Source organism: Lotus japonicus, chromosome 3 (assembly GCF_012489685.1).
Source record: "Lotus japonicus ecotype B-129 chromosome 3, LjGifu_v1.2".
NCBI lineage: Eukaryota > Viridiplantae > Streptophyta > Magnoliopsida > Fabales > Fabaceae > Lotus > Lotus japonicus.
In genome coordinates, this window is record NC_080043.1 from 24,858,417 (window position 1) to 25,000,533 (window position 142,117).

General features: G+C 37.0%; 14 protein-coding genes and 1 long non-coding RNA gene across 21 annotated transcripts; 8 read left to right on the forward strand and 7 right to left on the reverse strand.

Annotated features, from left to right (window-relative positions):
- Positions 1 to 4,199: 4,199 nt before the first annotated feature.
- On the reverse strand, positions 4,200 to 5,602 carry LOC130749613 (uncharacterized). The gene is made up of 2 exons (XR_009023002.1): positions 4,701 to 5,602; positions 4,200 to 4,505 (listed from the first exon to the last, which is right to left on the reverse strand). It is a non-coding gene; the product is annotated as an uncharacterized LOC130749613 (long non-coding RNA).
- A 17,759-nt stretch (positions 5,603 to 23,361) lies between these two features.
- LOC130743814 (uncharacterized) lies at positions 23,362 to 26,418 on the forward strand. Its single transcript, XM_057596040.1, has 4 exons — positions 23,362 to 24,166; positions 24,252 to 25,079; positions 25,680 to 25,830; positions 25,913 to 26,418. Exons 1-4 carry the CDS (start codon positions 24,026 to 24,028, stop codon positions 26,191 to 26,193), a joined length of 1,401 nt encoding a protein of 466 aa, XP_057452023.1. The 5' UTR covers positions 23,362 to 24,025; the 3' UTR covers positions 26,194 to 26,418.
- Positions 26,419 to 26,487: 69 nt separating this feature from the next.
- On the forward strand, positions 26,488 to 27,205 carry LOC130749328 (uncharacterized). The gene is made up of 2 exons (XM_057602666.1): positions 26,488 to 26,775; positions 26,881 to 27,205. Exons 1-2 carry the CDS (start codon positions 26,518 to 26,520, stop codon positions 27,064 to 27,066), a joined length of 444 nt encoding a protein of 147 aa, XP_057458649.1. The 5' UTR covers positions 26,488 to 26,517; the 3' UTR covers positions 27,067 to 27,205.
- Positions 27,206 to 27,385: 180 nt separating this feature from the next.
- LOC130748453 (uncharacterized) lies at positions 27,386 to 28,271 on the forward strand. The gene is made up of 3 exons (XM_057601671.1): positions 27,386 to 27,831; positions 27,924 to 28,025; positions 28,107 to 28,271. The coding sequence occupies exons 1-3, from the start codon at positions 27,469 to 27,471 to the stop codon at positions 28,224 to 28,226; spliced, it is 585 nt and encodes a 194-aa protein (XP_057457654.1). The 5' UTR covers positions 27,386 to 27,468; the 3' UTR covers positions 28,227 to 28,271.
- An 87-nt stretch (positions 28,272 to 28,358) lies between these two features.
- LOC130743815 (protein MAINTENANCE OF MERISTEMS-like) lies at positions 28,359 to 29,945 on the reverse strand. Its single transcript, XM_057596041.1, has 3 exons — positions 29,729 to 29,945; positions 28,899 to 29,659; positions 28,359 to 28,806 (listed from the first exon to the last, which is right to left on the reverse strand). The coding sequence occupies exons 1-3, from the start codon at positions 29,943 to 29,945 to the stop codon at positions 28,471 to 28,473; spliced, it is 1,314 nt and encodes a 437-aa protein (XP_057452024.1). The 3' UTR covers positions 28,359 to 28,470.
- Positions 29,946 to 36,461: 6,516 nt separating this feature from the next.
- Positions 36,462 to 37,181, forward strand: LOC130743817 (agamous-like MADS-box protein AGL62). Its single transcript, XM_057596042.1, has one exon. The coding sequence runs from the start codon at positions 36,462 to 36,464 to the stop codon at positions 37,179 to 37,181; it is 720 nt and encodes a 239-aa protein (XP_057452025.1).
- A 9,014-nt stretch (positions 37,182 to 46,195) lies between these two features.
- LOC130743818 (protein HAIKU1-like) lies at positions 46,196 to 49,122 on the forward strand. The gene is made up of 2 exons (XM_057596043.1): positions 46,196 to 46,910; positions 48,797 to 49,122. Exons 1-2 carry the CDS (start codon positions 46,196 to 46,198, stop codon positions 49,120 to 49,122), a joined length of 1,041 nt encoding a protein of 346 aa, XP_057452026.1.
- A 2,561-nt stretch (positions 49,123 to 51,683) lies between these two features.
- On the reverse strand, positions 51,684 to 58,309 carry LOC130749051 (uncharacterized). 2 transcript variants are annotated; one of them, XM_057602329.1, is made up of 10 exons: positions 58,146 to 58,309; positions 56,603 to 56,743; positions 56,356 to 56,421; positions 56,137 to 56,242; positions 55,747 to 55,789; positions 54,038 to 54,110; positions 53,587 to 53,674; positions 52,879 to 52,935; positions 52,713 to 52,791; positions 51,684 to 52,076 (listed from the first exon to the last, which is right to left on the reverse strand). In XM_057602329.1, the coding sequence occupies exons 2-10, from the start codon at positions 56,671 to 56,673 to the stop codon at positions 52,063 to 52,065; spliced, it is 597 nt and encodes a 198-aa protein (XP_057458312.1). In that variant the 5' UTR covers positions 56,674 to 56,743; positions 58,146 to 58,309; the 3' UTR covers positions 51,684 to 52,062. The 2 variants fall into 2 exon arrangements, with proteins under 2 accessions (XP_057458312.1, XP_057458311.1); XM_057602328.1 differs by having other exon boundaries at positions 56,603 to 56,730; positions 58,146 to 58,308.
- Positions 58,310 to 61,328: 3,019 nt separating this feature from the next.
- On the reverse strand, positions 61,329 to 62,849 carry LOC130748167 (mitochondrial carnitine/acylcarnitine carrier-like protein). The gene is made up of 2 exons (XM_057601330.1): positions 62,455 to 62,849; positions 61,329 to 61,845 (listed from the first exon to the last, which is right to left on the reverse strand). The coding sequence occupies exons 1-2, from the start codon at positions 62,844 to 62,846 to the stop codon at positions 61,344 to 61,346; spliced, it is 894 nt and encodes a 297-aa protein (XP_057457313.1). The 5' UTR covers positions 62,847 to 62,849; the 3' UTR covers positions 61,329 to 61,343.
- A 2,283-nt stretch (positions 62,850 to 65,132) lies between these two features.
- On the reverse strand, positions 65,133 to 73,761 carry LOC130709468 (uncharacterized). 5 transcript variants are annotated; one of them, XR_009010006.1, is made up of 5 exons: positions 67,650 to 68,662; positions 67,508 to 67,551; positions 67,253 to 67,384; positions 65,694 to 65,888; positions 65,133 to 65,598 (listed from the first exon to the last, which is right to left on the reverse strand). XR_009010006.1 is itself a non-coding variant. In XM_057558837.1 (4 exons), the coding sequence occupies exons 1-4, from the start codon at positions 73,696 to 73,698 to the stop codon at positions 65,431 to 65,433; spliced, it is 519 nt and encodes a 172-aa protein (XP_057414820.1). In that variant the 5' UTR covers positions 73,699 to 73,761; the 3' UTR covers positions 65,133 to 65,430. The 5 variants fall into 5 exon arrangements, 1 of the variants encoding a protein (XP_057414820.1); XR_009010003.1 differs by adding an exon at positions 73,675 to 73,760 and having other exon boundaries at positions 67,253 to 67,957; XR_009010005.1 differs by having other exon boundaries at positions 67,508 to 68,662.
- A 4,789-nt stretch (positions 73,762 to 78,550) lies between these two features.
- LOC130748847 (mitochondrial carnitine/acylcarnitine carrier-like protein) lies at positions 78,551 to 80,684 on the forward strand. The gene is made up of 2 exons (XM_057602091.1): positions 78,551 to 78,942; positions 80,183 to 80,684. Exons 1-2 carry the CDS (start codon positions 78,551 to 78,553, stop codon positions 80,682 to 80,684), a joined length of 894 nt encoding a protein of 297 aa, XP_057458074.1.
- Positions 80,685 to 98,062: 17,378 nt separating this feature from the next.
- LOC130748227 (uncharacterized) lies at positions 98,063 to 106,637 on the reverse strand. Of its 2 annotated transcripts, none has more exons than XM_057601405.1 (11): positions 106,498 to 106,637; positions 106,274 to 106,388; positions 106,022 to 106,100; positions 105,732 to 105,943; positions 103,652 to 103,769; positions 101,073 to 101,147; positions 100,865 to 100,988; positions 100,272 to 100,762; positions 100,055 to 100,185; positions 99,396 to 99,482; positions 98,063 to 98,568 (listed from the first exon to the last, which is right to left on the reverse strand). In XM_057601405.1, the coding sequence occupies exons 3-11, from the start codon at positions 106,052 to 106,054 to the stop codon at positions 98,472 to 98,474; spliced, it is 1,368 nt and encodes a 455-aa protein (XP_057457388.1). In that variant the 5' UTR covers positions 106,055 to 106,100; positions 106,274 to 106,388; positions 106,498 to 106,637; the 3' UTR covers positions 98,063 to 98,471. The 2 variants fall into 2 exon arrangements, with proteins under 2 accessions (XP_057457388.1, XP_057457387.1); XM_057601404.1 differs by having other exon boundaries at positions 100,049 to 100,185.
- On the forward strand, positions 106,520 to 111,250 carry LOC130748228 (uncharacterized). The gene is made up of 8 exons (XM_057601406.1): positions 106,520 to 106,660; positions 107,095 to 107,172; positions 108,208 to 108,275; positions 108,375 to 108,515; positions 109,377 to 109,418; positions 110,084 to 110,220; positions 110,415 to 110,549; positions 110,620 to 111,250. The coding sequence occupies exons 2-8, from the start codon at positions 107,096 to 107,098 to the stop codon at positions 110,746 to 110,748; spliced, it is 729 nt and encodes a 242-aa protein (XP_057457389.1). The 5' UTR covers positions 106,520 to 106,660; position 107,095; the 3' UTR covers positions 110,749 to 111,250.
- Positions 111,251 to 112,097: 847 nt separating this feature from the next.
- On the reverse strand, positions 112,098 to 119,988 carry LOC130748729 (uncharacterized). The gene is made up of 9 exons (XM_057601974.1): positions 119,831 to 119,988; positions 119,621 to 119,726; positions 118,341 to 118,479; positions 117,209 to 117,317; positions 117,000 to 117,136; positions 115,350 to 115,486; positions 114,239 to 114,345; positions 113,855 to 113,982; positions 112,098 to 112,519 (listed from the first exon to the last, which is right to left on the reverse strand). The coding sequence occupies exons 1-9, from the start codon at positions 119,873 to 119,875 to the stop codon at positions 112,453 to 112,455; spliced, it is 975 nt and encodes a 324-aa protein (XP_057457957.1). The 5' UTR covers positions 119,876 to 119,988; the 3' UTR covers positions 112,098 to 112,452.
- Positions 119,989 to 127,662: 7,674 nt separating this feature from the next.
- Positions 127,663 to 128,832, forward strand: LOC130743819 (protein HAIKU1-like). Its single transcript, XM_057596045.1, has one exon. The coding sequence runs from the start codon at positions 127,663 to 127,665 to the stop codon at positions 128,830 to 128,832; it is 1,170 nt and encodes a 389-aa protein (XP_057452028.1).
- The last annotated feature ends 13,285 nt before the right edge of the window (positions 128,833 to 142,117 follow it).

Below are 142,117 nucleotides of genomic sequence, written 5' to 3' on the forward strand. Positions count from 1 at the left end.
TTTAGCGTTGATTAGTTTCTTATGGCCTTCGCCTAGTTTTCCTGCTTAAAGACACACTTAGCTCTCATGCTTCGAGCTCGGTGTCTTGTGGACTTGTGGACTGGGCGAGACCCCAAGGTTTCTCGCCTAGGAGCGCTGGCCTCAAGCGAGGGGCGCACCTGAGACTTGGGCCTCCCTCCCCGAGGCCCAACTGGCCCATTAAGGTACATTAGAGGTGTCAAGCCCAACTCCACACCTATAAATAGGGGACGGTTACCAATTGTAAGGGACTCTTAGCTCATTTATGAAATAACAAGATTGAAATTCAGTTATTCTTTCTCTCTCTAGCGGTTAGAATCTCTCTCTCTCTAAGCATTCACATCACTTTCCTCACACTTTGGGTACTATACCCCTATTCTATGTTCTTGGATTGAACAATATTTATCAGTTTTACCTAAAATAATCAAAAAGTATCATTCATTAATATTTTATCATGGAAAGGAGTTTCAATGTTTATTACAATTTTAAAAAACTGATATTTCATATTATAATTATTTTTAGCTTTTCTGTTTTATACTCGTATAATATTACACACTTTTAACTGAAATAGTCAACAGTAAGACTAATTAATAGTTAATAGTAGTATTCATTTAAACTTTGAGACGGAAACTAGTTTCGATGCTACATATGTGATTTATTTTTATTTTTATATTTAACACTTAAATAATATTTGTCATTGTCAACAGTTTCATCCGTGGAGGGATGGGTAGCTCACTTGGTGAGCCAAGGGGAATGAAGGTTATTGAAGAGTGAAAGGTCAGATTTCAAATCCTCGTGAGGGAACTTATTTACTAGCAATTAACAACTAATATTTTTCTATAAAAAAAATCAACAGTTTCATCGGCGTGTTTATGACACTTTAGTATAGATGGATAAACATAAAAAAAAAATAGTTTAATGTAATATATTGGAACTATTTTTATGGGAAAATATTAATGAATATATTGAATATTTTTATTTTAGTTAAGGCTTATTAATACATTATTACTATTTATATTATATAGTATACTTATTATTAACTAAAAAGCTAACATTTTATAATATTAATTATAATATTAGTTGTTAATTATTATTTCAAAAGAAAATAAAGTAATTTATTTACATTACATACTATTAAATTTAAAAAATTAATTAACATACTATAACTTTAACATTTAATATAATAGTAACTAAAAAATTAATGTATTAATAACTTATTTTTAAATATATTAATAAATATAATTTTAAAACACCTTAAACCATATTAATGAATAACAAATGATGGTTTATAATATATTACAATTATTAATTATGATATTAAATATTATCATATTAAATTAAATAAACTTATTACTAGTTTAACTAATAAATAATTAATATATATTTTAATAAAATATTAAATAAATTAATATTTAATAATTTAATTTTTATTTATTAATACAAAAGTGCGTACAACTATCTCCTAAATTTTATCTCTGCATTGCTGAGTAAGGATAAACACACTATGAACAACTGTCCCTAGAGCATCACTCATTCACAATTAATTTTCTACCATATAAGTCTTTCAAAGGTGGATACCTCTCAATTTGGAAATATTTTAATGCAACAAAAATTTGTGCATAAGAAAGGCCTATAAAACACCTCTTCACACCTCATTCCAAAATGTGTCTGCAACACATCCTCTTAACTTTAATTTCATCGTTTCTCTTCATTTCATTCATCCTGCAAACATGTCAACTGCAGAAACCTCTGGAAAAAAAAGCCAGGGAAGAAGAAAGATCGAGATGAAAAAAATTACCAACCTGAATAGTCTGCAAGTCGCTTTCTCAAAGCGTCGTGGTGGGCTCTTCAAGAAAGTCAATGAGCTTGGCATCCTCTGTGGTGGAGAGTTTGTTCTCATTATCTTCTCACCCAGTGGGAAGGTATTCTCCTTTGGCAACCCATGCGTAGATGATGTCATCCAACACTACCTCTTTGAGGCCCCCCAACCAACTTCCAATGTCATGCGACACATTGAGGCTCAGAGGAGTGTCAATGTGCATGCTCGCAGTGAACAACTCACAGAAATCAACAATCGTCTGGAAGATGGAAAGAAGCAAGATGAACAGCTGAGTTGCCTACTCAAGGCAGCCTTTGGCCAGTTTGGGTGGGCTTGTCAGGTTGAGGAGATGGGCATATCTCCGCTTATGAAATTCAAGGAGGCGCTGCATAAGCTCAAGAATAATGTCACCAGCCATGGTTCCGTTGTTGCTGCTACTAACCAACCAACACATCAATTTTTTGATGTTTCTGGTGGTCTTGCCAACGCCATTATCCCTTTCAATCACCCACCTCCACCGCCTCCTCGAATGTTTCAAGAAATATTTTTTCAAGGGCCCATAATGCAAGCTCATATATTGTTTGGTTCGAATAGCATGGGAGGGTATGGAGGACCCTCTGGATCCTTCTAAGACAATCTTCTGATGCCCTTAGGTTGTTGGTTTGTCTTGTACAACATACCTAGTTTCTTATGCTTCAACTCTCTTTCTAGGTGCTATAGTTTGGCTAGTTACTCTTGTCATATATATGCTTACTTTACCTGAGACGGTTGTTAACAATATCCTTCTTTCATGATATTAATAATATTGTTTCTTTTACTTAAAAATATTATTTAGATTAATTGTGGAATTTTTTTCGTAGATTAGCCAAAATAACGAAATAAACAATACTAAAGAATAATTAGCGATCATATCATTTACCATCTAACATACTATCCTGGAGTATTGCATTAAGTTTTCAGATGACTGTGTTTTAAATTATCTCTCCATTGTTCGTCCTCCACTGTTTCTTCTATTTTATTTTCTTTTTCAAGCCCACTATTGATCTTATATTTCATTTATGTCTCTTCTATACATATATTCCACTGAATATGAGTGTATTAGCGTATCACCAAAATCTTTTTTTAAGTACAACTTTATTAAAATAAAAAGAAATCATAATAGCAACATTCTCATATAAGTACATATTACATTGGATCAGAAATCACCAAAAGTTGTCGTCAATATTATAACCATGTTTTTCAAATCTTCTGCAATCATATTACCCAAACTTTTTTCCTTAACTTGTTATCAATTGATGACAAAAAAATTATTATCTAATAACATTTGTATGATTTAAAGCTAATCAATCCAGTAAAAATAAGATAATGATGAATAATATATATATATATATATTACTTCATTAATAATTTAAATTTATTAAAATGCTTTTTTTCATCTATTAAGCAATTGTATAATAAATGTCCATTATTATTATTATTTTTATATATATTTATTTTTTACGTCACTAATAATTTAAATTCAACAAAAAATTATTCCAATCAATCAAACAACTTGTAAGGGTAATGTCACAAGATCAAACTCTGAGAAAGTCATTTGCCAATTAGAGCAAATTGGTGAAGAGGAAGGTAATTTATTTAGGTAATGGTGCTTGTTGTACTTTTTGTTTATAGGTGGAAGAGAAGATTGATCACCTTCTGGTGTTGTGTCCAGTTGCTGCAAAAGTGTGGGCAAGATGCCATTGGGGGTTTGGTTTGAGTACAACGCTTCCGAGGGTTATAGAAGTCATCTGTTGTAGCACGTCCACTTCACTCTAAACTCTAAACAGAATGTAGTGTTTCATGTTATTTGGTTCACAGTGGCTTGGTCTCTTTGGTTACGTCGAATTTTGGTTATTTTTATAGATGACACTATGCATGAGGAGACAGTGTTTGATGCTCAGCTAATAGCCTGGTTGTGGCTGTCTGGTAGGGTGAGGGTGACAGCTCAATCCAACAATGTGTCTTCGAGCGATGTGTTAGTTTGGTTAGGATGGCATCGTGGGAGGTTGGGTGGTGTGTCTGGTTGTTGTTTGTACGGTTGTTGTTGGCGGGGGGCTCGGTTGGTTGTTTGCGTAGCTGGTGTGGCGTTGTGCGACGGTGGTTTTTTCTTGGTTCATACTTTCATGTGGTGCTCCCTGGTGGTGGCCTCACAGGTATGTTTTCTCCTCTCTAGTTGTAGTATCGTCTTCATTTTTTAGGGTATGTTAGGTATCATGTTTCTTCTGTTTTCTTTGTTTGCTTATATTTATAGTTGCAGTCTTTTTTTGTTTTTTGGGTGCGCACCCCTCGTGCCTTTTTTAATTAATAATTTTTTTTTAGCAAGGAAAAAGAGAACCACTTCTTTAAAATTGCCAATTCTGTTACCCTTATACAAAAAGACAAACTTAGGCCCTTTTACATCTAAACATGAGCTCTCCAAAATTTTCTAGTCCAAAACAACACCTCCAGCATCAGAAACAACAACAATTTCCGTAACAATAGCAGCCCTTGTAGTAAACAGCAACAACAGCAACTGCACCCTTCAATTTTCGCAGCCAACAGCACACAGCAACAGCACAGCACAGGCAGCAAACGACCGCATCAGCAACAACACTTAAAATCAACCAGCAACAGCAGCAGTGAATAACAGCTAGCCAGCAGCAATCAGCACCAAGAACAACAAATATCATTAGCAACCCACACATGCAATTAATAGCAGCAGCTCCTGCAGCAGTAACTAATAGCAGGCAAAAACACAGCAACAACAACCAGCAAAGAAGCATCAACAAAAAGGCTCCCTAAATTCAACAATAGACCTGCAGCCATGTATTCATAAGAGACCTACCACCCAAAAAAATCATGAAATCAGCCATCCTTGATGCGCACAAAATCAATTTCAGAGGATCACCTAAATTGAGATATCCCACACAGTAACACCAGATATAATTATGCAACCTTCAGACTAAAATCACCAATTAGCAACACAAAACAGTATGCACTCAATCAGCAAAAAAAAAACATGACCCCCAAAAACATAACAGCGAACTCCTGCATGAATTAGAAACACCTCAACATAACTCAGCTGCAAATCTTGATTCCATGACTCTTCAAAACGTCGTTGCTGCTCATTTAAGCTTGCCTCACATAACAACAAAAAATCTAGTTTCCACTTCAACTTAGCCTTCATCACTGCCTTTTAGTTAAACCTCCCAACCCACGAAGATTCCAAATGACCCAAGGACCAAGCATGTCAATTGAGATGCGGATGATTTTCCCGAATTTGTGCCTCTAATCCTCTAAGCATCAACGCTTCAGACCCTCTTGGTTTCAAACCCAATTGTTTCCCTAACAACCACACTCTTTGTGCAAGAGTCGTTACTCCATATTCTCCCGGAACTGGTTCCAAGAAATCAACAGGCAAGGGTGTTGGTTTGTTCTTACTACCCTTCGGACGTCCCCGTTGAGAGCTTTTCGTGGAAGAATTTGTTTGTGGAGTAGACAACGCAACTGGCGATGTCAGAACATCGGCTTTGTCGTTCGTTGGAGGCAAAGATTGTTGCTGACGCACCACCTCGGGGATTTTTGGATCACGTGCGGGAGGGGAGGAAATTGTGTCTATAAGTAACGCTTGGTCACACAAACGTGAACCTGTTGCATACTCAGAAATTGCAAATAAAGGTTGAGCCAAACAAGCCATTCCCAGGTTGGATGTAAACGCATTTTGATGTGTTGGAGGAGGCAAACATATCCCTTTTCCTTGAAGCTGATTGAGATAACGTGGGTCCCAATATAATGAATATGGTTGCCAACAATAATTTGTTTTCAGAAACAAATCTTTGGAATTAAAAGAATATCCAGAAACAGAATATCTTGGAGCAAAATCATGGGAATAATTTAAGTTTAATAAAATGTTATTTTTATCTATCAAACAATTGAATAATAAATTTATTTATAATTATTATTTGTTGTATATATATTTATTCATCACATCTTTAATAAGTGTGAAGTGTCCTATGTGATAATTAAAACTTGAGAAAGAGATCGTTGGAAATCCAAGTGTAAATTATATCTTTCAGTAAAACAATAAATTACGGGTTAAACTCAAGTCACTCTTATAAATTAAGAATATACATAACAAAAGAATGCCACAAATGTGAAATACATTACAAACTTGCTTCATCCCTAAAACACTTAAAACATTTTAAAAAATTAAAAATGAAAAAGAAAATATTACCGATTGAGAGCTCCAAACCTCCAGAATATTCTAACTGCAACTCTCTTTTTTTACCTTGGTAGAGATGCTTAAGGGCGTGTTTGGTAGAGAAGAGAGAGAGAGTAGATAAGAGAAAATTGAGTCGAGAGAAATAGGTGAAAAATAGAGTATATTTAGAGTTTGTTTGGTATGATAAAAAGAGAAGAGAGATGAAGGTGATAGAGTTTTACTTTTTGTATTTAAAAATGAATATTTCTAATATAAAACAATTTCTGATGGTCAGAAGGCAATTACTGGAGTGCATTTGTGAAAACAAAAATTAATATGTAATATTAAACACTTTTCTAGCAGTCTGATGTGATAGCGGGGGTCCTAGGTGATAGCAATTCCGCAATTGTACGGATTGATCGAAGTAATACAAAAGATTGGAACCACAAATATAGTTGTTTGTTGATTTGATCTTGGAGATTAATGTTTGGGATGGAAAAGAAAAAGAAATATAGTTTAAAGTTTGTTGTGATGAAAGCAATTGTAACAAAAGCATAAACACGAATCTTGTAAAACTTATGAGAAAACAGCACACTGGGTCAAGTTTCACCCAATTCAGTTATGTTACTCACAATCTAATTCATATATGAACTCTTAGAAACATTTCTATTGTGATGTAGCATTTACCTTCACTTGTTAATACCTTAATCAAGTAAATCATTCAATTTCAGTTGCTAAGCCTAATGCCTTAGTACCTAGTCAATTCAATTCAAGAATGAAACTTGTATGCTCAGGCCAACATAATAAGTTCCCACCCTTATAACTAAGTGATAGCAAACAAATCAATCTAATCCCAAGTCCCTTAATCCTTACCAACTACCGTTGTGCAAGAAGAAAACCAAACACTTGCATGCATTCAAGAGAGTATTGAAATAGAGAAAAGATACATAGAAAGGAAACTTTATTCATATAAGAAACTCAGAAGTTCATAACATAACTTAAACTAGGATCCACAATCCCCAAGGTACAAAGGTAAACTAGCCAAGCATGGCTAGGGAATTCATAATTCAAATTAAAATAACAAAATCCTGAAATAAGAGTGTCAAGAAGCCTCCCACAAGCTCCAAGAACTAAAACTCTAAGTTTTGTTCCCAAAATTACAAGATATCTAAAAGAAATAACAAAATCACTATTTATAGAGTTTCCAGCGGTAATCCACACATGTGTGTGGCCTCCTCCACACACATGCGTGGGCAAAACGCTCAAAATCCTCAATTCGCAGCATCAGGTCAGTCTGCGGCGCATGTGCGTGGATCAGGCGGTGCACATGCGTCGCCATCAGGTTTTCCCAACAGTACCTCCACGCATGTGCGTTGGATACATGGCGCACATGCGAAGCTCATCTGGGTTTTCTTCAATTTTGTAACTCTTACTTCTCCTATCATCATGGCTCTTAACTTAGCTTTCAACCATCATCATTAGCCATAAAAAAACCTATCAAATCTGAAAAGAATCTCAAGAAACTATCAAAACAACAATGTAACTCATGGGAACATGTCATTTATGATGACAATTCACCATCCCTTCGTTCAATTCAGCAAATAAAACCCCGAATGTGCAATCAACACTCATGAATTCAAAAGACTTCATCTCAAAACTAACCACATGAATTACTCTCTAACTAAACTAATAAAAAGACCAAATAAATTGATTAAAAACACCTAAACTAATGCATATGCAATTACGAATTCAAAAGGGACTCAACTACACTTAAAACTCAATAAAGGACTCAAAAAGGAAAAGAAAGAAACAAGAAAGACTCGACAAAGATAGAATAAACTTCGGGTCGTCACCAGGCCACCATTAAAGTGCGTAACATCATGAAAAAAATCATGAACTAGCCCATCTTTCTCCAATTTGGAGAGACCAAAAAAAGTGGTGGGTCCCACCATTTTTTCTCTCCTCTAACTCTCTCTTCCCACTTACCAAACACACATACTTCCTCCTTCTATAAAAAAAAAACATACTTCATCATTCCTCCCCCTAACTGTCTCTTCTCCATCTCTCTCTACCCAAACCTCCATCAACCAAACAAAGCATAAGTATGCTCTGGTATGTCGTTAATATTTTATTAAATTCACCCAAACATAAAACCTTTAGAAGTACCATTGGTCTTTAAGCTCCAAAAGGGGCTACCTGTAAAAATTTTGCCGGAAAATAGGACAAGAAAATGAGGTAGTCAACTCTAGTGGGGGAGAAAAGAAGAAGAGGAAAAGGGGAGATATTAAAAGATAGGGTTAATCATCAAATTTGTCCATGTCTTTTTAGCATCGTTTGCGTTTGGTCCCTCGTGTAACATCCCACCAACCAGGTAACGACCTCATAGGAGATACGACGCACTAACAATCTAACTATACTATATAATATATATATATATATAATATATATATATAATATGTGTGTATGCATGCATGTATGTGTGAATATTTTACTATATTGCTTGTTTGCACGTAAACCGAGACGTCGGTCAATCGACTTTAAATCGACCCGGCAATAAAAGTACCAAAGACATGGTCACAATAACCCCAAAAAGAGGATGAACTTGAGATAGAGGTAGGATAGGCTAAATAGATGATCTGATCACATCTCTTGACAATGATAAATGCATTGTCTCAGAGTGATTGAAACCTGAACCAAGCTAAAAGAGTGATACTTTGACCACTCTAAGGAGATGATATTGAACCTTGAGAGGGGAAATACACTCTAATTTAGCACTAACAAACTTGAACCAGTATAATATTGCATCAGTTTTGTCCCGACATGGAAAATAATAAAGAAATCGACCAGCCGGAACCCTAGGATTTGTGTGCCGCTGACTCAAGCATGCAATCAGCCTGACACCCTTCCTTCATCACCTCTGATGGCTTCTGAAGCTTTCCAAACTCCTCCCACGCAACGAGAAGCCCTAGGTTAATGACCATGCATGAAAACCTATTGGTGGTGCAACCTTGAAAAGGCTAAAGCTTGGATTAAATATTTAATCACTTTTCAGCCTATATAAGGAGTACCATTCGACTCCACGCAACCACAGCATCACACTAATCCCCTTGAAACCCTTAGAGAGTGCCCAGAGAGCTTGAGAGAAGAGAAAAACCGAGAGGAGCAGAAACTTCTTCTCTTCGAATCTCTCAAACCAGAGAGAGTTAGACCCTGATTCTTGTCCCATTGTGTTCCTGGAGAGGAGAGGAAGAGGATTGACTATTCGTGGTCAAGTTTTGGTCGAGAAACGAAGCTTTCACCATCTCCGGCGAAGCTCCGGCGACCCCTCAACCTGTAACGCGCCTTTTCTCTCATCACCGAGCACTTCAGCCACACCCACGAGTACCATTCAACTCCCCACAACCTGTAGATCAAGCCCCAATACTCGGAGTAGCACGGCGATCACGTTTTTCAACCCTCCGATCGTCTTCTCCGGCGAGTTCTGCAACTTCCGGCGAGGTAGCTTCTGAACCTCGCCAATTTTAGCTTGTTTTCGATCCAAATTGATCCCCTGAGCATGTTAAGACATAGATAGGAAGCTTTAGACTAGTTTAGAGCCATGAATCGTTAGGAATCAATGAGAACCGATCCAAGGTCTTTGGAGCTCGAAGAAGCTATCGGGTTGAGCTTCTGAGAGTGAATTGGCCTGCAAACTGGATTAGTTTATGCTTCTGGAACGTCATAGGAGCTTTTAGGATAGTTAATTGTAGTGTTAGAGCCCTGAAGAGGAAAGCCCCAATTTCACCTTGTAGGCAGCCCCTGAAATCGTGAATTGGCACTGTTAGAGTGTCCAGAAGTTGAAATTGATGATTCCATTGAACTCAGAAGGTAGAAAACTATAGGAATAGACTATTAGATGTTAACATTAGGCTCAGTTTATAGATTTCTTAGTTTGCAAGTAGACTTTGAATTAAGTGCTTAAAATAAGTGATTCTGAACCTGAGTTTAAGCTGAGAACAGTAAAATGAGCTTAATAGAACCTGAAACCAGTAGGATAATAACCAGGTAAAGACTTAAGAATTGTAACTTAGTCATAGAATTAATTTACATAATATGGCTTAAGTAATTAGAAATAATTAAGTAGAAATATTTTAGCTTAAGTTAGATTATTAGATTAATGACTTAGAAATAATGAAATCAGATTATGAGGATGTATAGGACATGAGGACAGAAATGGTAACATGGAAAGAATTATAGGAATTAGCTATTAGAAAATGAAATTAGTTTGCATAATATAACTAGATGATTAAGTTGTTGTTAAATTAGTAATTAACCTAAGTGGATGATTTAGTGACTTAAAACTAATTAGGTCAGATTAATGGACATGCAAAATATAGGTTACACCCTAGTTAGTTGAGATCACTAAGTTAGAATGACGCTAGTTTGATAGCAAAAAGGAATAATAATAATAATAATAATAATAATAATAATAATAATAATAATAATAATAATAATAATAATAATAATAACGAACGATTTAATGCCTCGATTAGCTTATCTTGACCCAAGCATAATCAATGATGCAGAGGGAGCTATCTCAGACACACACGATCCTCTATTGGTAAAGGTTAAAGGTAAGGGGGGTTATACAAGACCTTGTCTTGGTACACAACTCATAAGTTGAACATTATTACGGTAGAAAGCATATTATTACTTGCTTATATGTTATTGGATGCATGATTGGATGTTGTGCTTGAAGAGTGAATGTTGGATGAATTATTGTGCTGAATTGCTGTGACTGTGATCCATGATTGAAGTGATGCACAGTAGAAAGGGATGATAGTACACTATGGGATATAGTGGTACTTAGGATTATAAGTGACATGGTATTAGGATTGTTCCTGATACGCTAAGCATCTGAGGTAGTCGGAAGAGGGAAAAGATAATCCCCGATTTAATTGTTATTGATACTTGCTTTTGAAAATTAAACCACCTATAACACCTTAGGATTAACCGTAGGATAGGTAGAATAATAAAATGAATAATGATAGTAATATAGGCAAGTGAGCCCTTTTCTCTAAGCAATTAAAAGTACATAACCATTAACGGCGGATTAGAACTCCCGCTTGTATTCCTAGAACTACTTGATCTTATCAAAGATCCCACCTCTATAATTATTATGGTGTACTTACTTTAAGTAAGGCAGCAGATGCTTGTTTCTAATTTATTAGAAACTTAATGGAAGTATAAGGGGGAGATGATTGATATTTGAAAATACACTTAAGGAGCAATAAGGAGTAGGAAAGTACTATCACTACCACTAAGAGAGTGGGAATACAGAGATGCCAAAGGTGGTAATGTTCAGAGATGAATTGACCCGGGATTTACACGGCAGTATGTAACATCCCGATCTGACGACTGGCCTCACGGTAACAACACAAGTCTTTTCAGTGCGCTTTGTCCTCACTCGCGCACTTCCCGGGAAAACTTCCCAGGAGGTCACCCATCATAATATTGCTCCAAGGCAAGCACACTTAACCATGGAGTTCTTATCAGTTGGGCTCCCGAAAAGAAGTTGCAACTTGTTGTTATGAGTAGTACCAATCAAATCTTTTATGCCCTCCTCAACTGTATAGTCCATCCCTATATAGTCTCGGAATACCTCTTGTTCGGGTGTGAGATCGGTTCATTCATGTGCCCCTCCGCCTAGAAGCCTGCCAGGAGCCGCTCCTTGTCCGTGCCTCACTGCACCGGCGATCACTCCCCGCCCTCGTCGGCCCCGGGCGTCACACAGTACATCTCTCATGTCTGTCTCGGCAGGACCCCTGAGGTCGGGATTGGCATGATGTTTAAGGCAAAGAGTTGCGTTGTGTACTTCTGTCTGTGAGCTACTGAGCGATCAATGTCCGGTAAAGAGTGGACTGTAAGGAGTGTCCATGTTCCCGAGACGACTTTCCGAAGATAACGAAGCAATAGCTTCGGGCCCTTAAATTATACTCATCACATGATAAATAAAATAATAAAAAGGTTGGCAATGAACTCACCATTTCCTACGAAGTAGTGAGAGAAGTCAATTTGAAGGACGGAGGAATAAGGTTGATTTAGCCATATTGCATTATTACTTATGTTTGTTAACATGTGTGTGACTAATGATATGTTGGCTTATGTTTTAACGCTTATCTTATCTGATTTGTATTATTGTTCAAGTCGCGTATGACTCACCCTTGCACTTATTTTTATAAAAGCAGATAACAGGTGTGACAATGAGCTTCCCTCCAGTCCTCGCGATCCACGCTGATTTCCCGTCCCGTGCTGGCTGGCATGTTGACCCAGTTACCGGATACTGCTTTTATCAGGGACTCACAATTTTGTGGTGCAGGGATCCAGGAGCAAGACACATCGGTTTCCCAGTGACACTCCCGATGGTGTTCTCATTCTTCCTGCCGACCCACGCTGAGCACGTAGGTCCGCGGAGTCCAGGCAGTCCACAGATGCCATATCCACATGCAGGCGAGCCTATGGAGACCGGAGAGCCTATCCTAGCAGTACCAGTCACCGTGGTGAGCCCACCGGGATCCCCAGATCAGAGAGTTCTGCAGACCCAGGAGTCTATGGGATCTCCTCCACCCCGGAGGAACTTGTCTTGCTTTCGGGTCACAGCCCGCAAGCGAGTGAGATCCCCTAGATTCTCCCGAGATGCCAGGATTTACCGTCGCAGATTTCGGAGAGGCGAGGCGTCCGAAGTCAGGGAGTCAGAGCAGGGTCCGACAGCAGAGCCAGGGTCAGTGCCAGCAGCCAGCGGGGGAGTCAGTGAGGAGGATCCGGAGGAGGAAGATCCGAGGGGATGAAGCCATATGGTCCGAGTTTCTGATGATGATGATGATGATGATTTATGTTTCTGTTTCTGTATTTTGATTACCTGTACCAGACTATGTGTTTGAGGGCACTGTGTCCTCTTTATGTGTTGTCTTCTTATCTGTAGACTCATGCGGTGGATCCGTCCACCAACTATGCATGCTATGTATGATTTGTGTGGTTTATATCGTTATTCTCCGTAGTCTTAAGTTAGGAGGTCGAAATGCCTGGGGATGTTAAGGGAGACGCTCGAGTACTCTTTACTCTTGCGATCCCGAACTAATGAGGAAACCCTAAGTAGAAAAGAGAAGAACGAAAAAAAAAAGTTCACTATTTCACGTAGCGTGCTCACTCCTAAGTGATGGAGTTAGGGAGAACTCGTCACTTAAGGAAGGAGACGCCACACCTCGCCGGAAAATATTATGATTATCGTCCCCATGATTGCACCATGATTGCAGCATGTTTGCATTTAGTCCTCACCGGAGGGCAGAGCTCCGACGAGCTTGATGAGTGAAACGCTGGAGCTGACTTGGCTTTTTCCACATCATTTTGAATTAAATTTAATTTCCAAATATATAATTAAAAATAAAAATTATTAATAAGAAAATGACAAAAACAATTAAACTCAGCAAAAAAATGCACTCTCTACTTTCAAGAGAAACTTAAATTACGTAGACTCATCTCCCCCACTTTTTCAAAACTTACACTTCACTCCCTTTAAGTGATACTACATATTAAACTTGCATTACAAATTGTCTTTTCATGTGAATTTTTTTCTCTATTTATGGAGTAAAACTCAATCATCATTATTAGGTTTATTAGGGGTAGTCGTGGCTCCTTTATGTCTACTCAAAGGTCTGCCACTGAATGTTATACGCCACAATAAATATATACCACAACTTTATAAGTTATAATATATATAGTTTGAAGCTGACCTTCATCAAATGAAATATGTTCTTCGAAGATGGTGGTGAAGCGCCGATGGGCTTCGATAGAGATGAAGAACAGTAAGGAAGATGATCAAAATTAACGAGGAAGAGATGAAGAAGGGATGGCGAAAGAATTGTTTTCATGGTGGTGTTGTGAGGAGTATTTTTAGAAAAAATGAAAGAGATGAGTAGTGAGCATAGATGTGTGGATGATATTTTTAGTTCCCCCCTAAATCTTATAGACTACACTTTCTACCCAAAAAAAAAAAAAGAAATAGACTTTATTAGTATGAATCGAGAAAGTGAGTGTGAAGATATTATATATGTGTAAAGAGAAACATATATGTATAATTTTCTTGCTTGTAGATCCTCTTTCTCATTGTATATTGTATGCGATTGAAGCTAGGTTAAAACAAACAGCATCGAAGAGAAGACACAGACACAGGTTGAAGCGAGCGAGCGAGCAAAGGAAACCATGATGAAGAGGAGGCAGAGGCAACCATCTTCACGACGTCGTTTGCTGGTTTTACCGGAGGAGATGATTTCCGAGGTTCTTTCTAGGGTTCCGGTGAGGCCCCTTCTGCGATTCAGGTGCGTCTGCAAATCATGGAAAACCCTAATTTCCAGTCCCCAATTCGTGAAGAACTACTCTCGCATCTCAACCGACCAACGATTGGCCTGTATGACTCACACTGATTGGAGAAAAATAACAACATGTTCTTTGCAGTCATTGTGCGAAAGTTCTTTGCAGTCATTGTGCGAAATCCAAAACAACAAACTAATAGCCCCTTCGGAAATCTCTAGCTTCAGGGTGGAACGCAGGTATGGTCTTATTTTAGGGTCATGCAATGGGTTGCTGTGTTTGCTTGATGGTACAGGTTTTTTCAAAATGTGGAACCCGTTTACCAGATTGACATCCAAGAGATCGCCACCGCTTAGTGTCATGAGTCTGCAAATCACAATGTCAATGACAATGTATGGTTTCGGTTATGATCAGCTTCACAACAAGTACAAAGTGCTAATTATTTTAGAAGATGGCATCACCAAACTTCATACATTTGGTACTAAAACTAAATCTTGGACAATAATTCAGTTCTTACCGCCGTGTGAGCCGCCGGTGCATTTGGGGGATAGAATGGGTAAATTTGTGACTAGTACTGGTACGCTTAATTGGTTGGTTCGAGAAAGAGATTGAATTATTTCCTTTAATCTGGAGACGGAGACTTATGGTCAAGTATTGCTCCCTCTTGCTCACCATGTGGATGGTGACCTCCCCAACAATATTGAAGTCTTGAACAATTGTCTTTGTTTGTGTTACTTAAATGATATGCATTGTGTTCTGTGGTCCATGAATATGTATGGCATTCAAGAGTCTTGGTCTAAATTGATTTCGATCCCTCGTTGCAAGATTCCAGGGCCCATTGGTGCTTTTCTTCACATTCGCCCCTTGTGCATTTCAGAAAATGGCCTAGTTTTGATGGAGGTGGATTCTGATCATTTCAAATTACAATTAGTCATGTATAACGCAGTGAATGGCAAGTTGGATTATCCTGAGATCATGAGCCCGGGTAATAGGCATTATAGGCATTATATGTATATTTACCATGAGAGTTCAGTTTCACCATTGTAGAGCCTTTCTATTTTATTTTATCTTATTGTAAGAGTCTTTGTATTTTTACTTTTACTATTTATTATGGTTTTTTAACGACTTTTGATCTCATTTCTCAAATATCATAAAATGAGGCTTGATTTATTTGGGAAACCTCACTCTTCCTCTCTTAGTTATATGTATTACTGGTTGTTGGTTCTATTCACCTTATGTAGTTCTCTTCTTTCTATCATATTTAGATTTCATATTTATGTGATGTCTGAGTACACATGATTAATTTGGTTGGCTAGAAGAAGAGACTGATGCATCTCTGGTGGAGTGATTAACGATTGTGTGTCTATCTGCATTTAACAGTTTTTAGGATTTTCGGTTTCTTCTCTTTGAATATGTTAAATCCTGACTTTGGAGATTGTTGTTTTATGCCACTCTTTAATTGACTTTGTTGTGCCCTTTGTTCCTCATTATCTGTAACTGTATTCTGGTGTTGTTTATAGAAGATGTTTTTACCATTCAGTTGAATTGACTTCTTTCATGGTTAGAGTTCGGAATCTTCAAAAAGATAGAATTTTGAAGTGATTGCAATTATGAAGAAAATCTAAAGAAGATGAAATTCCCATATTGTTCGGCGGAAACTATGTCGATCAATTTCTTATATCTTGTGGGCTTAAATCTTTTTTACAGTATGTATTATGCAATGCACTATATGGTTGTGAGGAACATAAATGCATAAGTCATTGTGTTCTTCCTTCGGCTCTTAATACCATTCCCATGTTTTATGCTTCACGAAGAGAGAAACAGAACCCTATAACTTTATCCTTTCTTGGTCTGAGCTGTCACAACGCTAACCCTTGCCTCACCCTTGTTCGGGTTCTTTCTAACACATCTCTCTGTATCAAGGTTTTTCTTTTTCTTAGATTTTGAATCTCTAATTCCAATGTGTATGGCGGAGCTATGGATTAGTCTTTCCCCACTCCTTGGGACTTTGATTTTGTTCCCTGCACTTTTTAGTTTTTGCAGTTGATGGTGCATGCCTTTAAACGCTGTGTGTCTTCAGTTTGTTTACCAATTTTAGCTCTACTTGCATATTTTATGTTGGAGTGATTATTTCTTTTCTATCACAATCATATCTCCCATTTATCCATTCTGAGCTGTTGGATGAAATCATGTTTTGAATTTCGATTCAGAGAATTAATTTGACACTTCTTATCTTTAGCCAACAACTTGAAGTGACTAATTGCAGTGCCCAACTGTTAAAAGTCCAGATCGGTATTTTATCTCTATTTAAGTATTATTCTGATTGCTATAATTATTCTAACCTCAGTCATAGAGGTTTATTTAGCCTTATCCAGCCATATTCTTGATCTAAATTTGAGAACTCTTTTGGTAAGTTGAAAGACTTCATTGTCTAATTGTATAAATTGTGTAGACTTAGTTCGGCCAGCATCCCAGATATTATTAATGCAGACAATGATTTCAAAGCTTTCTATGAGATGATAGATTTGGATTAGATGTTGAATTTGTGCACGAAGCATCTGTACTGCTTCTGGGTGTCTATGATTGTTTGCAGTATGAACTTCTGCAGAGTAAAAGTAATAGGTCTTCATTGCCAACAGTACAGAATGTTTCCTTGTTGTGGAATTAAGAGGTGAATCAAAATATCAGGAAAAAGCAGTTCAAGGATCTATCTATCTATTTATAATAGGCTTAATTACAACTTTGGTCCCCGACGTTTACCAAAGCCACGATTTTGGTCCCCCACCTAATTTAATTACATGGATGGTCCCCGACGTTGTAGGCCGTGTGCAACGTTAGTCCTACCATTTATTTCTTAATGGAGGAGGCTTACGTGGACGTCTAGTTTGAGAGAAAAATGAGATCTGAGGAGAGAGGGAAGCACATGAGTATCACATGAACCTTATATGAACCCATTATACCCAAATCTGAAACCCTAGGATCTAAATCGCGTTACCTTCTTCGTTCCAGGGAGGTCAGAGGTTTGGGTATAATGGGTTCAGATAAGGGTCACGTGATACTCACGTGCTTCCCTCTCTCCTCATACCTCCTTTCTCTCTCCAACTGGACGTCCACGTAAGCCTCCTCCATTAAGAAATAAACGGTAGGACTAACGTTACACACGACCTACAACGTCAGGGACCATTCACGTAATTAAATTAGGTAGGGGACCAAAATCGTGGCATTGGTAAACGTCGAGGACCAAAGTTGCAATTAAGCCTTTATAATATAGTAATTCTCAAGCGCGCAATTAGGCGCTGACAAGTCATCTTTTTTTACTCACCTATACTTGCCACATGTGATAATTAGCTTACGTGTCATCAATTTCCTTCTTTCTTTCCCACACTCTTATTTCCAACCCTTTGAACCCATCTATCACAGTTACTAGATCCTGACCCCAGCCTCACATCTCATTCGATCTTTCCGTTTCTCATTCTTTGAACCCATTTATTCTCTAACGCTCCCCCGTTCATAATTGTATTCTACGGTTTTGGCTTCCTTCGCCAACTATGTTGTTGCTGTTCCGTCGGTTCCACTCTATCGCCATGGGCGAATCTAGCGCCCGGCCACCCTGGGCACATGCCCAGGCTTTGTGGCCAAAAATAATTTTTTACTTTGGGATGCAAGACCTCTTTTGGAGAAAAAAAAGGGGGTAACCTGGGCAACCATTGCTGTCATTCTCGAAGCTTAGACAATAAATTTGGGGTTTTCTCAAATCTAAGATGAGATTCGAGGGTGGGGGGAAATAATTGAAAGGAGTGGTGAAGGGAAAAAGATTTGTGAATGGTGATTTGCTTGTAATGAAGGTTTGGTTGATGATGAAATTTGAGAGAAGGGCATGGTTCTGGAAGTGGGTGTTGTTGTGGGTGGGAGAAAGTGAAAAGTAAATGAGGAAGAAGACTATGTGGTCCCGTGGGTTTTACTTTCTGTCTTTCTTTCTCTCTCTGTCTAGTTCTAGGGTGTGGGTGCAGTAGAAAGTTTTAAGAGAGGGGAAGGTTAAAGAGTTGGATTTAGAGGATTGTAGGCCTTCCTAGAATGAGTTGAGTTTGAGTCAATCAATTTTTTTAACTTCTGTGATTAAATAAAATCATAAACTTCAAGATCTTATTTATAATTATATCAAATTGCTATATTATTATAAATCAATTTTAAAATTATTTATTGACATGATTACAATTTTAAAAACTATATACTATTGTGAAATTGATAAATTTATTAATGAGAATATTGTGGATTATGCAAGTCCATTAAAGTGGTTGTTAGTATTTATGTTATGGTATTTTATAATGTATATATGAATTTGTATGCATATAATATATTTATATATATATATATTTATATATATATATTCATAGAATCGTAACGTCCATGTTACGTTTATACGATTCTGCACCTCCACTCCGCTTTTATGTAGAATCGCGATTCTATCAACCTTACTTCTTAGAATCATGTCGTTGCTTTCAGTCACATGTATCTACTATCGCCAGTGGCGGATCCAGGACCCCGAGGTTAGGGGGTTCATCATAATTTATCATGATAAATTATACAAGTCATAGTTGTGCAAATAGGTGGGTCTTTGGTGCAAATAGGTGCAAAACTTAATCTACTAGTATAATTTAAAATTTGCAGGGGTTCAAAAAAAATTTATAAAGGAAATTAAGTGCAATTTTTTTGGTTCAGGGGGTTCAGATGAACCCCCTCACCACAACATAGGTCCGCCCCTGACTATCGCAACTGTCCAGTTAGACTTAGGCTTGACTTTGCCCAGGCTCGACAAAAATCCTGGCTCCGCCACTGTCTATCGCTCTGCTCCTCGACTCGCAGGCTAAAGGATTTCAAGTCCTCTGCCATCAATCGCCATTTGAGGTCAGTTTCCACCATCCTCCTTTCAACCATTATGTTCTACTTCTTCCAATTACAGATATTTGCTCATTGCACATCTCAACCGCATGTTTCCAATGCTCGCTCATGCCTAGGTAATCACACCATTTGTTTGATTAGTTTACTCACTCCTTCATGTTTATGTTTCTTTTAAGTGGATTTATGTAAAATTTAACAAACACCTTTCACATTGATTAATAAAGTGAAGCTTTTACTCTTTAGAGTACAAAAGAGAAATTGGGACAAGGTGCACAGTGCATGTTCCATGGGTCAGCTTAAACCCACTGGTACGGTAGGAACACACTACTTTATTTTTCAATGACCATTTGTTATATTTTCATGTATTTCATTCTTATTTTCTAAACGATTTCCAAGAGTGCTGGAGGTTCAATAAATATTCTGCATGTATAACGAAAATCTATGATTCTCAAAAGTCATGGGTCATTTTTCTTTTTGAAGTATGAGTTATTTCCTGTTTCTTAATACTTACTCTAACCTAATGTATCTTTTGCATTTGCTTTTCTTTGCAGCTGATGCTATCTTCTACAAGGTATGAGTGTGTTTTTTCATTTTCTTTTCATGCTAATGAATACATCCATCCATTTGGTTAAGAATAAAACTACCTTCGTCCTATCCAAAATATTAAGTGAAGGTTTGACATGTTTCTTATATTTACCTGTAAATAATGTGTTCTATTCTTCTTTTTATAATATCAATTTAACCTGATGCTTCACAGGGATTTGCGAAATTGGTCGTGCAGAATTCTATTATCAGGATTTCCTTTCATGTATTTCTTCCTGCAATATTTAGGAATGATTATCTCCTCAAATTACAATAATTTGAACTGCTGTAGAAAAATGTTCACTGCAAAACTAACAATAAATGGGATGGGATGCATTATATTTTGGTAACGAGTTTGATGGGATGGGATGCATTATACCAATTACTAAACCAAGGAAAAGGCTAACGAGTCTGATGAATCAAAAGCTGGGAACAAGTTTTGTGGTGAATGGGATGCATTATATTTTTTTCATTCCTATATTATCCTTAATTTAAAACTCTTAATTTTTAATTTATCATTGCCTTTGAGAAGCTTAGGAATGATGTTGGAAAAAATGCACAGCTACACCATTTTTCTTGCTGCAACATGAGATTGAGAAACTTAGCAATGATATTGAGAAGATATATATTCAATCTCATGGCTTATGCCTTATGATGCAGATATTAAGGTGAGATAGATAAAGTCACGGCTGGTCAGCAATGAGATATGAACCTTGAAAGGGGTGAGGATTATGAATGAAAATGCTGATTTTTAAGCATTATAGAACTTGCGTTACATTGCAGATCACATCTTTCACTATTATTACTGTTATTCGACTCTGTAAGTGCAGTAAGAGAAGGGAAGAATTGGCCAATCAAAATTCTGAAACTTACAGTTTAGCGCTGTCTCCCTTTGTCCTAATGAAGATATACCATTGCAAGCCAGTCTTCTCTTCTAGGTCCCTAATTTTTACCTGGAACTCAGGGAGCGTGTATGATTCTATTGATTTCTGAGTTCAAACCATTCATATACCCTGTTATGTCAAATGTCAATTACAAGATTGATTTTAGCCTTGGTTATCCGATGTAGAGTAGCATGCCATTTCCTTCTTTGTTATGTCATATGCCAATCTTACATGCAATAGGTAGTCTTAATGGTTGTAGAGTGACTGATTAAATCTTTTGTTTGGTCCTAAATATTCCAGTAATTGATGTAAATTTTATAACAAGACAGATTATCTCCAGCTTTTCTCTGACTTTCCTACATGGATTGTATTTCTATTTCTATTTCTATTTCTGAAATGCAGAATTTTCGAATGACATTGAAATGCATTAGGATATGTGGGCAAAGTGTCGTGACGTTTATTCTAATGTATGGAAAAGCACCTACCGGTATAAACTGGTCATTGCTTGTAGTTCGAATATGTCAGATATTTCCCAGTGCACTGCCTAATTTGGTAGTTTCTCGGTTCTTTAGGGTATATGCTCAGTGTCGTTGCCAAATCCAGTATTGCTTTGACCTATTGAAGAAGTATCTCTTGGACTTCAAGTTTGGAATCCTATAAAATATCCCAAGGATAGATTCCACTTGATGCCAATAATTACTCCTGCTTATCCTTGCTTGAAATCTAGCTATAGTGTGTCTTCAAGTACATTGCATATCCTTGCTTGAACTCTAGCTACAATGTGTCTTTAAGTACATTGCGTATTATGATGGAGATGTTTCAGACGGGGAGTGAAATAAGAGAGCTATGATTTTTTATTTTGTGAAAAAAAGTTATGTGTGATCTGTGATCTATTATTTCAGAAATATTTGTTTTTGGAAAATTTGAGGAGTCTCTCTCTCTCTCTTCCTTTTGTTTTCCGGTTTACAATGGAAGGCCAAGGCCTGAAAAGAGAGAAAACTCAACACATATAAAAGCAAGATGGGGCAGAGTAACCCTCACAACAATAGTAAGCAGTAATATAATTATTAGAGATGAACCTCTTACAGGAGAGTCCCGATTTCCAGTCCATGGTTGAAGCTCCATTTAGCAAATCAATCTATATAGTAGTTACCTACTTACCTTCAGCATAGTGTGTTTCCAGGCCAACTTCCAGTCATTATTGCACGTGTTTTGTATCTGTGTGATAAGTATGCTAGCGTGTTTGTTGTATTTTTTGTAAAGGTTAGCCAATACTTTGTTAATAATGATACAATTTGTAAGTATACTTCTTATTGTGATGTTTCATATTTGCGTAGCTTAATGTGATGTTTATGATATTTGTAGGCTATAGAGGCTAGCAAGCCTGATTGGGATACTTGGGATACTATTTTTGAGTCTTATCCGTTTTTTGAAGCTTAATTATAAGAATTATTTGCAGATAGATATTCTGCAGAAAATGTGGATAATCTTAGAAAATGGAAAGGATGGGTAAAGTCATGGAGGATGTGGATGCATCACTGGTGGAGAAATCATTAGACGTTGCGGATAATACACAAACAAACATGACAATTCACATTCCTCCCATCTAAGAGCAATAGTTTCAGAAAAACAAAATTTATACTCTGAATTTAATATTTTAGAAATATAAATTAGATAATTAAGGCCTGATCTATTCAAGTGTTGATACTTGATTGACATGTGTTGATATATTTTTGCAAATGTAAAGGATTCAAGAGTAGAAGCTGATAGTGATTGAGCAAATGGACTTGGCAAAAAATGGGGAATGAGGATGTGATCTCAGTTGGACCTGCCATGACAAAGAGTAAAGAAGAAAAACAAGAAGATATCTAAGGAGAGTAAACAGCCATTTTGGTCCTTGATTGTGTTCACTTATGATGGACTAGTCCTCATACTTTGAAAATGGTCTTTTTTCGTCCCTGAATTTGTTGTCGTCGGTCAAGTTAGTCCTTGATTGAGTTTTCCGTTGGTCCCTTAAACGGAAAAGTCCAAATGTCACCATTTTTGCCACATGGCTTGACACGTGGTCAATGACTCAGATTGTAACCTTAGTCAATTTAGTCCCCTTAGAAAATAAAAATAAAAACTCTGAAATTTGAATTAATAAATTCACAACATCTTCATCACCTTCATTCACAACATCTTCATCATAACCATTCAGTAAAGAAATTCTAAAAAAATCAATAACAAACCAAGAACGCATGACCAAGAACGGTACAACAATATGAAAACCAATAAAAATGGGAAAAATCAAGCAAAGGCTAGTGTGCATAACAATCAGATTATTGATAGAAATTAATGAAATTAGAAGCTAACAATCACAGTGGAAGAAGAACAGTGTGCCAACGTAAAATTTGATGAAAATTAAAAGCTAAGAATGTGAATCTATGAGGAATGAAACACATACAACAGATGATAGAAGATTAATTTTTCCAAAAACAAATCATTTTTAACAAATTCAAACCCAGCCCCATTCAGATCGAAGCACCCAGATCCAGCCACCCCCAACCCTATCAAACCCAACAACCGGGATTTGGGTTTGGCACCCCACCCTTTAGGCTACGCGCCCCAGCATTTTTTTTTATTCCAAAACTACCCATCGGTAAATGATTTGCCGATGTCAAAATAACAATCGGTAAATGATTTACCGTTATTGTTCCTCAGTATGAACACCTTTATCCCATTACCCAGAACACGAAGAACAATATCGGTTAATCATTAACCGATTCTTATATTGATATCGGTATATCATTTACCGATTGGTAATCTGGCAGTTTGATCACCTTTTCACCATTACTCCTCCCTCCACCAACCCCTCCACCATTACTCCTCCCTCCAACAACCCCCCACCAGCCCCCCATAACTCGCCCAAACTACCTTATTCTACCATTACTCCACTCCTCCCTCACATTTCACCTTCCCACCACCACCACCATCTCCACATTTCCACCACCACCACCACCACCACCAAGGGAAAGCTTTTAACTTCTGGTAAGTGGTGTTAGCTTTGGTACTTTATTTATAGTTAGTTTAAGTAGTTAGTTGTTAGTTTAAGTAGTTAGTTTAGTTAGTTAAGTTGGTAATTTAGGCTGCTGAATCGTGAATCGAATCGGTAAATGAATTGCCGTTAATGTATCGGATTATGATTTACCGTTATTATACCGGAATTTGATTTACCGTTATAGGGTCGGTTATTGATTTACCGTTTTTGTTCCAGGGATGACAGAGTCCTTTTTCTTTGGTGAATCACAATTGATACATGCTGCTGGATTGGAAAATGATAATCCAGAGGAGCAACCATCACTAGCTGAACCTCCGATTATATCTATAGATGTCTCTCATTTGTATCATACTGATCAGGTACTCATTGCACAAATTTTTGCATGCTTTGTTTGCTTTGTTTATGCCTTGTTTTATGCCTTATGCCTTGTTTATCCTGAAACAGCGTTTCCCTTTGAAAGATGATCTTATGAAATGGGTTCGCGACATTTCTATGGCAAATAATTTTGTTTTGGTGACAACAAAGTCTGATAGTGGTGCGAAGGGAAGAAAAGAATATGTCATTCTGGGGTGTGAGAAGCATGGTGCGTATATTCCCTACAGAGAACCGGATCTTGTTGAAGGAACGTCAACACAAAAGACAGGTTGTCCTTTTAGGCTAAAAGGACGACGTACGAAAGATGATAAAGGTTGGTGGTTGAAGGTGATGGACGGTAGACACATCCATCTCGCAGCTGAGTCACTAGTTGGCCACAATTACGCTGGTAGACTGAATAGTGAGGCGAAGGAGGACGTGATAAATCAGGCTAAGACTTGGGTTCCACCTAGAAAGATGTTGGCGTCCTTGAAGGAAAAAGATCCTTCAAACTTGACTACCATCCAACAAATTTATGGTGTTTGCAAGCGGTTCAGACAATCCGTTCGTGGGTCACTGACAGAGATACAATACTTGCTGAAGAAGTTGGACGGTGAGAAGTATGTTCACTTCGAACGAAATGAACCCGGATCGGAAGTGATTAGAGATATATTTTGGGCTCATCCGAATGCCGTCAAACTTTTCAACACATTCCCATATGTAGTGATCATGGATTGCACATACAAGACCAGCAAATACAAACTACCCTTGCTCGAGATTGTTGGCCTGACCTCCACGGATAAAACATACTCAATAGCATTCTGTTACATTGGCAGTGAGACCACAGAGGACTACATTTGGGCATTGGAGTGTATGAAGTCTCTGATTTCCGACCAATCCAGGTTGCCTAGAGTGATTGTGACGGATAGAGATCTTGCTTTATTGAGTGCTGCTTCACAAAGTCTTCCCACCACCACCCATTTACTATGCTTGTGGCACATCAACAAGTGTGTTTTGGCAAAGTGCAAAGAGTATGTTGGCACGGATGATTTTTCTCAAGAGGTTATGGACAAGTGGGCCGAATTGGTAGATGCTCCAACAGTTCCAGAATTTGAAGCTCATTGGATTGAATTGTTTAACATGTGCAAGCATAAACACAAGTTGAAATTTGCCACTTATTGTTCTACTACATGGTTGGTCCACAAGCAGAAATTTGCCAAGGCATGGACAAATCATGTGATGCATTTTGGAACAACAACAAGTAACAGGTACAAAAATTATGTTATGACTTGTTATATGTATTTCATTTCATAGATTATTACAATATTAATTCTTACATGTGCGTTGTTGGTTTGCAGGGCTGAAGGTGCACATGCCAGCTTGAAGTTGATGTTGCGGAACAGTAAGGGTGACCTGGCCACATCATGGAATGCGTCGCATAGTTTGACCACCAATCGCCACACTGAGATAGTAGCATCGTTTGAGCGCAGTATGAATAAAATTGATCACCTTTTCAAGACCCCTTTCTACACAAATATTAGGGGATTTGTGTCAATCAAATGCCTGAAACTCATTGATGCTGAACTGACAAGAATGCGAGCCTGCGGCGGCAGATGCGATTGCTTATTGAGAAAGACTCATGGACTACCTTGCGGTTGTCAACTTGCAGGTTACCGGTCAACCACTCTCCTCTCAACTACTTCCAATTATTTATATTTGTGATTCAATGTAACATGTCTGTGAACTTGCAGATTATGAGAGGATTCCGTACGAGGCCATTCATCCATTCTGGAAGAGCCTAAGTTGGGAGCATGTACCTGTTGCAGATACTGGCAGCTCAGATATTTGCGGACTAAACCATGGAGAGATGCACCCAGAAGTTGAGGCACTGACACGTTATTTCCATTCTTTGGATACTGGAGGGCAGAGTATGGTAAGGAGGAAGCTTCAAGCGATATATTGTCCTGAAAGGAGTACACTATGTACTCCTGAGCTTCGGATAAAGTCCAACCGCACTCCTAAGTTGAAATAGAGCAAACAACCCAAGGGTCGAGCAATAGGATCCTTGACTCGTGATCCTTCAGCGTTTGAACTTACAGACAAGAAGATTAAAGAGGAAAAGAAGTCTTCACAACCAGCAAAGAGGAAGAAGCGTGTGAAGAAGTCTGATACAAGCCATTTCATGTGTAACTTTCCAGCCTTTCTCCATCCATATATTGGCACAATTACAGATGTTGAGGATGATGGTAACTGTGGCTATAGATCCATTGTTGCATTAATGGGGCATTCCGCCGGTCAGGACGGTTGGCCTTAGGTTAGGGCTACATTGATACAAGAACTTGAGACCAATGTGGTAATGTATAATAGGATGTGGGGCACAGATGTTGTTTATGGCTTACATAATCGTCTCACTCTTCCTATTGGTGACCCGGCCACCCCTGACAAATGGTTTCAACTGCCAGAGATGGGATACCTTGTTGCCACAAAGTACCAATTGGTTCTCGTATCCTTATCCTCTATGGGTTGTAACACATACTTTCCACTGATAGGAGCCGGCCCACGAGATGAGCATTCTGTTATAGCTATTGGACATGTGATAAATCACTGGGTACAGGTATATTTTGACCAAATACACTAATATTTTAGTTGCCTACTAGCTTGTCGATTAATTTTTGTATGTGGAAGTTATCTAATTTTATGGTTATTCTCTAAAATGCAGCTCCAATTAACTCCTGGACATCCTATGCCGACTATTGCTCCCCAGTGGGAATGGCACAGTGATCTTGCCTCCAAATACTGGCGCAACCTATATGGTCCACGTTTAGGCATGTATGATGCACAATTCCAAGCTTGGCTTGGTGCTTTTAGTGGTCATGCGGACTTTGTGGACATCACCACAGATTGAATGTTCTTGTATTGTGTAATATTAATTTGTAAACTCTCTGTAATTTGGTAGAATGTGGCCCTTATCACAGGTTGTTGTTAATGATGAAAATCTAGACATCATCGTAGATTGGCAGGTTCATGCGTGTACTTTTGGTAATGTTAATTTGATGCACTTTTGGTAATGTTAATTTGATGTACTCTTGTCATTTTCATTTTCATTACCCTCCACCACCAACCCTGACATTACTCTCAACCACCAGCCCCAACCACTCTTCTACCATCCACCAGTACACCTTAAATGTTTTGACCGCACGCCGGAGCTATAAATATATGTTGTGTCTTGCCTCTTCTTCTTACTCTTCATTCCTCATCTTCCTGTCTATTGTGTCTTGCCTCTTCTTATTACTCCTCTTTCTACACGATGGAACAAGACCCAAATCCATTCCTCCGCCATTGCAAAGGTCAAAGCAACAACTCTGGCAGCTCTCGTCCTCTCATTCCTGGCCCGGCTGGCGCCATCCAGGCTGCCATGTATGCCCGTAGATCCACCCCTAACACACCACTCATTCCGACCCAGGAAATCGTGAGGCGTGTGCTAGATCATGGATCAACCGAAACCGATCCTGATTTCAACTCACATGCTTGGCTATCAGCCCTGCAAGAGTGGGGAATAGCCACTCCGCTGGGCTCTCTGACAGCGAACGTTGAGAGGGTGGAGAATGTTGTTGCTGTTATCAAATCTTGCACTCCCAATGGGTTTGGAGATGCGAAAGTTACCCTCAAGGTATGTCTTGTCCTTGCTTTTGTAAGGTCTTGCTTTTGGTCCCCCTTGACTAACCGTTCTAATTTACTTCTCAAACGATTTCAAAAATTTAGGACCCCACGGGTGCTGTTGATGCTAGCATCCACCGCAAGGCATTTACTCACAGTGAATTTGCGAATGACATAACTGTTGGATCTGTTCTCGTTCTCCAAAAGGTCTGAAACCTAAACATGAAACTTGCTTCATTTTTTGGACAGTTAAGCATGGTTTAATTAAAGTATACATTTCACATGCAGGTTGCTGTGTTTGCACCTAGAGGAACTGTTTGTTATCTTAATATAACATTGCCCAACCTAGTGAAGGTATTCCCAAAAGATTGCGGACCCCATGACTTCATCGATATCACAGAGGAATAATTTTGTTTTCGGTGTTGCTTATGTTTAATTTGGTTGTGTAACCGTTTAACTTATTGTCATGGATTACTACATGCTTTGAATTATTTATATGTTGTCGTTGTTTCTGTTTTTTTCATTATAAGAGTCATAATATTAAGACTAAAAATATAACACATGTAAATAAAACGAGGCAAGAGTCATAACATAACATAAAAAGTCCTAACATATACATAATAATGGATCCCACATAACAAGTGTAATAAAATCACTCTCCCCGACCCCGCCCCCTGCGACCTCTGGGTCCACGAGCTCGACCTCCACGAACACCCTCTCCAGGATCACCCTCTCCACGAGCTCTGCCTCCACGAGCTCCGCCTCCACGGGGTCTGCCTCCACGAGCTCTGCCTCCACGAGCTCTGCCTCCCGCAGCTGCGGCTCCTCGAATAGCAGAAAAGGCAACTCCCTGGGTACCAACGAAGGAACTCCGTCGAAAGAGATCGAGCGCCCTCTCCGTGAGGATCCGGGGCTGTGTCCCTGGAGCAAGAGCACCTGGCACCTCCAGGGACTGCTCCAACAACTCCACACCCCTACGTATGGCAGACTGCATAAAAATAATATACAAAAATAATTTCATTAACAAAAATCACAATTGAATGAATAAAAATAATATACAAGTTTAGAATCCAAACTTACCACGGCACTAAGCTCCTCCCTCCTATCCTCAGGGATGATGAACACATGTGACACTCTGCTATACCACCTCATGTAACCCTCCACCGCCTCTCCCGGATATGTAGCAGGTATCCCCTGAGGGCGGAGGTGCGGCTCAAACTCAGCATAGGCAGCATCTGTGGTCTCAGCAAGGGACCCCGTCGTCTGGATCTCAGAGGGGTGTCGAGGGATGTCCTGTATGAAGCCAAACTGGCGCATAACCCGCTCTGGTAGATGTCGGCTCACAGACCGGCCGTAAGGTGTCCGGATGTAGCCGGAATAGAGGGCCCTGGGATCCCGCGGTCGAACATCTCGATGGTCCTCAAAAGGGGTCCATGTGATATCATCCACTGTAAGCTCATCGAGCATGACTCGTCTCTCATCGAGTCCGGAATGCGCGATCCGAGACGTGGACCACCGCTGCGCCCTAGGCTGGTCCTGTGTGTAGCCGGGGACCTCCGTCCTGATAATGACGCTGGTGGATATGTACTCATACGCCCATGACAGCACGAGGGAGGTGAACCCACCGATCTGCGCTGTCTTCCTGCGGGATGCACGACTCAGCTGTTCGTACAACGAAGCCAGCGCAATCGCACCCCACGCGTACTCCGACACGCGACCGAGGTCCTCAAGCATCCCGATCCAGTAGACAGTAGTGTGGTAACCACCACTCTTGCTGGCAAAGAGGGTGGCACCAAGCTGGTTCACCAGCCAGATCCTAGCAGCATCCTCATAGCGTCCCCCTACAATGAAATGAATTAAGTTAACAGTTATTAATAATACTCTAAAAATAAAGTAATATTAAGACATACCATCCATAGCAGACGTGTACATGGTCTTCAGAGTAATGAACCGAATGTTCTGGCCACCCGCCGCCTCAAACTCAGCCAGATAAGCAGCAACAGATCCTCCCAGGAGCTGGGCGCAAAGCGCTGCAACCTCGTCTCGCTCCCCTCTGCCCGGAGTGTAGAACCTCGACCCTGTGGGAAGATGGAGAAGAGCAGACACATCGTACAGGGTGATAGTCATCTCCCCGAACGGCATGTGGAAGCTACTCGTCTCCTCATGCCATCTCTCAACAAGGGCCAGTACGACAGCTGGGTCTGTCTCCGGTAACCCGCACCAAGGCAGGTGATACAAACCCGTCTGCTGCAGCAGCTGTCGCACATGTGTGTGGGCCTCTGAATCGCCATCACAGGGGAGGTTCCATACCTTCCCCCCAACAATGGCCACCCTCAATGTCCGACGGTCCACGTACCGCGGGTCTGTGCGAAGAAGTGCCTGCCACGTCCAAGGAGCCTTGTGGTCAGGATAATGCGCAAGAAGCGACAGATCCTCAGGCCCCCCGGGAAACGGTGCCACCCTCTGGATGAGGTCGTCATCCGCACCGCCCTCTGCACCGCCCTCTGGCACCACATCTGGCATAACATCAGCAACATCAATCTCCTCCTGCAGAATAAGAGGCTTCTCCTCCTCACCACTAAGCTCAGAAGAAGAAGAAGACTCCTCCCACTAGGCTCAGAAGAAGATGTCTCCTGACAAGGTAACTCAGCCATCGGAGACAACGGAGCAGGGTCCAGCTCAGCCGGAGCCCTAGTAGCAGACGGAGCGGGGGTAGCTGACGGAGCCCCGACCGGAGTAGCAGATGGAGCCGGGGTAGCTAACGGAGCCTCGACCGGAGTAGCAGATGGGGATGGAGACGGAGCTGAAGCCTCTACCGCCTGAGTGGCTGCAATATGGTCGTCGCGCCTGGTAGAAGCATGCAAGCGCTCGTGTCGATCCGCTGGATCCTCACTAGTAGAAGCATGTCGTGACCTCTTCCTCCCGCCCTTCATTCTCGCTATCTGTGCAAAACAAACAAATTTAACAATACTTGTCATAATAAGTAAAGCATTTTCACATATGAGCATATCATTTGAGTCATTTTTTAACTTAATCAGGAAATTTCCAATCAATCGTTTAGCAACTAACCATAGGAAAAGGAAAATATAGAGAATTAGTTGTTAGTTTGCATGTGAATGTGATTAAATTAAATTTCTAGTTGTGTTAAGGTCCGCAACCATCATCACAAGCAAACAAAAACAATAAACAACTTTCCTAATTACAACACATGAAGCATATGATTTGAGCGCTTAATCTTTTCCAATAAACAATAAACAATAAACAACTTTCCTAATCACAACACATCAAATCTATCTTGATCTTTTCCAATTCTCAACAAATCAGCAAAGTAATCCTGGAAGCTAAATACATGCCATGGTTAAATATTGGAAATAAATTTTGGAAGTCTGCACTGTCATACTGTCATATCGGAAAATCATTTTCCATTACCATATCGGAAAATCATTTTCCATTATCATATCGGAAATTGATTTTCCGATATTACAGTAAACCCAGAAACAGACCCAAATGCACCCCACTCGTGCCCGTACTCGTTTCATGGAATTTCAGGCAACAAAACACAACAAAACCTACCTCTAATCATCAATCAACTACCCTAGTGTTCAACCATTGACCTAATTCAAACTTCAAATGTGAAAATCATTGAAATCAAAACTTACCTTTTGAATGTAATGGAATGGGTCTTTGTGGGAGCTTTGATGATGATTAGAACCGACCTTGAGATGATTGAAGTGGTGGAACCGAGCTTTGAGAGAGGATGCGATTGAGGGAGGGAAATTTGGGTTTTGAAATAATGGGTTTCAAAACCCAAACTGTCGTGTTTATATGTTTTAAACACGATCGGTAAATGATTACCCGTTATAGAGTCGGGTAATCATTTACCGTTTTTAATCAACTGGTTTTCTGGTAATTTCGCCCCCCAAGGTGGGGCGGGGGGCCTAATGGGTGGGGTGTTAAACCCAAATCCCCCAACAACCCAGTGATAGAAGAACAGAAAAAGGTGGAAAAGTAGAAGGGGAAAGAGACCAGTGTGGTGGGCGTGTATGAGAACTGTGGTGGTGAAAGGTAGTGAGAGGAATCACCGTTGTCGCCGAGGGGAGAAAAGGGCTAACTTGGTGCCGTTTTTGTCGATGACGTCCAAGGAGGAGTACATCGCCGCCGTCGCTGGAAGAGTACAACGACGTCATTGCTGAAAGGAGTAAACCCGTTTGGAACTGTGGCCATCGCTGAGAATAGAGCGACCTTGGCTCCGTTTGGAACCGCAGAGGAGAGGACACTGCTGGTGCCGTCATCGACATCAAAGGGAAGAAGAATCACGCGTGGGCAGAACGCGCCGCCGGATGCTCAACCTCTTCAATGAACCCACCGTCGCAATCGGGGCAAGCCACCGTGTCCTGTCTCCACACCCTCATAAACTGACTGTACCTGTAGCACCAATACGAAGATGTCCCAGAAGACATCATCTAGATCACAAAAGATCGAAACTTTACCCAGACCCAGAATTCAAATTATCCAAAATTTACACCCAGATTCTCTTACAATGACTACATGTATGCACAATTGCAGACTTTTTATTTTGTGAAGAAAATTATAATGTAAAGAAATAAGGTGGCTATGCGTCTCCTCAATTTCAATCTCAAACTCTCGTCACTGGATCCATGGATGGGGGTGGCCATGTATTATGGAGTTGGGATTTAGGTTAGGGGTGGGTTTTTTATTTCTGGGTTAGGTTGGGTTTGGCTTTTTAAATTTCCGGGTTTGGGTTTTTTAAGATTTAGAATTATAGAAGATGAAGAATAAGAAGATGGAGGATGAACATTTGGGGATTTTGTGTTTGTTTTTTGGAAATGATGAAAAAAAGGTGAGATTGAGGATGAAGATGAAGATGAGGTTGAAGATGATGAATTGATGATTAAGTGACTTTCTGTAATTTGAATTAATAAATTCAATTTTTTTATTTTTATTTTCTGGGGGACTAAATTGACATAATAAGATGTGAGTCATTGATGATGTGTCAAGCCAATGTGGCAAAAATGGTGATATTTGGACTTTTCCGTCTGAGGGACCAACGGAAAACTTAATCAAGGACTAATTTGACCGACGACGACAAATTCAGGGATGAAAAAAGACCATTTCCAAAATATGAGGACTGGTTCATCATAAGTGAACACAATCAAGGATCAAAATGGTCGTTTACTCTATCTAAGGAAGAGAAGAAGGAACATAAGAAAGGAGTAGAAGGAGGGCAAGAAGTGAATTTCATAATAACTTAATAAGTATCATATTATACAAAATTCATCCCTTTCTTTTTTCTTAGGTTTATATATTTTGCTATATTAAGAAGCCATTGTGAACTATATAAGTTGTCCATAAATAAAACGCAGGAAAATATACTCATTTTAGTTTTAATTGATCTCTTTTAAAAAGCTTCGAAGAGACACATATTGTCTGATTTAAGATAACTTTTTTTACAATACCTCAAGTATATGCCCCCCGCGCAACGCGCGGGTCTTAGTCTAGTTATATAGGAAGTTCAAGAAGCTTGTCAGTGACTGAAAAATGTGTTAAGGAAAATCGATGTCCACCTGCTGGGAAGCCACTATGATCTAGTGCTCCTAGTGAGCTCATAAGTGACATTTTCAGGTATACATGTTACCTGCCTATAGAGCAATTGAAATATCAGCATTTTACCCTTGTGCATTCTTTAGCTTTATTGTTAATTATCTGTGAAATATAATATTTTTTTGTGTGTTTTTATCTTCCAAGTTTGGGAGCTTTTAGAGGGTGATTTCAAGAAATTCTGGACTTGAAAGAACCATCATCATTGGTGTAGCTTGAGCAGGAACTTATTGGATCGAATTTTCTTGAGAAATATGAGAAGGAAATGCATGGCATTCAAGTATTAATTTCACAAGGAGCTAATGGTAGTTGCATACCATCATCCACGGGATGTGAAGCTAGTCCATCGGAATCCACAGAAAGTTCCCATGCTTTTATTCAAGTGGAAACATAAGCAATGAAAGATGAGCTCAAGTAAAGCTCGTATTTTTCACTTATGTCCCGAGGGTTATCTCAGGTGGTATGAGTTATGGGACATAAGTGTTAGAGAGAGAGAGACAGAGAGAGAGAGAGAGAGATGTTGAAGTACCCCTTGTACTTATTCTTTGGCTTATAAAAAAGAATATGGCTATGTTTGGCATGTCATTTCAGCTAGCTTATAGCTTATTTGACTAGCTTAAAGCTTATTTGACTAGCTTAAAAGCTCTTCAAAAGTGTTTGGTGAAGGAGCTTATTTTAGTAGCTTAAAGCTTTAAGCTATAAGCTATCTCAGGTAGCTTATAGCTTAAAGCTTATAGCTTATTAAATTTATTCTCATTTTTATCCTTATTATTTTATTAAAATTCTACCCTTACCCTTATATATTTATAAAAACACTAAACTTATTTTCCCCTCACACTTACGTATGCAGTTTCCGCCACCATTCCCGCCACACCGCTGCGCACCACAAGTATTATAAATATTATATTAATAAAAATAAATAAAAATAAATATTATATTTTTAAGATGATATATAACTGTAGCTAATAAAAATATTTAAAGTGATAATAATTTTAATACTAATATCATATTGGTATTAATGTGAAAATAAAGTAATGTAATATAAAAATAATTATACAAGTATGTCCTTTTATGTCATTTTACAATTTCAGCTTGTTTAACAGCTAGTTCTACCAAACACTTTTGTTTCAATCACGTAGCTTTTCAGCTTTCAGCTAGCTTATCAGCTTTCAGCTATCAGCTAGCTTATAAGCTTTCAGCTAGCTTTTCAGCTTTCAGCTAGCTTATCAGCTAAACATGCCAAACATAGCCTATGTAAAGATAAGTCCAGCAACGCAAGTGTGTGAGAAAATCTAAGTAAACTTCAATAGTTGAGATGTTAAAAAAATTATCTTATATCTTTTGCCTTTATTTGTGCATCTTTTATCGTTATATATAGTCATAGTTTTCAGAGTGGTGTATATATTAAAAGGGTTAATATCTTTGTATATTATCTAGAAAATCTAGATTGTGGTAGGAAAGACCTTATTCGGGTCCTTTGTGATCCTATATAAATATCTTTATGAGAAGTTCTTCTCATATTTTATTTTTGCAGTTGACTTCTATTTTAGAAATAAAAATTAACATATTTATAACTTGAAGAAATTAATAATATCATTATTTAATATTTTGGCATGGAAAACTGATTCAATATTTAATATTTCAATTTTTTCTTTGAGACTAATATAATATTCATCACTTTCAAGTAAAATAAACAATAGTACTATTCATTAATATTTGATCATGCAAACTAGTTTCAGTGTTTTATATTTCACTTATTTTTTAATATTGCTTAAGACAAATATAATATTTATCAGTTTTACCTAAAATAATCAAAAAGTATCATTCATTAATATTATTTTATCATGGAAAGGAGTTTCAATGTTTATTACAATTTTTAAAAACTGATATTTCATATTATAATTATTTTTAGCTTTTCTGTTTTATACTCGTATAATATTACACACTTTTAACTTAAATAGTCAACAGTAAGACTAATTAATAGTTAATAGTAGTATTCATTTAAATTTTGAGACGAAAACTAGTTTTGATGCTACATATGGTGATTTATTTTTATTTTTGTATTTAACACTTAAATAATATTTGTCATTGTCAACAGTTTCATCCGTGGAGGGATGGGTAGCTCACTTGGTCAGCCAAGGGAAATGAAGGTTATTGAAGAGTGAAAGGTCAGAGTTCAAACCCTCGTGAGGGAATTTATTTACTAACAATTAATAACTAATATTTTTCTATAAAAAAAAAATCAACAGTTTAATCCGCGTGTTTATGACACTTTATTGTATACGGAACATAAACATAAAAAAAAAATTAGTTTAATGTAATATATTGGAATTATTTTTATGGGAAAATATTAATGAATATATTGAATATTTTTATTTTAGTTAAGGCTTATTAATACATTATTACTATTTATATTATATAGTATACTTATTATTAACTAAAAAGCTAACATTGTATAATATTAATTATAATATTAGTTGTTAATTATTATTTCAAAAGAAAATAAAGTAATTTATTTACATTAAATATTATTAAATTTAAAAAATTAATTGACATACTATAACTTCAACATTTAATTCAATAGTAACTAAAAAAATTAACGTATTAATAAATTTTTGTTAAATATATTAATAAATATAATTTTAAAACACCTTAAACCATATTAATGAATAACAAATGATGGTTTATAATATATTACAATTATTAATTATGATATTAAATATTATCATATTAAATTAAGTAAACTTATTACTAATTTAACTAATAAATAATTAATATATATTTAATAAAATAGTAAATAAATTAATATTTAATAATTTAATTTTTATTTATTACTAATTTTCTACCATGTAAGTCTTTCAAAGGTGGATACCTCTCAATCTGGAAATATTTTAATGCAATAAAAATTTGTGCATAAGAAACGCCTATAAAACACATCTTCACACCTCATTCCAAAATGTGTCTGCAACTCATCCTCTTAACTTTAATTTCATCGTTTCTCTTCATTTCATTCATCCTGCAAACATGTCAACTGCAGAAACCTCTGGAAAAAAAAGCCAGGGAAGAAGAAAAATAGAGATGAAAAAAATTACCAACCCGAATAGTCTGCAAGTCGCTTTCTCAAAGCGTCGTGGTGGGCTCTACAAGAAAGTCAATGAGCTTGGCATCCTCTGTGGTGGAGACTTTGTTCTCATCATCTTCTCACCCAGTGGGAAGGTATTCTCCTTTGGCAACCCCTGCGTAGATGATGTCATCCAACGCTACCTCTCCGAGGCCCCCCAACCAACTTCCAATGTCATGCGACACATTGAGGCTCAGAGGAGTGTCAATGTGCATGCTCGCAGTGAACAACTCACAGAAATCAACAATCGTCTGGAAGATGGCAAGAAGAAAGATGAACAGCTGAATTGCCTACTCAAGGCAGCCTTTGGCCAGTTTGGGTGGGCTTGTCAGGTTGAGGAGATGGGCATATCTCCGCTTATGAAATTCAAGGAGGCGCTGCATAATCTCAAGAATGATGTCACCCGCCATGGTTCCGTTGTTGCGGCTACCAACCCACCAACACATCAATTTTTTGATGTTTCTGGTGGTCTTGCCAATGCCATTATCCCTTTCAATCACCCACCTCCACCGCCTCCTCGAATGTTTCAAGAACAATTTTTTCAAGGGCCCATGATGCAAGCTCATATATTGTTTGGTTCGAATAACATGGGAGGGTATGGAGGACCCTCTGGATCCTTCTAAGACAATCTTCTGATGACCTTAACAAGCTATTTGATTTAGTTCTATTCTTCTTAGTTATTATATCCTTAGGTTGTTGGTTTGTCTTGTACAACATACCTAGTTTCTTATGCTTCAACTCTCTTTCTAGGCGCTATAGTTTGGCTAGTTGCTCTTATCATATATATGCTTACTTTACCTGAGACGGTTGTTAACAATATCCTTCTTTCATGATATTAATAATATTGTTTCTTTTACTTAAAAATATTATTTAGATTAACTGTGGAATTTTTTTCGTAGATTAGCCAAAATAATAAAAAAAAAATACTAAAGAATAATTAGCGATCATATCATTTTTCATCTAACATTACTAACCGGGAGTACTGCATTAGGTTTTCAGATGACTGCGTTTTAAATTATCTCTCCATTGTTCATACTCCACTGTTTCTTCTATTTTATTTTCTTTTTCAAGCTCACTATTGATCTTATATTTCATTTATGTTTCTTCTATTCCTATATTTCACTGAATATGAGTGTATTAGCGTATCACCAAAAAAAAATTTAAGTACAACTTTATTAAAATAAAAAGAAATCATAATAGCAACATTTTCATATAAGTACATATTACATTGGATCATAAAAACACCAAAAGTTGTGGTCAATATTATAACCATGTTTTCCAAATCTTCTGCGATCATATTACCTAAACTTTTTCCCTTAACTTGTTATTAATTGGTGACAAAAAATTTATTATCTAATAACATTTGTATGATTTAAAGCTATTCAATCCAGTAAAAATAAGATAATGATGAATAATATATATATATATATATATATATATATATATATATATATTACTTCATTAATAATTTAAATTTATTAAAAAAAAATTCATCTATTAAGCAATTGTATAATAAATGTCCATTATGATTATTATTATTTTTATGTATATTTATTTTTTACGTCACTAATAATTTAAATTTAACGATTATTATTCCAATCAATCAAACAACTTGTAAGGGTAATGTCACAAGATCAAACTCTGAGAAAGTCATTTGCCAATTAGAGCAAATTGGTGAAGAGGAAGGTAATTTATTTAGGTAATGGTGCTTGTTGTACTTTTTGTTTATAGGTGGAAGAGAAGATTGATCACCTTCTGGTGTTGCGTCCAGTTGCTGCAAAAGTGTGGGCAAGATGCCATTGGGGGTTTGGCTTGAGTACAACGCTTCCGAGGGTTATTGAAGTCATCTGTTGTAGCACGTCCACTTCATTCTAAACTCTAAACAGAATGTAGTTGTAAGATCAAGTTTTGATCAAGTAGTACAACTCTATGTTTCGATGATTACATGTTAACTATTATGTATGAACAATTATGGTACTCTAACGTTGTTTTCTAAGTGTTTTAATGACAGGCTCTGACTCTGGTCTAATTACACATAAATCAGAAGCACTATGCTCAAAGAGTAACCTACGCAACGCTTTCGCACTCACTATGTTCAATCTGAACAGTAGAATAAGCTTCAGAAGATCTGGAGATAGTTAAGCTCTGATATGGATTCAGATCACTTGAAGTTCTGAAGACCAGAAGCTCTGAAGGTCCAGAAGCTCTGAAGGTTCAAAAGCTCTGAAGGTCCAGAGGCTCTGAAGGCCCAGAAGCTCTGAAGGTCCAGAAGCTGAGAAGTGAAGACTCTGAAGTCCAAGAGTAAGCTGGCTCTGAAGACCAAGTACTTCTCCTCTGAGTCCAGAAGCAGAAGTTACAAAGGTCAGAGGATCCAAGCTTCCCTCTGACTCTGATCACCAAGCTTCACAAGTTCCAACATGAAGCGTCGCTCTGATCAGAAGTCATCTAGGTTAAAGGTCAAGTCGCTATCCAAGTACAAAAGCAACTGTACTATTCCTGACGACCTTACCTAACTTATTCAGCCACAGCAGAACCTGGAAATCTCAGATCTGCCCTCCAACGGTAGCATTCCATGCAAACGTCTAAACCCTAATCCTTGGAGTATATAAAGAGGCTGAAGATGAAAGATGCCGCCTAAGAAAGCTCACGCAATATTCAAATATTCTCTTAGCAATCTTTCTTCAAACTGTTCTTAGTGTGTTTACTTTAGCTTTCTAAGAAGCAATTCTTTGTAAACCAAAACTCTCAAACAGTTGTTTGTTTTTCCTTAAGGAGCCAAGGTTGGTCAAATCCTTGAGAAGACTAAGAGAGTGAATCTTAGTGATAGCTAAGTCATTGTATTGTTAGTCACTTTGCAGGTTGCAAGTGCAGTTGTAACAAACTCTGATTAGTGAATTGCCTTCATTCTAAGAAGGAAGAAATCACCTTAACGGGTGGACTGGATTAGCTTGAGAGATTTATCAAGTGAACCAGGATAAAATCATTGTGTGCTTTCCTCAACTCTTATCTTAGCACCTTTATCCTCTGTGTTTGAAGAGATTTGTTAAAATCTCAAGTGAGAAAAGTTTTAGATTGAAAACGCTATTCAAACCCCCCTTTCTATCGTTTTTCATACCTTCAGTAGTGTTTCATGTTATTTGGTTCACAGTGGCTTGGTCTCTTTGGTTACGTCGAATTTTGATTATTTTTTAAGATGACGCTATGCATGAGGAGACAGTGTTTGATGCTCAGCTCATAGCCTGGTTGTGGCTGTTTGGTAGGGTGAGGGGTTTTCACTTTTATGTGTATGAGTGACAGTTCAATCCAACAATGTGTCTTCAAGCGATGTGTTAGTTTGGTTAGGCTGGCATCGTGGGAGGTTGGGTGGTGTGTTTGGTTGTTGTTTGTGCGGTTGTTGTTGGCGGGGGGCTCGGTTGGTTGTTTGCGTAGCTGGTGTGGCGTTGTGCGACGGTGGTTTTTTCTTGGTTCATACTTTCATGTGGTGCTCCCTGGTGGTGGCCTCTGTAAGATCAAGTTTTGATCTAGTAGTACAACTCTATGTTTTGATGATTACAAGTTAACCTTTTGATATGAACAATTGTGGTACTCTAACGTGTTTTTCTGAGTGTGCTATTTACAGGCTCTGACCTCAACTCAATCTCACACAAATCAGAAGCACTGTGTATAAAGAGCAACCCAAGCAACGCTTTCGCATTCACCATGTTCAGTATGAACAGTGGAAAAGCTTCAGAAGTTCTGAAGTTATACAAACTCTGATGTGGACTCAGTCACTAGAAGCTCTGAAGATCCAGAAAGTCTGATAACCAAGAAACACTGAAGGCTCAGATATTCTGATGGTGTAGAAGACTCTGAAGATCCAGAAGCTGATTAGTGAAATTCTGTTGTCCAGAAGCAAGATACTCTGAAGACCATGTTCTTCCCTCTGAGTTCAGAATCAGAAGAAACAAAGGTCAGAGGATTTGGGCTTTCCCTCTGACTCTGATCAACCGGCTTCACAAGTTCCAATATGAAGCATTCCCCTGATCAGAAGTCTCCTAGGTTTAAAGGTCAAGTCGCTATCCAAGTACAAAAGCAACTGTACCTTCCTGACGACCTACCTAACAGTCTCAGACACAGCAGAAGCTGGATTTTCCAGAACTGCCCTCCAACGGTAGCATTTCCCATGCAACGCTCAACCCTAATCCTTGGAGTATATAAAGAGGCTGAAGACTGAAAGAAACGGCTAGAAGCATTCACATACGCGCAAGACAAACTTAAATTCTTCTAAGCTTTCTTTCATCTGAAATTCATTGAGTTTACTATTAGCTTTTTAGAAGCAAATCTCTTGTAAACAATTCTTTGATAAACAGTTTGTTTAGTTCCTTTAGGAGATCAAGGTTGATCGGATCCTAGAGAAGACTAAGAGAGTGAATCTTAGTGTGAGCTAAGTCAGTGTAATTGTTAGTCACTTGTAGGTTTCAAGTGCAGTTGTAACTCTTACCTGATTAGTGGATTGCCTTCATTCTAAGAAGGAAGAAATCACCTTAACGGGTGGACTGGAGTAGCTTGAGTGATTTATCAAGTGAACCAGGATAAAATCCTTGTGTGCTTTTCTATCTCTTATCTTTAGCACTTAAGTTCTCGAAAGATTTGTCAAAATCTTTAAGGTGGAAGTTTTATACTGAAAACGTTATTCAAACCCCCCTTTCTACCGTTTTTCATACCTTCAGCCTCGCGGGTCTTTTTCTCCTCTCTAGTTGTAGTATCGTCTTCATTTTTTAGGGTATGTTAGGTATCATGTTTCTTTTGTTTTCTCTGTCTGCCTTTTTTAATTAATAATTTAAGTTTAATAAAATTTTATTTTTATCTATCAAACAATTGAATAATAAATTTATTTATGATTATTATTTATTGTATATATATTTATTCATCACATCTTTAATAAGTGTGAATGACTATGTGATAATTGAAACTTGAGAAAAAGATCGTTGGAAATCCAAGCGTAAATTATGTCTTTTAGTGAAACAATAAATTACGGGTTAAACTCAAGTCACTCTTATAAATTAAGGATATACATAACAAAAAAAAAGCCACAAATGTGAAATACATTACAAACTTGCTTCCTCCCCAAAACACTTAAAACATTTTAAAAAATTAAAAATGAAAAAGAAAATATTACCAATTGAGAGCTCCAAACCTCCAGAATATTCTCGCTGCAACTCTTTTTTTTTTTACCTTGGTAGAGATGCTTAAGGGCGTGTTTGGTAGAGAAGAGAGAGAGTAGAGAAAAGAAAATTGAGTCTAGAGAAATAGGTGAGAAATATAGTAGAGAAATTCAATTTTTGAGTAATTGAAATTTTTAATTTTCTAATATCTTTGGATAACACATATGAAAATAAATTAAAATACGATTAAGCGTGAAATGTCATCTCGTGCATCGCACACATTATCTTGTGGGATTGTGATGTGGTCTATTTTGTGGGAGGGAGACTGGGTAGAGAAAACGAACGCAACTAGGATTTTCAGTTCCATTTAACATAAGTATTTATACATGTTCTATTTTAAAAAAAAAAATAGTAAGTATATATCATTAGTTTGGTTCTTCAATTTTTAATTCTTCGAACCGTGAACTAAACCAATCTTCATTGGTTTTCATGGGTTTAAATCGGTTTTTAACCGAACACCAAAAAATCGATCCCAAATAATTGGTTTAGGTTAGTTTGTTAGTTTCATTGGATTGATCTGATCTGATAAATACTCATAGATATGAGAGTAAGGAGGTGTGCATATTATTCCAACGGTAAACTCGCACCTCCTTCAGTTCTAAAGATTATATTCAAAGTTAAAGAAGGTGTGCATTCGATGTAATGAGAGTGCATCACCGTGCATGAGCTTAAATCCAAATCCAAGCTATAAAGCTTGTTATCCATAATAAATGTACGAAAGAGAAACATTCACCTTTAGGTTGTACATCCATGTAGAAGTTTCATGAGACACCTCTAAAGCAACATCAAGAGAAAAAGTATAAATTCAAACGTCTATTTACTAAGATATTCGAGAATGAAGTTGATCAAGAGTAACACAAGAAATGAGGGGTTTGAATTGTGTCATCCAAAAACATGAATTTCCAAACGATTGAAAGATTTATCATCTTTGTTGAGATCGTTTGGTGCAGCGAAAATGTAAGAGCAGGGAAGGAGTCAATGAACACCATCATTTTAATCCTGGTTCACCCCCTCAATGAAAGGGTTCCATCCAGTCCTTGACTATACCAAGATTTCACTAAGCACAAGTATCAAGGACTTCTCCATACAAGTATTCTTATCCATGCCTCTTCAGGCATTGCCAAGTATTCTTTGAACACTCCCTCTCCAGGCAAACCAAATATTTTTTGTCCTCTGCCTCTTCAAGCAATTACAAGTATTCTATGTCCCCTGCATCTTCAGGAAATTACAAGTATTCTATGTCCCCTGCCTCGCCAGGAAATTACAAGTATTCTTAGGACTTCTCCTTACTAAGTATTATCAGGACTCCTCGTTTACAAAGTATGTAGGACTTCTCCTTAAACAATCTTTCTCAAGATCATTTCATCTACAGATGTGTCTCTTCTATAAAGAATGATAGTAGATACAATTTAGTTCATGAGCCATAAAGTATTTTTGGAGTAAGGTTTGACTATAATACTTGTACTTTATGTTATGCCCTTTTTGCTTTGACCTTTATCCTCTTAAGTTGAACTTCTTCTTGAATAGTCTTGTGCTTTGAATATCAGACGATGAGCTTCTTCTTAAAAACTCTTGAAAATTGTTGTCATTCAAAATATGATAAATGGTATATCTAGCGTTTGAACTTAACAGAGAAAAAGTCTTGAGATATTTATATCAATTAATTGTGCTTCATTATATATGTATTGATCAAAATTGGACTGGGCGAGCCCCTAGGGGGCCTACACTCAGGGGTTACCCTCCAAGCGGCGGTCGCCCAGCCGGGGAATTAGGCCTCCTCACGTGAGGCCCAACCGGCCCAGTAGAGGCAGTTATGATGCGCTAGGCCTAGCTCCCCTACTATAAATAGGGAGCAGTTACTATTTGTAAGGGACTTTTGGCTCATTTGATCAATACACACTTGAGATTCAGTTATTTTCTCTCTTTAAGCGGTTACACGCTCTCTAGATTCTCTCTCTTTGTGAAATCTCTCTACTATAGGTACTATACCCTATCTTAATGTTTAAGGCAAGAACAAAAATCTTAGAGATTAGGATTAAGAGCATTCAAAGACATTCAGCTTTATCCTGTATATAATCTGAAAGGTTGCAAACTAGTAAAGATCAAATACACCTTACTCAAGAGTATAAATTGAGCTTGCACTTCATCGTTAATGAAAATGAAGAGGCTTGAGAAAAAATACTTGGGGAGGATTCCCTAACAACTAAACTCGTAGGAGTCCTTTATTAATACTCATAGGAGCAGTGTTTTATTAATATTCGCAAAAGAACTCATTTATTAATGCTTAATGGAAATAATGGTGAAATGCCAGGACTGGGAGTAGCCTATGATTGGGTGAACCATGATAGAATTATGTGTGTGCATATCTTTTACCCCTTCTAACCGTTTGATTGGGTGTCCATCCATTGCACCATCATCTGATGGAACGTCATAAGGAGAACTTTGAATCAAATGATTAAAAGTTGTCAACTAACAAAAAGTTTTAACAGTCACAACCCAACCTCCTTCTTATGTGCTTGTGATTACACTCAAAAAAATTATTATAAATGTGAAAATATTATTTGAAGGGTGTGTAAAAAGTAACCCCTCTATAAATAAAAAATAATTATTATTATACTAAAAATAGACATATCATTTAATATTTTATTCTTAATTTCGAATTTTATATTACCTTACCTTAAAAAATGGCTAAGAGGTGAAGATTTATCTACACTATAAAAGAAGCTATTTAGTCATATCTCTAGTTAATATGGAACCTAAAGACACTATCTCGCGCTTGGGGTCGAACGTTTAAATCTTGTGGTTTTCAAGACTAGACATTTACATATGACACGTATAGGAGTGATCTCTCACAAACGATCTAAAATAAGTTATGTCTCTATTTTTTGGTTTCACAATGTATCCTCACAACCGATATCCATGAGACTAATCTCTCGAGACTCGGAGATCGATCACATTAAGTGGGTTAGCAAATGGTTCTCCTTATGCAACGCCTAAGAATCAAACCCTCGACTAGATGCTTAAGGAGACCAACTATACCAGTTATGTTACACTTAGTTAGTTAGTAGGGATAGAAGTAGGTCAGACTGTCGATAGGGGCCTATAGCCTAGCCAACATCAGGCACATGACAAGCCAGGCTAAATTAATAAGACAAGACCAATGCTTTTTGCAAAGTCTATGTAGTTAAAAAAATTAGGCTTAGGCCACTTAGAAAACCTTGTAAGCCTAACAGGGCGGTCTATTTAAAAAAATAAATCTATTTTATAATTTTTATATTGAATTTCTATTATTCTATTATAATATCTAAGAATAATATACATATTGACTTATTTATATGTTTAAACATACTATACTATATAATTATTTAACCATATAAACCTCTATAGATAGAGACAATGACATATTTACTTTTACTTATACGATATAATGATATTATAATATTTTTTTCCTAGTTGGCTATATGTTTGTTGACAAGTTTACAAATGGATTTGTTGGTATACTTGAATGTCATATGATAAATCAGGGTTTCAAATAGGCTATCAGGCCAAGACAGACTTTCAATAGATCAAGACTCAAGTTGGAAAAAAAATTCTATGACAAATAATAAGCCAGACTCAAGCCTTAAATTTTTTAAATAGGTCATACCTATTTGAGCAAATTCTGTAGCATATTTCCACCCCTATCGATTAGGGTATATCTTTGTGGTACCATATTAAAACTTGCAATAAGGAATAAAAACAATGGTCAAACTCTAAAAATAAATATAAATCATTATTATAATAATAATATACACATAATTTAATATTTTATATTATATTCTTAAATAATATTATATTCATAAATATTATATTATATTTTATTATATATATAAAATATATTAAATATTATTTAACTTTTTGACCAATTTATTATCTTTAAAAGTATGTTCTTCGCTGATGACCACTTCAATTAAATTACTCATCTGTCCCAGCTGATTCGCCCAGAACTACTATAAAATGAAATAATATTTTCTACTTTCTTCAGTGTTTTCTGTTATTCTTCTTTTTGCTTCCCTTCATTCCATTGTTGATTCCTATTCTTAAAATCTCATTGCTAAAGCTCCGAGCAATGTTTCGATCTTTTTGTTAGTCCATCTTCAAGTGTCTTTTTTGTTTGGAACTCATTCTTCCTCATTTGACTTGGTTTGTGGTTATATTCTCTATGATGAAAACAATGGGTTATTTTCTTGATATTCTTCTAACTTGAACTTGGAGTCTTTCTTTTGTGTTTGTCACTGGTTTAAAATTCCTTTAACTTTGGGAAATTTTGGAGTTCTGGGTAAATTAAGCTGATTTGTGTGATTAGTGGTGTTCTCATCTATTTTGAAATTCTTTAGGTGTTTTTGTCAAAAATTCCAAAGTGTATATTTCAGTGTCTGTGTTTGGCAAAAAAAATGGAGAGTTCAAAAAGTAAGAATAGTGACAATCTGGGTGTGAACATAATGGGTAAGAACATTAGAAAAGGTCATATACATGAAAATAACTATGATATGTTCCTTTCTTCTAGAGGGCGTCAACAAGACGATTTCATTTACAACATTAGGAAAGAAGATTTTATGGACTTTGTTCAGATGCACACTGGATCACAAAATACGCGGTTAAACAAGATGAGACCTCCACCATTGATCCATGTCCAGAAGCCACCAATATTGGCAACTTCTTCCCCACTTCTCGACAATAACAATGTTGTGTTGCAAAGACCTCCACTATATAGACAGGCGTCATCAAGTCTATTAAAACCAGTGAGTCCAAGAAACACCATATATGGTAATGCAGTTGAGTCACCTACATCTGCCTACATAAGATACTTGGGAAACTCAGATGTTGGTTCATGGGGTATTCAAGCACATACTCATTCACAAACTTACCCTCCACCTGTGCCCACTACGAGTGTTGCAGCTACCCATTCACATGTGCCTACTATAAGTATTGCAACTGATACACATATGTCTGCTATGAATCTCCAATCTCCCCAGTCTAGTGATCCACTGTTATCACCAGAAATGCAGTTTCCATCTTCTTACACAGATTCCCCTTTATCTCCAATTTTACCAACATGGTATCCTGAGCTTATATTTTCTCCTGGACAATTCCCACCATCTCCTTCAGGTTTTCCTCCCATCGCAAGTCCTAAAAGAGGAGATCAGTAACCTTGTCATTTGAGTCTCTTGATCACAACACAAGGGTGTTCACTCTTCCAAATAAACTAGTGTTCCTTTTCTTAGGAGTGTATTTTTCACATTTGCATGTAAAGTATAAACAAGTTGGAATGTCTTTTTGGTTAAGTCTTCATTTCTTGTTATCGTACGTATGTTTCTCTTTTGTTGATGACCACAATGGATGAGATTCTCTTACTTTTACAACTAAGACTTTATACAAAATTTGTTATGTACTGCTCTCTTGTAAGATAATAATTCTACATAAGAAAATAAAATTTGTTTCCTAGTCTATTGATGTATTTATGGAATATAATTTAAAGTAGAGATGACTCAGGAAAAGAAAATTATATAAGTCATGAATAAAGTTAAGCGAGTAAGATCTACGGTTACAGTACATATGTGTAAATATAGAGAGATGAGGGATCAACTTAGACAAGTGTAAGACTTAAGTAATAATAACTTTTAGAAAATGTTTTCTTAATTCAACTGTTGAATCATAAATATATATATATATATATATATATATATATATATATATCATCCTCATCATTTGTGTCCATTTTTAAACGGGACACACCACTAGCAATGTGTAATTTCATAAACAAATTTAGATAATAGATAATTAATATAGCATAAAACTTAAGAATAGATAAATTCATATCATGAATTTCAAATGGAGTAATTATAGAAGTAAATTTTACAAAGGTTCATTCTCAATACTTGATTGAATTTAATAAAGTAACACAACGAAGATATGAAGTAATTTAACAATGAAAATGCGGGACATACGGGTTTTAATATATTCATATAGGTTGCGTTTTTAATATGCTCATATAGTCAAATGCTCTCTTGTTCCCTTAAATTGCGCCCATCTCTTCTATTATTTCAAAATATGCACTCTCCTCCTAATAGAGAAACTTAAATTACGTAGACTCATCTCCCCATTTATTCAAACTTAAACATCACTCCCTTGAGTGTTAAAACATATTAAACTTAAGTTCATTACAAATAGTCTTTTTATGTGTATTTATTTCCTCTATTTGTGATCCTATAATCATTATTATTAGGTTTATCTTGGGTTAAAATATCCTTCAATGATAGCTCAAGTGATAAGAGTTAGGGGACATATGAGTTGGATGGGTCGGGGAAGGTTCAGAGATCAATCTCTGAAGGGTGCAATTTATCTTTCTGATGTACCAAAAAAACATTGGGTTAAAATATTTATTGTCCCTAAAATATAATGAATTATTGGTATGAATCCCTGAACTAAGGAAATATTCAGGATTTCATCCCTCCATCCATTTGAGCAATGATGTGTTTTAATTGCGTGTCAGTTTTACATGAAGTGAATACTTTTAAACTACAAAAAAGTTGGGTCAAACACTACCCAAATCTAAAATTTTGAAAGGCACTCAAACCCTACTAACCTTCCATTTTTCTTCTTTCTCATCTCATTCTCAAGAACACTCGAAACCAAACCTTGAACACACTAAGATTCCATAAACCCCATTTCTCATTAACCCTAATCTTCAAAATCAACATCAAGAAGAGAAAGATGTCATCATAGTAAGAGAAACCCAAACACTAAACTAAAACCCAGAAACAAAACAAAGCTCCCCAAGACCTTTCCCCTGCCCCACGACATCTCCCTCTTACCCTATTTACTTCCCCACCATTGTTCTTCACTCCCCCTTCTCTCCCACCTCATTTGGAAACCCCAATGATAAAATCACTATAAATATAATGCCAATAAGCCATAACCATCTCTTTCTTTCAAGTTGAAAACAAGGACAAAAATTCTTGATTTATTCTAATAAAATTATTGTGGCTTCAAAGATAGAGGCAGCCTTCGTGGCGCGGCGACTTCTAGGTGTTGGCTGACTGAAGATCTTAATGACGACGTGGTGGTCCATGGCAGACTCCGGGAAAGCCTTCTGGACCATGACGACGATATTAAATGGGGGTTCACTGGCCGACTCCCTGGATCGCGGTTGTTGATGTTATGGCATTGGAAGTGCATGATATGTGTCCTTGGCTTGGGCTATAGGAAAGGAACAGAGCCATGGTGGATTGTGGTTTCTATTCGGATTGCAAGGTTTGGCCAGGTTATTGTGGATGAGTGTGCATTTTGGCAAAGAAAGAGAGGTCCTATTAGTGGATAGGATTTTGGTTTCATCATTTCATGTGTGGTATAAAATCATGTTATTGAAATTAGGTTTTTTGTTGAATGGGTAATAATATAGGTGTGAGTTGTTGTTCTTGATGATGATTAAGGAGGAAGAAGAAGGAAATTAAGATATGATTTATGTGGAGAAGAAAATTTAACTTTTTTAATTTTTGTCCCTCAATAATCCATGTAAGTGTTTTAAAAAAAAATAAGTATAGCTGAAAATCCATGTCATTGAATATGAATTGCCTATGTGGTTAGGTGAATTTGCGTACACATCTGCCATCAAATGAGTGGAGGAAAGAAAAACCGACTATGGAAAGAGATTTATTTCGATGAAGAATGATTTCAAGACCAAAAGCATATATATTTTCATACTATTCTACACTGAAAAAGAATTCCAGCTATTAACTATAGAACACTTTTTAAGATTAATTAAATATTTAGAATGATGTTCAGAAGTCAATAAAATTAATATTTAAAGGTTTAAATTTATTTTAAAATAATGAAACTGTTTAAAATTAATTAATCATGACATACATTGTTATAAAGAAAAGAAAAGAAAATTAGACTCATTCACACCCATCAAAACCATTAAAACTTAAAGGCTTAAAAGCATTTTATGCCCCCTAATGTATTAAGTTTGTGCAAAAGTTGCCCCTACTCTTTTTTCGTCTACGTTTGTACCCTCCATGTTTCCAAAAAGTGTAGTGAATGCCCATCTATCACTTTTAGGGGTGAACATGGGCCGGGTAAATCCAATGAACCCGCCCAACCCAATCCGATCCAATAGAAAAAATGCGGGTTGGATCGGGCAATGGGGTTAGTTTGATGGATTTTACTACAACCCAACCAAGTTCGGATCGGATTTCGGATTCAGTTCAAATCCATCCAACCCAACCAAGAATCCATGCATATAATAATAATTTTTATAATTTTACTCATACTTGGAGTGCTAGTGTCAGAGTGATGACTTTTTGAAACTTTGAGACTTAAGTATTTATAGTTATTTGTCATATTTGAACTTAGAGTATTTGTTCGTAGTTATTTGTTACATGTTTATATATAGTTATTTGGCATGTCGAAGACATCTAAGTTCTAAGTGTCATGGCATGACATTTAGTGTTGTTTTTCACTTTTTAGATACTATTTATATTAGATTGTTTTATGTCATTTGGTAATGAAGTTTTATGTTTTTATGATATTTGACTATATGTCATTTATGTAGTATTATTTCTATAACTTTTTGTGTCTTTTTCATGCTATTTAGTATTATAACATATTTAGTATTTTTTATAACTTTTTCTGAATTTATAATAATTTTTGCAAGATTTTTTAATATTTCAGATATATTATTATTTTAATATAATGACCCAATAAATTCATCCAACCCAATCCAAACTTCGTCGGGTTGGTTCGGATCGGGTCCGAAGAAGAAATTTGTGAAATCCAACCCAGACAATTTTGATCGGTTCGGATTTTATTTTGACCAAAATCCATCCAACCCAACCCATGTGCACCCCTAGTCACTTTGACATTAAAAAATGGACAGCGTGGTCATTAAATGTCATGTCAGCGTCCTACGTGGGGCGCGACACATCATCAAATAAAAATCAGAACTTTAAAAAATGGGTGGGTGGATTCAAACCCATGACCTTTTTATTAGCAAAACACACACCTTACTAGTTGAGCTACACAATCAATTAGTAATATAACAAAATAGTTTTATTTATATCATGTTTATTTATCAAAATGCAATAAACATAAACCTAGATAATTCTCATTATCTTCATCTGCATCCAAACATCATATCCAGAAAAAGGAAAATCATAATCACCAATTCCCTAGAACCTTCATCTCCTCCATCCCATCCCCAAATTAAACTAGTGTTCTTCATCTTCTTCTAATTGTTGTTGTTTAGTCTTGGAGCCTATTGAAGAAATAAAAATGAGTTTTAAAACTTCTCGCATTACAGAGTCCAAAGTTTATAGAAGAAAAAAAAATGGATTAAGCATTGTAACGTTTGAAGACAAGTAGTGAGTTAATGCAATGAGTTTTTTGGATGTTTATGTTGCTATAAGGTATAAGTAAACAAAAGAAGATCAAGAAATTAAATCATAAGAAAAGTTAACAAAGTTGAGTAGTAGTAAGTAAAATTGTAAAGCCAAGGGGGCATTTATTATTGTGTGGGGGCATTTACATATTTATATTTTAGTTTTATAGAATAGTATGAACAAATATTGAAAATGTGGTGGGGGCAAATGCCCCATTCCCTTCCTAAGTACATCCATCCCTGGCCGACGCCAACAACGATGACTAATCCCTTGGCCACATGTGCTAGCACTATGATAAACAGCTGACAGCTGGGCACAAGATATGCTCCATTACCATAGGCGAGGTTCAAACCCCATACCTCATGGTTAAGAGACAATGTGAGCGACCACCACATCACATCTCGTAGTTAATGAACTCGTGCAAAGCGTACGCACAGTGACTAATTTACACATTAGAATTTTTTTTTTGTTGATGTACTAACCTTCGATTTAAAAAAATAAATTTGGTGAAATTTAATTCTGTAATTTCCAATTCAGGGCTTCTGAAACGTGAAGCATGATCACAATGTGATTTAGAATATTTCCGATTCAAGGAAAACAAACTTGTTTCTCTTTCAGGGAAAAAGAATGTATCGTTTCCAGATATCTATATGACTAGAACTATTAAAGTACCACTGTAGTTTGAGGCAACACGAGGAAGAGACAATTTTACAGCATCCAAATCTACGAGTTACACCATTGAAAAGTTGCTTACTGTTCATCGTCGAGCTTCCATCAGAGACATTCAGCCAGCAAAATGACCAAACAAGCACGGCATTGTAGCAGGGTTTCATAAGTGTCAACATTATGGATCGATGCACAGCTTTACCAGTGTCTTTGTATCAAATTCTGGGTGCTGCATTAAGAATCATAGGTGTATCAGTTCAGTGCCAGGGAAAACAAAAAGTAAAAGACTTGTGAATAAAGAAAGAACAAGCATAGTCTAATACTGCTAATTGAGGATTAATGGGTTCATGACTATCTGATGAGGCACTTGACTTAACAACTAAAAAATTACATATTATTTGGAATGAATTCACTAAGGTGCATTAAGAAAAACAATGTTTGGCTATATCGTAAAATTTGACTTTTTAAAGTTCAAATCAGTTGAATTTTGCTTCATTTTAATGTGACCACTTAGGATCTGTACTTCTATTACTAAAGGGGGACCAAACTGACCAGGGTTTTTCACATCGACCAAAAGTTGTTCATATCATCCCTTTTCTCATGAATTCAAGCAGAACACTCGAATTTAGTATTTTCTATTTATTAATTATTACAACAAAACAGCCTGGGAGCTGATGAGGTAAACTGAATGAATCTTAGCTTTTTCTATTTATTACAATATAAGATCCCTCAGTCTAATTAACTAAGCTCAAATCCACAGTTAGTGGTTAGCTATAACCTATAAATATGTTTTCTTGGCTATCAACCTTGACAGCAAATAGATGAGACTACGAGAGTATTACGGCATATAATACAGAGTAATTACCTCCACCAATTGTTGCTTCAGGCAACCGCTCAATTGAGTACTTGTGTTTGGTGATGTACATTATTGGCACACCAGGAATCTGCAATACAGAAATCCAGATTATGGGTCATGTATCCAGGTCCAATAGCAAAACAATCAAAGATGGAGAAATGATTAGTGGCTTTACCTTCCGGATCCTTCTCTTCAAGTCCCGATCACATGTTGCAACAATGTAGCACTTATGCTGCATTCAAGAAATTGGTTAGTGCAAGTAAACTGCAAAAAATAAAATAAAATAAGCAGCAGATGTGTTATAGTTACATAACTTTTATTTGGAACTATTTCTAGTAGAAGTGTTCACTTAAATGAATATACACTGCAAAGGCCAAGAATTTGGAAAATGATGCTCACAAATACCGAGAATGAAGCAAATAATACTCAATCATATCCAATTATGAATTCAAAATTGGAAAAAACTTGCGCAATTTTTCAAAGTTCAAAATGACAAGGAACATAGGGCAGAGGGAAAGGAACTCCCAAATGTAAGTATCCCGAAATTCTATAAATTCAATTTCCATCGGACAATAGCAACAGAAATGAGTTTACAGATCTAGAAAACCATATGAAACTAAGAGATTTAAAAGATCCCAGGCCAACAAAATAGGAAACAAACAGCTGACAACCAAAAAAAAAAGTTATTATTATCGTAGAAGGATCTTGCCTTCATTATTGAACAAAACAAAAATGTGAATATGTTTTCCTTTTCTCAAAGATATCAAGACATGCGGGGTAAATAAATAATTTTTATCCAGCCAAAAAAAGACAAATTAATCTTAATAATCAAGGTGATCCAACATGTTTCTGAACATTTAACAGATGCTTAAATTACACTGACCTGAGTAACTCTCTCAACAAGGCAGTCATCAGCATAGGTCCCTTTATGAGTACATAGTATTCTCTCAAATCGAGGATCTTTCGCAATCCTGTCATGTATAAAAAAGATAAATTATCAGGAAGCTGAAACTGGAAAAGTATGATTTCTTACCTAAACAAAAATCCATGGTATTCAAAGCAAAATAAAGTCAGGGAGTCCAGCAATTTGGTTTGTCCTATATCAGTCATTTAAAGAGAATGTTTTGCCCTTTGTGATTAAATCCACTTGTACGTGAAAATTAGGGATTTTAGCATAGAAATAAAATATCTCAAACATAAATCCAATTGATAATGCACATACTGAAGCAGAAATTTCACCAAAAGTATTGTTAAGCCTTGATATTTTACATGCATATCCCAAGTGTGTGAAAATAAAGAGCAATGATAATTAAGAAGCATGAAAGAATGTGTACCTTAAAGCTACACGATATTTCTGTCCTAACTTCTCAAGTTCTGCCATCACACAGTCTGTGATACAAGGGGTACCTGAAAATCCAAAGCGTCAACAGAACAAGAGTAAGAATAGAGTATGTGATGTTTTATTCAAATATAATTTTTTTTAATCTTGAAAAGGTTATCATATAAGATCTAAAACCTGATAGGAATCTGTTGGGTATCTGCTACTTAAAAGTTTATTAGGATAGTATAAAAGGAGAAATAAGGATGACTGGGTGAGTAATACTCAATACTCAATAGCCATATTAAATATAGTAAATAGGAAAGAATAATTAAAGATACTATCAAATATAGTAACTAGGAGAGAAGAATCAAAGATATTATTAAATATAGCATCTATGCAAAAACAGGATGACATCAGGGATGGATGCAATAGAACATAACATCACAGCACTCGAGGCGAGGATGGAACGTGACAAGGGAAGTGACCCAATCCCTTCTCGTGTTAGCATAGGGGGAGATGAAGAGAAAGTGGTCTTGGATGTAAATAGGTAACAGAGGAGCCCAAAATATATTTTCTATCATTCGATGGTTCGAGGTACAGGGAGAGGAGGGCTATGTGCGAACAATACTTCATGCTTGAAGAAGTGCCCAATAATCAGAAAGTGAACCTGTTGATGGGCCATGGAGAGTGGAGACAAAGGCTGGCACTTGGCAGAGACGTTATGCAGCACGAATGGATAAAGAAAATCTGAATTCGAGATAGATTCTTTATGATGCTGAAAGTCAATTCGGCAACTGTGACTATAATGACCCACTATTAGAGCTATCATAGTTATCGATCGCGGCGCTACTGAAGCCGTCGCGCCGCAAATCGCGGCCAGATCGCGGCGCCACAAGAAGAAGATAAGGTGAAGTTGTGGAAAAACCTAAATTGCCCTTGAAATTTTATAATTAGGTTAAACTTTGAGGGCATTTTTGGGATTTCATCATAAATAAATGAAACGCGTGTTTCATCTGTCACTATTCATCTTCTTCTTCTGCGACCAGAACCCATGGCCACTGTGCGATCTCCTTCAGCCACCTTCGATCAGCACCCATGGCCACCTCCCGACCTCCGACAAGCACCGTCCAACTTCCGGTGAACTCTGTGCGGTGACTTTCAGCCTATCTCCGGCGACCAGTGCCCCTGTTTCCCTTGGGCCTCTGTTCTGCTCTGTTTTTTTTTCTATTCCTCTATTTTTCTTTCCTTTCTTTTCCTCTTTAATTTTCTACTATTAATTATATAAAATTATATATGAAAAATCAAAATAGCGGCCATCCCGCTATCCCACTTTTGGGGTCCGCCGCTATCCGGGATTGACTACTATGAGAGCTATTAAGTGTGAAACGAACATGTACTTTAAAGGAACGTTTGGAGGGTTTTGATGAATTACTAGCAAGAACTTCTTCAAAGATTCTATGGCTTTAAGTATTTTTTATGTCCCTTGGAGAAATCAGTGAGGTTACACAAACCTCAGTCAGTGCAGGAACCTACTAGAGTTGCAAGATTGAGACGTAAGGGTAAGGAGGGGCAAACCCTTCAGGATCTGCATTGTTGTAAGCAGGGAAGATTTTCCCTATTCTTTCTAATAAAATAACAGGTTCCTATCTGAATCCTAACATTCAACTAAAATTAAACAAGAAATTCATAAACCAACACATGAAACCATCTGTTTAAACTCACATTTCGCATATAAGCAGTCCATCATTCCCTTCTCCAGATCCAACTGCATAAACATGGCCAAAGAATCATGTGAGCAACCAACCAAAAAAAGAGGATGTCACTCGTATGATTCTAATGAGATCAACTACACACTATAATGCTTTAATTGTTTCAAATTTGTAGTGAAGACTGAACTTTCGATTTATCATTTCAATCCATTGAGGAAAAGCTCATAAGTCATAAGAACCATATCGATATCATCAAAATACAGTCACAAACATCATCAGCATCATATATTATGAGTTTAACTTTAAACAAACAAACTCCATGAGAAACTACTAGGCATGCAGAACCAGGTAAAATCATATAATACTTCATTAACTTAGTTAAAAGAGGAAAACAAAAACTTACTTTATTCTGGATAGAGAAATTGATGAAGTTGGTATCCACCAGAACACGATAAGGGGGTCCCAATGCAGTATTGTATTGAAAGAAAAGAGCTGAAGAATAACTTGGACTAAACAATGGAAGTTTAAACCATAGATTATTAAAACAAAAAAAGCGATTCGGGAAGCTGATATATTCAAGAGGAATAAGAAGTGAAAGAAAAGGGTGAGAATGAAGGCTTACATGTTTCTGGGTAACTTTTCCTTTAGAAGGTTCTTCTTTTCTGGGTTCAAAACTTCTTCTTTATAGCTGAATGTGACAGAAATTCAGGGAATGAAAATAGAACAAAAAAGGCATACTGGAGGAACAAACATATAAAAACTCACTTTTTAATTGCTTTGGAAGTAACAAGCTTCTTCCTAACCGCAAATTTGGGAATGAAAATAGAACAAAAAAGGCATACTGGAGGAACAAACATATAAAAACTCACTTTTTAATTGCTTTGGAAGTAACAAGCTTCTTCCTAACCGCAAATTTGGGTCCCTTCTTAGCTTTACCCATTGTGGGTAAGAAGAGCTTGTCCCTGCAAAAACTCTAGCACTGCCACTACAGTACCCCCTGTAGGATAACACTGCAATTCAGTACTCAAAACACTGATTGGAGATGAAAAACTCAAAATACAAGAGATGGAGGACAAAATTGAAGAACCAAGGAATTAAAAGCAAGAAACAAACAGCAACACAAGAAGAAAAAACTTCGGCTAAGCAAGTGGAATGGTTCAAGAGGACATGCAATCAGAAATATTACTAAATCAACTTATTTTTACTCTAAAAAGAGAAGCTACATGTCTCATTCTTGAAAATGTTAATTTTCACAGGGTACATCCAATCAGAAGGATTGTGGATTCCTATAAAGAATAATATAACTATAAATAAATGGTGCTAGAACAATAAAAAAATATGTAAATTATGTCCCACGAGTTCTAAAGTAGAAGCCTCAGTTATGTCAATCCTACAAACTTTACGACATTTAATTTGGCTTGAACTCATAAACTAAAGAAGAAATCAATGAGACTTGAACAAAACATAATACAAAATAAAAAAGAAGTCATTGAATGATATAACTATCTAACTGAACAGAGTTAAGCATAATGTATCGCCATCATGGACAGTGAAGCATGAGCTGACCTAAGCAATTTACCATACAAATTTCCGGTAGCCTATGTATTGATAGCCTATTCTTAAGAAATGTACCATATCAACAAAGTATCGATAGCCTACTTCACATGCAACACCTTACTCAAAACTGGAAGCTAAAGAAACTACCAATAGAATTTAAGCGCATTGCAGCAACATGTGTTGTCTAATAGAAGGTGTTGTCTAATACGAGTGTCACTAAAAAGCGACTCATACGAGACAGTTAATTAAAAAAAAGTAATGGCTTAGATTTAACACACTTTTGAAGTACGATTACGATATCACCCTCCTCTCTCCCTCCCTCACCGCCAAGCCCTCCTCTGATCCTCTCTCTTCACCACTCAGCCACCATCACGCCCGAAATTTTTTTTTTAAATACTTAGCTTGATCCAATAAGTTTAAACCCATAAGCATCTCGAATATGTGGAATACATTTATTCCTCCTCCGTTTCATTTCAGTATGTTATTGTCATAATCAGGCCATTCCAATGTACTAATAAAGGTAACCAGCATTCAAAGTTTTAACTACATATTCATGCAAGTCGCAACCGAAGATTACTCAGTGGCAACCTGCTCATATAGCTTGAACTAACAGCATATTATTCAATGATTTAACTACATATTCTAAGCATTGAAGGCTGGTTTAGTGGGATTTTTCCTACATCAATAGCTTGGACTAACAGCAACAAATTAAGTTGTTTGATACATAAGACGATTACCATAAATATACAGCTCAATCAAGCAACAACAAATATACCGAGTTCGAAACCACTCAATGATGCAACAGGATCTCATATAATCAGTGAAGTGAAAGAAAAAAAATTAAGGTGAACTCACCGACTGTGGGAGGGAGAATGGAGATGATGTTGCGGTGGTGGGAGAATAGCGACCGGAGACGAACCGCACAGGTAGCGAGCGAACCAGAGAGACGGAGGTGAAGGCGGCAACAGAGAGTGAAAGAGGAAAAAGCGGGTGATATTAGGGTTTAATGTTTTATTCACCCAATTTTTTTTTGGTAGCGGTAGTTTTAATCGTTAAATCACTCGTGGTCAATTTTATAATTTCTAGTGGTTTTTAAGTTTTAACTGTTATTAAATGTTATTATTTCTCAAATGTACTAAAATCAAATTCGCATATAAATTCAGGGACTAACTTGACTATTAACCATATTTTTTTCTTACAGCTAACTAACTAAGTCGTAGGAAGATGACCGATGAGTTTATGGTAGAGGTCGGTCAATAAGTCACAATAGTTGGAAATTAAACTGTCAACTACTTATTTAGAGCAACTCCAATGGAGGTTGCTTAACCTGGTTGCTTAAAATAAGATGCGTTTCTTATTTTTCTGCTCCATTGGAGCTTGCTGAAGTGGCATTGCTAAAAGCTCAAAGCTAAGCAACGTTCCTTAACTTCTGCCTGGTTTAAAAAATTGTTTTTTCTCTCTCCCTTCAGCAACAGATTCAGTTAAAAGAAGAGGGAAACACAAATCGTTGAAGGAGATGAGGACTGAGGGAGAAATTTATTAAACACAAACAGAAGAAAAAATATAAAAAAAGAAGAAATTTATTACTGAATCTTGACATGAATCGAATAAAAAAAATACACAAAATACACAGTAAAATACATGAATCTGCAATCTGGGTTCGATCTGGCGGCTTGCATGTCTTTAACCTCTGATTCGTGTTAAGAGGAGAGGAAGAGAAGGCTTGCATGTCCGATCTGGCGGCTTCAACCCTTCATCTGGCGGCTCCGATCGGTTTTCAGAGGAGGGAGGCTTCGATCTGGCGGCTTGGTGAAGGAAAACATGGAGGGAGGAGGAAGAGGAGAGGTAGAGGATGGAGAGGTTTCGATCGAGGAGGGAGATTTCGTCGTTTTGAGAGGAGAGGAAGAGGAGGGAGGCTTCGTCGCTTTCAGAGGAGGATTTCTTCGTTGTTTTCGATCTGAGGAAGAGGAAGAGTAAGAGAGAAAGGAATAGGTGGACGCCGTGAGAAAGGGAATTGCGTTGATGGAGGAGAAAGTGAACGGTTGAGGAGTAATTGTGTATTTTCACTATTTTGAGTAGGGTTTTGAAAATGCTGAGTTAATGGGGTGTCGTTTTGACTTGAAATGGGCTAATTTCTCTTTTTTTTTTGTCGTTTTGGTCACTCTTGTGACTGTTGGGCCCAAATAAAAAATATTAATATGAGTCCATTATAAATAACATGCCAATATCAGTTTTTTACACAATTTTTTCACTTCCACACAATTTCTTTGTTCCAAAAAAAATTTTAATATACTATATTGTTATAAATATTAATTAATATTTAAATTTAAATCATGCTTAAGTGGAAAATAAAATATAAATATATGATGTATAGTGGGGTCCAGTTAAAAGTAAAATAAGCAATCGTGCACTGGAGTGAATTCTGCATGAGTTGCTTATGAGTTGCTTAAATCCTATGTGGCAGTCTGGACCCATCAGAATAGCATTTAAGCAACCCAACTAGCAACCATGCATTGGAGTTGCTCTTAGGAGACGAAGTGCTAAACCACTATGTACGTCAATCCGTCTTCTTATCTTTTTTGTAAATTATTGACTAAAACTTCATTTTAATCCTTAAAAATGAAAATTGATGGATCATTTATTAATTAAATTCAGGGGTTCACCAAAAGTAAATTTTATTAATTAATTTTTCAACTTAGAGTTAAACTCGAATATATATGCAACACAAACGATGTATTTAGAAATAGATAGACTAGATTTTCGTAAGCATGGGAACACAAGTACATGTTCAAATGCCAAAAAAATAATTTGTTTGCAGGGACTCTTTGTTTGGACAAGCTAGTAGTATACTAAATATGCTGAGTCAACATGAGTTTTAACAACAATTTTTAGGACCTGTTTGGTATGTTGTATAGTAGCATTGATAGTATTATACCTGATAGGGGTCTGATAAAAATTATACTATACAACGCTTGGTCATACATAGTATAACTTATCATTTCACCTAAATTGGTATAATGATATATTTGGTGGACTATAGTGGTGGTGGTGGTGGTGGCTAGTGGTGGTGGCTTTAGTGATATGGTAGTGGTGGAGGCCGTGGTGAGGGTGATGGTGGAGTTGGTTGTGGTGGTGGTGGTCGCAGTGTTGTAGGCGCACAGTGGCGAAGGGTAGTGGTGGCGGTGGATGGTGGTGATGTTGGCAGTGAAGTTGGTGGTGGTGGCAATGGCGACAGAGGTGGTGATAGCGGTGGGATGGCAATGGCGATAGCGGGGATGGTGGCATGGGTGAGGGTTATGATGGTAGTGGTGGTTGTGACAATAGATTAATAATTTCAAATAACTTATATGTCATAGTCTTAGACTTACCCATCATCTATAGAGTGGATTATGTAATTTATCATTTTAATGTATAAGAGTAGATTAATGCCTAAGCTTATACAATACAATGTTAGCACAAAATGATGGATAAACTCATAATGTATTGTATAAGTTTATACTATCATGCCTAATAAAGCGTACCAAACGCGCTCTTATATTAAGTTTTAAGTATTCTAATTTCTAAACATTAAACTCATTTACCAAGATAATCAAATAGCCTTTAAAGTAGCTTAAACTTATTGCCAAACACAATCTAAAATTTAAAACGGTTGGTTAGTATTCCCTTCCAGCGACATAACATCGGATACAAATATTGCCATCGACTGTTACGTCATTCAGAATTCAATATATCGTTGGCCAATTTTCTCTTCAAATTTCAGGCCTTTGAAGCAAATGTTAATCAGTATTTTTGACATGTAACCTGAATCCTGAGAGCTCGAATTATTCCATTCCACATGAACAATATTTCAAGCATGGAGAAAGAACACAAATGAAGAATAAATCAGAAGGATCTTTGTATTACTTCTGGTTAAAGAATGACTTGTTGGTTGAAGCAATAACCGAAGAAGAGCCTTTGTGACCACATGGTAAATGGATGAAATAGAAAAGTTTTGGGAACAAAAAGGAAAAGAAACATGACATTTGATACTAAGCCAGCCACAATAATTAATCATCATCCCAATGCTGATCTTGTCATCTCATATGCCAAGAAGCAAGCGGCATTTGCAGGAATACTTCGGGCCATTGCAGGACCAAAACCTTTATAAAGGCCTTTGAACCCCTGTGTAGCTTGAATCTTTCTGAAAGCATCTAATGAGCCATAAAACTTTGGGTTTTTGTAGTCATCTACTTGAATCACACTTTTAACAACATCAGTTGGGTAAACCAGGAACCAGAAGGAAGCTCCAGCCAAGCCTCCTGCAACAATCAGAGAACCTCTACCTAGTCCAGAAGTATCAGTGCCTCCGGCAATCCGTTGCTTTATTGCTTCATATACACCAAACATGATAGCATTTCCAGGTATCTCACGTGCCATGGTGGGAACCAAGCCCTTGAAAAGACCTTTCGTCCCCCCCTCTGACCGGAGAACCTGCCTGGCCACATCCATGGGTCCTCCGTACTTAACAGCCACAACAGCTGCTCCGGAGCCACCAAGTGCACTTTGTGCTTGCAACCTGATGATGATATTCATCATGGAAAAATTATTAAGATCAACACATATTTTGAGTAACAGCTATGATCCTGTTTAGATACAGGCTAAAGAACACTTATTAGAGTCTATCTACTAAAAAATGCACAGAATAAACTTTAATAAGTGCTCTTTAGTCTGCACCCGAACATGCTCTATGTCATCAAGACTAATCTGCAGAAGGAATTCATTCAGCTTATTTTCATGGCAATGTGGTTTATGTCATCAGTGAGAGAAAGAATTTTGTTTGTTAAACCTAGAAAAGAGATGCTTTGTAGGGAAATGAACAAAAACAAATGTATTGGAAGCAATTATTTACATGCTAGCTGAATAATTTGTTGTTTTTCATAGAGGTCTGAATCCATGACATTTTATAAAGAGCCCCAATCATATGAGGACATAGGGGAGTACATGAACATTGAAGGGCAAGGACCGGTCTTTTATATCATCTTCAATGCTTCTTTGGCCTTCTTGGTCCTTGTTCTTCAAGGTTCATGTGCCCACTATCTCCTCTTCAAAATCTATAGAAGCTGATAGAAAGAAGTGGAAGAAAATGAGATTAAAAACTGCCATGACAAGAAAATCACCAACAGACCTGCATTTGATTAATTCAGTTGGGCAAGCAAGAAAGGAAACAGCAACTCCAGCTCCAGCTCCACAAATAAACTGCTGACTGACTGTGAGGGGAGCACCAGGATGGGACCTCACTATTGTTTCCATTTGTCCCCTCACTGTAAACAGGACAGCATTGAAGGCTGCTACCGTAGCAAGCGGGGCACCCATACCTTTGAATAAACCCCTCGGACCTTCAGCTGCTATTGTCTGCTTGACGGCATCAAATGCACCAGAAAACTTGGGAGGCTGACCGGGGAGTGGTGTAGGCTGGCTTTGGAGCTTGACCTTGATGGTGTCAAAGGGGTGTCCAACTATCAATTGTGATGCCCCTCCAACAGTCCCAGCTGCGAGGTCCTTAGCCACGTCTCCCATCTACAAAATATAAGTTTCAAAGAATTCCAACAAAGGATTAGATATATAGGATCCTCGAGAAAACAGCCACACATAATGACAATTGACAAATGTGTTTGAGTTAAACTTAAGTTTTACAGCAGATCAAATAGGTTTTTTATACTTTCAAAACGCAATACCTTGGCATCTTTGTTTTCTTATTGAAATTTTCATCCCCTATACAAATAAGTTGTAAGTTCAATGCATACAATTTCTTCAGTACAACTAGTGCCAAGTGCCAAGAAGTGAAAAAGCTCCAATGAGCGATATTTACAAAAACAGAGATTAAGTGAAGGATAAGATTTTGAAATTATAGCATCTATTCTTTTGTTTTCTAACTAGCTCAAAACTGTTCTGCAGATGTATTTTCAACCCTCAAAAAATTTCCTGTAACACACTATGGGAAAGAGGAAGAAGAGAAAGCAAATGTTGAAATCCAACTTCATGTTTGAGGTAGAAAATTCTGAATGTATAGCACATTGATGCATATATTCATACTGATATCAACTATATTTTTATAAACTTGACAAGTGGAAAAGTTCAGTATATAACAGTTCTAGATCAATATTAAGTGTTCTCATTTTTTTCCAATGTATCACACAACCGACAGCTATCAGACTAATCCCCTCAAGGCTCAGAGACCACATCAAATTAACTGGGTAAGCCTCTCCCAGCAATTCATTCCCCATGCACACCTCACAAGATCGGACCCTCGACTAAATGCTTAACCCTTAGAGCTATCTAGTAATTGTGTTGGATGTTGTTGGTTATGAAGTGTTCTCATACATACAAAGAGTTATATATATAAAGAGCAAACCCATGTCACTATTATATCAATTCATACAAAATAGTCCATTTTCTTTACATTGCACACAACACAATTGATATCTAAATATACACTGAGTCATAGTTTCAAACACATTGCAGTCACTGAATAACAAATCACAACAAGAGACACTAATTGTCAATACTTACCAGAGCTGAAGTAGAGTCCCAAAGAATCAGGTGAAATGCTGCACAGTGAAAAAGAACAAAATCTCTCAGACACTATTTATGAGAATCTGAGAGGAAACAAAAACATCGATGTATCCATTTCGAAAATGAGGGACGGTAATTAAAAGGGTTGGAATTTCGAAAGAAGATACGTTTTGGTAATAACTAGATTTTTCACCCGTGCGTTGCACGGGGAGCATATATCAATCAATTCATACTTTATAAACAAATAAATAAGTATAAATCAGTGCAATAATATGACGACGACTTTTAAAAAGACATAAATTTACACCAATTGACCAAAATATTTAAACGGTTGCCATGAATAGAAGAGCATACACCTGTATAGATTAAATCATGCACTGGTATTCTATTGAATAAACCATCAAATAAGAACAACTCCATTATGAAAAGAATTTGAGGTTCTACACAGTTTCGCAATGAATGATATAAAAAATTGATAATAAATCAGCAAAATGATGTCTAGTTGATCCAATCTATTCCTCAAGGAAAACTCCTCTATTTTTTCTTGGACCTGGGCATTGTAAATGGAAAGGAATTAATTACTCCAGCTTACAATTAAAAATCAAAGACATAAATCACATTATATATTGTATAATAACATGAAATTCGATTTAAAAAAAAAACATTTAACTTACTGAAGACGAAGATAGATAGACGTATTCAATCTACTACAGCAATTTAACAATTAAGTTTAAACCTGCAACTATAAATATTAAAATAATAATAAATTAGTTGCCTTCTAGATTTAAAAACAAAAATAGGATAAGGAGGAGGAAAAAACTGACTTACCAATGTCCAACAATAAAATTCATTTTACCCTTCCATGTTAAAATTATCATCAATATTATCTGGGGGATTATCAATCTTATAAACAATAATTATCAACTTAGAGTATCAATTCATTATGGGGAGTTTCAATCTAACAAACTATATAAAATTGTAATTTATTTTTGGAGATCATGAACCGATAAAGAAGTGAACAATAAATAAGATCAAAAGGGAAAAATGTAACGAAAAAACTGTTATGGGCATAGTAAGCAACAAAACTTAGATATTAAAAAAAAATAGGCGTCTAGAAGGTATTTAATTAAAAAAATAGAATTTAAAAAGATATAGATATAAAATTTCAGTTAAGTTCATCATTCTATTTTTTTTAGTTAAACATGCGTATTCTGTTCAATGGATAAGGGTTATGAATAACAATTTTTTGCAAAAAACAATTAATAATAATACAAACAGGGGAAAATGGAATTTGAGACTCAAAATAACTTCTTTCATTCAATTCATTTTCGTTCGGACCAAAAGACAACAAAACAGAGACCTGAATAAACCAATCTGCCATCCCAAAACATACTAATAATAGGCAGATTGAACATTAAGATTGAAATGAAACTGAAAAAACAGAAAACACAACACTGACAAACTAACTAACATCCAGGACTACAAAACAACACACTTAACAGCTTGAAAAGACAACCACAATAACAAAACATCAAAACAGCCAACACAACACAAAACAGTCTTCAGATCTTCTCCTTTTTCATAGCTTTCAGGGGTTTCTTGCCAGCAACTGAGACTCCAACAACTTCGGCATCAGGGGGGATGGACGCTTGGAAGGAGGGGAAATCTGGCTTTTAACAGATACATCCACTTCAGGCTCTTTAGCAGTTTCAGCAACTTGGATAGCTTCAGCCGATTCAACACCAACACTCTTCATCTACAATAAAAAGAGACATGATAACGATGCCATTATTTTGCTGTATATAAAGCCAGGTAAAAATTAAATAGAAAACATAAATATCTTTTATAAACCTTTTCCTTAGACTTCAAATACATTTTAGTAGATTTCTTAGTTGAACTAATGCAAGCAAGAGGAACAACAGTAGCTCGAGGAGATTGCTCGCCACTGGAACCATCGGAATCAGCAGACTTATTGATGTCCAATTCACCAACAGGTTCAATCTCTCTTAGGGTCATATCAAGTTTTGCAGACTTATCTCCAACAATCTAAAATAGAATACATAAATATCAATTCACAAAAGAGAACTTAATAATAAGGCTTATTAGCACTTTTGGTCCCCCACGTTTCTCATTTGTGCAAATGGGATCCCCAAACTTTAAAAATAGCATTTTGCTACCCCGACGTTTACCTCCGTCAACACTTTTGGTCCCCGGACAATTTTCCGTCAAAAAACTAACGGTTTTAAGGGCAAATATGTAATTAAACCAAAACAAATAATTAAAAAAATAAAAAAAACCCAGAAAATTCATCATCTCCCTCTTCTTCTTCCATCATCTTCATAATTTTCTCTAATATTAAAAATCAAAATCATCTTCATCCTCTTTTTCATCTCACAAACATCTTTAATTCTTTATCTCCTTCATCCTCATCCTCATATACATACGAGAAAAAAAAGAGATTCAGAGTTCAGACCATAACCCACCCAAACATACTCGCACACAACCACACACAAAGACCTTAATATCTCTCTCACACAATCAGCAATAAAGATTCCAACTTATTCTATTTAAAAGATCAAAGGATAATATTATAAAGATATGCCCAGATGGAGTCAGATGCAATTATGCAAATAACCAAATACAACAAAACAACACGGAGCTAGTGATAAATTCACAGATCTCTAAGATTCGTTGGGAATGATATTTATAGAGAGGCAGAGAGTGATTTTCCTCTCTACGCTGAACGAATTGAAGACCTGCGATGAGAAAGAGCTGCAAGACCCACCCAAACCTACCATGCTTGAAGAACTAATTCTTGCCAAGCCATTCAAGAGCAGGGTGGGTGAAAAAGTGAAGAGTAGCGCAATCTCGCTTGCTTTTGACTAGAGTTCATCGGATCTTCTATAATCTCTCCAGATCTGAGCATACATCAATTTCTGGGAATTTGATGTGTGTTGATGAGATTTGGGGGAAAATATTTTCTGGGTTTGTTCTGTATTTTCTGGGTTTCAGGTGGTGATGGGTGAAGAAGGAGGAGGAAGAGTGGTGGTTGAGGGTGGGGAAGTGCTATTAGAGAATAGATTTTGTGTCAATCTCAGTTTTGAGTTTGAAGATGATGCAGAAAGAAGATGAAGATCAAGGGTTTTTTTGGACTTTCAATTTTTTTAATTTTTAAATTAATTTTTGGGTTCAATTGCACTTTTGGTCCCCGAAACCGTTAGTTTTTTGACAGAAAACTGTATGGGGACCAGAAGTGTTGACGGAGGTAAACGTCGGGGTAGCGAAATGCTATTTTTAAAGTTTGGGGATCCCATTTGCACATATGAGAAACGTAGGGGACTAAAAGTGCTAATAAGCCTAATAATAAACATAAATTTAAGAAGAATATTTATAACTTGTAAAAAATTTACTTTAACTTTTGGAGTTGGATCAGAAGGGACATGAGAGATTCGCTGAGTATCCGAACTCAAGTCAACAGCAGGAGAATTAGACGTCTCCACAGCATTGGAATTTTCAGCGTTAACAAACTCGACATTAAGATCCTAAATTTATTTCAAAAATTAAATTAACAATCATTGAAACAATTACATCAATTTCTATAAGGAACATTCCATCTGTTGGATGAGTTAATGTTTGAGAGCAGTAAGAAAGACAACACTTCATACATAAACTAACGCTCCAAACCACAATCAGCTCCACCATGCAATAACTGATACACATAAGAGGAAAAATACCAAGTAATTAAGAAAAGCAAGAAAAGGAAAAAATTATAACCACATTGCTAGTCAAAGTACACTGCAATTGTACCATTGCGAATATCTAAAGTTCCGTAATCGCTGACCTAGTTATCTCTACCAAGTAAAATCACTTGGGAGCGTAATCTAGTATTGAAAACCTAAAGTCCTGGACATATTAGAAGTTGCAGTGTGCCATCAAAAGGTATTAGAAGTTGCAGTGAATAAACTAACAAAAATCAGAACTTCAAAAATTAAAAAAAAAAAATCACACAGTAAATAAAATTCAGTAACATGAACATTGTTTGGAAAATCTGGATATCAAGAACTTCTGCTATTCCTCAGCTCCAATGTTGATTAATCTCTCATTTGCTTTTGGTCCTACTTCAACAACCAAATCATATATGTAAGATAAGAGAATTAATTCTGACATGGAGTACCACGACTAAAGGATGAAGTAAATATAATAGTTAGATGGGTTAATCCTCTAATTAGTCCCTGTGTTTGTGTCGCCGTCTGAAATTGGTCCCTCCCAGGAAAATTTGAAAATGTGAGTCCTTGCGTTTGGAAAGTGTGTGGAGCAGGTCCTCGCCGGAGTTGGGAGCTCCGGCGAGTGATGACTAGGCTTGCTGACTGGATAATTTTATCTGACGTGGCATAAAAAATTAAATAAAAATTAAATTAAAAAATTTAAAAAATCCCTTAATTAATTAACTTACCCTAATTAATCATAATCCTAATCCAAATACAATCCCTATTCCTAATTAACTTACTAAAACATATTCAATTACTCCCCCCAATAATAATCCACAATTCCCCCCTCAATTAACCCAGGATCCTAATTTCAAACCCTAATCATCTTCAACCTTGTCACTCGTATCTCAGCTTCAAGGCTCTCTCTCGCATCTCATCTTCATCCATTTGCATCAACATTCTCACTCGTATCTCATCAATCAAGTTCGTCGACCATTGCAGCAAGTTTAAGCAACTGTGAGAAGGCGAAGTCGAAGTTGGGAGCTCGCGTTTGAACTGAGGTAAGCTTGCTTCTTCTTTGCGTCTTCGTTGTGTATGTCGTTTGCATCTTCGTTGTGTATATCGTTATTAGGTGTAAGGATTGCTTGGGTGGGTTTGATTTGGTTTGGATGCTTTGGTTCTTGGGTTGCTATTTTTGGTGTTTGTTTGACTGAACAATGATTGTTTCAGGATGGTGTTTTCTTTGGCTGTGCGGCATGGTGGGTGGTTTGGTACTTCTCCTTATTGGCACTACTTTGGTGGTGGTAGAACTGTGCTAAGTGATATGGATGAGGATAGATGGTCCTTCCTTGATACTGTGGATCTTGTCCATAAATTGGGTTACAAAGAGTTTGATCTATGGTGGGTAAATGTTGAGGATATTGCTGAACACAAATTCAGGAGGTACAAGACTGACAACGATGCTATGGAATTAGCTAAGTATGCTACTAGTAATGGTTACAATGAAGCTTTGCTGTTTGTTGAGACTAAAGGTGTCCCTGGTTTTGTGCTTGGTGGAAAAAAGGAAAAGGAGAAAAACCAAGGTAAAACCAAGGCTGTGAGGAAGTCACATAGACTGCAAGCAGTGATGAGAAAGACAAACAATGAGGGCCAGAGTATAACTATTGTTTTGTCTGATGATGATGAGTCCCGGAATGATGTTGTCCTCCCAGATATTGTCCCTGAAGTTTTTGATGAAGTGAATGATGAAACTGGGATTGAAGTTCAAGTTGCTGAGAGTAATGCTGAGAATACTGCTGAGAATGGAGCTGAGAAAAGTCCTGAAGTTGCTGAGAATGAAACTGAGAATAATGCTGAGAAAGAAGGTGAGAAAAGTCCTAAAGCTGAGAATTTGATTTCTGATATTCCCAACCAAGATGGAGAAAACAGTGATAGTGGCAGTGACATTTCTGAGGAAAACATAAGGCTTGAAGACAGTGAAGAAGAGAGAGACCTAGGGAATGAAGATGGGTTTCCAAACTCAACTTTTGTTGAGGCAGAGGCACTGTTGAATGAGCATATCAACCAAATGATGCTCCAAGGTAAGGGGGATGATCCAGACTATGATGGAGGCTATGAGAGTGAGGACCTAGAAAGTGTTCCAACTGATAGTGACCTTGAAGAACTTCCTAGAAGAAAGTTTCCAAGGTTCAATGAAGAGGATCTCAATGCAGATTTCAGATTCAAACTAGGGATGGACTTCTGTTCCCTACAAGAGTTCAAAGATGCTCTAGCTGACCATGCTGTTGCATGTGGTAGGGAATTTAGCTTCAAGAAAAATGATAGCTAAGGTGTAGGGTGGTATGCAAAACTGATGGGTGTCCATTTGTCATGTTATGTAGTAAGGTTGGGAACAAGCAGACATATAGAATCAAAACACTTATAGATGAACACACATGTGCCAGGGTGTTTGACAACAAGTCTGCCACTGTTAAATTTGTAAAGAAGAAATTGTTGAACAAGGTGAGGATAGCAAACAAAATAACCACAAATGAGATTGTTGATGACTTTAGAATCAATCTAGGGACTGGGATTACAAGATATAAAGCATGGAAAGGAAAGAAATTGGCTACTGAAGAAATAGATGGAGCTACTGAGTTGCAATATACTCTCTAATGCTTATTCAATTATTCCTCAGGGTTTGATGGAGGTGTTCAAAGAAGAGCTTCTACAAGGTTGTGATCACAGATTGTGCGTGAGGCATCTATATGCCAATTTAAAGAACAAGTTTGGTGGTGGAGTCCTTCTTAGGAACTTGATGATGGCAGCAGCCAAAGCTACCTATGAAGGAGCATGGAGGGAGAAAATGGACTTGATTAAGCAGCATAATGCAATAGCCTATGAATGGTTGATGGACAAACCTAAATCCTCATGGTGCAGACATGCATTTAGCATCTACCCAAGGTGTGATGTTGTCATGAATAACCTCTCCGAGTCCTTCAACGCAGCTATTTTGATGGCCAGAGACAAACCTATACTAACTATGATGGAGTGGATAAGAACCTATGTCATGGGGAGATTTCCAATTATGATGGAGAAGCTCAGAAAGCACAGTGGACAGATTATGCCAAGACCCTTACAGAGAATGGCATTTGAAGCTGGAAAGTGTAAGAATTGGATCCCTAGGACTGTAGGTGCAGCTACTTATGAAGTTCGACATTCTGACCGTTCAGAGAGGCATGTTGTTAATATTAATGCCAAGAAATGTTGCTGTGGATTTTGGGAGCTGAATGGATTTCCTTGCAGACATGCAGTTTGTGCAATTAATTTCCACCGCCATGACCCTAAGGATTATGTTGAAGACTGCTATAAGAGGGCTGCTTTCCGGGCAACATATGAAAACTATATCACACCACTGCCTGGTCCTAACCAGTGGATTGTGACACCAAATGACCCTGTCTGTATTATGCCACCCTTGTATAAGAGAGGGGCAGGGAGGCCCAAGAAATTAAGAAGGAGGGATCCTTATGATGACCCTAACCCTAACAAATTGAAGAGGGGGGGGGAGCATTTGTAAGGTGTAGCAAGTGCAAGCAGTTTGGACACAACAAAAAGGGATGCAAGAACCCAGCTGTAGATGATGATGAGGCAGATTTAGAGGGAATACTGGAGACAATTGGAGAAGAAGTTGATGCAGAAGGAATAGAAAATGATGTGCCTGGAACTGATGAACCTGCAGTTGATAAGAACAAAGCAAAGGTATTACATATGTGTTGGTAATTAATCTTATATCCTAATACTATGCATATGTATAAGCCTGAAAACTAATGCATATTTTATTGTTTGTGAATATTGGTGTGCATAATATTTTCAGAAGAAAGGTTTTAGAAAGTGCAGTAAATGCAAACAATATGGCCACTACAAAAACAGTTGCAAGAACATCCCACAGGTCCAACCCCCTTCTCTGCCTGGGGTTGTTATAAGGGAACCTGTGAATACTCCTGCCCCTGCCACACTGCTTGTGAATTCTGGAAAACAGGCATTGATCTATCCCTATTTTGGATTTGTAGTGATAAACAAAGGATTAACTGTGAAACTAACCTTGTTAAATTATTTCAGAAAGAAAAAGTAGTAGAGGTTCCCAGATCTGAGAAGGGGAAAGGCACCAAAAGCAAGCAGTTTTCTGGAATCACTTTTGATGGAGGTGCAAGCACTTCTACCTCAAATTTCCAAGGTCAGATGGAGAGTGTAGCAGTTGCAGTTGAAGCACAAGAGACCCCCATGCCCAATGAAGAACAAGCTATGGTAGATGGAGATGCTCTACCTACACAGTGCAGTGGTGTTGTTGACAAAGCCCTTAGATGAAGAGATGACTTTTGCATAGTGGGAAAAAGCAAGGAATCTCAGCAGAATTTGGACCACATGGCCACTAGGGTCTGATTTTTTGTAATATTTATGGGGGGTGGGGATTATGGACCACATACTATGACCAAGACTATTATTATAAGTGTCTTTTTTGTTGAAACCCTGTTTAAGATGCTCTGTCAGATTTGTCCAAACAATGAGCAGTGTGCAGCATGTCCACACTTTATGTATTCAATTTCATGGTTCCAAAATCATGGTCTCATTTGAATTATGCATTCAATTTCTTTTTCTGTACTTGTTGTCATTTTAATGAGGATTCAATGATAAATGTGTTTGGTGAGTGAGGTATGAACTCAAATTGAGAAATAAATTTCACAACAACTCTTTTTCAATTTCATTAACATCTGCATACATCAAGTAGGACAGAAATCACACCCTCTCATTACATTTTTTCCAGTACCACAAAACAACAGACAAATCAAACCCTCCCCTTACATTTTCTCCAGTAAAACTGTCACTTTAAACCCTCCCCTTACATAAACACCACACTGTCACTAAAAAACACATCAAAGCAATCACACTTGCAACATTCTTCTGAAATCTCTCTACTTCAAGTTTCTTCTTCAGCTTTTTCATTTTTTTTATCAAATTAGGAACATGGTGCACAGAGTTGTGGTTTGATGAATTGCCAATCTCAGAACTCATTGTCTCAGCATCTACATGCGGTATAACTGGTTCTCTACCTTCAAGTGGATCATCAATCCAAAAAAAGAAATCACATGTGCCTGGAAGCTGAAGATTTAAACAAAGTCAGTGTTGATAGGGGATTTAGGCATAACACACACATATGGCTGCAAATTGGATATATAAGTGACAACCAACTTACCTGCCAATTTTTGCACCTAAGAAATCTCCTTTCTGAGTTTTCACGAGTACCAGCAGTGTAGAGCATTAGAGGAACTCCACATTGACATTTTGCCCTACCACCTGCACTTTGATGCCTGGAACGACAAGAGGATGCAGAAGAACCATTCATGTCTAATAAGATCCAGTTGAAGGAGAACACACCACTGTAGATCAAAGAGAGGAGATACACGAGCACTAGAGAGGAGAAGCAGAGGATCGATGGGAGGGATGAGGAGAAGAGAGGATGGAGATCGCAGGAGGGATGGAGATCGCAGGGAAGGAGATAGCAGAGGGATTATGTCGATGGGAGGGATGAGGAGAAAGAGGATCGAAGGGGGTGATGAGAAAAAGATAATTGGGATAGCATGAACCCTAATTTTACTTCTTATGATCTGAAAATTGGGGTGAAATTAGGAATAGGGATTGTATTTGGATTAGGATTATGATTAATTAGGGTAAGTTAATTAATTAAGGGATTTTTTAAATTTTTTAATTTAATTTTTATTTAATTTTTTATGCCACGTCAGATAAAATTATCCAGTCAGCAAGCCTAGTCATCACTCGCCGGAGCTCCCAACTCCGGCGAGGACCTGCTCCACACACTTTCCAAACGCAAGGACTCACATTTTCAAATTTTCCGGGGAGGGACCAATTTCAGACGGCGACACAAACACAGGGACTAATTAGAGGATTAACCCTAGTTAGATTAACATGAACATATTTGTATTCCAAGGAGCTGGAGAAATCATAACAAAACCCAATGCACAGCAGGTCTCACATATGTATTTCAAGTTCTATAAACCTAAAACCAAACTGAAAGAAAACCAAAATTTAAAATGGAAATAGAAACAGTTTCTATTTCTATGTTGGCTTACCTCTCCAATCAACTTATTCCTCATAACCTTTATCTAAAACTGGAATCTTCAAGGTCATCCCTAGGAAGCTGTGGGCGAGCATGGAGAAGTTACCTGTTATTAAAACCCAAATTAATAATGATGATAAGAAAAAGCTAGTAATATGAATGGTGGGAGAAACGACCTATAATGAAAATAGAGGTTGAAATTTACCTTGCTCCGCCGTTCACCGTCGTTCTCTGCCACTGGAGGCGATTTCCGGCGACAACCCTAGTGAGCTCGTACCTGATGAAAGATGAAGAAGGAAGAGGAGAAAAGGATGGGGCGGCTGGGGTTGGGTCTTGAGGAGGTCAGACAAAGGAGGAGGAGTTATTGGCGTGGGGAAGGTGGGCGACGGAGGAGATGAATAAAGCTAGTTGAAGAAGGAATTTATCATCGTCATGGTAGATGTGAAGATGAAGAAGAGAGAGGCTTCTAAATCCTCTGGGATTGCAAATGAAACACTAAACCCTAAAAATAATTGTTGGAGAAAGATGGGTGGGAAGAGGGAGAAGTGCAGGAGAATGCGATGGTGAGTGAGACAGTGGAGAGAAGATATAAGAAAGGGATCTATTTCCAAACTAATCCCAGGAGTCGTGCGTGCGATTGATGTTCTTCGGCGATGTCACTGTCAATCTCGTGAATTCCACAACTGATTCAATGCAACAATCCAAAACGACATCAGAATCAGATTAGTGCATTCTAGTCCAGGAAACAAAATCAAAATCAAAGGAGTGATAAACTAATAATGTTACCACGGGTGGTGCTGATGATGAGATCGGAGGCAGTGGAGAGAACCGATTCACGGAGGAGGATGAAGACGATGGAGTTGCTTCAGGCTGGGAGCGGAGGAGGAGGTCGGAGAAGGAGAACGCAAGTTCCCTGGTGTGGTAGAGCTTTGGCGAGAGAGGAGGGAGCTATGGTCAGATGAGCTTTCCTCTAAATATAGTGGGCAGATTAGATGAAAACACAATTTTGATTTTCAAGTTTCAAAGCACCTTCTTTCAAAAAGAAAAAATTCAAAGCAATACCATGGGAGCTGTGCACACTGCAGATAATTGGCCAGTATAGACGGTGGAGATGAATATAGAAGAAGGGTATAGATGGACTTAATGCTATGCATAATGGTATGCACATTGGAAATATAAAAAATTTGAATTTCAAATTCAAAAATTCTGAAAGGAGAAGAGGAAAGAGTAGGTGAGAGAGAATGGTGAGTGGAGCTTGATAAAAAAACAGAAAAAGAAAGAAATGCCACGTGTATAGTAAAAAGGAGAGAAGAGCTTGTAGAATGCCATGTGGAATTCCACTAAATCTAAGATTGCATGAGAGAGCAGAATGCTTGTGGTTGCGACACATCAGCATTTGGTCCTTTGAACCTTTACTCTTTTAATAGTATTATTGATTATTGATTATTGGTGAGATCGTGATGATAAAAGTGAATCTCAGAACCACAAGAAAGTTATGAATAGGACAAACGAAGAGAGATGTGGATGAAACGTGGATTTGCTAGAAATGGTGAAGATTGATTCGGAATCAGAATTGAAGCCCCAATCTCAGCCACTCTCCTTGCTGCTTCACTCAAGAGAGAGAAGGGCTATGCCTAATATACTATACATAGATTTTATACACCAATAAAAATATTAATGATCGTCTACAATTTTTCAGAAATGACACGTAATTATCTCATCCCTTTAAACTTTAGGACACGTTTGGTGGTCAGAATAGAATATAATAGGATATGATATGTGAACATGATAGCAATATGATATGATAAGAGCATGATAGACTTTTATCATATCATGTATTTGGCGTGGACATGATAAAGACGAGATATGATAAGGAAAAATGTATCAAATTTATGTTTGAATAAAAAATACATTTAAAAATTAATCATTTTATTAGAATTAAATTTTTATACATTTTCATGAATGAGTCTATATTTTAAAATAACTAAAATTAATTTAAATTTTATTAATTAGATTATTTTATTGTTTTGAAGATAGTCTATATTTTAAATAAAATTATGTAATTAACCAATTGGTTTTCACTTCTTTGTGACACGTGATGATTAACAATAAAAGTTAACTAAAGTAAGAATATTATTATTTCAAAAGTATTTTATATTTAAATGATAAATTATTATATAAGTAGATAAATAATTTTAAATAATATGAGATGAAAATAGAAAATTAGTCTATTACTATTAAGAAAATCAATATTTGTAACCAATTTGTTTTCACTTAATTGTGAGTTGTGCCACGTGATGAATAATAAAAATTAACTAAATTAAAAATATTATTATTTCAAAAGTATTTTATATTTAAATTATTATATAAGTAGATAAATAGTTTTTAAATAATAGGAGATGAAAATATTAAATTAGTCTATTACTATTAATAAATCAATATTTGTAAGTGAGTAGTCTATTTGACTATTTATGAATAATAATTTTATTTATTTTTTATTTTAGTTAAATTAATTTTTTATTTTTTATTTTTTAATATTATTATAAAATATAAATTATATAATAATAAAATAAATTAATTTGGAAATGATAAGTGTTATGATAAGAGATAAGATAGTGTTATCATATCCTGCTGGCGCAACAAACAACAGATAACAACAGGATACGATTATTATCCTGTCATATCCCATCCTGCCCAGACCACCAAACGAGCCCTTGTTCGGAACGGATACATCAATGTTTTTGTTTCCTATCAGATTCTCATAGAAAATAACATCTCTGAGATTCTGGTCTTTTTCTCCGTACATTTCAACTGATTCTTTGGGACTCTGCTTCAGCTCTAGTAAGTAATCGGGGTTTCAATTGTTTGATTTTACAAATAGTGTCCCTATTCAACACCTTGACTCTAATCTTGTGATTAAGAAAATTCAACATTTTGTATGAATTGGTGTGCATGGGGAATGAATTGCTGGGAGAGGCTTACCCAGTTAATTTGATGTGGTCTCTGAGCCTTGAGTGGATTAGTCTGATAGCTGTCGGTTGTGTGATACCTTAAAAAAATGAGAACACTTAATATTGATCTAGAACTGTTATATACTGAACTTTTCCACTTGTCAAGTTTATAAAAATATAGTTGATATCAGTATGAATATATGCATCAATGTACTATACTTTCAGAATTTTCTACCTCAAACATGAAGTTGGATTTCAACATTTGCTTTCTCTTCTTCCTCTTTGAAGGTATGAAAAACGGTAGAAAGGGGGGGTTTGAATAACGTTTTCAGAACAAAACTTCCACCTTAAAGATTTTGACAAATCTTTCGAGAACTTAAGTGCTAAAGATAAGAGATAGAAAAGCACACAAGGATTTTATCCTGGTTCACTTGATAAATCACTCAAGCTACTCCAGTCCACCCGTTAAGGTGATTTCTTCCTTCTTAGAATGAAGGCAATCCACTAATCAGGTAAGAGTTACAACTGCACTTGAAACCTACAAGTGACTAACAATTACACTGACTTAGCTCACACTAAGATTCACTCTCTTAGTCTTCTCTAGGATCCGATCAACCTTGATCTCCTAAAGGAACTAAACAAACTGTTTATCAAAGAATTGTTTACAAGAGATTTGCTTCTAAAAAGCTAATAGTAAACACAATGAATTTCAGATGAAAGAAAGCTTAGAATAGTTTGAATATGTCTTGCGCGTGTGTATTTCTTTTTCTTTTCTTGCCGCTTCTTTCAATCTTCAGCCTCTATATATACTCCAAGGATTAGGGTTGAGCGTTGCATGGGAAATGCTACCGTTGGAGGGCAGTTCTGGAAAATCCAGCTTCTGCTGTGGCTGAGAACGTTAGGTAGGTCGTCAGGAAGGTACACTTGCTTTTGTACTTGGATAGCGACTTGACCTTTTAACCTAGGAGACTTCTGATCAGGGGAATACTTCATATTGGAACTTGTGAAGCCGGTTGATCAGAGTCAGAGGGAAAGCACAGATCCTCTGACCATTGTATCTTCTGATTCTGAACTCAGAGGGAAGAACATGGCCTTCAGAGTTTCTTGCTTCTGGACTTCAGAGTTTCCACTATTCAGCTTCTGGATCTTCAGAGTCTTCTACACCATCAGAACATCTGAACCTTCAGTGTTTCTTGGTTATCAGAACTTCTGGATCTTCAGAGCTTCTAGCGACTGAGTCCACATCAGAGTTTGTATAGCTTCAGAACTTCTGAAGCTTTTCCACTGTTCATACTGAACATGGTGAATGCGAAAGCGTTGCTTGGGTTACCCTTTATACACAGTGCTTCTGATTTGTGTGAGATTGAGTTGAGGTCAGAGCCTGTAAATAGCACACTCAGAAAAACACGTTAGAGTACCACAATTGTTCATATCAAAAGGTTAACTTGTAATCATCAAAACATAGAGTTGTACTACTAGATCAAAACTTGATCTTACACTCTTTCCCATAGTGTGTTACAGGAAAGTTTTTGAGGGTTGAAAATACATCTGCAGAACAGTTTTGAGCTAGTTAGAAAACAAAAGTAATATATGCTATAATTTGAAAATCTTATCCTTCACTTAATCTCTGTTTTTGTAAATATCGGCCATTGGAGCTTGTTCACTTCTTGGCACCTGGCACTAGTTGTACTAAAGAAATTGTATGCCTTGAACATACAACTTATTTGTATAGGGGATGAAAATTTCAATAAGAAAATAAAGATGCCAAGGTATTGTGTTTTGAAAGTGTAAAAATGCTATTTGATCTGTTGTAAACCATAAGTTTAGCACAAAACACACTTGTCAATTGTCATTATGTCAATGTTGTTTAAAGTGGCTGTTTTCTCAAGGATTCTACATCTAACCCTTTGTTTCCTTCTTTGAAACTTTTATTTGGAGATGGGAGACGTGGCTAAGGACCTCGCAGCTGGGACTGTTGGAGGGGCATCACAATTGATAGTTGGACACCCCTTTGACACCATCAAGGTCAAGCTCCAAAGCCAGCCTACACTACTCCCCGGTCAGCCTCCCAAGTTTTCTGGTGCATTTGATGCCGTCAAGCAGACAATAGCAGCTGAAGGTCCGAGGGGTTTATTCAAAGGTATGGGTGCCCCGCTTGCTACGGTAGCAACCTTCAATGCTGTCCTGTTTACAGTGAGGGGACAAATGGAAACAACAGTGAGGTCCCATCCTGGTGCTCCCCTCACAGTCAGTCAGCAGTTTATTTGTGGAGCTGGAGCTGGAGTTGCTGTTTCCTTTCTTCGTTGCCCAACTGAATTAATCAAATGCAGGTCTGTTGGTGATTTTCTTGTCATGGCAGTTTTTAATCTCATTTTCTTCCACTTCTTTCTATCAGCTTCTATAGATTTTGAAGAGGACATTGTGGGCACCAAGGTAGTCAACATCGGGATCCCACGTAGGATCGAGAGTGGGGATAAGAGATCGAAGATCGGAGGATCGGGATCTGGATCGTAAGATCCTAAAAAAAACGCAAATATTTATTTAATAAAATACACATATACAAAAAGTTACATATAGAACAAAAATTATTCATGATCAACCATAAGAAACACAAATTCTTATGTTTCTTAAAATATGAGTAAAGACATAATGATATATCCACATAAGTTAATTAAAATAACATAATAGTATAAGACATATCCAAAACATTACTCTTGATTCACCATAAGAAATTTAGAACACGGGTGGGTAAATGATTATTGACTATTTCTAATTTAAAGTAGAACTAAGGTTTGGAATGAGTGGGTAAATGAGTATTGACTACTGGGTAAATTAGTGGGCCAAACCAGAAAATATAAAAAATAAACACAATTAAAATCTGATCCATTAAAAGTAGGATCGGATCGAGATCCGAAGATCCTACTTCAAAGATCTCAATCCTAATACGATCCACTAGATTTACGATCCTGATCACGATCCAGATCAAAATTGCCCTTGCAGATCGTAGGATCTTACGATCTTACGATCCAGATCCCGATCCTTACTACCTTGGTGGGCACATGAAACTTGAAGGACAAGGACCAAGAAGGCCAAAGAAGCATTGAAGGTGATATAAAAGACCGGTCCTTGCCCTTCGATGTTCATGTACTCCCCTATGTCCTCATACGATTGGGGCTCCTTTATAAAATGTCATGGATTCAGACTTCTATGAAAAACAACAAATTATTCAACTAGCATGTAAATAATTGCTTCCAATACATTTGTTTTTGTTCATTTCCCTACAAAGCATCTCTTGTCTAGGTTTAACAAACAAAATTCTTTCTCTCACTAATAACATAAACCACACTGCCATGAGAATAAGCTGAATGAATTCCTTCTGCAGATTAGTCTTGATGACATAGAGCAACTTCGGGTGCAGACTAAAGAGCACTTGTTAAAGTTTATTCTGTGCATTTTTTAGTAGATAGGCTCTAATAAGTGTTCTTTAGCCTGTATCTAAACAGGATCATATCTGTTACTCAAAATATGTGTTGATCTTAATATTTTTTCCATGATGAATATCATCATCAGGTTGCAAGCACAAAGTGCACTTGGTGGCTCCGGAGCAGCTGATGGGGCTGTTAAGTACGGAGGATCCATGGATGTGGCCAGGCAGGTTCTCCGGTCAGAGGGAGGCACAAAAGGTCTTTTCAAGGGCTTGGTTCCCACCATGGCACGTGAGATACCTGGAAATGCTATCATGTTTGGTGTATATGAAGCAATAAATCAATGGATTGCAGGAGGCACTGATACTTCTGGACTAGGTAGAGGTTCTCTGATTGTTGCAGGAGGCTTGGCTGGAGCTTCCTTCTGGTTGCTGGTTTACCCAACTGATGTTGTTAAAAGTGTGATTCAAGTAGATGACTACAAAAACCCAAAGTTTTATGGCTCATTAGATGCTTTCAGAAAGATTCAAGCTACACAGGGGTTCAAAGGCCTTTATAAAGGTTTTGGTCCTGCAATGGCCCGAAGTATTCCTGCAAATGCAATTGTCTTCTTAGCATATGAGATGACAAGATCAGCATTGGGATGATGATTAAATTTTGTGGCTGGCTTAATATCAAATGCTCATGTTTCTTTTCCTTTTTGTTCCCAAAACTTCTCTATTTCATTCATTTACCATATGGCTACAAAGGCTCTTCTTCTGTTATTACTTCAACCAACAAGTCATTCTTTAACCAGAAGGAATGCAAAGATCCTTCTGATTTTTCTTCATTTGTGTTCTTTTTCAAAGCTTGAAATATTGTTCATGTAGACTGGAATAAGTCGAGCTCTCGGGATTCAGGTCGCATGTTAAAAATACTGACTAACAATGCTTTAAAGGCCTGAATTTTGAAGAGAAAATTGGCCAACGATATATTGAATTTTGAATGAAGTAACTTTCGATGGCAATATTTGTATCCGACGTTATGTCGCTGGAAGGGAATACTCGCTACCCGTTTAATTTTTTTGATTGTGTTTGGCAACATTTTTAAGCTACTTTAAGGATATTTGATTAGCTTGGTAAATGAGTTAAATGTTTAGAAATTAGAAATATTAGAGGTTAATTGATAAGCCGTATTAGGAATTGTTCCGGTATGGAACCACTGAGCGGGCTAATCAAAATAGAGAGCGAACACAAAGTAAACAAGACAAGTCAAATGCGTAAAATGATAGGTCCCCCTACCGCTTGGGTGGTGCCTGTTATTTATAGCATGGGTTTTGGTCCGAACGAACCATGGGTTGCCCGGCCCATTAGATATACAAAGTGATCAGCCCAAGTGTCTTATGAATTGGTGCGCCCATGTTAGATCACAAGCCCACAAGACCCTAAGACTTAGAATAAGACGAAAGTGTCTTTAATCAGCCCACAATCTGTAAAACGTTTATAAAGTAACTAAAATGGGCGTACAATTCATAACATTCGTACATACATTTAAATGGAAACAGATAACGACAATCACATCAGACTAACTCTTCCCGTATCTCCTGTCTTTGCATGTTGAATCAAACTGGTCAAATCTCTTTACCTGTCACTTCTTATGCCCTTACTGTGGCAAAAATCATCATTGCTTTACTTGCTATAATTACATCAACGAGATATCTGCAAATACTTGGGAACTTGTGCCACAAATGCTATCATGCGTCTTTAAAGCTCCCTAACCCCATCATCAAAGTACACACATAAATATGATTAAACAATTAAATTCGCATACAAAAAGTCACAACCTTTTCTCGATGTACACCTCCCGGACCAAAACACCCCTTCTACTCTATGAAACTTTTACTCATCTTTGAAATGTCACATGTACCGGACTAAAATGTCCTTTCAATTCAAAATCACCACGGATCACATCCCTTCAAAATCAGATCTTGGACCAACGTGCCCCCCGAATCCAAACGTCAAATTCTGTCCTTTGAGTACACACGCGAAAGGACGCGTCTGCTTAGCATTTAATTCCATAATTAACTCACACTTTCAACTCACCTTTTCACCTTTTCTTACCCTTCTATATAAAGTCCAACGCTTTCCCCCTTTCTTCACACTTTCACTTTCACATTTCTTACCCACATTCTCTCTAATCACTCAAGGTAGTAGAAACCTTGCTATTTCCCACTGAGTTTGCTCAACCTTCAACGCTTCTCCCTGCATTCACCAACAAAATTCCCAGAAATCGTCCAAGCTTCCATCCTTCTAAGGTAAATTTCACCCTCTTTTCTTCTTTTAACTTTTGCATTTCTAATTCTGCGTTTGAGCTTTTGAGCCTCTAATGAACATTTTATCCTACTGAACCTAGAAACCCAACAACAATGTTTTGCATTTCAAACCCAGAAATTCAAACCTAATTTCTGTCTTCATCTCACACTTTGAAACTTCTACTTTCAGGAACCCTTTAAAAATGGTCACTAAACGTACACGTAGAGAAGTTTCTGCCTCTACCACTCCGTCTTCCGCTGATTCTCTATGGGTTTCTAGCAAAATCAAAAAACAATTTTCTAAAATTTGTACCCCAAAAGCTGTCATTGATTTAGTCACTAAATACAACTTTAGGAAAGATGGCCTAGATGCCCACTTGGACATAATTCCCTACGCCCCTGATGAACCATGTTGTTTTGGGAAAGCAGATGGTCAAGGGCGAAACTTCACCTATCTATTCGAAAGTTTATTCTCCGATCTAAAATACAACCTGCCATTCTCTGACTTTACCTGCTCTGTCCTAACCCTCCTAAACGTTGCCCCTACTCAGCTTCATGGCAACGCCTGGGCTTACCTAAAAGCTTTTGAAGTCCTGTGTCAAACCTTACACATCGTACCCACCAACAACAAATTTTTTTACTTTTTTGAAACATGTGGACGAAATGTGAGGGGCGAATATGTCTCACTTGCCACCGCTAGGGGTTTAGGATTATTCACCTTGTACAAAAGCCATTACAAACACTTCAAAGGTAAATTTTTTAAACTTCGCGAGTCTGATGCCTGCAAAGATATATTTTATTTTGCCGATGGAAGCCCAAGATTTCCCTTCTATTGGACGAACCAATACGAGGGCATCATCAAAATTCCTGATGATGCTCTTACCCCAGAAGAACTAGTAGATTGCAACCTTCTATCTGGCCTAGGCTGGAACCTTACAGATTTTATGGTTGCCCTCTCTAAGAATGAAGTGGGTAAATACGTTGGTAAGGCATCTTAACTTATTTCGCCCCTTTCTTAAATCATATAAAAAATCTTCTTAAGTTCTAATTCTTTTCACTTATTCGCAGGAACAATGGCTCGCCTAACTGAGGAAGACATCCTTCGTTTTCGCCGCGAACAACAGGCTGCCCGCGAGAAAAGAAACTCCGGGAAATCTTCGATCGATCATGACACCAGCCACTCTGGTACTGAATCGGGCCGCCCCTCAAAAAAGAAAAATAAAAATGAAGATCCTGCCTCTGTCAAAAGCAAAGCTTCGAACCAAACTTCGCTGGAAAAGTTCATGAACAGGGGCGAATCTGTTGTGGTGAACAAAGGTTGTTCGTCAAGTACACCACCCCTTTGCTGGAAAAGCTTGCTGAAAGAATTCGAGGATTTATCCTCGGATGATGTGACCTCAATTTGGGATTCCAAAATTGACTTCAACTCTTTGGTGGAGACAAATCTGGTGTTCGAGGCGGATCATGAAAAGATGAGGAAACTATGCTTGAAGGAAGCTTGTCAAGCCATGATGATAAAAGGCTTGGAGATTGCTGTTATCTCCAAGATGATTGACCTTGAATCTGCCGGATTCGATGGTCTCGCTTCAGCCAAGCTTGTTGAGGAGAAAGAAAAAGAAATTGGAAAGATGAAGGCTACACTCAAATTGCTGGACAAGTCGAACAAAGCTAATGAAAAGAAAGCCGCGGATTTGGCTTTAGAGTTGGAAAAAATGAAAAAGACTTCTAATGAAAACAATGCTTCCATCCAAGCATTGAATGAAGAAAATGAAAAAATGAAGGCTGACTGCGCCCAACTAACTGCTGTGCACAATCAAGTGCTTGAAGAGAATGCTCAGATGAAAACGGAAATCGCTGAATTGAAAATTTCCGTCCTGGATCAATTTGAAGCTGGCTTTTCTAAAGCAATAACTCAAGTCACTTTCCTTAATCCTGACCTGGCGATCAACTTGGTGGGTACAGACCCTTATGCTCGCATTGTGGATGGTAAATTGATCAGCCCGGATAACGCGGATGAGGAAGGAGCAGGTGAAGAAGAAGAAGAAGAAAACAAAGAAAATGAAGAAGGAGTGTAAGACCAAGTTTTTAAGCTTATGCCAAGTGAATAAAATTCTTATTCGCGATTAGGGTTGATGTATCGTGAAGGGAAACCTGAACAAGAGTTTACTAAATGAAATAAATTTATGAAGGAGAAAGTTCAGGAAAAGTCTAAGGATTGTATCAAAATCGATAAAAGGTATAGCACGATCGATATACGCTTAAACCTAGGGCAGAAACCCTAGTAAATAGCTAGTTTTCACTTAAAGGCACGATGGAAGCTAATTCCAAAAATCTTCAGAGAAATGTTAGAACTTCTCTTAATCCATATATAACAAGCGTTTCAAGGCGAAACCCTAGAATCTACGAACGTCCGATTCCAATCCTCGGAAGTTTGCCGAAACTAAAACCCTGATAGTTCAAAAACCCTAGAATCAACCGACGATGAAGACTTTTTCTATTCGGAGCTTCAGATGAAGATTTCACACGCGTACACCCATTTCTCTTGATGATTTCAATCTTTCTTCAGAAGGAAGTTTTCTCTTCCGACATTCAATGCAAAAAGTAACTTATCGGGTAAAATAGTTTTACACCGACTTTGCATTAGTCACCTAAAATACAAGGAAACCTCTTTTGAGTTTTGGAATTATGTCGCCAAAACCTATCTTAGAATTCACGGAGAATGAAGCCGGAAAAATCGGAATCGCGAAACTTTCATTTTCCCGCGTTTTTTTCCATCCTCTATATATAGCAAGAAAGATGAGAAAAATCACAAAACTTCACCATTTTCTCTCTCAAGGCCGCGAGCTTCACAAGAGGAGGAGGAAGAAGAGTTTTTCTTCATTTCTTGCTTGATTGTTGATTCAACAGTTGCTACTTGAAGGTATCGAGGTATAGTCGCTAATCCTTACCTCTGATCGTCTTTTCCGTAGCTTTTCACTATGTCTTTCTGTGCTGCTAGTTTTGAGGTTTTTGCAAAACTATCCAGATAATTCCATTTTTCTATCTAAACATCTTCCCTACGTGCCCAAGAGCATGTTTAGCTAATAATACTGCGCCGATTCTCGAAAAACTACCGTCGAGTTTCAATTCTGCTTCAAATACCCATTTTGGGACAAAGTTCCGTCCTTTGGGCTGAAAACTATCGCCTTAGCTTAGTGCTAGAAGGATTAGTCATCATAAACGTCGTTGGTGACGTCCCCATCCAATTTGTTTTTCGAAATTCCAATTTTGAAATTCTGAGCTAAAAATATTGACCAAAATACCCCTGTGACAGTTTTCGATCCGATAATTTTTCCGAGTTTAGAATACCCTTAGTTACGACTAATGATAACCTAGGAACCAAGTTTGATCGAAGAAAAATCGACCCGCACAATTACCAATTGTGGTCGAGAACACCCTAGGAGGAGGAAGAAAATTCTTTTTCAAAAACTTGTCCTTTCGCGCTAGATTATCGTACCTCGGAGTATATACTACTTCGTGTAACCTTAGTGAGTATTGATTGCTGAGTTTCTGATAGATTCTGATGGAATTCTGTGGTTTTACTCTAAAGGTTCTTTTGAAGAATTTCCTGAAGAGCAAGGAGCTGATTGTGTAGGAGCATTCGAAGAGAATCCTGGAGAATCTACAGGTGAGGGCTACTCACTGAATCCTTAGTTAATGCTTAGGTGTCGACGCTTTCGACTTGATTTACTGTTTATGCACTTGTTTGTGTTTGACTGGAAAAAATGTTTTATGAGGCTTCGGCTGAAAATGTAGATGATTCATCTACTGACTGTTTTTGAGAGTGAATTACATGCTAAGTGCTAAATGGTTAATCTAGGATGTGTGATATTTGCTTATATGCTAAGTGCTAAGTGGTTATGTTAGGATGTGTTGAGATATATGACATGTTGGTTGACTGTCCTGATTTAACTATGTCTTTTCATATATACTGTGGTACTGAGGAGTGAGAATAGCGGGCAAGTCATGCCGATTTTTATGAGAGTTTTTGAGGAAGTTTGACAGGACGAACGAGGATTCGGGCCTTGTTATTGTTTTAGTGGATCGAGACATTCTATGGGAGTTATTTGGGGTTATGGGATGTTGAAAACTCATAAGATTGCAATAAGACTAAATGGAATCTATTTTGTAAGGAAAACTCATAAGACATTAAACAACCTTTAAATCTTTAAATAATGATAACAATCTCGAAGGAAAGTTTGGAGTTCGAATCTTAGTTTTGGAAAACGAGAAGTGTCGTCGGATCCAAGTGTTGAGAAAAATTATAAGTTTTGAGTATGTTGGTACTCTTGTGCTCTTGGAGCAGTTGTGTTGTTGGGCTATCTGAGAGATAAGTCGGGAAACAGGTAGTTTCCGAGTATGTTGATACTCTTTGCTCGTTGAGCAGTTTTGACCATCGGATGGAGATGAGTCGGATGATTTGGAGATCATCATGAGAGAATGTGTCGTTGTAAAGAAGTGTCTTTTGTCGCAGAATCGACTTTACCTTAGGGTAAGCTTTTAGAGACAATACTTTAGCTAGAACACGTGGCGACGTGTCGAGTGAGGTCGGAGACGTTGTTTGGCTAATCATTTCGCATTCATGCACCATTAATGAGGTATTAACACGAGACGGACTTCGGACCTCGGTGGATTCCAAAATCGTCATAAGACCCGGATTTCCGCGTAAGGGCGCTATTAGGCGACTCTTAGTAGCAGATTGAAATGGCAGGCCTTCGGGTTTTATGCTGATCTGACTACCGTTGTTGTTAGTATAAGAGGCACGCGGGCCGAAATGGTCCCACCGTGGCTGGTGCTAGGGCTGATCCGTTGATGTCCATCCTTTCCGGAATGCATTTGGTTAACTGGGTTAACCGTCATCTGCATTTCATGCAACATGCATACTGACTTAGTTGCTGAGTGTGATTGATAATTGTTAATCCTATTTGAAGCATGTTAATTGTTATTACTGTCGTTTATATTCATTGTAGAATATACAACCCTAGGATGCTATCTCTAGCTATAAGCCTAAGTGGCTAATCTCTTATCTGTATCTATTGGTGATATTACTTACATAATTATTTGGAGTTGACCCTCGCGTCTTCTGTGTGTGCTTTGGCGGACTACGCCCATTGTCAGATGTCTTTAGCGGATTGGTTCATGATGGTCCACCCTTCGGGGGGGACTAGATATGAGATGATAGATCAGGATGACCCCGGCGCGTGGGTGGTCGACCCCGCTAGCCATCGCGCGACGTACTCGGGGAGGATCATGGAGGATCGCGTAGACAGAGTAGGACACTTGATGGAGGGAGTGCTGAGGAGGTGCACTGTCAGTTTCAACTTGCCGCCCGGAGTGCACTGCGGACCAGGATTAGGAGCACCACCACCACCGTCATCTTCTGATGATGAGGACCCCTCAGAGGAGGAGCCGGTGGGAGTGACTTCTTCAGAGTCCAGCTCACCCACGGTTGCTATCATTGATGATCATGGTTCGGGCCCTAAGCCCGAGAGGCCAGCACCGGAGCGCATCGCGGTTGCGAGGGGAGGACGGATAGTGTTTGTAGACTTGGTCGTTCTGGATTCAGATTCAGACGACGATCATGCTAGCACATAGTTTTGAGTGCTGGTGTGAGCTCCTCGAGATAGGATTAGTGTAGGAGTAGAGTCTTATCTCTGACTGTCATTTGTTTCTTTGGGGACAGGGTAGTTTCCCGCCTATAGCTTTTTGTGTGGTTTCTCTACGGGAATCACAGAGAGTTGGTTGGGCTAGGAGGTCTTGTTTTTAGGCCGTTGGGCTAACTTATTCTCATTTTTGAAGGTTTGTGTTGCGGACACTCAACCTTTCCATTTGGTTTGTACATATTGCATACGGGCGTTACTTTTCTTACTTCCCGTCACTGGAGGTTTACTCGTGACGTGGTTTGTTACTTACAGCGGGGGCTGTAATTATTATTGTATATTAGTTCTGTTATTTTTGTTGTTGAGTTTCATTTCTTTCAGTTTCTAATTATATTATCGAAAAAAAAATATTCACGTTTTTTTCGCTTAAGTTTTCTTTTTGGTTACTAAAGTGACGCCACCGAAATCGGGGTGTTACAAGGAGAAAATGAAGAAGGAAATGCCAACAACAAGGAAGGAGGTGGCGAAACTATCTAAACTATCCAGACTTTTATTTTGTTATCCCCCTTCTTTCAACTATCAATGTAAAAGGCTTCAAGCCTCTATTGCCTAAGTTTCTTTATGTTCCTTGCTCTATGTAACAAACTTTCCCTTAATGCTATGAATTTCCATTCAGCAATGCATGAGTACCTTAAATTCTTTGCCCTCAAACATTTTCACCTAATCTAATTGTTTCGCTTATAACTATCATATCTTCCATATTATTCCCTCATTCACACGACGAAACACCAAAATAACTAATTATATGACTAAGAATTATTTCTCACAGTCACCAAAGTTATCATTTAACTCCAATATATCTAAAAGTCAAAACATAACTTAATATAAATTTCTTTCACTAACCTTTTCGTCAGAGTTGATCCGCCTTCATTATTATTCAAGCACACCGCTTTCCTATTTTACTGTATATAGTAAAATACTCTCGATTGAGTCTCAAAAATTTTGTAAAGTTTGAACTTAATCAACTACTTTGGAATAATAAGGCTTTGTGATTATAACTTAGTCAAATTTTTCATTTTTGACAAAGTTATTCATGGAAATCAAAGTCACAATATTTGATTTCATTAATATGCTCGCGTGGAGACTTGTGCTTATTTTGGACAAGCTTAAATCCAATTTAAGGCTGTGCTTATGAATTCGTGGTCAAATGCTCTTGTTTTAAGAGACTTACTCGTTTCTCAATTGTCTGACGCCGCCCAATTGATAGACCTTAGTTGATAAGTTTTCGCTATGGGAAAAAATAAAATGTTACGCCCTTGAACATTTTTTAAAAAAGGTTATGCCTCGTTAAAAACTCTCCCGTCTGGGGTAGAGAAAATAGTGCATACCTGTTATTCATTAATATCTGATGCCTCGTTAAAAACTCTCCAGCCTGGGGTAAAGAAAAGAGTACATCAAACTTAGTCTTACACAACCAACGTAGTCTTAAACAATACAAAGAACAAACATAGTCTTCAACACACACAAACTGAAACAACTGTACAACACAAAGCAAACTGGACGAACATCCTGCACTTCAACTGTAATAATAACGGAGATGATGTGCATTCCAAGCCCTCGGTACCCTTCGCCCAGACAATTCTTCCAAATGATACGCCCTTGTCCCAATTCTCTGCGAATTCTGTAAGGTCCTTCCCAATTTGGTGACAGCTTCGAATCATCCGGTCCTCTTGCTTTTCTTCTCAACACTAAATCGCCCACTTCCATTTGCCTTGGGACTACTCTTGAATTGTAACGCCTTTCTGATCTTTGCTTTACCACCGCCTGTCTCAAACGAACTTCTGCCTTAGTTTCCTCTGCCAAATTCAAATCCACCAGCCTATTCACGTCATTATGTTCCTCACTATACGTTGCCACCCTGAACGTCATATCTTGCACTTCTACAGGGATCATCGCATCCACTCCATAAGTTAACTTAAACGGTGATTCGCCAGTGGTTGATTGTGGTGTTGTATTATACGCCCAAATAATAGTAATCAATTCATCAGCCCATAATCTTTTTGCTTCACCCAAACGTTTCTTGATCCCATTCAAAATTACCTTATTTGCAAACTCCACCTGCCCATTTGACTGTGGGTGCTCTACAGAAGCAAAACGCATCTCAATACCCATTTCTGCACAAAAATTCTTCACACTTCTGCTAGTAAACTGTGTCCCATTATCTGAGATGATTGTGGCCGGAACACCAAATCTACAAATTATCTTCCTCCAATAAAACTTCTTAACTTTCTCTGTTGTTATCTTCGCCATTGATTCCGCCTCAATCCACTTGGTAAAATAATCCACTGCAACTAGAACGAATCTAACTTGTGAACCTGCTGGAGTGAAAGGTCCCAAGATATCTACGCCCCACATTGCAAATGGCCACGATGAACTCATCGAACTTAACGTTTCTGGCGGTGCTCTGTGCAAATCTGCATACAACTGACATTTTTCACACCTTTTTGCATATTCCATGCAATCTGACCTCAGTGTTGGCCAATAAAATCCTGCCCTCAAAACTTTTGCAGCCAAAGATCTTCCACCTACATGACTCGCACAAACTCCTTCATGCACCTCAAACATGATTCTATCAGCCTCCTCTCTAGAAACGCATCTCAACAATGGAATCCCGACTCCCCTTCTGTACAATTGATCGCCCAAATGAGTATAATGGCTTGCATCACGAATCTGATCTTTAGTGAACAAATGCAAGTCAGCTCCCTCTGCTTCCAAACATAACTTAATTTTACTCATCCAATCTTGATCAATCACCATTGGAATAGCCATAACTTCCTCATTTTCCACACTTGAGCTATTTATAACTTCCTGAATTACTGATTTGTTATTCCCCGGTTTCTTAGTGCTTGCCAATTTTGACAAGATGTCAGCCCTTGTATTCTCCTCTCGCGGAACATGATTAATCTGCACTTTCTCCACCTGCTTCATCAAATTCTGCGCTTTTATCAAATACTTGGCCAATTGTGCATCCTTCGCCTGATACTCTCCTTTAATTTGTCTTGAAACGATCTGTGAATCTGTTTTAATTCTGACATTCTGTACGCCCATTTCAATTGCGAGTCTCAAACCTGCAATTATGGCTTCGTACTCTGCTTGATTATTGCTTGCCTTGAAATCAAACTTTAATGATTGCTCAATTGTTACGCCTTTGGGTCCTTCTAGAATCACTCCAGCTCCACTGCCTTTGACATTAGATGAACCATCCACTAACAAACTCCACTCACTTTGTTCTTCATGCTTTTATTCTGGAGACATCTCATTAACAAAATCAATCAAAGTCTGTGCTTTAACTTGCCCTTTTTTCTCGAATGAAATCCCAAACTCTGACAATTCCACAGCCCATGAAACCATTCTTCCCGCTAGATCAGGCTTTTGCAACACTTGGCGAAGTGGCAAATCAGTTTTGACTACCACTGGAAAGCCTTGGAAATAAGGTCTTAACTTCCTGGCGGATATAATCAAGGCTAAAGCAGCCTTTTCAATTTTTTGATATCTCACTTCTGCTCCTTGGAGTGCATGACTCACAAAATATATGATTCTCAAATCATCTTTAATTCCTTGCAACAAAACTGAGCTAACAACGTTATCAGATATGGAAATAAACATTGACAATGAAATACCTGGCATTGGCTTTGATAATATTGGTGGCTTTGATAAATGCTCCTTAAGATTTTGAAACGCCACTTCACATTCTTCTGTCCATTGAAACACCTTATTTTTCCTTAGACATTGGAAAAATGGAGCGGATTTGTCTCCGGAACACGGCAGGAATCTTGCTAGAGCTGCAATTCTTCCAGTTAATTTCTGCACATCTTTTACTGAGGAGGGGCTTTGCATTTCAAGAATGGCCCTACATTTGTCAGGATTTACCTCAATTCCCCTTCTTGTAATCATAAAACCCAGAAACTTTCCACTATGAATTCCAAATAAGCACTTCTCTGGATTAAGTCTCATATTATGTTTCCTGAGTTCCCCAAAAGCTTCGCCCAAATCTGAACAATGTGTCAACATTTCATCTGATTTAACCACCATGTCATCAACGTAAATTTCCATGTTTCGCCCCACTTGCTTATCAAAAACTTTGTCCATCAACCTTTGATAAGTTGCACCTGCATTCTTGAGCCCAAAAGGCATGGTTTGATAACAATAGTTCGCCTTATTTGTCATGAAAGCTGTTTTTTCTTCATCTAGTCCATACATTCTGATTTGATGATATCCTGAGTATGCATCCATTAGGCTAAGCATTCCAAATCCAGACGCTTTATCCACAAGTTTGTCAATATTCGGCAGAGGATACGAATCTTTTGGACAATGTTTGTTCAAATCTGTATAATCAGTACACATTCTCCATTTCCCATTAGCCTTTTTTACCATAACCACATTCGCCAACCACGTTGGATACTTTACTTCCCTGATAAACCCAGCTTCCAATAGCTTGTTAGTCTCTACCTTTACAGCTTCTGCTTTTTCCTCGCCCATTTTCCTTTTAAACTGCACAATTGGTTTCGCACCTGGATTTAAAGCCAACTTATGACAGATAAATTCCGGATCAATTCCCGGAAGGTCCTTCGCACTCCATGCGAACAAATCCATGTTCTCAGCCAAAAGTTTCACCAACCTGTCTTGCTGAATTGCTGTTAAGCTCGTGCCGACTTTCAGACTCCTTTCGCCAATGACCACGACCTTGGTTTCTTCTTCTGATGTCATCTTGTTTTCTATAAACCCATCACGAGGATCCAGACTCGTTTCGCCCTTATTCACTTCAACCTCATAAACCCGATGTCCCTCTTTCACAGCTTTTTTTCCCATATGTCCATACTGCTTGAAGCTTTCTGAATAACATTTTCTGGCTATAATTTGATCAGCCTTCATGACTCCAACTCCCCCTTTGCTTAAAGGATACTTGACTGTCAAATGTCTAGTCGAAATAATCGCCCCCAATCTATTCAACGAGGGTCTCCCAATGAGCACATTATACGGCGAAGTACATTTTACTACTAAAAACTTAATAGCAAATGTCTCCGCGTTTTTTCCTTCGCCAAAAACAGTCGTCAGTTCCACATAGCCTCTAACAAACATTTTTTCACCAGAAAAACCCACCAAAGTTCCATCATAAGGTTGTAAATCAGATTCTGTCAGCCCTAATTTTTCAAAAGCATCTCCATAAATTAAATCTGCTGAACTCCCTTGATCCAACAGTACCATCTCAATTTCATATTCAGCGATCGTCATCATCACCACAATTGGATCGTCCTCGTGAGGCTGAGCGCCCTCAAAATCTCGCACAGTAAAAGTAATATCTGGCTGGTTGGTTGCCCAACTTCCCCCATCATTAGAATAAACAGCATTGATTGAATGAACATACCTCTTTCGAGCTGAATTAGTCACTCCTCCACCTCGGAATCCACCAAAGATAGAATGAATTCGCCCCTTCGCTTTCCCTTCTGACTGTCTGTTTTGACCATCATTTTCAATCTCCTTTCCATCTTCAGTTCGCTTCATTGAAGTTTCTGCTTCATCTGAATTGTTTCGCCCTTCCAGTTGTTTAATGCACCCAGCTTTCACCAATTTATCTATCTCTTTCTTCAAAGTGAAACAATCATCAGTATTATGTCCCGAAATCCTATGATACTCACACCACTTCTTCTTATCCACATAACCTGTTGACGGCTTTGGTTGCCGAGGAAAACGGATAACATTCGCCTCCAAACACGTACGCAAAGCTTCTGTTAAATTAACCGCCAAAGGTACTGCACGGTCATTTTGATTCCGAGTCCACGTCATCGAATGTCCTGGCCCACACACTCCATACGGTTGAGCACGATTTTTGAAATTGGAACGGTTATCAAATCGACCATCATAACGGTTGCGATTATTATACCCTGTATTTCCACGTTCAGTCCATCTCTTCGAATATTGATCTGTAACTGCTCCCTTCTTCGCCTCAAATTGTTGTTTTGGCCCTGTAACCGCTGCATTTGGGCGGTTGTTTTTTATCTGATCGCTTTGCTCCTCCCTGATGTACCCTTGCACCCTTTCGCGTAGATGCGCCATTGTCTCCACAGGTTTTCTACTTAAATTACTGTTTAAGCCTCCCGGCTTCAAACCCAATTCAAAAGCTGCAATGCAAATTTCCGGCATCTTATCCTCCAAGTGAACAGATAATTGATTGAAACGCCCCATGTAAGACTGCAAAGTCTCATTTGGTCCCTAACGAACATTGAATAACGTCGCCGGAGTCACCTTTTGTGCACGACTGGTAGAAAATTGAGACAAGAATTTTGTTGATAACTCCGTGAAATTGACAATTGACCTCGAAGACAAAGTTGTAAACCAAATCATCGCTGACTTCTTAAAAGTTGATGGTAGCATTTTGCACTTTAACGCGTCTGATGCGCCTACAATTACCATTTTTGTGTTAAAATACACTAAATGGTCCTTTGGATCTGAGTCGCCATAATAAGAATCAAGCTTCAACATCTTCAAATTATCTGGGACGGTGGTGTTTGCTATTTCCTCTGTAAAAGGTTGAAAGTCCACCACCGTCTCAGCCATTCGTCGATCGCCCTCTCGTAACCCCTGAGTCTGATTGAGATCAATAAGTTGATTTTGTAACTGTTGATTGTGTTGACGGAGATCATTGAGATCATCCATGATCTGCTGAAGAACATCGGGAGGAACATCATTCTGTTGGACATGATTCCTCTCTCCGTTCGCCCCGGATCGAGTCACCATTGCAGTGAAAAATGAAGCCTAGGAAAGTATCCTTCGGCCCCACGGTGAGCGCCAATGTTCCGGTATGGAACCACTGAGCGGGCTAATCAAAATAGAGAGCGAACACAAAGTAAACAAGACAAGTAAAATGCGTAAAATGATAGGTCCCCCTACCGCTTGGGTGGTGCCTGTTATTTATAGCATGGGTTTTGGTCCGAACGAACCATGGGTTGCCCGGCCCATTAGATATACAAAGTGATCAGCCCGTGTCTTATGAATTGGTGCGCCCATGTTAGACTAGGAATGATGGTATAAGCTTATAGGATACATTATAACTCTATCTATTGTTTGATGCTAACATTGTATTATATAAGTTTATTCATCAATCCACTCTTGTACGTTACAATAATGGATTATATAGTTCACTTTATAGATAATGTATAAGGCCGTATAAGATTATGATGTATAAGTTATTCTATTCGAAATTATTAATCCACAGGCATAACCACCACAGGCATAAGATTATGACGTATAAGTTATTCTACTTCGCTTTCTTTTGTGTGTGAAATTGGTGTTTTCCTTCCGAGACAATTCTATTCGAGCGGGGAACATCCACATCATGGTGGGGCTAACTCTCCTAGCAGAGTTTTTTTTCATCCACAAGACTCGAATCCGAGACCTTACTTAAGGGGAATCAAGCATGTACCACTTAAACCAATCCCGTTGGTACATAAGAGAGAAATTTGAGTATGAAGTTTTTTATTTATTTGAGGTAATATTTAAATATGAAGTTAGTTTTTTATTCATAGGTGCACAATGTGCAATTTTCTATTTAGACATTGAGAATTAAAATCGATGATACACATGTAGTGGTTGTTGGACTTGGACGTGGCGAAAGCAACACATCAGAAGTTCAGTTCCTAGATTATAGAGCCCAAACCCCAAGTCTTGGGGGTAATGTTTGGTTTATGAGAGAAAGACAAAAGAGATAAAAAAAAAGAATAAGAGAAGAGAAAAATAAATGAGAAGTAAAGTAGATTTTATTGATAGTTTGGTGTGATAAAAATAAAAAAATAAAAAGAATTGAAAAGTAGTGTGAAAAGTTGCATTTTTGTCAAAAGAACATTTGCATCCAATAAAAAAATGAGTTTAATGGATATGCACTGTCAGTGTAACAACCAATCACAACATGCCATATAAGTGAAATAATATCTTTCATCTTAAATTTTAATTAAAACAAGAATATATTTGCTGATGTGGCGGAATTCAATTGGGCGACTGTGTAAACTTTGTTTACACAGACAGTGTATACCCATTAAATTCTAAAAAAATTATATTAGCAGATATATATTCCATAAAAAAAGAGCAATGGGGATAAAAGAAAGAAAAAGACATTCATGGTTGTATTTCTCTTTAATTTGGAAAGATGGTAAAAAGTAGATGGCACCATCTCTCTCGCGCGAGAAGATGAGAACCAAACAAAGTTGGTTATCTATCTCTCACTAAACTATCTCTTTCTATGGTAATTATTTCTTCCCTATTTTCACTATACTAAACAAATCAATAATGATATATACACACCTCATTTTTAAAACACTTCATTTCCACCTCTTTTGTTTCTATCTCTCTCTTCTTACCATCTATCACATCTCATACTTTTCCTTTTCTTCCTATCTCTCTCATCATTCCACCTCTTCCACCTCAAAAGAGAGGTGTGTAAGTAACATTACTCCTAAACAAACTGTAAGCAAATGCGTGTGGATGTGACGCCACATATGGATCACAAAGTCGGTTCGATCCAATTGGTCAAAAATCAAAACAGTCGTTTGGTCTTGGTGTTTCCAATGCTCAAACCACAGTGTTAACTGTTAAGAATTGATAATGTAGTCCATAATTTTTTATAGGGCTGCACACGGGTTGAGTTTGATGAATTTTCAGGCTAATCAGGATTCAAATCGATCAAAACTGTTTGGATTGTGTTGGGTTGAATTTCGTGAATTTTCACCTACGAATCCGAACCAACACAATCCGACAAACTTTGGATTGGTTTGGATGGATTGATTGGATCGCTATATTAAAATAAAAATAAATCTGAAATATTGAAAAGTATTAAAAAACAAGTAGTTCAAGTCTCTAACATGCAATAGCATCATATAAGTTTATAACTACCATCTACAAACATCAATACAACAACACATAACTAAAAAAATACTTCAACTCTTTAAATATGACAAGTAATTACAAACAAATTATTCTCCAAGTCTCCAAAAAATAGTAGAAGGACTTCAAGTCTCCATAAATTATATACCCTACAAGTAGGTTAGGTAAAAGTTAAAATTATTAAAAATATATATTAAATAATATATTATTATTATATGATTGGATTTCGAGTTGGGTTGGATGGATTATTATGAAATCCGATATCCGATCCAAAGATGATTGAATCGTAATAAAATCAATCCAATTGATCTGTTTGCCCAATCTAACCCGTATTTTTATCATTGGATCAAATTGGGTCGAATGATTTCATTGGGTTGACCCGGCTCATGTGCACACCTAATTTTTTAGACTTGTTGGTAGTCATATTCAAGCTGGTTGTGCTGTTGCATATCACTTTCAGCTTGTGGGGAGTCGGGGAGATGTTGAGATAGAAAGTTAGTTCTAGCAGTTAATTTGTTATTTTCATTACGTTACACACGTGCTTAGTTAATTAGGATAACAGAAATAGTTTATGTTAGTTCACTATTGAATTACTTAGTCTATAAATAAGCGATGTAGCTTGTACTTCAATTTTTAATTCAATGAAATCCAAATCAAATTCATTCTACTAGATGTTTCTCTCTACTTTTATGATAATAGATGATGATTGCTCTTGGGTTATGGATGATCGGTGGAAAAGTTATATTAACCTAATACATGTGAGATAAGAGTGCCAAGTGAGGCATTATGTCAATGTGAGCATGATGAACGGTAATAGAAGATGAACTGTGAAGACGGGATCAGAATACTCTCAATTGTAAATTCTCTCTAGTTTCTTCAAGTTTGAATTTGTATATGTCTCCCTTCATATGTATATGAGAAGTTGAGAACTCTTTGAATATTTATAAAGAGATGAATAAACACAAATGTTCCAATTGAACATTGTAAACGCACTAAGCAGTAGGAAGCTGACCAACCAGTTTTTTTTCCATTCACATAAAGAGTTGGGAGTTAAGCTGGGAATCGAACCTTTATCCAAAATCCTAACCCCGTCATCATCTTTAATCCCAATTAATAAAACAAAATATTAACAATACAACTTCAGAACTACAGTGAACTAAAATGAAAATAAACAAACTCCTTTATCGAGAAAAGAACAGTATGATTTTTTAAAACAGAAAAGAACAGTATAATTTAGAAATTTCTCAAGGAAAGAAAACCATAATTCACTTCTAAGAAAACTACAACAAAATAACAGAAGAGATAATGAGGTCCCCTAGTGAACAATAACTCATTTTACAATTCATTCAATCTTGCCATGCAACCCCCAAACCCTGCCCTTGCTCTTATCACAAACTAAAAATCACTGCATATGGGCAAAGATATTTCTATCTCCATTGATGAATTTATTAATTAATTACATAATCAAACAACCCTAGGAAGAAGGGAATTTCCATTCAAACAAACAGCGACATGTGTTATGGAAGCCAAATGATAGTGTTGGTGTGACTACCAACGATTGCCTGCCCAAGTTACCGATTCTTTGCCAGCCGTTTTCTCCGCATCCTTTTCTCTTCCTCCTCGATTAACCTAAGTTGCTCCTCATCCTCTCTTCTCGCAATTTTGGCACTGAATAAAAGTATTACAGAAAATCTTCAACAACCCAAAAAAGTACTTGTTGAAAAGAAACTCCAGACAGAAGGCATTTGTAGTGCAATCATGAAATGAAAGGGAAACCAAAGTCTACGACACATGCACATTGCACATAATTTTATAGAAAGAAAAAAGAGCAAGAGCCAGGGATAAGCATCAATAATTACCAGAAGTTTCTTATAAGGCCAACGTTAAAATATACACAGGAAAAGAAAAGGTTCATGCATTAGGTCTTGAGTTCAACTTAATCAACAAGCAAAAGCAAGATTCAATACATATTGGATACTACCTCTATTTCTATTATTACAAAATTAATTATTATTTTCTCAATTATACCCATATATCCACATAATAATTCTCAAGTGCAATAACGTGTCCATCCATGGTTGAGTAGTCCAAAAGTCAGAATAATATAGGAAGTTTAAAAATATTCCAACAAATTAATTGTAATTCTTGGTCTGTGTTCTCTACTTCTCTTCTTTCTCTATAAATATAAATATCACTTATCCAGAGAGACAAACAATTTAAGCTTATTTTTATGTTCGTGTAATAGTAGTTTAAAATGACATTAAAAATCATTTCTCAATTATACCCTCATATCCACCTAGTAATTCACAAGTACAATAAACTATTTACCATTGAGTAGTCTAAAGGTTGAAGGGCTTCAACAGGAATTTTATAAAATAATTTCAAGGAAATAATTGATTTTTGATCTGTCTGTTTTTTCCTCTCTCTAGATAGATAAATAGGAATGGATGTGGTGTTAATTAACATCATTAAATTTTAATAAGAAAGAAACAAACCTCCTCCTTTCTTCCCTCATGATTTCCTCAAAGCCTGCCTCCATATTATCATCATCATCGTCATCAGCACAGTTCTCAGGGTTGTAACTGCAGATAATCCAACAGAAGACCATAAACAGTTATAAATTGTCTGTAATGGAAGAAATCAAGACACAAGCAGTACTTAGTGAAACAAAGTTTCATTGAAAATTATCCTTCCCCAGCCCCCCAAATCCCCTCTTCTGTCCAGCTTGCACCATAAGATAAACAAGAGACAGGAATCACAACCATCAAGCTGAATTCAAACACACATATTATGTAGTTTGAGGATGAGGTCCTATGTCAGCAATTTAATCATGTATTTATTAAAAAAATCCCCCTTCCCCCCTACCAATTCCCATAAGAGAAATCAAGACACAAGTAGCATAGCAATCAAGGTGAATTCAAACATATCTCTGCAGTCAAGTGGATGAATTCCAACATCAGCATTTTCATTTACAAGCTAGATCTACGTGGTAAAGCTAGAGGTAAAGGTTATTTTTTGTCCAGTTGTAGGAATGAGGTCATGTACAATGAAGAAGCATTTTCTTTTTTGGACCTAAAACCAAACTAAAGAACACATTGTATATAAATCAAGATTCTCTGCATATCAATTGAAAACATAAAATTCTTACTGATACATTGATCTGATCATGCGACGGTAATCCATTTCAGGCTCAACATCATCAAGGTGTTGTCTCGGAACCTTATTCTTGGGGCGGTGATTTTGCGAAGCAGAATGCATTGGAATTTGTTTAAGTGGCTTACTTATCTGTAAAGCAAAGTAACATATAGCTTTAACAAAAAAAAATAGATATATTTTGGAACAAGCTCAAAGAACATAACATAGCATTACACCTGTGATTTTGATGAGGCCACTGGTTGTTTTGGTATCATTTTAGGCTTATTTGGTTCTCGTGTGTCTCTTCTTTGTTCCACACTCTGCTTTGGAATGGATGAATGGGCCTTTGAAGGGACCACACTCTGCTTTGGAATAGATGAATGGGCCTTTGAAGGGACTGATTTATGCACACCATTCACAGGGTTTTTAATACCAGGTGTTGAAGACTTGTTCCCTGTGTTTCTGACAGGTATCTTTGGAGGCAAGCCTTTTGGCCCAACTGGCCGGCCTGGTCCATTCCCACTGTTATTACCAAGCTGCTTTCTAGAATCAGCTGATGTTGTACTAGGCTTACTGGTAGAACTTGGCCTATAAGTGGATCCTGATTTATGAGGCAAATGACCAGCCACCGAACCCTGTTTCCTGTCCTCGTGACTGACATGAAACAGCCTGCCACCATTGCTCGAAGGTTGTTTACTCCTCAGTGGAACTTGAGCTGGTCGTCCCTCTTCAAGATCAGCAAAAATCCTGTATAAGTTTCCTCAATTACAATAATATGTTGTATCCCCTGATTGAACACCATATAAACACATAGCCAAAAGCAACATACCAGAATTTTGTATAGGCATATCCCGAGGTGGGGGAGCTTTAGAGGGAGCTGGAAGCTCCGCATCGTCAGACAAAAGAAAAGAGTAATCTCTCGTGTCCTTGAGTTTCTGGGATTTACCTTTCACCTTTAAAAACATGAAAATAATTATTTAGAGCAAAGGCTAACTTACAAAGTTGCATGGAAATTTTTACACAGATAGCCACAATACCTCGCTGACTTTGGGTGGCGGATTATGTGATGAAGACTTTGATCCTCCATTAGATACTTTATTCTGGTTCTTCTTCTGCAGACAAGATCATTATGAGAAAGCTGCATCCACAAAAATACTACTAGAGACAAAAATGTATTAAATAACACATAACTTCATCATATTCCCAGGACTAACGCATTGTGTAATGTTAAAAATTATAGATTTAGAGTTACGGTAGAACGAAAGGGATATTGGCGGGATGTAATGTGCTACAATATCCTAACCTGATACTCCTCTTCATAATAATAAACTAGTACAAGCCCAAATCCAATATCAACAAGATTGATAATATAACGAACCACATGGCCTATACAAAGACTTGTTCCTTATAGATATGGAGGGATTGGGTGTTTTGCTATATTGATGTCTATTGTTCTTTGACGTTTACCTCTATCTCTCATGGAAGATTTTTTAGCTTCCCCTTCGTCCTATTCTTCTATAAATCTTATTTAATGCAAAAAAAAGGAATTGTAGGTTTTAAGGTCAGGGTAGAAGGAAAAGAGAGAAAGATGACTAAATAGAACTGGATACATTAATTCGTGCTAATAATTAAGTCATGTTCTAACACTATACAAGCCCAAGTCGACTGACAATAAGACTAATAACCTAATTAAATAATAAACTAAATCAGGAAATATAATAAAGTAATAAAACAACTCCTAGGATTGCTACTTACTTATATGACTAATTGATTTGAAGTTTTGAACCTATATTCTAAATATATTATAAGACAATTGAAAGATATTCTAAACATATACACAGAACAACAGCTAATTACTACAACTCTGAATGTAAAGAGAAGTATTAACGACAACTTGGAAAGAAACTCAGGAGGGATGTAGACTAAGTTTTTCTACAGGGGAAAAGAGAAACAGTAAAAAGGAATGGATAAAGGTAAACTGCTAAAGAAGAAAAATAACTAAATTATACAGCCAAAATTTATTGAGTTGCAATAAAAGAAAAGATACAAGTTTTGACAGTAAAGAATGAGCAAGTCTGTGGAATATGTTAAATCTTTTAACAGTTCAACTTTAACACCAAGTTAATGATAGCGAGTGGAGCAGGACAGAAACAGAGTGGGCATCAGAAACCATCATAAACCAGATTTATCATGTTACATTATCACAGCCATGGTGGCTGCTACCATGGCTAAAATAGCAGAAGTGACCACCATTTTTCAGAGAATGAAATCTCTGTTTTTCACATCACCTGTTTATATATTTTCAGATTTTTTTGATCCCTGTTCTCTTTCTTTATCACATGCAGGTACCATTTTAGGGTTAACACTTAGCAGCCTCTTTTTTTTTCTAGAACGAACCCATTGCACACAGAGAACCATAGGGATTTAACATCCCTCTGTCAACATAAACACAGAGAGGTCATATATCCAACCATCTTGGGCAGATTTAGCTTGTAACCTACCCCTGTTTCAGCAAGTTCCCAGCAGGTTTCAGCTATGTTTTGGCCTCTGCAGCCTCTCCAACAACTGCTTCTCAGCCTGTTTTAGCCTTTTCCAGCCAAGCCCATCTCTTCACCAATTTTGAGCACTTTGAGCTTTGAGCATAGAGCATGTTTTTTCGGAATTCTATTGCATCGTGATAAAAAGTAGGTATCTGAGTACAGAACATAGTTATCAATCACAGATCGTGGAGGGTTACGGCCACCTAAATCATCAAAGAGGTCGGGTGGTGGTCGTTCACGCTTCGCAAAGAAGATTAAGTCTCGTTTCTCAGGTAGGGGAGTCAGAGGTGTGTGATCTCTGCTTTTCATTTAAGGTTCTGTTCATGTGGAAATTCCCGAAAGCTCCTAAACGTACCCTCTTAACGTTAAGTCAAGAGCATTTTCATGACTCTATCCCCTTCCCTGTCGCGCCCAGAATGCACTCGAACAGCTGCAAAATAACGGAAAACTGAGACTTGATGAGCCATGCCGTCACAAAGGGTAGTTGCAGCGCATGCCACAAAGAGCCATGCCGTCGCAGAGGGTAGGCGCGCACAACACGATCCTGGTGCCATCGACAAGTGGGAAATGGCAATAAAACCCAAATAAAACGGTAAGATCGCTGCAGAACCCAACTCTTACTCACTTGATTGAGCAATACTAACTAACCAGAAACCAAGGTACTCCCTCCTTTTCTCTCCTGTTATTTATATCTTGTTAGCTAAACTAACTAACCAGAAACCAAGGTAGTCCTCTAATGATAAGATGGATGGAAAAGTGTAAAAGGGATCATATAATAATAATAATAATAATAATAATAATAATAATAATAATAATAATAACAAATATATTTAAAATTTTAAATAGGTCAATTTTCATATGCATCGTTCCAATTTTTTAAATTAATTGAATTTATTTTTTTGTCACATTGCTTAGTGGGAAATAGGTGCCGATGTTGAAAAGACTAATAGACAATTGATGTGGCCTGAGATCACTTAAAAAAATATAATAGCTCAAAATGAAGATCAATAATAGTATACATAACTTCATACGAAAAATCAAAAAGGAAAGCCAAGACAAAGATTGTGATTACATACTGTGTGAAGCGGGTTAGATATCCGAGATGCCAAATGCTGGTTTTCTGACAATGATTTCTTCTCCTGGAGTACTCTCTGTGCAATAACTGGTTGAGAAGGGCCAAAAAAGGACCCATAACTGCAACAAAGGATGGAGCAATACTTTAGCTCTGTGTTAGAAAATCCAACTTACCGATGCATCATGCCATGCGAATACAAACTATCTCAATGAAGAGTATAAGCAAGCACAATAACTATCACCAACACAAGCAAAACGGGGAGAGAATAACAAAATCTCTAGCCCCAGAATCACAAATTGCACAGAGGAAATAACAGCATCTTAAAATTAAAAGCCAAATTAAATTAAGCAAGATTAACCTTAAAGCTGTTACACAAAGAAAAGATGACACACAATCAAAATGAAAATGAAGAGCTTCAGTTAAAAGAGCAACAAATAGAGGAAAAATAAGGCAATGAAAAGACATCAAGGCAGAGACTGGGAGTCTGGGACAACCCGAGGAGATTGTTAAGACTTTAATAATACCAACCAACAGCTAGCCTCCTAACCGGGAAAACAAATGCATTCAAGATGTGGCAAACCAGATAAAGAAAAATAAAAATAATTAGAGTGTAAAGTTGGGTCAGCAGTTATGTAGTAACTGATTCTGTTATTTGTTAACTAGTTAGTATCTTTTGTTAGTTAGTTAGTTCTTAACTAATAACAACTCTTAGCTACTAGGATGCACGAGTACAGGTACGGTACCAGGTACGGGTGCAGCATTTTTCAAAAAATCCTAGGTACGTGTAAGTTAGTATATATATATTTATAAATTATATTTTCAACATATTAGGAGAAAATCTGTCCAATAAAATCTTAAAATTCACATTGTTATCAAAACTAACAAAGCAAATAGAAGAAATTGAGATTTGTACATGATGCAAGAAAGCAAACTTAAATTGACTAATAGATTGATGCAAATTGAAGATATTAGTAGGGTATATAGGATTTTATGTGTGATAGAAGCAGAGATACAAAAAACAAGTATAAAAAAAGTACCCAAGTGATACCAAAAAACTACACAAGTAGTACCCAAATTTCGGTATGTATTTTTAAGTACCCATGAAGTACCCAAGAGCACCGGTACCGGATACGTACCGGGTACGGGTACGATGGCGAAACTAGAGTACCCATGCATCACAGCTTAGCTATCTTCTCTGACTCTATATAAGTCAGATATTGTACTCAACATACAATCAACAAAATCTATTCTATTTAGTCTAAATGTCTTTTATTACTATTCTGTAGTATGGTATCAAGACTCAAGACTAAAGCGCTCTGATCCTAGGGCCACTGATTCTTCTCTCAGCCTTCAGTCTCTACACCTGTTCAACCAGAATCTACTCCCGCAACCCAAAATCCAGTATCTCTTCTTTCATCTTTCTCTCATACAACAAGAAAGAAACTTACAGATCATGGGCATAAGTGCCTAATGGTCAAATTTACATCTCAAAAGATGTATCTTTCAATGAAAATAGTTTTCCCTATCCTACTCTTTTTAAACCTTCCGTACCCTACACAGTCATCAAATATCCCAATCTGTTCTCAAATTCTCATACAGTCTAGGTCTCTAACCCTCCCTTACCCTCTCAATCTGTCTCGACTACTACTACTCCATGACACCCCCTCACAAGTCACAACACCAGATTTTAATTCTCCTCACCTAAATGTGTCTCATTCTTAGTCACCTACAAAAAATTATGGTCATAACAGTAAAGTTTCCTCTCATTCAGAACCGTTACTTCCGCCCCCTAATATTCATCCCATGCTTACTCGTTCTAAAAATGGTATATCTAAACCTAGACATATATCCCACGACTCAACATACAATCAGTGAAATCGATTCTATTCAGTCTAAATCTCCTACTACTATTCTGTAATAAAAAAACATCAAATAAGATAATGAGTTTATATCCCTTAAGCAACCCACTTGATGCAACTCTTTTAAAGGGCAATGGCAGAGAAAGAAAGAAAGAACAATGGAACTTACAAAAAGGAAAAAATGAACTCTTGAAACCAAAGCAAGCCCCAATCATAACTCACTTATCATTAGGAAGCTTAGACTTCATTCTATCATCGGAACCGGACCGTGAAGTGCCACCACTCTCCATCTTCATCTCTTTTCTTTTTTGTTCCTTCAACTTCTCCCTAAACTCAAGGTACTCCATTTCTTCCTTTGTGGGCTTACGACGCTCCTCCGCTTCCTCCTCCTCCTCCTCTTCTTCTTCTCCATACTCATCCTCGTAATAATCCTCCTGTAATTCCCCTTAACCATGATCAAATCAAAAGCACTACACAACAATTAAAAAAAGATCAATCCAATCAATGCTTACATATTCCATGCCATCATCATCGTAGTCCCGCATTGCAGTTCACATAACCAAATCACCAATTACAGTAAAAAAAAATCCCCTGTGGGTGGAAATAACACAAATTAATCCAATAACGAAATTAGGGTTACACAAGAAGAAACTATGATAATTGAAATTTCAACCTGTGAATGAAACTGCGTGCGTGCGTGATTGTTTGGTTGAAGCAGAATAGGATGATATATATAAGTATGGAATTGATGAGAGAGAGATTACCGGGAATGATTGATTGATTGATTTGGAAACAGCGCGAATCGTTGATTGGGGAAGAAGAAACCAGAAGAAATCGATCGGCAGAAATATTTGTTTCCTTTTCCGGGTGATTTCCTTCCTGATAAGATCGGATTGCAGAAACAGTTATATTAGTATTAGTATATTATAATTATAGTAACGATTTTTAAAAAAATACTGCAACGACGTCGTTGCTCTTTTTCTATTACTATATGGGAGGTTCCGCTCTCAGTTCGCGGTGCTACCGACGAGCTCGCCTTCTCCGCGGCCAAGAACGACGTCTCTGTCTCCAGCCGTCTGCCACTAACTTCCACCTGTTCTCGCCACCGGCCGCCGCGCACGACGTCTGTCTCCTCTGTTTTCGCCGCCTAGGTAAACCCTCTATCCCTACTCCCTCCGTTAATTGAATATGCCTCTCGCGATGTCTCTGTCTCTGTCTCCGTTAATTGATGAGCTACTGTTTTATGTTTGTAACCAAGTGCTTTGTAGTTTGTAGGACTAGCTAGTAGCAATGTAGCATAACATTAAGAAACCATGCCTCATGCTCATTCATGTCAATAGAGGAATTTTGCGGTGAAACCAATACCTTGGTTCTTGGCCATATGGTGTGACTTTGAACCAAGCATGCCAATTGCTATTAAGGCCCCGTTTGGAAAAACAGCTTAATTAAGCAATTATGGTCGTAAGCGCTTATTCATAAGCCATTTTAAACTAGAACTCGGGCAATTTCTATTAGGTGATCTGCTAAGATGTTCGTTCTCATATTGGTGCTATTTTATTAATTTACTATTTCATATAAATTGCAGAATGGGAGGAAGGGAAGACACGTCAAATTCTAACTTGAAGGAAGAAATCTTCCACAATTTCAAGAATTTCATGACAGGGTAATTGCTAAGTTTACTACTACTATTTAGCTTTTTGTATTTTTGACTGGCGTCTGAAATAATTGTTAATTATGTCGTATCTATAGTCTATCCTATACACACACATATGTAAAACACATCCAGCTAATTGTCATGTGTCAGCTTCTCAAGAATTTTTTTACCTCTAAAATAGTATTTCTGTAACTTCATTATAAATCATCATTAAATCCCAACAGTTTTTTTTCCCCGTGACTGTTGCTAGTTTTCTTTGTTTCTCAACTGCCAATGGATCTTGCCAATGAATGGACACCTTCCATCTATCACCATTTCCTTTTCTCTGTTGCAGCATGTAAGCAAGATGTACCTAAGTTCCAGTCTTCTGAAAAGAGAGGTGGTACTGGTTGGATGATAGCTGTTGCAGCTACTAACTTTACTGTATATGGGAACCGCTTATAAGCAACCGGCCCAATCTTTTCCACCACCTCAAAAGGTCCATGAAATCTCTGACTTAGCTTCTCATTAACCTTCTTAGTGAAGGCCTAAGTTTACAAGATTGAACCTTTAGGTGGATGAAGTCTCTGAGTACATAGCTCACACCTTTTCTTCTTGTTTGCGAACTGCTTCATTTCGTTCTGAGCCATCACCAAATTAGATTTGAGTTCATATAAAACATCACGTTCCTTTTAGCAATCAGCTAATCTCTTGAGCAGTATTAACCAATCTCTTCCCTAAAAGGACTTAAAGGTATCATTCTGGTGGAACTATGGTAGTTAGCATTGTACTAGGACTCAGCCCAACTAAGCCTTCGAGACAGTCGACTGGGCCCTGGAATGTTCCCTCCTTGCCCACGTGCTTCTTCTTCCTTCTGTATACTTGGGTAATGGGGGTTTTGTACCGGGTACTACTTATAGGTACATTCTAATGGTTTATGTGATACTGTCCTGATCTATAAATGTTTATTTTTGGTAATAAGTGCAACAGTAGCATTATTTTGTACACTTTTATCACAGCATATATCTGTATAAATCTATATTTCTTAACTTCTTCCTATGATAGGATTACAAAGATTGATGAGTTGGTAAACGCTGGAAGCAAGCTGCTGTCTGGCTTTCAACAAGCACTTGGTAGTTTTACAGAATTTTTCTTATCGTATGCTAGCATGAAATAATAATATTGCTTGCTCACTCTTCACTGATGTTATAATTTTTCACTTTATTGTGCAGAGTTTATGCGGAAGCCTCCTATAGATACAAAGTCTAAACTAGTCAACAAGATCATTGTTGCTAATGAAACTAAGAGAGTTAAATCCTATGTCAATTCGGGATGTAGGAACCCCAATAATGATGTCCAAAGTGTAACCAATTGTAAGTACAACAGTTTTTTGGTAGTTAGAAGTTTGATAAGAGGGTAGGTTGAGTGATTCCAAGCTTAGGGTATGCTACAAGTCTAAATGAGGGCTTACATTGACATCTAAATACAACTCTTGTTGACATTCTTAATTGAGTCAGATATATTAAGTAAACTGATGAACTTTCTGTAAGACTGTTAGAGATTCATGAGTCTTCCGTATTCAACAAAAATGCAATGAAGTGATTTCCTTCTGTGATGCATTTTTTAATTTATATTGACTTTCACAAGACTATTTTTAACAATATTGTGCATTTTTACAAAAATTGCTATAATTTTTATTCACTACTTTTGTTCTCATTAAATTGTCCTAATTGCTTTTCATTCTCATTATAACTAGGACTTTTGCAAAGCAATGTCTTCATGGTCAGTTTAGTTGGGTTGGCATTTCGTGCTTGCAGCTCTTGTTTCTTTTCATTTATCCAATCTCCGTCTTCAAGCCCTTTTCAACTTCCCTGTAGTTCTTTTATTCAATTTATTTTATTTGGTTCACCATCAAATGTCTTATGTTTACAAGTTTCTGATTTATTCACAAGAATTCCCATACATTGTGCCTTTTGTTGCAAAACACATGTGCTTGAAACAACAACGAAAGCCTTCTCCCACTGGGTGGGGTTGGCTACATTGATCGAATCATGCCATAATGTCCTATTGTGATTTGTGTGTCATGTCTGAAAAGCCATTTAAACACATCTATCATTGAAATAGCTTTATAAAATAATTTTCTAAATTATAAATTTAATATCTTGTTGTAATTTTGTTCCTTTTTTGTCCTGACTTTATAATTGTTTCTATATGGCAAAATCTGCATATGGAAGTGCACTCATGCAAAAATGGACTCAATGACATTATAAGCAAAGGTATGGCCTCTTTTTTAATGTGATTGATCACTTACTGTTATATTGGTAGTTGGTACTAATATATGGTTGGAATTGTTGCTTATTTAACTATTTGGATTGTTGGGCCTTTATTTATGTTGTCTTCAGTCTTAACTGTGACTTGCTCAGCATTTGTGCTTGGCTAAATAGCCTGGCAGCTAAATTTAGGAAGATGCATTACAACTTGGAGGATGCTTCTTTTCATATGTCAATATTACTTTTTAAGTTTTAATCTGATTTACTTATCAGTAAATGACGTCCTTTTGGTTCCTCTGTGGTTCTGTGAAAAAGTTCTTGTAGATGCTAAAGTTGTGCTTAACAATTTGACTATCACTAACATAAAGGTCCTTACTAACAAAATCAAGTCCCCTCTCTTGCAGTGGGGTAAGAAGAATAGATTGTTAGTCTAGCGTTTTAATGAGTTGTGTGCTGTATATATTCTTACCTTCTTGCCATGTAAAGTAATCTAATGTGATAATTGTCTTGGTGTTAACTTGACAACTAACAACGTGTTTGGATTCTCATTTGAAACTTCAAAACTAGGGATTGAGCAAATGCTACAAGAGCAAGACTTTGCCCAAAATATGGTTTGTGGCTTTTCAAATGAAAATCCTAACAAGCACTAACTAGTCACATATGTATTGCAGCAAAGGTAATACTTGGTGAACTCGAAGGTTTATTGGGTGATGTAACAAGTTCTATAGAAAGTTTACATGGAAATTTAGCCCTCGCAGCTCCAGATTGTGGTGTTAAATTGTATGCGCAGGCCAGCTATAATGATTTGGTAATATTCTTTTTTGTTTTTGGGAATTTCCGAATTTCTATCTATCCTCCTACATATTTTCGTTGAACAAGTTTCTCCTCTCCCATCCCCACCCCCCACCCCCCAAAAAAATTATTTTTACTTGATGTTAAAATTTCAGGCTATAAATCTCCACTAGGTTCATGAATTATTTATATGCTTTTGATATTACTCAGGAGGAAAATGCTGCTTTGTCTCATTCTCAAAGTACAGATGTGACCATTACCACAAAGAAAAGTATTGATGTTGCAAGTTTAGCTGCCCTAATGGCTGTAATATACAGCATGGTCAAGCAAGACTATTTGATGCAGGTAATGATCTATTTGTGACTTTACAATCAGTTAAATGATGAACCCTTAAAATCTTCCTTTTTTATTGAAGGAGAGGATCGTGTCTGCATTAGATCTCAAGTTGTTATCTGAAGAACTGGAAAGCTACTGCCAGATGTGGCCTTTGCGTCCCTTCATAAATGATGAAATCATGCATCAAGCTTGGAAACATGTTCACTGAATAGGCTTTCGCTTCTTGTTGATCAGTTACCATCAGGCTGGATATTTAATTATGCTAATATAGAGTGATATATAATGGAGGGTGAAATGGAATGGGATGAAAGGGAATGGAATCATATAAAATTATTATTGTTATCATTTAGATATTTTTATGTTGTGATTACCATTATGGAAGGTTGGAGACATATGACTAGGGCAAAGGTAAAGAGGAAAAAGAAAGATATTGAGAAAATGGTTCTTGCTCTATTGGAAAGTGGAGCCAATTTGAAGATACTAGAACCCAACATTTGGAGGATGAGTTCCAATTGATTTATAGAATTTGTTAAATTTATTTATTTTACAAATAAATGGCGTCATTTAGCATCATGTATTGTTATTTTTACTTGGTTTGATTGTGTTTTGGGGCTCATTACAGCCTAATTGGCTCGTTAGGGCTTCACACTCAAATGCTTTTGTAAATAGATTTTATCCTAGCTTGAATCCTAATATTTGATTGTGGTGTCCCTTTTCATCTTTATCCGCATCCACGTTTGTTTGTCCTTTTTAATCCTTGTTTTAGTGCAATTTTAATTTGTGACATTCAAACTACGATCGTATCTTTAGGCAACATAGATCAATGTTATCTATCATAAAGTGGTATGGAAAGGTTAGAATGGGGTTGTATTGAAATTTCTTTGCCCATGGTGATTCTTTTGATTCCTAATCAACATGTTTTCTTGCACAAAGATTTATGATTTCCATCTATTACATTCAATTCGGTAGAAGTTCAAAAACCACGTGTTAAAAAATTATATATCATGAACACTGCACATTATGGTTATATTATTTTAGGAAACCAAATATATAAGATAAAATTATGACGACGTACATCTTATATGCATTACCGACGGATAGTTGGTTCAAGTGGTACATGCTTGATTCTCCTATAGTAAGATATCGGGTTCGAGTCTTGTGGATAGAAAAAACCCTGCTGGAAGAGTTAACCCCACCATGATGTGAATGTTTCCAGCTCGAACATGATTTCCTACGAAGGAGGACCTGACTTACACACACAAAAACATCTAATATGCATTTGATACTTAATTTGATTTGAAATTATTTGATCTACTTGAATGTATTAATCTTGTATGATATAATATTTCTCGTAATCTTCCTCGAGTTTGATGGGGAAGGGATCCACTTGCTCGACATATATTATATATATCATGTTTAATCATATATCCCAAGACATAAAAAAAGTGAAGAAATGACATTGTTTCCTGTATGGTTAGAGGGGTTCAACTCAACTGAGGTAAAAGTGAAACTGAATTTGAAATAATATATCCTTATTTTATGTTCATTGAACAGCCATTGACAGCAAAAACGAGAAAAATATAGGTTGAATAAATTGTACCAACTATAATATTAATACAGTCAAATTTTTCTTGGGTAATTATAAAATCTGGGGTCGAATATTGAATCAGCATATTTTGTTTATATTTTACTATGAATAACATGTCCAAAAAATATTACAGTTCAATGAAAGAGAACAACATGATTTAGCTCATCTGGTTGCCTCCTTAAATGACAACTTGAATATGATTTGAGTGTCTTCGATCGGTGACTTGAATTTCTTGCCGGTGCTTCCTAAGCTGGGAGGTGACATAACCCTAAACCCGACCTAGCATGTTATAACCCTGTAAATTTTGATGTGTCAACAAAAGCATTATCTGAATGCTTCGGAGGAACCGGATTTTACTAATCGGTAATAGTCTCCCATTCCGTAGAGTTCCCTGAAATATTAGAGTACATCGTACATATAAGAAAAAACAACATACTGTGAAGCCAGTGACAACACTATTGATTAACTCTCATTATTTATACATGAGGAGGAATCAAGTTACTCGAGAGATAATAATCAAAACGGTAATTTTAAAAAGTTGCTAATCATACACTTAACAGTAAATAAATTCTATACAAATGTCCAATCACATTGGAAATGCATCTTACTATATCAAAATTGATTACCAAAAAAAAAAGTAAGATGGTCAAATATATTATATGTTTGTGGAAAACTTATTTACTTTCTTTAAAGCAACTTATTTACATTGTTAATGTTTAATTAGTTTTCTTAAAGAAAAAGGGGGGGGGGGGGGGGGGGGGTTAGTATAACTTTCGGATCACCATATATGGAGTGTGCATACTCTGCAGAGAATACCAGCTGACAGTAGAGGACTAATTTTTATGGCCACATGGAAGCAAAGAAAATCATTTTTCTCAGACCATCTGAAAACTGACAAGACTTGAGAAAAAGGCTAAGAATCGACCAAATTGCTGAAGAGATTAACTCTCAACCTTTTGAATATATTTAGTCAGCATATCTACTGTTAGTTATTAGAATTCAATAGCTCATGCCAATGTGTCTTCACCTAACAGCTTAAACTATTGGAATATTTGGTTTATGGCAGATGTCAACCATAGGGTTCCAGTAGAGTGGGTAAAAGGAAGCAATGCTATTGCTTGGGGTGTGATTTAAAATTGGGTGTAATTCAACCAGCAATGTTGAGTGAAGTGAATGTAAAACAATGAAGAGCCAACAAGAAAGTAAACTAAATGTTGCAGAGATGATAATGTAGCAAATGGATAATAGTTATATAAGACAAGATTAAGAATAGTATCGATAAACTAGAAGTCAAAGTAGCCCCCATTGTAGAAGCAATGATTGAATCTAGTATTAAGTGGTTTGGACATGTATGGAGAATACATGTAGAAGCACTAATAAGGAGGGTATTATGGTATTGGCTGTTGTTGGATATGGAGAGGAGACCAATACGTAATATAGACTAAATCATTAAGTACTATAGAGTAAGTAAACTTGATTCATGACAGGATATTATGGTATTGGCTGTTGTTGGATACTTGGATCCATGTAGCTCACCCATCTAGTTGGAAAACTTTTGATGTTGTTTATTTATTTGTCTACAAATGGCATGGTTTAAAGTCACTAAAATGCATGGGAGTTTACGAAGCATGTGATCAACGAACAGGAAAAGATTTTCGCAGTCAACACGTAAGTACCTAACACATATGCAAGCAACCAGTTTAGCAATAAAGAAAGAAGAACATACGCTAGATCTGCACTGGATTCGGATTTGACTATAGCCTTCCATTCAGGGAGTCCAAGATTAGAATAACGGGTTAACATTTCCCTTAATGTATGCTTGGTGCTTCTAATATCGTTATCCCACAAGAAGCACTGAAATGGAAATTAGAAACAACAACATTTAGTAGTTAGTGACCATGACACCCAAAAGCCCAAAGACATCTCCCAATATGAGAATGAGAATATATAAATCCATTCTTTTAAATTTGAAATATCACTAGACTGAGAAATAACTAGTCTATCTGGGTCTACAAACTGTCTATTCATTAGATTGTCACGCATCTCAAGGTAAACAATGAAAGGTCATAAATGTGAACTATAGTTGATTTAGAACAAAGAAAAATATTACCTTCCTAATATATTCTCTTTTCACAACTTCATAAGAAACTTCGCCTTCAGGTGAAAATATTGAAGCATTCCAGAGTGCCCCTCTAGCAACCATCACTGATGAGGCACCTTATAACAAAACTAGTGTCAATTAGAAATTAAACATAAGAAAATGAATAGCTAATATATCATGATGAATAATAAAAATGAATATTATTGCATAGTAAATACAAAAGTAATCACCTAGATAAAAAAATAAATTCCCATCAAATGCAACAAAAACTGAAACCTTTCTTCACTCAAGGCTTTATGTGCAAATCATTAGGCCAACTTTCCTTTGATCTGATTTCGACGAGCTTTCTAAGTTATTTTCATGGGCTCATGAGTAACATACAATGCCTTATAAGCCGGGGTAAGCCACATCATATATATAATCAATGTTGACAATCATCCCACCACCACCACGGCAGCACCTACCCCATTCACTCCCTTCAGAGTTACTTTTAAAGTCTTGGATTTTCTAAAGCTTCTAACAGCTGCATTGGAGCTATTATAGTCTATAGTTTGTTTTCCATATTTAATGTATAGTTTAGAATAGAAATGTCTACATATTATGAAATCACACTCCTCAATCTCTAGGCTACATTGTCCAAGTGTTATCATAAGGACGAACTATCACTTGAAGCTTTCCATGAGAGGGGGATCAATTCAAGCTAACACAAATGGGAATGCGTAGATTACCAATAGTATTCGATGTAGAGGCTTGATCCAAGGCTAAGCCTAGGGATATCCCCAATCATTCCTGCAGAATCGAGGGGAATCTATCATGGCCTTAGGATAGCAAGGATTGTGTAGTTTATAATGTCATCGAGAAAGAAACTTGTTAGCTTTGATTCATTTCCTCACTTTCCAAAAGCGAATGAGTTGCATTTTGTCAAGTGTTTTAATTGCACTCTAGAGAACACATTAACAACACGGAAATATTGGGTTGCAACATAAATACAGATGAGGCAACTCTGCTCTCTGAAATATATAATAAAAATAAACTAAATTGGAAGTTGTTTCACTGCACAGTCTCTACCATTCCAACAAATAAATGAAAAATTAGTTACTGAAGAATTCTTTTCAGCTACCTGTTGCGGATTTAATGCGTTGAAAATCATCGTACTCAAAGACATCCCCATTTGCTATAACTGGAATAGATAATGCTGACACAACATCAGCAATTTCGGCCCACTTTGCAGGATCTCTAGGCCTATCTAGGACTCTTCTGTAAATAGATTTAAATGAAAAAAGTGAGGCATGAATGATTAATGCAAGAAAGATTAAATAAGAATACCCATATTAGTGATCTAACTGTAATACATTAGTCGTGCTTGTAAATGCACATGTCATGTTAGACAAGAACATTCATGTGATTTCACATAACAGCTTAAGCTTTTGGTAGTTTGTTTCTAATGTGGCATTAAAGCTTCTATGTCTAAGTGATCCAAAACTCTATCCTTGTTGCCCTCATTGTTCTAAATAGGGCTAAACTTCAACACAAGATTGGGTGGGCTTGTGCTTTATCCACACTTCAAGCCCAAAGCGCTCTTGCATGAGAAGACATGCTAGATATAAAACTATTTATGTGCTTTCATCTTGTAGCTTAAACTTTGGGGATAGGTGTTCATAAATGCCATGTTAGTTTTTCAGTTTCCAATGCGTAAAATTTCCACCTTGGAAAATAAGCCCTAACCGAAAATCGTGCTAGAATAGAAACTCATTGTTCACATGTGCATTGTACTAATAGGTGTATAGAAACTTGTGCTTAGGAAATAATGTTTGTAATTAGCGTATAATTACAAACTGAATAACTGTGTTAAACACACTTCCAAAACCCTATTTGCATCTTTACATGATGTGGTAGGTAGAAAGTAGATGGCCGGAGGTGCACGTACTCTTAGACGCCAGAGCATGGAGAAACTGGCGGAGCCAACAAAGCACATGTGAAGGCATTTGCAGTGGCAGATGGAGGTTGTACAACAATCCTCTTCCTTAAGTTCCCTTTAGGTACATTAGGATCCTATTCAATAGTCACCGCTTCAAAGTGTTCAATACTAGGTGAGTGCATAAATTGGCTTACCACACAAACTACAAAGGTAAATGGTAATCTCTGTACAGGTACGAGAGATAAATCAGTCTCCCAACAAGCCTCTCATACCTTTTTTTGTCGATTACTTCCTCGATTTTTGCTGGTTGAAGCTTTATGATAACCTTTACTTGAAAAATTTTAGAAGAAAAGGGCATGTGCCTAGGCATAATAAGGCCCAATGGAATAAGTACGGAAATCTATTATTACTGTTAGTAGCTCATGGTAAGGGTTGTTAGCAGTCAGTAGCTCATTGTAAGGGCAGTTAGCAGTTTGTTGTAGATATTCTAACAAAATAGTGTCAAGATAGATTGTTACCCACATCCTAATTGTTTGATAAATACCTTTATCACGAAAGAGTTGCACGCCAAGAAAGTCATTATCCGGCTTTACTTGATTTGAGAACAATTAACTCAATGTCATGCTCTTTTCACAAACATTAGTGCCTCAAGCCAAGATAAAAGACGAAGATTTTATTATGTAAACAGTACATAATGTGACCCAAATGGCATCAACGGATCTATGCAAGTTGTAACCAACTAGTACGATAATGTTTTTTGGTTGGTTGTTATTGACTGATTTGAAAATGACTGCCTTGTAAAATTAAAAGCAAGATTCCATCCAGGAAAATGAGACAAAAACTGGAGATTACCTTCCATGAACTGCAAGAGCAGAAACACCAGTTTTCTCAATTCGCTTGGCTAATTCCACCGTATCATGTCGTTCGCTTAGAAGTCGAATTTTACATGTTACCGGTATGCTCAAATTCCTTTTTAATGTTGTTAAGATCTGTATTTTCAAAAAAGGTTTAAAATACATTACTGCAGTACAATCAGAACAACAACAGATCATAAGACTTACATCATGAATAAGCTCTGGCTTGGACAACAGTGCAGCGCCCATTCCACCACTCAAAGAAAATGCTTTGGGGCAACCCATGTTAATATCTATTGCAGCAACATCATTACACCTGCAACCCAACCCAAGCCCATCCCACCCACACCCCCAAGAAACATAAATAAACATAGGAAAAGGAACATAAAGAAAGCAACTACAGCTTCACTAAATTGTTTATTTGGTGTTAGAAAGCCTGATGATACAATCTTGTATAGTGTCCTTGGTGCATGAAAGAAAACATACATGCTTCATCTTTGAATTGTATAGCCACTCATTGGAGCAATATATTTGGAAATAGAAGAGGTGTCGAAGATCTTCCTGCCAATTATTACTATGGACTAATATTGCAATTCTTTTAATGTAATATGTGAAGTTGTTGTCAATCTTGGATAGCGGCGCATAGCGGCCAACCACAAAAATGCTATTGCAGTATAATGCATAGCGGGACTATGCTGAATTTTTTGTTTAGTTTATATAATACAGCTATATACATATAAATGATAAAAAATGCTCAAACTTCATTGTACTCATAACTAACATTAAAAAGTCATACTCATAGGTGTCTTAAACAAAACATACTAGTACCAACAAAAGTCAAGGTAACCAAGAAGCTTAAGTCTCTATTTCATAAACTAAACTACCTAAAGACATGAAAGTTCTATATCATTTCCTCCTCATACTCCTCAAACTAGACCGTTTTCAGTATGTTTCCAAAGCAAAAACCCTGAAATACCTCCCCAAAATGTCCGAACATTAACTTTTTGTTGGTTGTTTTTGAGTTTTTATCAATTCCACTAAATAGCACCTCTATTAAAGCAATTTCCTCCGCTTTAGTGGCTGCAACATTGAACTGCACCGCTACGCAACAAATAGGAGCGGCAAAGGGCCGCTACGGCGCTATAGCGTGCTATTGACAACCCTAATGTGAACACTGAACAGGCTTTTACATTGCATAGTTGATAACACTAGACAACAGACCATATAAAAAACCTCATGACCAATGAAGATGATTATGTCGCTTAAATTAGTAAAATTGAAAAATATACAACTTCAGTGTAAAGAGTAAAGAGGGAAACCTAACATACAGTTAACTTACACTAACTGAGCAGCAGCTAGAGCCCTCACAGCATCAGATGTACCCATTTGAAATACAACTCTATCTTTTTCTTGATCGCAGGTTCTAAACACGACACTTTCTGTCCCCTTCTCCACAAAATCAGTGGATCCAATGAGCTCTGACAAGAAGATAATGGGTTTATTTAAAAACTAAATAAGAGTGAGGAAAACACCACATGCTTATGAATGATAAGATAATGCCAAAGTTTACACTCAACCTCTTAGCAGTAAATGTCCAGCCACAATAAAAGTAAAAAAATGAAACATTGAAAGTTATTATCACGGGACAACACAAATTTATTTCATCATGTGAATAAGTACCACTATTGACATATAAAATTAGGAATATTATAAAACAAAAGAAGGCTAGCTATGCTACTAAAAAGGCTTCAATATGCTTTTGGTCCTTCAAAATATCATGATTTTGCATCTGATCTACTGTTTTAAATTTTTTCAAATGAGCCTACAACTACTATTTTTTTTACCAAAAGTAGTAGTAATTGAAACAAAAATTGAAATGTCAGAATTTAATATGGGTTAGTTATCTAACATTTAGTTTAGGTAAAGAACATAAAGATAGGAAATATCGAGCCTCCTGTCCTTCTATTTGTTAGAATATAAAGATGCAGTAGTGTACTATCTTCAAGCAACTTTCCTCTTCCCGCAATTGCTAGTTGCGAGTGTTTTGCTTTCAGCAAACAGCTCCTTGTAATACTTTGGGGATTAAAGTCCTAAATGTGATAGGAAAGAAACACAATATGCAAACTACAGAAACCAAACTTGCACTCACTAAATCACCAATACTTTACTCCACTGCAGGCATCCCAACATTTATCCTTAATTTTCCTGTCCCTAACAAACTCTACATGCTCTCGGTTTCGAAAACTACCAACTTATGATATGCTACATGAAGCCATTAAATATTAATCTTTTTTTGGTACATCAGAAAGATAAATTGCACCCGCCAGAAATCGATCACTGGACCTCCCCCTACCCAACTCATATGTCCCCCAGCTCCTACCACTTGAGCTATCCTACGGAACATTAAATATTAATCTAACCAAAAGCTTCCAACTTTCTATCACATGAGGTTAATATATCTAAACGAAATCATAATTCTGCATCCTTTCTAAGCTTTAGAACCATTTTTTCGTCTAAACAACATATATACCAAAAAAAAACACCCTTTTTGATGGTATAGAAGCAGAAGCATGAAAAATTCATAAAAAGAGCTACAACTGAGAGATGCAATGAACCAACCATTGATTCGGCGTTCGCACTTGAGAATCTTGTGGTCAACGATTTCCTCGCCGTAAACGTAATCAGCCCCATATTGAAGAGCTAGCAATCTCAATGGGAGAGTGCCCTATCAAACAAAAACAAAAATTATTGAGAATTTGACTTGTGCTTTAGGGTGTGCTGCAATTGATGAGAAGAAACATGGTGGTGGTTGAGGGAAGTTGAACTCACAACGCGAACCATTGGAGCAAGAACCATTTTGTTGCGGTAATCCATCTCCGGCGGCGTTGCCTGAGCTCTTCCGCCGAGAGGCTCCAACCACGAATCCAAGTATTGAGGTTTGAGGTTGTCAACTTGGGTTTGATATCTATCTTTCTTACTGGTGTCATAACTCTTTTAGTGGTAAAAGTTAAAACCTCAAATTTTAACTATAATACAATTTAGGTAAATTGATATTACAACCACCTACATCTATTCGTAAAATCTAAAAAGACTCAAATAAGTCGAATTCCAAGGGAGAGTAATGGGCCAGCAGACTGGTTCGCGAAGCTAGGAGCGAGTGCAGGTCCGCCAGGACTTCAGATTTGGCAGGATCCTTGTTTTGAAGTCCAACCGCTCCTGCTTAGGGATGAGCTAGCTCTTTAGTTTTGTTGGTTTTGGTCTTTAATTTTCCGCTGTGCCAAAAAAAAAAAAAATTCGCTCACGTTTTTAAAGTGTAACCCACTTTTATGTGCGCTTGTAGCTCACTTTAAAGTGCGTAAGTTACGCACAAATTTCTTTTTCCAGTTTAATTTTCGTATGCATGGGGATTTTCAGATTACGATTAGGGATGGCAATGGGTGGGTACTATGGTACCTATCCCCATACCCGCGTTTTTAAAAATTATATGTACCCGCTCTCATACCTGTGTGAGTAGCAACTTGAATGTCCGTCCCCGTATCCTCTGGGTACCTATTTGCCCGTACATGTGCCCATTACCCGCAATTTAGCTAACCAAAATATATTTTCCATTATTTTTGTTAATAGAAAAAAAATACATTTAAATTTTTAAATAAAATACATTAATGAAATAAAAAAGATTATTTAAATATTTAGAAAATAAAATCATTCAACTAAGCATATTTTTTAGAAGGAATAAACGAAAAAAATATAACTTTAAATTTATAATTTTAGATTTATAATACAACCCTAATGTTAATAACTTACTAATTTTAAAAATAAGTGAGAGTAAATTAGCGATGATTATAAATACCTTAAATAATCACATATTTTTAAAAAAAAAAGAGTAAGTTTGAAAGTTATAGCTTAAGTTAATTTGTGAATATTCATTTCAAAAAAAAATTAATTTGTTCATATATTACCAAATAATAATAATAATAATAATAATAATATTATTATTATTATGTGTGTGTGCGGGTAAATACCTTAATAACACATACCAAACCTCATACTCATCTAGCGGGTTTTTACTCTACCCATAGTGAGTATTTTTTGCGGGTACCCTATGGGTCCGAGACTCATTGTCATCCCTAGTTATGATGTTTTTACCATCTATTAACTGTGTTATCTTATGCCTTTTAATTCAAAAAAAAAATTGGAACAAATCTGGGACAAGTACTTCATAGTTAAGGTAATATGATCATTTTGAGCTCAATTCTGCAATAAAAAATTGCAAATTCCAACGTCAGGTAAGGATTACTACATTGCAGGACGTTTCTGTCCAAAAAATCAAATTTTTCTGTAGTCTCGGATTGAGACGGAGTCAACTTCAAAGTTGAAGAGAAAAATAAAGTAATTGCACGCTTATCGCTTCGCCATAAGACCGTGTCCCGGACCCAAATTCCTTCATTTTCTATTTTATTTTGAAATTTTTTATTCCACCATAAATCTTCAAATATTTTATTTTAATTTACTTTGGTGGTCTCATAACTTTTAAAATTCATCTCATATCAATTCTGTTGAAATCCACGACTAAATGCATTTTAAAGTGCATTAACTACGCGCTTTCCAAAGTGCATAGGTGACGCACTTTAAAGTCAGTAGGTGACGCACTTTAAAGTGCGTTTAGCTGCAGAAAAAAAAACAAATTTGTAAAACGACGATTGTGACGACGACGGCCAACAACGGAGAGAGCGACAACAACAGCAAAGGGGAATGGACGATGGTAGGATGGCAGCAGAAGAAAAATAAAAAAGAGAAATGAGAAGATGGAGGTTGAGTTTGGAGATGATGTGAGATGAGGTGGTGAATGATTGTTATGTTTTTTTTTTATTGATGGCATTTTATTATTTTCACAATTTTAAGGGTGGTATAACAAAATGTGAGGTAGAGGCAATAACAATGCCCTTCAATTTATTGTCCGCTACTAGCAAAATAAAGATTGAAATTTTTCTTTCTCCACTCTATAGTTATTAGGAATAATTGAAGAATGATTAATATTATCACAACATCCTCTTTTTCTCTTCACTTTGTAACGTGTCCTTAAAATTAATGTATGTCTCATTAAATTGGCAGTGAGATTTATATAATATGGTGAATTCTAAATAAATTCTAACTAATTGGATATAAAATGTTAAAAAAAGAGTATTGAAATTCTGGTTCACGCTCAGGACGGATATCAAACACAATGTTCAGGACAACGCGGACAACATATGACACACAATAAGTTCAATCCAGTTCAGCAATAACAACAACAAAACTGTAAACATTAACACAGAGAATTGGTAACCCAGTTCGGTACGACATCACCTACATCTGGGGGGTTTTCACCTGAGAAAGCAAATCCACTATTAGTAATTTTGGTACACCCGGTCTTAGATGAACAAGCCCCATGTTCAAAGTCTTCCTACCTAATACTACCCAATGATTTATACTTAGTCTCTCCCCCTAAGTATGAGACCCCACTCACTTTCTCACAATCACTGCCACAATGATTGACCTTACAAAAACAATACAGTTTTGAAGAGATTACAATTCAACTAAACAAACCAACTCTATGCCTAATGATTTTCAATGGAGGCAGTAGAGTGGTGTACAAAATAACACAATAAGGGCTCACAAAGAAACCCTAAAAGAACAATTATTTGGTGCCCAATGTACACCCAGCAACTAGGGTTAACACTCATTAAATAGTCGTTCTTCTGCAGGCCTTGATCTTCAATGGGCTGAACGAACAAAGAGTCCATTAACTAATATGGAACGAATCTTGTTGTCAAAGATTTGATCCCAACCATATTTTCTCCACAAAAACAAAAGAAGCAACAAATCTCTCTTCAGAAGATTTGTTTACATAATAAAACAATCACCACATACTGAATCTGGAACAAATCTTTTAAACCAGCAACAAATCTTATCACATAAGATTTGAACACAAAAATATATAATTTTCTACAATTTAAACCAAATCAAATATTCAACAGCAGATTTGATTACACTTGATTTATTTCCAGATATACACACGAAAGTTTATTCAACAACGCTAACTTGTTGATCACGCCAATCAATCCAAAGCTTCTAGAATAAACACGCAACATACAGCAGCTACGCAGGGGCAAATGTTGCACCAGATGCTCCAACATTTGGTCACACATCTTGACAGATAAAACATCTTAGCTAAAATGTAGACAACTAAGAAAATAGGAACAACAAGTATCACCAACATTTCTCTTAAGAAATTTTAGAAAATTAGTATAATTCAAGGACAAGACATCAATGTGAAGGATTGATAATACAGGAAGATGTTTTTTTTTAAATAAGGAAGATGTTTTTAAAAATGACGTAGTGTGATCTATATAGTCAACATTATTTCAATGGAATAAGATTTTTGTTGTTGATGTAATATAAATGAAGGATAAATTTAGCACTACTAATAATTATAATTCTTAAGAGAATAAGGTGGATTTAGATCATCTTATCTCATGTGACATGGCATATCTTTTTCAATGAATAATATGACAGGTTTAAAATATGATTACCAAATATTACAATGGCGATGTATATGAATAAAATTCATTTCTTTTATGTAGTCATTTGGTTTCTATAAAGTTTGGGTAAGTTTTACTCTGGTCGCCACCATGAGTTAGGGTAGCCATAGATTGCTTATAAAAGTACTTAAAAAAATTTCCACCGACACAACTCTTACATTAGCAGCTGGAAACAAACACAACCTTCTAAGAAAAAGTAGTCATTCTTTCCAACTGAACCAACATGTGTTTCTGATTTCTAAGTCACATGAAAAAAAATTGTACTTTCAAGATATTAAATGCAATAGTTATTCTTTTAGTGAATCAGGGGCTTAGACTTGTAGGTTCGTGTCTAAGATTAGGGTTTGTGTGTAGTGTTTGTGTGAAGTTAGTTTCTCCTACTATATGGCTCCCCTTATATGCCTCTAGACTGTCCTTTAAGGATATCAGGTCAGGGCCTACGTTTATATTCTGCAGAATAACGTTAGCCGCCACCATTAGTTGCTTATTGTGGACGATCGGTCTCAAAGGTCCTCATTAATGTGTCGTCGAGCTTCGCTATTAAGCCTTCAACTGACCAAGATGAAGTAGCCAAGATGAAACCCTCTATGTTCATACATATTTGCTACGTTGGTATTGGGTATGAGGAAACAAGGTCTTGATGGTTACCCGTCATGACCCAATAAGGAATCTTTTAGCAGAGTTTGTATGTCTAATGGGCTCATGTTAGACTTAGGGGATCATATCCCTCCAAGCCCAAAAACATGAGTGCTTATTTGACTAAATTAAGTTTTAGGAGATCAATAACTTTTTCATTCATTTCGACCAAAAAAAACTTTTCGTTCATTAGTTTCTCTATCTAGTATATTGGAGGATATGTAAAAGAATAACTCATTACTCTAAAAAAAAATAAGATTTTAAAAAGTTATTAACTTAAAGAGAAAAAAATCAGATACTTTTAAAAAATTATTTTCTTAATTTTTAAATATGAGTTAATTGCGACTCATAAACAAAGATAGATCAAGTATATATTAAATATAAAATCATTTACATATAAACCTAAACCCGAAGGCATAAACCGCTATTGCCCTCTGTTTCTGCTTTTCCCACCAACTTTTTAATGTTTTCTCCATACCACGTGTTTGTTTGTATTATTTTTCACTCAAAATATTTTTTTAATGCTATATGTATTATTTGCCCCGCTACTTATTTATATGTAAGTATGTGTATGTAAATTGTTCTCATAACTCAAACTTTTTGAACCAGTAGTCACTGATTGTGTGTAACTTGTAAGTAGAAGTTGTCAATGACACATGTGACTTATTATATTACACCTTTCGTTGTATAAGTTGCATATGGTGCTGGAGACCCGACCCAATTTTACGACAACTTCTAAGTGAAGTTGCATTTCTCAATGGCAACTTGTGCTAGGTTTACGAAATGCATGTGAAGGATGAATTTTATTACAATGTAAACAAAGTTGTCTTTCTTAATGACAACTTGAGCTAGGATTTAGGAATTTAAGGTGTACTTATGAATGGAAATTTAAAAGTTAAGTGTGTTTTTAGTACTTAATATATATGGGTGATTCTAAATTGATTTGTTAAAAAATCACATAAATTTGGGTCCCACAATTTTGTTGTTAGAAATAATTTTTCTGATGTCATTGTGCTAACATAGTTTAATTTTTTTTGAGTCACTTGCCACATGATAATAGATGTGGACTGTCTATAGTGACTATTTGCATTAGTTATGTTTTCTGAGAAATTTTCAAATCAGATTTGGTCTTTTCTATTCCCTTTCTTCATCTTCTACTTTCGCAAACCCTAACACTACCTCCGGTGACGACGACCATGGCTCCACTACATTCCGACAAATTCTTCAACCTCCATCTATGCTCACTCCTACCCTTTACACAGCCCCTCTCCTCTCCCCCAAAACCTCCACCTCCCCCTCAAAATCTGATGCAAAATCCACGTGCAGTCGTGGACAACATCTTACTAGAATGATTACATGGCTAATGATTAATAATAAATTTAAGCCATGTGAACATTGTGAATTCATAAAAACTTATGTCAAATAAAAAAAAATTGGGACCGAAAGCTTTGTCTAAAAAAATTATGGGTAAATATAGATTAACCCATATTTATCAAGGACGAAAAAAGATATTTAACCCTAAATAGAAATGTTGCAAAATAACTTCCAATGTTAATCTCAAGTAGATATTAAATAAAAAAGGGTTAAACTCAAGAAATTGAGAAATAATTAGGCTTCATTAGTCAATACACTTTTGGTTCCCCTAGTATTTTGACTGGGTGGTTTTGATCCCTCTTGTTTGTTTGACGTTGCACTTTTAGTCCTTCTATTACTTCTGCGCCTAAAAATCTTTATGTGTCACTCTTGGAATGGTGTGGCATGTGATGACTAAAGTATGTGCTAATCCTCCCGTCTCTGGGAATTCGGTTTGTGGTCTTCGCGCTTCTTCTTTTGAGGGATATTGTTTTGGGGTTAAAGAAGGGCATTTGGATCAGCTCTACAAGGTGGCTCGACCTATGTTGTTGGAGGGCGGGATGCTTTTCTTTTCCCTGAGAATGAATGTCCTTCTGAAGTGGTAGAAGAAAAGGAGGTGTATGTTGCATCTTCTATGGCAGAAGTGTTAGATGAGTCACATTTTTTTTTTCAGTTTTTGCTCCTTCGGAGGTTATTAGCAGGTTGGAAGTTGGTCCTTCGCAAGCCTTGTTAGTGTTTTCTCCAAGTATTAATCAGTTTGGTATTAGAGGAATTGTATTTAATGATAACTCTGTGGGTGCTGGTTTGGTAAACCTCTTGCGTAGCCTCGTCTTAGAGAGGGGAAGGTTGTTATGGCTCTATCTTTTGACAGTCGGTTCCCTTTGTCTTTTTTGAGATCTTCCCCTGATGGATGCTTTTCTTGGCCGTTTTCTGTTTGATTTACTACCTCTTCGTTCTCTTCTTCATCCAGCTGAGGCGGTTGATGTGGGAGCCCACGGGCTTGACTCGGTTCATCCTAGTGTTGCTGATGATGTGCTCGATTTTGATGGTGGGGACGAGGCGGTTATCCGCGTCCTACCACAGGAAATGGAGGAGTGGTGGCCCCCTTGAGTGTCGATATTGCTCTTAGTGTTGTCTTTAATTCTGTTTTAGGTCATCGATGTTGCTTTCGTTGGTTTTTCTCGTGTTCAGGGAGGTTTTTTTGTTTATATTTCTTAGGGTGATTAAGCCTTTTTCTATTTCTGTGGATGGTTGGGGATTTTTGTTTTTGTTATCTCACTGCCCTATTCTCGAGCTTAGCCTTTCCTTTTTTATTATGATTAATATATTTGGACTTCCAAAAAAAATATGCATATCATTCAATATTTTATTCTTAAAATTTGGATTTGGTCTAACTCTACCCTTAGAGTTTCCTCAAAGCAGAAGATTTGTCTATACTATAAAAAAAGTTTTTTAAATCATATAATATTTAACTTAAAGTACTTCATAAAATATATTTAATATTATTTTATATTAGATATGACTTAAAGTACTTCATAAAATATATTTAATATTATTTAACTACTATTTTATAGGTGAATTCTTTTTGACCCATTTATTATGTTTGACTCTTTATCATTTGACCACTTCCATTTAATTGCTCATTTGCCATTGGGAAAAGCCTATAAAATGAAGTACATTTTATACTTTCTCCATCATTCTCCATTATTCTTCTTTGGTTTTCCCTTCATTCTTTTGCTTCTTGTTATGCTTCAAGTCTCATTGTTTCTCCAAACCAAGTTCCGATCTTTTTTTTACTCAATCCATCTTTCACTGTCTTTTATTTGTTAAACTCTCCCTTGTTCATTAGATTTAGGTTGGTGGTTTATATTCTCTGGAGACAGTAAGTTCTTTTCTTGATATTATAATTTGGACTTAGAGTTTTTCCTTTTTGTTTATTGTCGGTTTAAAATTCTTTTGACTTTTGAAAACATTTTTGGGGTAAATTAAGTTGGTTTGTGTGATCAGTGGTGTATTCATTTGGGTTTTAAAGTTCTTTAGGTGTCCTTTTCAGGGTTTCTAAAGTTTTATTCCAGGGCGTGTTTGGAAAAAATGGAGAGCTCGAGAAGTAAGAATCATAATAATCTGGGGGTGAACAGAACTGGTCAGAGCATCAGAAAAAACCATTCACATGAAATCAACTCTGACGCTTCCCTTCGTTTTAGACGTCGTCAACATGATGGTTTGATTTACCATGTAAGCAAGGAAGAATTCGCGGACTTTGTTATGATGAACACCGGATTACATTCTCATGATCATCCACCATTGCTACATGTTCAGAGGCCACCAAGGCAAGAAAATCATTCCCCAATTCCTTCCAATAACAATGTTGCATTGCAAAGACCTTCTCCATCTATACAAGCATCATCAAGTCTTTTGGAGCCGGTAGTTCCAAGATACACCATGTGGGGTAATCCAGTTGAGTCACTATCATCTGCCAACAAAAGATACTCAGAGAATTCAACGACAGATATTGGTTCATGGGATAAGCAAGCTCAACCTCAACCTCATCCACAACCTTACCCTCCTATTCCATATAGATCGTGCAATATGCAGCCTAATCATCCATTTTCATCTCAATTACCTATCAATTCTTGGGTGCCTATGCTACCTTCTTCCTCATCTAATAGCCATACTTATCCTATGCATGTTGCAACTAATCCACAAGTGCCCAATATGAATGGTGGTTTTGATTCTCATGTTCCTACCATGAATAATGTTAATACTAATCCAGTTGTGGATAACATGTATTTTGCAACAAATCCCCTTATGCCCACTATGAGTGTTTCATCTACTCATCCACATGTGGCTACTGTACGTGTTGATACTTATCCACCTGTGTCTTCTATGAGTGCTGCTGCTACTCATCCACCTGGGGCTAATATCAATTCTGTTACTCATCCTGATGTGCCTTCATATGTTTCCAACCCATTTGTGCCTAATATTCCTTCCACCGAATCAAATGGTCATCCAATTTTACCATCTCCAACATCTGAGTTCATTTTTCCTTCTTCACCACCTAATTTCATGAATCAACAATCCCCTCAGTCCTGTTATCCACCTTTATCACCTGGAATGCAGTTTACATATTCTTTAACCGATTTTCCTTTATCTCCCAATTCACAATCGTGGATTACAGAGCCTTTGATTTTTCCAGGACAATTTCCACCATCACCATCAGAGTTTCCTCCCATCGCAAGTCCTGAAAGGGGAGATCAGTAACCTTCTTATTTTGAGCCACATGACCACAACACAAAGGTGTTCATTGCTCCCTTCTCACTAAAGTGGTGTTGCTTCACATGTGCATGTAAAGTACAAGCAAGTTGAAATGTCTTTTCAGTTGAGTCTTTAATTTTTTATTACCATATGTTTCTCTTTTCTTGATAATGAGAATGATTGCGATTCTTTTACTTATACAGGTAAGGTTGCAAACTGTATTTAAAATTCAGTGTTTTCTTGTAATACAATAATTACATGTCTAAATGCATATGGAACCTAATTGGAAATGAAATATATGTGCGGCTTGAACATTCTTTTTTTTTCTTGCCAAAATTTGTTTTTTAGTTTATCGATGTATGCTATCACTTCTCTCACTTGAAATGCCACTCACTCACACACTACTCATCTATAGTTGTACAGTCACAATTTAATGTTCTTCTCTCTCATAATAAATAATCAACTCACTTTTTTTATAAGCCATGAATTATATTGAAATAAAGTACAAGGGGTACTTCAACCCAATACAAATAGTCAAAATAGTAAGAGAAATTACAACAATAAAGTAAACTATAGCTTAAATTTAACTTTGAGCAAAACTTCTAGAAGTTAGACTTTAGAAAAAATGCCTCATTAAAACTTTGCTGGGAAAACCTCACTTGGGAAAAACCCTAGACCAGGAAAAACAATACACGTATTCCAAAGACAAGACAAAACCTCCAAGAAATCCCAACAAGCTTAAAACAATAGTCCTGAATCTCATACTCCTCCAAATGCTAAACGATCTCTGCCATTTGATGATAATTCATGTCCCCACCTTGGAACCTAGTAACACTCACCAGCAGCCTATGTAACACCCCTTGACTTATTGTATTTGCCAAAAGAGAGGTCATAGTTCCCAACCAAATCAACTCCCAAATGCCAATTCCTTTCATCACTAAAAGTCAGCAAACAGGTTCATAAGCAATTCAAGAGGTCATGAGCAACTCCTTATCCAGCAAACAATATATCAAATCCCCAGACACCCAAGACAACCCCAGCATCATGTAGAAAGTAAACATTGCAGAGGATTTAAACACCATTCAAAGAAGAAATATTGAAATCCATGAACTCTAGCTGTGAACCAGTTCCTGAATTAATTCTACCAACCTCTCCTCCTCAACCTCAACAGCCCTGAAGATGTAGTTACTCCTGCAGTTCCACACGGTCCAAATTACAATAGACAGCAGATCCTTCCATAACTTGTTTGGCTTCGTGGATAAACACACCGAGTCTTGTTGCAGCAAGTGCAAATGGCTACATCTTGGAAGGATTGTAGCTAAGCCCATCCATTTGTAACATCTAGACCAAATCATGGACATACGCGAACATAAGAAAAATAGGTGTTCAGTGGATTCCCTTTCAGAATTGCAGAAAATGCATGATAAAAGTGTCTCATATATCAGCACCTTCCTTCTAAAGAGATTGACTTTTGCTGGGATCCTATCTAGTAGCACTCTCCAGACCAGAGCATAAACCTTTAAGGGCAAGACTTTCTACCAAATAAGCCTAAAGACTTCTAGAAATTCCCCTACTAGTGGCTCTGACAGCAAACCATGTACAGATTTAACAGTATACTTCCCTAACTCTTCAAGTGACCACCTCCACGAGTCCTTGATGCCTTGAGAAAGTTGAACATTCTGCAGAAGCACTAACAACAGATCTTTCTGAGCAGTTTCTCTACAACCTAACTCTCTCCTCTAGTTAAATACCAAGCACCACACCCCGCCATGCGACTCACCCATGTGACAAATAGTACAGTTTTTCTGCACTGATAACCGATACAACTTAGGGAAAGTATCACGTAGACACGAGTCACCCACCCATTTATGTTTCCATAACAGTGTGTTGTCTCCTTCACCTAGCTTACGTTGCACACCCCCATCAAACCAACTGTTATCAGAATCGCCAAAACATATATTTCATAGGTTCTGCCACCAGGGAGAAGCAAAAGAAGTCTTACACAGTGAATCAGGAGCAAATCGATCCGAATATTTGACCCAAATAACCTTGGACCACAGGTTGTCCTTCTCATGGATTAGTCACCAACTCCACTTCCCCAACAGAGCCGTATTGAACTTCTCAAGATCTTTAATGCCAAGTCCTCCACATTCCTTAGGACGGCAAACTTGAGCCCAACTCATCCAGCAAATTTTACTCTCCTCCTTGGAACCGTCCCACAAGAATTTCCATATGAGACCATAAATTGTGTGAGCCACAGCCTTAGGTAACCTGTAAAAAGACAAATAAAATAAAGGCATTGTTGTTAGCACACTCTTGAGAAGGAAAATACACCCCTCAAAAGATAGAGCTCTCCTCCGCCAGAAAGAAAGCTTCTTCCTTAACTTCTGCACCACAGGGTTCCAAAACTCTATCCTCCTCGGGTTTCCACCAACTATCAAGCCAAGGTAAGAGAATGGTAAGTTCATGGATCTACAATTCAACATAGAGATGTACCGACACAGCGAATCACCTTGAACTGCCACCCCACCACAACTGCTTTTTAGAAAATTAATTTTTAACCTCGAAGCTAGCTCAAAAAGTCTCAAGACACTCTTCATTGTTATCACATTCTGAACCGAAGCCTCCCCCATTAAAAGTGTATCATCCGCAAATTGGAGGATGGACACTTCAACTTCATTATTACGCACAACTTTCAATCCAGAAAATCGGTTAATTTGCACAATTTTCTTCATGAGACCATTAAAGCCCTCTGCCACTATTAAGAAAAGGAAGGGGAAAAGAAACCCCTGCCTAATTCTCCGCTCCGGAAAGAATTCATCTGTTGGGCTTCCATTTACGAGAATTGAAATAGAGGTATACTACAAACAGTTTCTCATCCAATGGACCCACTACTCGCATAATTTCATACGCCGGAGCATGTAGATGGGGAACTCTCAGTCAATGGAATCATATGCCTTCTCAAAATCGACCTTAAAAATTAATGTGGCCTTCTTCTTTCTCCGCGCGTCATGGGTCACTTCATTTGCTACGATCACACTATCAAGCATGTTACGACACCCCAAGAAAGCGGATTTATCCTCGTCAATAACCTTATGAAGGATTCCCTTAAGCCTTTTAGCCAACAATTTAGCGATGACTTTGTACACACGACCAATAAGTGATATGGGGCAATAGTCATTCAACCCTCGCCGGGCTTATCCCTTCGGAATTAATAAGGGATCAATTGACAGCATGTGTCAAATTTTATTTTGACAACAAACCTTATCCCTCCGTTTTATTATAATTTAACGTCAGGGATTTAATTCGCCCTCTACTCAATTTTCCCAATGTCGCCCTTGCTCCAATATCTTCCTGGCTTCATAGATAAATCTCATAAATTGCTGGAAACTATGAAGGCGTGGCTCTGCGATATGGAGATGATGTGTTTAAATCACACTAGTGTAAGAAAAAATTATGCTTTAAAAATATGTTTTTCCCGAGATGAATTCAAGAATGAAGACCTTTTTACCGTAACAATGCAACTATATTATGGATTATAAGACTGCATTAATGGCAACACATGTTTATGCTTGCTATATTGATCCCTTCCCATATATATGAGCATGACAAAATTCATAGACAAATTTAGATAACATATAATTACTATAACAGAATAAAAAAAATAGATTAATTCATGTCATGAATTCAAAATGAAGTTTTTTTTTAAAACTAAAATGAAGTTAAAATGCAGCAGGTTAACTTTTAAAAGTATTATTAAGGATAGGGTTTTAACGAGTAGTAATTAGCAGCTCTAATTAGTTCTTTAATGAATAAATCCATATAATATAAGTGTTTTGGATTGAGACCAAGTTATAGATTAAGTGAAAATACTTCCTTAGTAAGATTTTTTTCTTTGTTTACCCTCATTTAACTTCTTTTACTGCTTTTTTATTTAAAAATAAAACAATTAGTATTTTGTCCACTCAATCTCAATGTGTAGCTAAAAAGATTAGTACTACATATGGAGATGATGTGTTTAAATTATATTATGTTAGCAACACTCTCTTTCTCTCTTTATTTTTTAACACGTCTGTTAAAATTAATGTAAATTTGAGACTTATATAATTTAATGAATCCTACATGAATTAACTAATCAAATATATAATGTTAGAAAAAATTTTGAAAAAAAGTATTGTATAAATAAAAAATAAGGCATCGGTGAGAATGATTGATAATATAGTATTTATTAGTGTGAAGAGAAGTAGAGAGAGAGAAAAAAACTTAGGAAGATGTTGTTAAAACTGAGGCCGTGTAATCTATATAATCAACATTATTTTAATGGGCTAAGATCGACTTTTGTTGTTGATGTAATCAGTGGCGGTACTACGTTGGGACATGGGAGGGCTACTGCCCCCCCCCCCAAAATTATAAACTTTTTTTGAACTACCGATGTGGGACTTAAGAGTGATGGTGATTGGAAGAGAGGAGGAGCGGAAGGAGAACCAGAGAGAAGGGATCATAGGAAGAAGATGGACGGCTGCGGAGGAGATCTACAATGCAACTAATAAAGGGAATAGAGGGAGCTATTCTCTGTTTTCATAGATGGACTCCAGGAAGTGGTGGGAAGGGATATCATAGAAAGCATTTTCAAGAAGGTGGGTAGAATCAGATACTTCTATGTCCAGAGAAGCTAAAAAGAGGGGCGTAGGTTCAAATTCGCCTTCGTCAGGTTTTAATTCAAGTACAAGGACACGATGGTGGCAAGGAAAACAGATGGGGAAGCAGAGTGGGCATCATTCAAAAAGTGGAGATAAGAGGGAAGAAATGGGTGGTGAAAAAGCTTGTAAAATGTAACTTTGGAGCAACGACTATAGTTTTATGTACAAATTTTGAGAGAAAGACAAAAAGTGGTTGTAAAAAACGGTGGTAGGAACTCTGAGGAATATCCAAAGCATCAAAGATGTTCAAGATTACTTGCTGAGAATGGCTTGTTGATTGGGTAGTTGGTTATTTGCTCAAAATTTTGGCTTTAGAGTAATTGGCTTATAGGTTTGAGTCTTTTGCTATTTTGGCCCCTCCAAATGTTATGGTCTAGTTCCGCCACTGGATGTAATATAAATGAAGGATACATTAAGTGCTACTAATAATTATAGTTCTTGAGAGAATACGATGGATTTGGATCCTCTCATGTTACATGACATATCTTATTCGATGAACAATATGATGTAAGATCAAGATTTGGTCATGTGGTACAACTCTATGTTTTGATGATAACAAGTATTTATTTGTGGATGAACAACTATGATACTCTAATGTTTGTCTTGAGTGTTTTGACAAACAGGTTCTGATTCTGACACCAGAAGATATATTCGTCAGAAGATCTGAGGATCAGAGGATCTGAAGATCAGAAGATCTGAAGATCAAAGGATCTGAAGATCAGAGGATCTGAGGATCAGAGGATCTGAAGATCAGAGGATCTGAGGATCAGAGGATCTGAAGATCTAAAGATCAGAGGATCAGAAGATCTGAAGGACCAGAAGGCTCTGAAGGTCCAGAAGCTCTGAAGGTCCAGAAGCAGAAGTTACGAAGGTCAGAGGATCCAAGCATCCCTCTGACTCTGATCACCAAGCTTCACAAGTTCCAACACGAAGCATAACTCTGATCAGAAGTCATTGGTTAAAGGCAAATGTCTCTATCATGAAGTACAAGAGCAGTGTACTATTCTGACAAGCCTACCTACCAAGGTTCAGCCACAGCAGGTTCTGGAAGTTCCAGAAATGCCCTCCAACGGTCATATTCTCTCAACAGAAATATCCTTTGCACCTTGGACTATAAAAGGCTGAAGAAAAGAAGAAAGCTAAGAGAGAGAAACCCAGAGCTGCAATACAAGAAAAGATTCAAGCCTCTACTTTCTTCATCTGTTCTTATTTAGTTTACACTCAGCTTATTTAGAAGCAAACCTTTGTAAACACCAACCTCAAACAGTTGTTTGATTTTCTTTAAGGGACCGGGTAGGTCAGTATCCTTAAGAAGACTAAGAGAGTGAATCTTAGTGGTGATTCCTTTAGGAGATCAAGGTTGATCGGATCCTAGAGAAGACTAAGAGAGTGAATCTTAGTGTGAGCTAAGTCAGTGTATTGTTAGTCACTTGTAGGTTTCAAGTGCAGTTGTAACAATTATCTGATTAGTGGATTGCCTTCATTCTAAGAAGGAAGAAATCACCTTAACGGGTGGACTGGATTAGCTTGAGGGATTTATCAAGTGAACCAGGATAAAATACTTGTGTGCTTCTCTCTTCTCTCTATCTTTATCCGCTGCACCATCTATCTTAGAGAAACCGAAAAGATTTACTTTAAATCTTAAGGGGAAACTTTTTATATTGAAAACGCTATTCAACCCCCCCTTCTAGTCGTTTTTAACACCTTCAATTGGTATCAGAGCGCAAGTTCTGATTACCACACTTAACAGTGTTCAGTAGATCCGGGCCAGTGTGAAAAACTCATGGATTCCACCACTACTACAAGCAAATATCAATACAGTGCAAGACCACCTATCTTTGATGGTCAGAGATTTGATTTCTGGAAAGACAGAATCAAAAGCTTCTTTCTTGGCTTTGATCCTGATCTCTGGGACTTTGTTGTTGATGGCTACACCCCTCTTGTCGATGAACATGGTGTAAAGATCCCAAGGAAGAAGATGAGTGAAGATCAAAAGAAGGAGTTCAGAGATCATCACAGATCAAGAGCTATTCTGCAAAGTGCCATTTCATATGAAGAATATGAGAAAATTACTGATCGTGATTCCGCTAAGTGTATCATTGATTCCTTAAAGACGACACATGAAGGAAACAAAAAGGTGAAAGAGACAAAGGCGTTGTCTTTGATCAAGCAGTATGAATCCTTCCAAATGGAACCTGACGAATCCATTGAGGATATGTTTTCCAGATTCCAGTTGATTATTGCTGGAATAAGACCCCTCAACAAAAGCTACACCGCTGCTGATCATGTCATGAGGATCCTTAGAGGTCTTCCTGAAAGCTGGATGCCTTTGATAACTTCCTTGGAGCTAACTAGAAATGTTGAGCAGATGAGTTTGGAAGAACTCATAAGCATACTAAAGTGTCATGAACTAAAGCGTGCTGAACATCAGGATCAGAAGAAGAAGTCTATAGCCTGGAAACCCAAATCTGAAAAGGCTAAGGCTCTCCAAGCAGAAGCAGAAGAATCCGAAGAAGCATCAGAATATTCTGATGAAAATGAGCTGACTCTGATATCCAGAAAGCTCAACTGCATCTGGAAGCACAGGTAGAGCAAATACAAAGGCTCATCAAAGGACAAAAAGTCAAAGAAGCATTTCAAACCAAAGAAAAGTCTGATGGTGACTTTTGATGAATCAGAGTCAGAGGATGTTGACTCTGATGGTGAAGTTCAAGGACTCATGGCTATTGTCAAAGACAAAGAAGCAGAGTCAAAGGGAGCTGTTGACTCTGACTCAGAATCAGAAGGAGATCCTAACTCAGACGATGAAAATGAGGTATTCGCTTCTTTCTCTACCTCTGAACTGAAACATGCATTGTCTGATATCATGGATAAGTATAACTCCTTATTGTCTAAGCATAAGAAGCTGAAAAAGGACTTATCTGCTGTTTCCAAGACTCCTTCTGAACATGAGAAAATTATTTCTGATTTGAAAAATGATAATCATGCTTTGATCAATTCTAACTCTGTGCTTAAGAACCAGATTGCTAAGTTAGAAGAAATTGTTGCTTGTGATGCCTCTGATTGTAGAAATGAGTCTAAGTATGAAAAGTCTTTTCAAAGATTCCTAGCTAAAAGCGTAGACAGAAGCTTAATGGCTTCAATGATCTATGGCGTAAGCAGAAATGGAATATATGACATTGGTCATTCTAAACCTTCTGAAGTTGCTCCATCATCTCTTAAGAAAGGAACTTTCTCAATGTCAAAATATCATGCTCAAATTCCTTTACATTATCCTGTTGAAAGACCCAAAGTTGTCAGAACTTCTGGGCTAACTAACAAGAAAGGACCCAGAAAGTGGGTACCTAGGGATGAGATTATATATGTTGCAGATATCTTCAATAGGTCCATCGAAACTCCAACCATGGAACCTGGACAGTGGATGCAGGCAACACATGACGGGAGAAAGGCATATGTCCCAAGATCCAAAACTTGAACCTGAAGGTGAAGTTAATCTTGGAGGCATCAGTAGAGTAAGATTTGGTCAAGTCAAAGCTAGCTGAAAAAGCTTGCAGAGATGAGCATGACCGTTTCAGAAAGAAACAAAGACTCAGAACTTGACGAACCAGAAGCAACAACATCAGAAGATGCTACTACAACTTCTGACTTGCGTCATCAGAAGAAGAGTAGGTTCCTAGCTTCTCATTCTGAAGTATCTGAAGATGAAATTTTGTCCAGAACGGAGATGTCACCAGAACCACACTTCTGTTCTCATCAGAAGATACACTAATCAGCAGCCAAGTATCCCTTGGTATTCCTTCTGAGGGGGAGTATTTCGTCTTATGCTCTTACTATTTTTTTTCCCACCTTCATTCTTTTTGCTTATGACAAAAAGGGGGAGAACTTATAGTATCTTGACAACTCCTATATTATTTAGCTCAGAATCTAGATATTACTAACATTGATATTAAGTATTAGATTCAGGGGGAGCTTAGCTCAGAATCAAGCACGAGTCTTGGATTCAGAAGGAGCAAGATAAACTATACACATCAGGATAAGTTTTAACTCTGATACCTTATACTCTGAGTGTATTCAGTTTATTTGTTTAGAGTTGTTCATCAAAATACATGGTTTTGTCATCATCAAAAAGGGGGAGATTGTAAGATCAAGATTTGGTCATGTGGTACAACTCTATGTTTTGATGATAACAAGTATTTATTTGTGGATTAATAACTATGATACTCTAATGTTTGTCTTGAGTGTTTTGACAAACAGGTTCTGATTCTGACACCAGAAGATATATTCGTCAGAAGATCTGAGGATCAGAGGATCTGAAGATCAGAAGATCTGAAGATCAAAGGATCTGAAGATCAGAGGATCTGAGGATCAGAGGATCTGAGGATCAGAGGATCTGAAGATCAGAGGATCTGAGGATCAGAGGATCTGAAGATCTAAAGATCAGAGGATCAGAAGATCTGAAGGACCAGAAGGCTCTGAAGGTCCAGAAGCTCTGAAGGTCCAGAAGCAGAAGTTACGAAGGTCAGAGGATCCAAGCATCCCTCTGACTCTGATCACCAAGCTTCACAAATTCCAACACGAAGCATAACTCTGATCAGAAGTCATTGGTTAAAGGCAAATGTCTCTATCATGAAGTACAAGAGTAGTGTACTATTCTGACAAGCCTACCTACCAAGGTTCAGCCACAGCAGGTTCTGGAAGTTCCAGAAATGCCCTCCAACGGTCATATTCTCTCAACAGAAATATCCTTTGCACCTTGGACTATAAAAGGCTGAAGAAAAGAAGAAAGCTAAGAGAGAGAAACCCAAAGCTGCAATACAAGAAAAGATTCAAGCCTCTACTTTCTTCATCTGTTCTTATTTAGTTTACACTCATCTTATTTAGAAGCAAATCTTTGTAAACACCAACCTCAAACAGTTGTTTGATTTTCTTTAAGGGACCGGGTAGGTCAGTATCCTTAAGAAGACTAAGAGAGTGAATCTTAGTGGTGATTCCTTTAGGAGATCAAGGTTGATCGGATCCTAGAGAAGACTAAGAGAGTGAATCTTAGTGTGAGCTAAGTCAGTGTATTGTTAGTCACTTGTAGGTTTCAAGTGCAGTTGTAACAATTATCTGATTAGTGGATTGCCTTCATTCTAAGAAGGAAGAAATCACCTTAACGGGTGGACTGGATTAGCTTGAGGGATTTATCAAGTGAACCAGGATAAAATACTTGTGTGCTTCTCTCTTCTCTCTATCTTTATCCGCTGCACCATCTATCTTAGAGAAACCGAAAAGATTTACTTTAAATCTTAAGGGGAAACTTTTTATATTGAAAACGCTATTCAACCCCCCCTTCTAGTCGTTTTTCACACCTTCAATAATATGAGATATCTTTGAAATATGATTACCTAAGTTTACAATGACGATGTATATGAATCAAACTAATTTCTTAGTAGATGTTATGTAGTCATTTGATTTCTATAAAATATAAAGTTTGGGTGAGTTTGAATCTAGTCGTCGCCACAAGCTAGGAAAAGCCTTCGTAACCATAGATGGCTTACAAAGGTACTTACAAATTTTTCACCAACATAACTCTTACATTAGCAGCTGGAATCAAACACAAAACCCTCTAAGAAAAAGTAGTCATTCCTTTCCAACTCAAACTAACATGTATTTCTTATTTCTAAGTCATATGAAAACATTTATAAATAATTTATTATTTATTTCTAAATTTATTCTCATATTTAATATTAAAAAATAATTTCATATCATCATACAAATTCTTTCATAAATGAATCACGAAAAGTGTCTTATTTTTTAAGTATACGATAGAATATTTTACTTGTTGAATCCACAAATTTGGATTAATTAATAATAATCAATTTGATAAAAAAAAAGAATGAATTTTCCCAAAATTAATATTTTTTCTTTACAAAATAAAAAACTAGTGTCATTACTATTACTGATCAATAATATATATATATATATATAAATAAATAAGGGGAGGAGGATAGGAAAGCTTTGATCATTTTATTTATGGTAAAACTAGTACTTTTGACCTGTGCGTTGGACGTGGGATACCCGTGCGTTGCACGGGGATATTTATTTTTATGTATCTTTGTTATGTTTTTTAAAATAGAGTTTCTAAATTAACAAAATAAAACTAATTTTAGTTAAGTATAGAGAAATATAAATTTTAAAGTTTTTTTTGTTTTACGATGAATGTGTTTAATTTTTTTTAGAAGCATAATAATTATCTAATTATATAAAGATTTAATATTTTTGTTTTGTTTTGTGATGTCCTAACAAAACTCAACAGCCTTCATGGGTTTTAGAATGAAAAATCAAATGGCACTACATGTTCACCGAAAATCAGAAAATTTAAATTTCTCATAAAGGTAGGAGAAACCAAGTCACAATCTAAATATTAAGCAAATCTTCCCATAATCAATTCCCAAAATTGGAATTAAAAAAATTAAGAATAAAGAAAAGTCCAACGCTTCTTGGTCACTACAGTGAATGTTATGATATGAGATTCTCTGTTGCACGCCATCATATACCATTTGGCTATTATAGACACTTGACATGGGTACAACCTTCTCAGCATGAACCTAGAGATAGAAGCACTTTTGAGTGATGAGGACAAATCCTAATTTCACCGTGTCTGAGGCATACAAAATGGGTCATAGAGGGCTAATAGAGGGGGAGGGGAATCTTTCATGGAGTTCTATGTTTTTTTAACAAAATCAACAATCAAACAAAAAGAACTCATTATGGTTTTTTGCGGGGGAGTAAATAAGGGCAATGATAAATGAAAAGAAGAACACATGTACCAAAACAAACGACATCCATTCAAGAGTTATGGCAAAATATCCAAAGACAAATAAGTAGAAGTTTCTATCATTAAAAAGATCAACCTTATAATTTTTCAATTGAGCAAAGTGCATGCTTTCATTTATGCCAATCTTCCTTAGGTTTTGAAATAGGACTTGATATAGAAGATTGGGCGGGTTAAAATAACTAACTTTAAACAATTTCATTCTAATATAGAATGATTGTATCAGTCCAAAATAGTTAGAATAGACACATTCAAAACATGATATTCATAACTGGAACCTATGGGCTAACAGACTAAAACAAAAACTGATTATTATGTCTTCTTCTCACATGGAATTCACCTCTTCATGGACAGGATTAGTGAATAAACCAAATTATTTTTATTTTAGTATATTAATAAGTTTTGAAGTTGTTTAAGAGAATGAATTGACAGAAATCAGACGCCACAGGTTCTCAATGTCAAAATGTAATGAATTAAATTCCTATATAATGAAATTCATTATTAAAGAAATGCAAGTTAACTGCCAGTGCAACTTTAAAATACTTAAAAACTAAATATTCCTTTTGTGTGAGTGCATCAAAACCCAGGACCCCTCACCACCATTTCGGTTGCATTCCGTTCAGCAAGGTTATTACCAAGTGTAAATTTTATCAAAAGACATTTGTTTCTAGAAGATACTGATATATGTATATAGTACCGCAAAGGCTAAATGCAGATTCAACTAAATGGTTTCTGTCAGCAGGTCTAGTGCTGGGTCTAACTTACCTGGAAATAAAGCATTAAAAAGAAAGAAAAACTCAATAGAGAGAAAAATAATGCACATCCAACAAACACCAAAATTGAGAGAAATTGGAAAGAAAATAAGAGAGTGGCTTGCCCTGTTGATAGCGATATGACATAGTAAAGGCCTGGTTTTTTCAAATAGCATGAAAAGGCCTTGTTCATTCAATAGCCACCTCGTGTACTCCTTCCAAACATCTTTAGCAAATATCTGAAAATTCAAAAGGCCACCTTAATCAATTTCACTGCTCAAACTCTTTCAATAAGCTTAATCATTTGCTACACATTGGAAATTTGGAATCCATAAATAAGAAAATGAAAAAAGAAGAATCAAAAATTGGTCGTGCAATGAAAGAAGAATCAAAAGTCAGAGCAATTAATTATGACAAAGGAAGGAATGAAGAAAAAACTGATCATCAAGAGGAAGAGAGTTCGTGATTGAGCTTGAGAAGAGATAAAATTTATAACATAAAATAAACGCAAAATATCAACAACTCATGAACACGTTAACCAAAGAAGGAAATGTGGTGAAAAAAGGGTTGTGCTGAATGCAAAACAAAAAAGGCAGAAAGAAGGTGTAATTAAAAGGGTACTTAGTACATAAATATTATGTTACATAAGGTGCTATATTATAGAGCTGAAATGTAACTCCTGGAAACTCAAAAGCTTACTCAATCACTCCTAATAAAGTGCAATAAGATTAATCGACTTTGTAACTGACGCTTAAAGACACTTTAACCAAGATTAAAAGCAGGTAACAAAACTAATGATAAGAAATTATTTCAACAGTTATTGAAAAGTATCAAAATAAGCAATATTATTATTCATGACACATCAAGTATTTAAATGAGAAAAACATGACCAAAATCTTATGGGAGAGAATTAGCCAGGATGACACTGCTGGCGTAAAACTCACCCCAAAAAACCTTAAGGTAAAGCAAACACAACAAAAAAACCTCTTCATTACAACCCACTATATAAGAAAAAATTAATT

What these genes read in the sequence shown, in the direction of transcription:
- LOC130748227 (XM_057601404.1), bottom strand. Translation starts at nt 106,054, where the DNA reads ATGCGGGACTACGATGATGATGGCATGGAATAT. An exon ending in TGGCCTCATCAAAATCACAG is followed by an intron (nt 100,186 to 100,271) that starts GTGTAATGCTAT and finishes TTTGCTTTACAG; the next exon opens with ATAAGTAAGCCACTTAAACA. An exon ending in ATGAGGGAAGAAAGGAGGAG is followed by an intron (nt 98,569 to 99,395) that starts GTTTGTTTCTTT and finishes ACTTTTATTCAG; the next exon opens with TGCCAAAATTGCGAGAAGAG.
- LOC130709468 (XM_057558837.1), bottom strand. Translation starts at nt 73,698, where the DNA reads ATGAGGAATAAGTTGATTGGAGAG. An exon ending in GGAATAAGTTGATTGGAGAG is followed by an intron (nt 67,385 to 73,674) that starts GTAAGCCAACAT and finishes AAATAAATTTAG; the next exon opens with GATCTTAATGTCGAGTTTGT. An exon ending in ATCCAACTCCAAAAGTTAAA is followed by an intron (nt 65,889 to 67,252) that starts GTAAATTTTTTA and finishes ATTCTATTTTAG; the next exon opens with ATTGTTGGAGATAAGTCTGC.
- LOC130743818 (XM_057596043.1), top strand. Translation starts at nt 46,196, where the DNA reads ATGGAGAGTTCAAAAAGTAAGAATAGTGACAATCTGGGTGTGAACATA. An exon ending in ATTCCCACCATCTCCTTCAG is followed by an intron (nt 46,911 to 48,796) that starts GTTTTCCTCCCA and finishes GTGGCTTCAAAG; the next exon opens with ATAGAGGCAGCCTTCGTGGC.
- LOC130748228 (XM_057601406.1), top strand. Translation starts at nt 107,096, where the DNA reads ATGGGAGGAAGGGAAGACACGTCAAATTCTAACTTGAAGGAAGAAATC. An exon ending in TTCAAGAATTTCATGACAGG is followed by an intron (nt 107,173 to 108,207) that starts GTAATTGCTAAG and finishes TTCCTATGATAG; the next exon opens with GATTACAAAGATTGATGAGT. An exon ending in TGTCCAAAGTGTAACCAATT is followed by an intron (nt 108,516 to 109,376) that starts GTAAGTACAACA and finishes TGCATATGGAAG; the next exon opens with TGCACTCATGCAAAAATGGA.
- LOC130749328 (XM_057602666.1), top strand. Translation starts at nt 26,518, where the DNA reads ATGTATAATAGGATGTGGGGCACAGATGTTGTTTATGGCTTACATAAT. An exon ending in TGATAAATCACTGGGTACAG is followed by an intron (nt 26,776 to 26,880) that starts GTATATTTTGAC and finishes TCTAAAATGCAG; the next exon opens with CTCCAATTAACTCCTGGACA.
- LOC130743815 (XM_057596041.1), bottom strand. Translation starts at nt 29,945, where the DNA reads ATGACTATCACCCTGTACGATGTGTCTGCTCTTCTCCATCTTCCCACA. An exon ending in GTACACGTCTGCTATGGATG is followed by an intron (nt 29,660 to 29,728) that starts GTATGTCTTAAT and finishes ATTTCATTGTAG; the next exon opens with GGGGACGCTATGAGGATGCT. An exon ending in GGGAGGAGCTTAGTGCCGTG is followed by an intron (nt 28,807 to 28,898) that starts GTAAGTTTGGAT and finishes ATTTTTATGCAG; the next exon opens with TCTGCCATACGTAGGGGTGT.
- LOC130748847 (XM_057602091.1), top strand. Translation starts at nt 78,551, where the DNA reads ATGGGAGACGTGGCTAAGGACCTCGCAGCTGGGACTGTTGGAGGGGCA. An exon ending in ACTGAATTAATCAAATGCAG is followed by an intron (nt 78,943 to 80,182) that starts GTCTGTTGGTGA and finishes TATCATCATCAG; the next exon opens with GTTGCAAGCACAAAGTGCAC.
- LOC130743819 (XM_057596045.1), top strand. Translation starts at nt 127,663, where the DNA reads ATGGAGAGCTCGAGAAGTAAGAATCATAATAATCTGGGGGTGAACAGA.
- LOC130743817 (XM_057596042.1), top strand. Translation starts at nt 36,462, where the DNA reads ATGTCAACTGCAGAAACCTCTGGAAAAAAAAGCCAGGGAAGAAGAAAA.
- LOC130748167 (XM_057601330.1), bottom strand. Translation starts at nt 62,846, where the DNA reads ATGGGAGACGTGGCTAAGGACCTCGCAGCTGGGACTGTTGGAGGGGCA. An exon ending in ACTGAATTAATCAAATGCAG is followed by an intron (nt 61,846 to 62,454) that starts GTCTGTTGGTGA and finishes TATCATCATCAG; the next exon opens with GTTGCAAGCACAAAGTGCAC.
- LOC130748729 (XM_057601974.1), bottom strand. Translation starts at nt 119,875, where the DNA reads ATGGATTACCGCAACAAAATGGTTCTTGCTCCAATGGTTCGCGTT. An exon ending in CTAGCTGCTGCTCAGTTAGT is followed by an intron (nt 117,318 to 118,340) that starts GTAAGTTAACTG and finishes GTTGGGTTGCAG; the next exon opens with GTGTAATGATGTTGCTGCAA. An exon ending in AAAGAGAATATATTAGGAAG is followed by an intron (nt 113,983 to 114,238) that starts GTAATATTTTTC and finishes TTTCCATTTCAG; the next exon opens with TGCTTCTTGTGGGATAACGA.
- LOC130748453 (XM_057601671.1), top strand. Translation starts at nt 27,469, where the DNA reads ATGGAACAAGACCCAAATCCATTCCTCCGCCATTGCAAAGGTCAAAGC. An exon ending in ATGCGAAAGTTACCCTCAAG is followed by an intron (nt 27,832 to 27,923) that starts GTATGTCTTGTC and finishes TCAAAAATTTAG; the next exon opens with GACCCCACGGGTGCTGTTGA. An exon ending in CTGTTCTCGTTCTCCAAAAG is followed by an intron (nt 28,026 to 28,106) that starts GTCTGAAACCTA and finishes TTTCACATGCAG; the next exon opens with GTTGCTGTGTTTGCACCTAG.
- LOC130749051 (XM_057602329.1), bottom strand. Translation starts at nt 56,673, where the DNA reads ATGGGTAAAGCTAAGAAGGGACCCAAATTTGCGGTTAGGAAGAAGCTT. An exon ending in ATTTCTCTATCCAGAATAAA is followed by an intron (nt 55,790 to 56,136) that starts GTAAGTTTTTGT and finishes ATGTTTATGCAG; the next exon opens with TTGGATCTGGAGAAGGGAAT. An exon ending in GGACTGCTTATATGCGAAAT is followed by an intron (nt 54,111 to 55,746) that starts GTGAGTTTAAAC and finishes TTGGATTTTCAG; the next exon opens with GTACCCCTTGTATCACAGAC.
- LOC130743814 (XM_057596040.1), top strand. Translation starts at nt 24,026, where the DNA reads ATGACAGAGTCCTTTTTCTTTGGTGAATCACAATTGATACATGCTGCT. An exon ending in CCAGGTTGCCTAGAGTGATT is followed by an intron (nt 25,080 to 25,679) that starts GTGACGGATAGA and finishes CACCTTTTCAAG; the next exon opens with ACCCCTTTCTACACAAATAT. An exon ending in TTGCGGTTGTCAACTTGCAG is followed by an intron (nt 25,831 to 25,912) that starts GTTACCGGTCAA and finishes GTGAACTTGCAG; the next exon opens with ATTATGAGAGGATTCCGTAC.